General features: G+C 38.4%; 10 protein-coding genes, 1 long non-coding RNA gene and 1 pseudogene across 12 annotated transcripts; 7 read left to right on the top strand and 5 right to left on the bottom strand.

Moving 5' to 3' along the window:
* Positions 1–4,656: 4,656 nt before the first annotated feature.
* On the bottom strand, positions 4,657–17,191 carry slc25a38b (solute carrier family 25 member 38b). 2 transcript variants are annotated; one of them, XM_084746795.1, is made up of 8 exons: positions 16,786–17,191; positions 16,294–16,391; positions 12,642–12,766; positions 11,612–11,696; positions 10,940–11,119; positions 8,279–8,447; positions 6,725–6,888; positions 4,657–6,595 (listed from the first exon to the last, which is right to left on the bottom strand). In XM_084746795.1, the coding sequence occupies exons 2-8, from the start codon at positions 16,306–16,308 to the stop codon at positions 6,473–6,475; spliced, it is 861 nt and encodes a 286-aa protein (XP_084602921.1). In that variant the 5' UTR covers positions 16,309–16,391; positions 16,786–17,191; the 3' UTR covers positions 4,657–6,472. The 2 variants fall into 2 exon arrangements, with proteins under 2 accessions (XP_084602921.1, XP_084602930.1); XM_084746804.1 differs by lacking the exons at positions 16,294–16,391; positions 16,786–17,191 and adding an exon at positions 14,000–14,065.
* Positions 16,669–29,999, top strand: LOC146330715 (uncharacterized). The gene is made up of 5 exons (XM_084711617.1): positions 16,669–16,678; positions 26,429–26,530; positions 26,617–26,750; positions 29,279–29,448; positions 29,609–29,999. Exons 1-5 carry the CDS (start codon positions 16,669–16,671, stop codon positions 29,793–29,795), a joined length of 603 nt encoding a protein of 200 aa, XP_084567743.1. The 3' UTR covers positions 29,796–29,999.
* A 2,198-nt stretch (positions 30,000–32,197) lies between these two features.
* LOC146330716 (histone H4) lies at positions 32,198–32,597 on the top strand. Its single transcript, XM_084714240.1, has one exon. The coding sequence runs from the start codon at positions 32,232–32,234 to the stop codon at positions 32,541–32,543; it is 312 nt and encodes a 103-aa protein (XP_084570366.1). The 5' UTR covers positions 32,198–32,231; the 3' UTR covers positions 32,544–32,597.
* Positions 32,598–35,896: 3,299 nt separating this feature from the next.
* Positions 35,897–37,413, top strand: LOC146330717 (histone H1 pseudogene; annotated as a pseudogene).
* Positions 37,414–39,250: 1,837 nt separating this feature from the next.
* LOC146330718 (histone H2B 1/2-like) lies at positions 39,251–39,704 on the top strand. Its single transcript, XM_084714241.1, has one exon. The coding sequence runs from the start codon at positions 39,280–39,282 to the stop codon at positions 39,646–39,648; it is 369 nt and encodes a 122-aa protein (XP_084570367.1). The 5' UTR covers positions 39,251–39,279; the 3' UTR covers positions 39,649–39,704.
* A 10,467-nt stretch (positions 39,705–50,171) lies between these two features.
* On the bottom strand, positions 50,172–50,656 carry LOC146330719 (histone H3). The gene has a single exon (XM_084714242.1). The coding sequence runs from the start codon at positions 50,627–50,629 to the stop codon at positions 50,219–50,221; it is 411 nt and encodes a 136-aa protein (XP_084570368.1). The 5' UTR covers positions 50,630–50,656; the 3' UTR covers positions 50,172–50,218.
* A 244-nt stretch (positions 50,657–50,900) lies between these two features.
* LOC146330720 (histone H2A-like) lies at positions 50,901–51,431 on the top strand. Its single transcript, XM_084746864.1, has one exon. It carries the CDS (start codon positions 50,998–51,000, stop codon positions 51,379–51,381), a length of 384 nt encoding a protein of 127 aa, XP_084602990.1. The 5' UTR covers positions 50,901–50,997; the 3' UTR covers positions 51,382–51,431.
* Positions 51,432–57,995: 6,564 nt separating this feature from the next.
* LOC146330721 (uncharacterized) lies at positions 57,996–74,161 on the bottom strand. Its single transcript, XM_084711642.1, has 11 exons — positions 73,928–74,161; positions 73,406–73,660; positions 73,182–73,301; positions 69,355–69,441; positions 68,130–68,263; positions 67,052–67,167; positions 66,577–66,721; positions 62,963–63,091; positions 62,050–62,214; positions 58,841–58,941; positions 57,996–58,420 (listed from the first exon to the last, which is right to left on the bottom strand). Exons 1-11 carry the CDS (start codon positions 74,133–74,135, stop codon positions 58,270–58,272), a joined length of 1,611 nt encoding a protein of 536 aa, XP_084567768.1. The 5' UTR covers positions 74,136–74,161; the 3' UTR covers positions 57,996–58,269.
* Positions 74,162–85,014: 10,853 nt separating this feature from the next.
* On the top strand, positions 85,015–86,022 carry LOC146330722 (GTPase IMAP family member 9-like). Its single transcript, XM_084711656.1, has one exon. The coding sequence runs from the start codon at positions 85,015–85,017 to the stop codon at positions 86,020–86,022; it is 1,008 nt and encodes a 335-aa protein (XP_084567782.1).
* Positions 86,023–90,475: 4,453 nt separating this feature from the next.
* Positions 90,476–93,158, top strand: LOC146330723 (GTPase IMAP family member 9-like). The gene is made up of 2 exons (XM_084746817.1): positions 90,476–90,545; positions 91,427–93,158. Exons 1-2 carry the CDS (start codon positions 90,476–90,478, stop codon positions 92,539–92,541), a joined length of 1,185 nt encoding a protein of 394 aa, XP_084602943.1. The 3' UTR covers positions 92,542–93,158.
* An 11,375-nt stretch (positions 93,159–104,533) lies between these two features.
* LOC146330724 (GTPase IMAP family member 9-like) lies at positions 104,534–105,541 on the bottom strand. Its single transcript, XM_084711667.1, has one exon. It carries the CDS (start codon positions 105,539–105,541, stop codon positions 104,534–104,536), a length of 1,008 nt encoding a protein of 335 aa, XP_084567793.1.
* A 4,086-nt stretch (positions 105,542–109,627) lies between these two features.
* LOC146330725 (uncharacterized) lies at positions 109,628–112,739 on the bottom strand. Its single transcript, XR_014772691.1, has 2 exons — positions 111,809–112,739; positions 109,628–111,721 (listed from the first exon to the last, which is right to left on the bottom strand). It is a non-coding gene; the product is annotated as an uncharacterized LOC146330725 (long non-coding RNA).
* Positions 112,740–144,179: the final 31,440 nt, after the last annotated feature.

Raw genomic sequence — 144,179 nt, forward strand, 5'->3', positions numbered from 1 at the left:
ATCCAGAGGAAATCATGCTTTTCTGCTATAGCTCACTGATGACCTCAGACAGTGACAACTGTCAGGTTTTTCTCCCACTGAAAGCAACTGAGTCTCCAATAGATGCTTCAGTGATTCTGGTGATTCGATCACTACATAGTTGTGCTCCATGGTGGTTTCTGTTGCCACAGATACTTTCTTCTTTTAGTTACCTCTGCATTGTTGTTGTTTCTGCCTGGGCTGCTGTGCACTTACCACCAAGAGAACAGTTTTCATTCAGGGTCCAACTTTTACACCTTACGTTGTTCACCCATTGACACAAGCTCTACTTGTCACCAAACAGAAAACTTAAAAAACAGAATATGCAAGTGCGTCATTTCATGTGTAGCACAACAGAATATTCAAAATGTCTTTTTAAAATTATTTGCTGATTTCTCCAAGCATTAAAATTATGGCATTATTTTAAGTCCTGTTTAGACCAGTGATTCTAAACTTGGGGTTCGTGCTCCCCACAGGGGGGCGCCAGAGATCACAGAGGATGTGCAAGGTTTTGTTATATATTATATTTATGCATGTTAAATATGAAATCCTAATAACATGCCTACTGGGATAATCAAAAGTATATATATACCCACTTAAAAATATTTTTTTGGTCTGCATTTAACAAAATCAACCTATTTAGTAGGCCACACCTATAACCTCTGTCAGCACATTGCTTTAAGAATGAAGCACCATGTCTGAAAATGTAAGAGTGCCACTGACTGATCAGCATCAAAAAAGAAAATGAGGCAATATCTCAACAGATATCTTAACTTCAGTGTTCATTGAAGGACAGGACAGTTTTCAACCAGAATTTGTCATTTGTAGCAAGAAGCTAGCTAATGACAGCATTAAGTGAAGTATACAGTATATAGTTAAGTAATTGAAAGAGCAGGCAGTGATTTATACAGAGCCATGGAGGCGTCATCTGAGTGTTCACCATTAACTGCAAAAACTGAAAAGCCGCACAGTATTAGAGAGCAGCTAATCCAACACGCCTGCCTGAAAAATTGTGGAGAGGCTGTGTGGAACACAGGCAGTGGATAAAGTGAGAACTGTCCCTCTCTCTGACAACACTGTTGAAGACAGAATTAATAAAATTGCCAAAAACAGCTGCATGAGAAGCTTTCAGCTGGATGAAATGAGAACAGTATCCATTAGTGTGTGTGTGTGTGTGTGTGTGTTTGTGTGTAGGCCTAGTCTGTTAGGCTGTTAAAGAGAAACCGTAATACTCATGTTAAGTTTAATGTTTAGCTCTCCTGAAGAGACATTTATCAGTAATATTCTAATGTCCCCGCAATTATCATTTTTTGTGTGTAATGTTATACATATGGTGACACAAGAAGGAGAGAAAATAGATAATCATCTGTGTACAGGTTAAACCAGGTTATGTTCATTTTTCCAAATAAAGATTTGTAATGAATCACTTTTGGTGTGTGTGTGTTTGTGGTTGGGTGGGGGGCTCTTTGATATGAATTATGCTGCCAGTAGGTACGAAAGTGTTTTAATGATTTGTTGTCAAAGACTACACAAGCCATTTCATCATTATGTAGGTTGCAGATGGACAATAAGCAGACAGGATGTGGTGACTTTAAACATGACTTTCATTTATTGTTTCTCCAGGTCAAATGGAAATAAACTTCCTAAGCAAAACGTTTTAGGAAAATGTTCGGATGCCTCAGTGACTTCAGCCGATCCCTTGCACGCGCAGTAAAAACAGTGTTGTGGTTCATTTTACTTTTGGCAGTCAAGCATGGCTCAAACGAAATATTGTGTGGCCTCGACTGATTTTTGTATCGAGGGAAGCTCTTGATTAACAAAGCTACATCCGCCGTTTTACCTTGGAGATTTATTTCCAAAGCAAAACTGAGGATCTTTCTGAAGGTTACAGTCCGTCATCAGTGTTTAGTCAAGGCAGGAGGGATTCACAGACTTGTATAAAAAGGCAATAGAGGAGGGACCACAATGAAACACTGGCTTCACCTTGAACAGAACACACTTTGTAGTCTGACAGTTATCTGTAAACTTCACCATCATGCAGACTGTGGTTTTTAAAATGCTCTTTATTGTCAGTGTGTCGGCACAGTTTGGAAAGCACGTTTATGTGCAACATAACTACACATGGCCTCATGCTCAGAAGTACTGCAGAGATCATTACACTGATCTCTCCCCCCTCACTACAAGGAGGGATGAAATGAGACTGAAAAAAGACTCTGGGAAAACTGGAAAGATCTGGATCGGTCTCTACAGAGATGGAACACAGTGGATGTGGTCAGGAGGAGGACATGTAAAATATCAACCGTGGGATGACGACGAACCAGATGACACAGTGGACCAGATTTATGGTGGTGTTTGTTGGAAGGGCTGTGGATGGAATGGGTGGCACAATATACCACGTAAGAGGCAACTGCCCTTTTTCTGTTTCAACCTGATCATGGTGGAGCTCAAGATGACCTGGGATCGGGCGATGTGGCACTGCAGGACCACAAACACTTCACTCACAAGCCTGGCCTCCGAGACTGAGAACCTTCTGGCTGTGAACGAAATCCAGCAAGACCACATGACTGAGCGGGTGTGGATCGGCCTGCGTTACCTGGGGGACCGCTGGCTGTGGGTGGACGGTGACCCTCTGGTGTATGAGGCCTGGTCTCAAGGAGATCAGGACCTCCAGTGTCCACTATGGAAACGCTGTGGAGCTTTAACCAAAGGAGGATTGTGGGAGAGCAGAGACTGTAAGGAGAAACTCCACTTCATCTGCTATTAAATCTCATTCATGTTGTTTCAGTTTTTAACATCTCACTCTTGCTGGACAGGAAAAATGTTCAGATTTTTTAAATGTTCAGTTTTCAACTATTGCTTTCATTTGTAATATTATGAAAAAATAGTATTTTATCTTGGTTGTGTTTATATGTCTCTCGAGCCAATTTAGAACTAAAGGGCAGAAGAGTCAATTAGTATATAACAATTCTTCAGCCTTATTGTTTAAATCAGTGGTTTTCAAATCCATGGGGTTCTATGACCCTCTGCCAGAGGGTCCATGAAAAGTAGTAAAAAAATACTAGTTATAATAACATCTGATTTGACAAAACATTTAACACTTGGGCAAAATGCTCTAATGCATTTTTATATACTTAACCAGGAAAAATAAATGAACATTTAAAGAGTCAGAACTGTTCTTGTTCTTGTTGTAATTGTGATGTCGGATCCATCTGAGCCTTTTTTTTTTTTTAACCCTCAGGTGTGTATAAACTACAGGTTATATAAATTTTTTCAAAAAATACATAAATGTGAAATTATCTGTTACCTTTATCAGTACAGCATTATTATATATTTCTGTAATCGGGGCGGCATGGTGCCACAGAGGTTAGCACTGTTGGCTTGGGGGGCTGGGGAGCCTGTGGCAGGGGAGGGCCTTTCTGTGCCTGGGTGGGTTCTCTCCAGATACTGCGGCTTACTCCCACAGTCCAAAGACATGCAGCATAATAGGTTAACTGATCTCTCTAAATTGCCAGTTAAGTGTGAATGTGAGTGGTTGTCTGTCTCTATGTGTCAGCCATGCGATGAACTGATGACTTGTCCAGGGTGAACCCCGCCTCTCGCCCAATGTCAGCTGGGATAGGCTCAAGTTCACGCGACCCATCAGGATAAGTGGTTACAGATGATGGATGGATGGATTTATATAACTGAATCATCAGAATGTAATGTTTGTAGTACATTTTTCTTGTATTGTTCTGTCTCATAACTAAGTAGAACTGGGGCAAAAGGTTATGTCAAATTATTCCAAGGGACATACATGAGGGGTAGAGAAAGAGAACTTCTGGCTTAAACATTTAATCAATTGAAACTGAAATAAACAACTGTCTGTCTATTCAAACCTGACTTTAATGACTGTTTTTAATGACTCATTCTTTATCTTAAGCTTGTAGAGATTTTATAGATTTCACCATCTACAATCCATAATATCATTAAAAGATTCAGAGAATCCAGAGAAATCTCTGCAGATAAGGGTCAAGACTGAAAACCAACATTAAATGTATGTGACCTTTGACCCCTCAGGCAGCACTGCATCATTGTATAAAGGATACTACATGGACTCATGATTACTTTGGAAAACCGTTGTCAGTAAACAGTTTGTCTCTGCATCTACAAATGAAAGCTGTGATGGTATGGAGGTGTGTTAGTGCCCATGGCATCATGGGTAACTGTCACATCTGTGAAGGCTCCATTAATACTGAAAGGTACATACAGGTTTTGGAGTAACACATGCTGCCATCCAGACAACGTCTTTCAACGAGACAATGCCAAGACACATTGTGGACGTGTTCCAACAACGTGGCTTTGTAGTAAGACTTCAGGCACTAGACTGAGCTGCCTGCAGTCCAGACCTGTCTCCCATTGAAAATGTGTTGTTAAATGAAAAGGTGATGTATCACAGTGTAAACACGCTCCTGTTCAAACTTTTTTTTGGAACATACTGCAGGTTTTCGCAAATAATTGCAATATTTTTTTACTGGGGTTGTAGCTGGTTTTAGCTGGGCAACAGTCACATTAGTGGCTCTCTGACAACATTTGGAAGGAGCTGTGTTTGTTGATATACATGAGAGTTAAAACAAAATCAATAAGTCTTCCAATTCCCCATAAAAAGTCAAACTTCCTTTTCAAAAAAACAAGACAATTTATTGATGCTAAAAACCAGGCAGAAACAGGCACAGCGTCTGTCTGAGCAAACACTCGCACAGACCAAATATCAGTAACAATGGCCACGTACAATATAGTCCACACAGGATCAATGAAGACTACGGGAGTGATCTGATGATGAAGGTAATGAACGAGGTAAAACTTCCAGGTGTGAAACGGCACAATTAGGTACACTGTTTGTGTTACACAGAAAACACTGAGGCATTTAGAGATCAACCAATGTCAACACATTTCTCCTGTTGCTACACGACCTTCCTGTCATATCACACATCACTGACAGTAGTGACCTCTCTGTTACATTACCAAGACTTAGAAAAATCTTCAGTTTGTTTACATTTTGGATGCAGAATGATCCATTTTGTTCAGACAATTAAATCTTTCAATCTCCTTCATCAATGGGCTCTTCCATTTGGCATTATTTCTTTCAACACTAATATATTAATTCTTTTCAATATATGCACTTTTCGTTTTTCAATCAACAACAATAATAAATACTATTTATAGCAAAGGGCACACTGTACAAGTAACAAAAAAATATGGCCTCATTTGTTACAACCAAGAATTTTGTATTTAATCAAATATTTACAAAGCCATCTCTCCAGCACTGAAATAGATTCTGTGTCACATCGTAACACAATGAGCAATGCTTCACGTACAAGCTTAATCTTCTGGAAATAAGCTCACAGCATTCAAATCACAGGAGGAAACTGACTCAAAAAAAAAAAAAAGGAAGTATATTTAATATTAAGATTGAGATTTCACCCTGTCAGTCAAATGTTTTTGTGATGTGTAGAAAAAAAAGCAAATTATAAAAGTACTTATTTTAACACAGAAAATGATGCAAATAGCATTGCTGTCCACAAAATCTGGATCCGACTGAGATGTCGTCACAGGTCTGAATATTTTTCAGCTGTTTCTTCAGCCCAGATGTCAATGTTATTACTTACTTACTAAAAAGCACATCTGGTTTCACTGAGTGGGGTCAGAAATGCACCACAGTTGTATATAAACTTCAAACTAGCATAGATTTGAGGAGTACAGCAACAAAGGCTTTATTGTGATCTTCTTCCCATAATGCAGCTGTGTGAGTGCTTGTGATTGTCTGAGCCTGAAACAAATTAAATATCTAAGTTAGCTTGTTAATTGGCAAGTAAGAAACATCGCCCAGTCTTATGCAGGTTTCATAAATATGGCAGAAGCCAGAGCTCCTCTCTGTGCAGTGCTTCGTTTTTGGTTACCTCAGCAGATGTACGGTACACCAGCTAGCTGAGTGTCCCGTTTGTCTAGACAGCGTTTTAAAATACCTTGTCAAAGGCAACTATGCTGTCCAGCACAGTCACAGGCCCTCTGTCAAGGGCAGTTTTTTTTTTTTAGTGGCAGCCATACCTCAGGGTGCCCGAACACAAATAGTGAGAGGAGGAATAAGTTCACTTCACAGCAGGGAGTGTCACTTCAGTCTAAGATTGACGAAGAGTGTGTCAGGTGTAGCATCACAATCTCAAACTCACACACCGACAGACACAAACAGGCACATTTTCACAAACAATTAAATATCCAAACACACACACACCATTCTCACTGTCCAGACATTTTTCCACCTGGTTCCTCTTTTCAAAATCTTGGTACTGCTCCTTCACCATCACAAAGCTCTTCGGCTCCCTCTTCTTCATCCATGAGACTTTCAGTGAGAAAATGCTGCATATCATTATCCACTCGCATGTCGCCCTGTTCTGTTGTGGCTCAACACCGATGCTCTTCAGGATTTGAGGCCCATTCGTGCCATCAGCTGTTCATAGACAGTCCAAGCCATAGCAGCCATCAGAGTGCGTCGCAGTGACCTGGGCACAGCCCCACGAAAAAAACCGCCCATGCCGTGCTCCTGGGGGAGAGGACACAGGAGGACTGTTAAATTAAGCCCTCTTGCCAGTAAGAATGGGCGAGGCTAGCAAAAACGACTTGCATGTGTAGCGAGATAAGAACAGACTGCTGGGATTAAATGGACACGCACCGTGTAGATGTAGCGAATAGCATCTGATGTGCTCCAGTGGGATGGGCTGACCTGAATGTGGGTCTTCACCACATCAGCAGGCTGTGTGACCAGTGACGCCATGACGCCTGCCACCACCCCACAGCTGAAGTTTACAAGTGGGGCATAGGTTGATGAAGCCACCTCTGAGAAAGAAAGCAGGTACCAGGTAAAAGTAGAGACATGTATTAATGTGTACTGTGAGGGGCACCGCTAGTTACAGCAAGCTGATACCAACATTCAACAGTTAAACAAATCTAACAATAGACTGGCATCTGTGTAAAACATACATAAAAACAGAATGCAATGATTTGGCCTGGTCAATGTATCCATTGAGCTCTACTGCAAAAAGGAAAAAAAAAAAAAGAAAAAAAAAAGCAGATGTCGGCCATAGACTTATAGTAAAACTAGAAAATGCACTGCCGCTCAGCCCTGCCACCATTTCTTTTCCAGTGGCCACTTGTGGTATTGCAGCCAAAATTCACCACCAGCCCAAAAACCATTTCCCCCATAGGCCACAACTGTTGACGGGACGTCTCAAGCTGTAAACAAAGTTAGTTATGACTCTTTCTACTATGATTTTGTAATCCAAGGAGTTTATATTTGTAAAACTTTCCTTGAGCCAAAAGAAGAAGCAGTGGGAACTCATGGGCGGGGCGAAGGGGGGAAAACACCACTGCGCATATTCAGTGGGCCATATAACCAGGAAGTAAACCTGGAAGCTCGAAAACATGTTCAGCTTATGAGCAAGCAACTTTGATTGGACTGAATGGAAGTCATTTTTGCATTCACTATCTGGTTCATTGCAATATAAATATGGCGTAGACGCCCAATGCTGTATTCTAAGATGAATGTTTCAACACCAGAGTAGAGCTCTGTACATGTACTCATTTTAAATGAATAAAAATAGTAATCAATTTTCTTTCCAAATGCAGTGCTAATACTTTTAGAAGTTTTTTTTTATTAAAATCAGCTGAAGAAAGTACTGTTACATGAAGATAAGGAGTCGGGCACACTGGAATAAACAGCTGACATTTAACAACTCCAGGGGAGGCAACAAGATGACGCTGCACCAGACTCAACCTCAAAGGATGGAAACTTTGTATTTATGTTTGTCATTTATGTGAGTATCTGAATATTATAGTTGAGACATGTAGGTCACATGCTTCATGTACATCGTAATCACATTTTGATTTTATCAATACATACAAACTTTTTCACCCCACCAAACATTTTTGACATTTTTTGACTTTTTTTTTTTAATTCCTGATGTCTCCACTCAAGTTTTATGGATTAATTGAAAATATGTATAAAAACAAGTGGATAGAAACACACTTTGTATTGATGGCCACCTGTGCACATGAGAAAACTTTTAAGTTGAAGAGATAAAGAAGCTAGAAATTCAAAAGCACTAAACCATTCACATGGTTGATTTTCTGTAGTACAGGACAACACTTACGCAACCCATCTATATAAAATGGCGCTCCACATTTTAATGACCTCCATTTTGATTTTCTGATGCAGTGTGGCTCTCACCTTGAGGCAGCGCCTTCTTGGCCTGGCTGTAGAACATGACGTAGATGCCAGAGAATGGAGCGTCTCGGAGCAGCGTGGCAGTCAGCCCAGAGAACAGAGCCCTGATTCCCTCTGTCTCATACACACTCCTCAGAGCTCCTGCCACACTCACATAGTTGTAACAGCCACTCTGAAACAACGTACAAACATGCACAATCAATATGAAACATATTTACACTCTTGCTTTTATGACGGTGGGAGAAAATGCCTTATCACCTGGAAACACTCATGAGGAGTGTCTGAAGGCATAAAAAACAAGACTCCTTCAGTGTATTAGTGAGCCAACAATCCTGCAAAATTTAGCCTCATCTTTCATGGCTTGAGTTTTCATGAAATGCTTTTACTGGATCAATACATTTAGATTTGTTGTAATCTATTTTAAACATGTGTCCTGTGCTTAAGCCTTCTGTTTCCAGGATGAAATCTCACCAAACAAACTGTCTCATAACAAAATAGGAATAAGGAAGCTAGGTGACTACGATGAGTCATTAATCACTGCCTAAAAGTGTGCAAGTTCCTAAATGCAATCACACATTAACAACTGTCTTCAATTGCAAATTGCTACAAAAAAGTTTAAATATAAAAAAAAAAAACATTTTAACCCTTTAGAGCAAATACCTGCTCAATCCTGTTCAAAATACAAAATATAACTCTTTTTGTATTCTTATGTCAAAATCCAATTATTTCTTTCTGTTAAACAGAATGATGTGTGCTTATGTAACCAACTAACTACTTAGGTCTGGGCAATACAGCCAAAAAACCTATCATGATAGTGAAGTTTCATATTGGTCGATATCAATAATTATTGATCATATAAGTTGTGACTGATATGTTGTGTGCTCCAAAGGGTGGAAGTGGCTGAGGGGATAAAATAAGTTTGTTGTATTAACACTGGGCGAGATAAACAAAATCAAATGTCACATTTTTGACTTAATACCTTCATATCAACACTGCAACAATATTACAGGGATGATTATTAGTGCTTTCACAAAATGTGAGATTATTTTATAAATAATCATCAGTAAAGTGGATATATTGCCTAAGTGAGTAAAGGCAAATAATAGATCAGCTGGAACAGTCTGGTAAATTCTCAAAATGACATCACTTAACTGTAATGCAGCCTTTAAAACTAGGAAAAGACAACACTACTGACATATCACGATATAACTATATCCAAAAACTATCACGATATCTAGTGTCATATCACAATACAATATAATATCATTACATTGCCCAGTCCTATAACTACTACTAACCAACTAATTTCAATCAATAATATGATGACATCCACCCAATCAATCAATCTTCAACTTTTAGCAGCATAGAGCTAAGATTCATTTGTTAGCTAGCTAGCAACAGCATGGTACAGCACGTCATGACAGCTCACTGTTCAGCATTCAAATTTGGGATGGGCCAATTGATATTCAGTAATAAGTACTGACCAGAATCACTGGACTGGATAACTGGGGAAAAAAGTATTAGTGATACGCTCCATCAGCCTCAACTGTCACATTAATGCTTGATCAAACTTTGAGTGACATGCGACATACGTGAACAGTGGATTTATTTCAAACTCAAGAAAGAAAAAAAATAGTATTGTTAGTATGTCCATATTGTCAGTGTGTGTATGAACTATTTAGTGAATAAAGAGGAAAAAAAACACAATCATTTTGTGTGCCTGAATGGTGCTGACCAGTGTTGGGGGTAATACATTACAGAGTAACTCTTAAGAGTACTCTGATTACTTTTTTGTTCTAATGAGCAACAAAGCGCATCGGTTTGCAATTCAAGTACTTAGTTATGTTTTCAAAAATGTAATGTTTCATTACCATTTTACAAAAATTTCACCTCTGCAAGAAGCACCGCAGCCTGCGCCTGTCACTAGAAGAGACTCTGAGGGTGATAACAGAGTATCCCAAGTAAGGTCTCAAGATGGATGTAGCTGTGTAATATACCTCTGCATAGTCTGCTGTCAAATCATCAGGATAACATGTGCAAAGAAACACAAAGGGGTTTTCATTTTTGATCAACGTTCACCAGCAGTGGTGCTGACCAGTCAAAAATGCTGCCAAAAGGTATGTGTGTGATGAAGTTACAATAAAAAGAAAGCAGCAGTATAACTGAGTCTCGGTGTGGAGTGTGTTTCTTCATTTGTCTCACAGTTTGAGCATGATGTTTTTTAGATGGCTTGGTTGAGCAAAGAGCATCAATACAAATGTGTTATTAACAGCTTAGTTGTTTAAAAGAGGGAAAAAAAACAGTATAGATATTGACAAGAAGAGCTGCAACAATTAGTCAGTTATTAATGGCTAACTATTTTGGTAATTGTTTGAGTAATTCTTTTTTAGGAAAAAAGTAAAAATTAAATGTTAATATTTTCTGCTTTCTTTACTCCTCTCTGAAAATAAACTGAATATCTTGGGCTTGTGAGTCAAACAAGACATTTGAGGACATTATCTTCAGTTTTGGGGATGCACTGATTGAAATTTTTCACAATTTTAGTCAGTTGCAGCCCTACTGACAAGTAAACAACATTAATTAAAACTTGACTGTGAGTAGATGATCATAAAAATATTAAAGCTCACAAATGGTCTCTCAGGATGTAAAGAAACAGTCGCTCACCTCAAAGCGTGTCTTGATGACTGTGAATGGCAGCATGCAGACACCAGCCACAGCTCTGGCACCCGCTCCCAGCAGGACAGCCTCGCCAGCGTTGGGCGCCCGGTCCTTGAAGTAATGCTGCTTCAGGGAGTAGAAGGTGCTGAAGTAGATGCCCACGCCAGGGATGCAGCGCACAAATGACTGCCAGAAAAACAGACGTGTTAAAACATTTATCATATTCTGCTTTTTGCTTGATGTGATGGTGTTAAAGGTGGCTTAAACTAAAAAATGCCAAGCAAGAGCAATGCGCAGTAGATTATATTTTGACAGTGATAATCTGAAAACATTTTATAGTCACACTATTATGTTTAAAGTTAAAAATAAGGATAGCGTGTCATCCATTTAATTTTTGCCTCTAGTCGATGTTAAGACATTACACTAGATCAATATTGTCTTTAAGAACAGTCATGTCATATTTGTGAGGAAAAGCAGACTTGATCTGGCAGAGTGTCTGTCTGGCTCTTGAAGCAAGAGTTGATGCTAATGTGAGCTGAAAGACAGAGATGAATGTAGACTGCTGGAGAACAAAGACCCATGGTGACTACTGACTACATCCATCCATACAACAAAGGGATTTATAACTGCAGGAATTGTTGAAAGTGTTAAAAACAATAAACAAGGTCAGTTACTCACTGGTGAAACTCCCTTCCACAGACTGAAGAAATTCTCTGTCCTAATGACATTGATGAAAACGGTGAACATCCTCACCTTTGGTGCCCTGCAGGAGGAAATTAAGTAATCATTACAGACACGATTTAAAACATCTCGCTAAAGGACTGCAGTTAAAAATTAGCCAGCTGTCTATCACCAGCACATTGACAGAGATGTTGAATAATGTGTTTTGTCCTTATAAATGAATTATAATTAAAAATAAATAAATTAAATTAAATTCCAGCATAGCCTCTACTGGTGGAACGTTGCAGAGCTCAACAATAATAGAATATCGACTTGCACTGGCAAAATAAAATTCAAAGTCAGGTTAGTAAATCTGGCAACAGATTTGACTTAAACTAGGTTTAAACTATTTTGATAATCAATCAATTCAAATCATTTTCATGCAAATTGCTGTTTCCAGACTCTCAAATATGGAGATTTCTCCATTTTCTTTGTTTATCATATTTAACTGAATAGTTTTGGAATTTAGAAAAAAAATCAAGACATTTAAAGCCACCACCTATTTTTCACTATTTTTTTTAACTTTATAGACATGTCAGCACCAGATTAAATGTGAAAATGAACTTCAGGTGTTGTTATTTGATAAGCGCTAATAAATAAAACTATTTGTGCAGTGGCAAGTAACAACTGACTTCAGGCAAGAAAATTCTGGCTCTGTGTTGTTTAAAATAAAAATCCACTTTTAGCTATTAACATTTCCTGTTGCTGTGTTCAGTGGAAGTAATTGCAACCAAGCAGCTTGACAGTGTGATTAGATGGTGCTCGTGTGACTAATTGCTCTATATGGGTCATAACAGCAGATTCGGGCTGGCAGTGCCTGCAAATGCTGTCCTGCCATGCTGTGTGTGTGTGTATGCTGATACACATGCATCGGATGGCATGTAGGTGAAATGTGTAGCATGTGCATGAGATGTGAGATATGTAATGTGTGTGCACACACGCACACACACACACACACATGCGCGCGCGCACACACACACATACACACCCCGGCTTGGCATTGTTCTGCAGGGTCTGCAGCCGTGTCTTCACCAGATCCAAAGGCTGGAAGAGCAGAGTCGAACAGGTGCCGCTGAGAGAGCCACACATAAAGGCTTTGAGAGCCGGGTGAGCCTGAGGACAATGACAGACAGAGAGAGAGACAGACAGACAGGGGGATGGAAATGGGGGAATGGCAAAGGGAGGACATAAGGAAGAGAAGTGAAAAGGGAAAGAAATGGTGGACAGAGATTGCAAAGAGTGAATTGAGAGAGTAAAAAAAAAAGGTAGGGAATGTAGAGTGAAATCAGGATTATGGACCAAGAGGAGAGTGTTGGGGGAGAGAAATATAAAACATTAGCCACAGTGTAAAGAGCATAATGTGAAAATGCACCACTCAATATCTTTCTCAGAATTGGTCACCTCTTACAGGGAAATGTGATCAAAACAAATATCTGCATCAACACAGATCTTTACTAAGGCTGCACGATATGGTAAAAAAGTAAAATTGTGATTATTTGGACTGAAAGTGTATTTGCAATATGATTAGCGGGAATGATCACTTTTGCATCAAAATGTTCATTTTCACTGCAAAAAAATCTATTAAAATTGTGATGATGTGATATTTGTTAAGGTCTGTACCAAACAAACATGTTTTCTTTCATCTGCAGAATAAGATTTTTAGGGCAGAACGTCTCTGCAGCACTACAGTACTTCATTATAATGGTCTTTTGTCACAATTTTCATTCATCAAAGAATTGCAGGGTTCTGCTATTTGGATAATATTGTGATTAATTGTGCAGCCCTAATCCTGACACAACAGAAATGTAACCCAGACTAAAGAACATTATCTGAGAAACATGGAATGCACTTTAGTTTGAAAATATGTTCATATGACATTTTCATTACAAGCCTGTAGGACAGAGCAGAGGCCGGGTTCCCTCACAGTGGAGGTGACGGAGATGTGCGGAGACAGTCCACAAACACACACACATAAACACACAGACACACACATACACACGGGCTGTTGGGTAGAATTAAACAGAGACTAAACATAATTTGTGCTTACATGCCTCATGGACAAAAAGACAGCAAGGGCATGAGACAGCCATGGACAGACAGACAGACAGAAACTAAATTTAGCTGCATTTGGAGGTAAACAGTTACACAGAAAAAAACCTGCAAACGGGTGAAAATTTAATGAAATCATGAAGCCATAATAATAACCGCAATTACAGCAACAATAACAAATGCAAATTAAAATTTCTCATGAACTGTCTGCTGTACACACAACATTCAATACATGAAGCATCTACACACACGTGCCACTTTAACACACACATTACACACAATCACTCTCTCTCCTACCTTCCCCAGGCTGCCTGGGGCTCGGCTCTGAGAATCCTGTTTTTCCTTCATTTTGCCCTCTTTCACCTCCCTCTTTCTGTGATGCTACTTTTACAAATAACATATTACAAAATAAACCTCCATCTCTCTCTCACAAACCCTCCTTCCCTCTCTCTCTCTCTCTCTCTCTCGTCGACCTACAATGGCTGTCTCCTGCTTCTTGTCCTCCCTCCCCCCCGTTTCACAGCCAAAGCAGAAGCTTAATCCAGCCTACGTTTTTCTATGGGTTTCTATCTTTATCTTTCAGAGACACACTCACACATCTGTATTTCACTCTCTCCCCCCTCTGCAAAGCTCACTGCTAAATTGCATCTTTGTCAAACAGCGTGAGTCATGAAGTGGCTCTGTGTGTGTTGGTGTATGTGTGTTCGCAATCATATATCCCTGTGAGGTGGCAAGTCAACAATGCCCTCAGAATGACAACACGGAACAATTTCGTCTTCTTAAAATTCCAAAATATCCTACCCTAATCAAAATCAACTAAATGGTTATGGTGATTTTAGAGCCTGGATTTCAGTGCCTGTGTGGCTTGTAGAAAAATTAATGCCATGTTTCCATAATGCCCTCCACATCAGCTCGTTCCCACCTTTAGGTAAAGATCGAGTGTAAGAAAATATGAAAATAGAGTATCACAATATTATATTTTGTGATATGGTATCATTTTTAAAAAAAACTATCATGATTTAAAAAAATTGCAATATATCATCTTGCCTACAGTATTGTGATATATCACCATATACTGAATCATAACTCCTGTACTGTAATACCTATTGTGTTACCAGATTCCTGCCAATACATAGCCCTTTAGCTGTATTTGAATATGGAGTTGGGGATCAACTAAATTTTATAAATTACTTTTCTGAAAAGCCTTAATTAGAAGTGTCTAATTTGATTCTTTGTTGTTGTTGTTCTTTATATTTTCATGTTTTGTTTTTTTTTAAGAATATGCACTTATTGAGCAAGTCATTGTATTATATTGCCATTTATTTTCTGTACTCAAACACTCAGATCTTGTGAATTTTTAAGGACTTTTTGGGGATAGATGTACTTATTGTAGGATGATGTTTATGATGATGTAATGATACTTGCATCACTTTTTTTGTTTGTGAGATTTATGATTTTTACAATATTGTCACCTGGCTAATGATGCATTTAGCAGTTTCAGGTGATCATCAATCACAGCATACCTCTGATTGGGTGTTTGGAAAATTGAGACATATGGAAATGTTGTGATGTGGTCCAAGATGCAGGTCAGCTAGACCAAAACATCAATATTTAATAAATATGTCAACAAAATGATCGACAGTGGGTTTTCTTCCAATTTGGCAGCAGCCATCCTTTGAAATTTCAAAATAAAGTGCACTGCTATCTCATTACCATGGGCCAGAGGTCAGTCTCCATTGTTACACAGGAAAAGTCAAGAATTATGCATTTCTGACATTCAGTGTTGCTCTGGATAGGCAAGTTTCAAATGTCAACAGCAACCAGCTGAAAGGCAGCTGATTTTGACCTCAGGGTTTAACTGTGAGACAACATAAATACTTCCAAAATCAGAGATTTGGCTCTACTGTTATACTATACTGTTTATATCACAGTAGCTTTCCCTATATCTCTGCCTGGCAATGTTGCACATCAATAAATAGGACTACACTGTGGTACTATTGGGTTTTGACAATGTGTTTAAGTTTCCTGATCTGTAAGGTGTTTCATTCACAGTGAAAGACAAAGCCAGAAACTCCCACCAGGTTAATTTTTATTTTTTTTCATGATTGCTGCTCCAGACAGTGCCCTATATCTCCATAGATGACATCTAAAATACCACCACACTGCAGGACCTTATCAGTATTGCCCACAAGCATAAATGTTGGTAAAATATAGAAGGGGCTGGTAGACTTGCTTGACCCATCAGCCCCCCAACAAAGTAATCTCACGAAGAGCTGGTAAAGTTTGAACATTAACTAGTAGGTAAAAAGTCTTCTTGCATCCTGCCCACAAGTAGGTTGGACAATCACATAGTTTCACTTGAAAATGTGTAGCTATATTATTTATTCTACGGTGACAAACACATACAAACACATACACACGCACTGTATTACTACTGATTTTGAAAAAACTGTTTCATCCCACGGATAACTTCACCTGTTCTATTTGTATGGGAAAGTAAGTGCTGACAAAGTAAATGTTTGTTAGGTACAGAGGCTGTGTGATGACTGTAATACACAGTGACAGCATGAGCAGCCTGCAGGTGTACTCACCGCTGCTAACTCCATCTTTGACTTGGATGCGGAGTCGGATGAGTCCAGTTTTCCCCTGCTTCTGCCGCCTTGAAGCTGCTTAATTTAAGGCAACTTTCCTAAAAGTAAAAAAACATGGAATGACAACCATGACGTATACTTCAAATCAATGACGCCGTTTGCAAAACTGCTAAGAAGCCGGTAGAAAAAGCTAAGTTAGCTACTTAGCTAGCTAGCTAGCTAGTTAGCTAGCTGTCAGAGAATGCGAAAGTGAAGGTATGTCATCAGCCTCTCAGGACAGGCTATCACTGACAAGCCGGTTGATTAAGTCATATGTAGCTACAAATGAGTGATTATAACAAGTAGTGCTACTTACCCTACTTAAACACCGTAAACATGGCGGCAAGTTTGTTTCGGAAGAGATACCTAAGATACTAATATAGCTACTAACATGAGTTACTTGACCAGCCACAGTACCGTAGCAGGCTAACTTAGCATGCTAGCTCATCTTACCTGACTTTGAAGTCCGTTAGGGAAAGACGGAGGTGATGCTCACCCCAGCCAGCTTCATGACCGCCATGTTTTAATATTTAATGTGTCAGCCTGCCAAAGTTTGGTAAGAGTCTCGCGTTAGTGAACCGAGCTGAATCCAGAACTTTCTGGCAATGCTCGTCAGCTAACGTTAGCGTTAGGTCACTCAGGTAAAACAAGTTATTTTACTTTAGTCTGGCTCTCTTCTACACAAACATGTAACCTTGTTGAAATCCTGGTGTGTCCCAAAAGCTGTCCGCATTGGCAGGCGTCCTAACGTTGCAGAACAAACTGATGTTTTCACTACTTGCTGTGTTGCTGAGACTGTTAGCATCTGGCTAGCAAGGTTACTCCCCGGTGCAGTGACAACAATGTAGTGTGCTGTGTAGTTCAATGCACTTCTAATAGTGGCCACGAAGTGTCGCTGTTATTCCATGTGTCCCGAGTTGAGAGGTCGGACCACCATTTATTCTCCGACCACAATTCACACTGCGTTACATGGAAATCTTCTTCTAATCTTTATGATTAATACTGCTTATAGACTCAATGGTAATTTGGATAATACATTGTGTATTTTCCCCTCATTATATATAATATTGTTAAATAAAGTATAAGGACGGCATAAAGATAAAATGACAAAACTATGTATTTAAAGTTCCTCTGAAATGGATGAAGGGGCTTTTATTTTTAAATAGGAAGAATCATTTAGTTTAACTAGCTCAACGTCTTCAGCTGAAGCATAAATTAAAATATTTCACTAAATATTGCAGCCCATATTTTTTGTGGAAATTAAAATAACTAATTCAAGTTAAAGTTAAAGGTTTATTTTACACCAGCTATACTAAACAAATAGCTTCAGGAGAAAAAAGTAAATAAGCTCTCATGTGAATGAATATATAAATTCTGTTCAGTCAAAAATTGATTGAAAATATCCCAGGAAAAGAAGATAGAAAGAAGAGGTAGATGTAAACTTTGATATATTGTTCCTGATTTTCACCAAGGTAACTAGCCTTGTCCATTTTTTCTCTATATGCATAGCCCCGAATTGAAAATAAATAAATAAATAAATAAATAATAAAAACTAAATAGTCACTGCAAATGTAAAAATACTGAGAACTATGTAGTACTGAATTGTGGATTTCTGTGTTTAGGATTTTTTGGGCAGACCTGAAACATGGCTCAGTGATGCGCCGGGATCCCCCAACAATACGAACAACACCGTCCCCATTCCCTAAATAAGGATGGACATATACTTGCTGTTTAACCACATGTTTGCCTTCATGAATGTGTAGCATTAATTTCTGAGGACATGCACAACCGTTGCTCCAAATGGACGCAGGACACACGGCAGACATGATCCATGTGGATGTGTAGGGGGCCTATGGGAACACGTAAGTAAGTACATGTCCAGCCTATAAGTCACAGACGTACCTTTAAGGGAGAGTTCACCCAAAAATGAAAACACAGTAATTATCTACTCACTCTCATGCTGACTAAAGGTCGGGTTTAATTTTTTAGTCCACAAAACACTGCTGGAGTTTCACAGGAAAACAGTGTTACAGAATCTCCCAAACAATGGAGGTAAATGGTGACCAGTTTTCAAAATTTAGAAACAACTGGAAAACAAACATGAAATGCCTCTATGCTGCTCCTCTGGTGTAATCAAAGTCTCCTAAAGTTGACTCGGAAGATGTCATTTATACCATGTTTTTAGCCCGAATCGTCACTGTAGATCAGGGGTCCCTAACAGGCGGACCGGTCCGAGTCCGGACCCAGACGCCGTCCTATACGGGCCCGGACCTATAACCAATAAATTATTAATAGATTTTATTTTTTCACGGGACGCTTCTATTTTAACTGGCGCAACTTTTCTAGTCTTTGCGGCGCTGGTTTATCTGATCAGGAAACACACAGACCAACTGCAGAGAAGCTGCGTGTGGAGGAGACTGTTGTTAATGACGAGTTTATTACAACAGAAACTAACGTGATGGTTAATGACATCATCACCAACCAGATGCACTTATAAAATTAAACAACTGTATAAGGAGGCCTGTAAGTAAAACAGGAGAGTCTGTGTTTCTCTGTGAGAAACTTTCAGATCTTCTCACAGCAGAGTGAACAGGTGAGGGAGGAGAGGAGGGCAGACTGATCACTAATCAATCACTGATACCGTCGTCCTCTCGGACTGAATAAAACATAAAAATGACAAAATTGGTGACAAACCAAACCTGGGTGACCGAAAAAGGTGCGCAGCTCCAAAAATATAAAATCATGTCGTGGTATCGATGTTTTTAATGTGGCGGGCCGCCATAAATAAAACACTATTCACTGAACCACAGAGAGTCACTGAAACACTGATCACTGACCTGCTGTGATGGAAAAAATACTCACATTCTTTACTTAAGTAAAAACATTAATACCACAATGTAAAAATACCTAATTACAATTTAAAAATCTTGCATCTTGTTTTGCAACGTTTTTATTGCTTTTGTTGTATTTTAATGGTATTCTAATCGTTATTTTTTGATGACTAAATACAGACGTGCACACTCATAAGAGGAGAAAAAGGTGTCATGTTGGTAAACCTGTCCCCTGTCCTCTGTCCCCTGTCCTCTAGGGGTCTGGGAGCGTCTGTCCTGCTCCAGAAGAAAAATGTTGTGATTTTAACATGTGAACAAAACATTCTGGTGACTGTTTCAGTTCAGAGTTAGTTCACTCTTCTGTTTGTGGTTTCTGCAGACATTACTACCTTTACTTTTACCTTTGTACTTGAAAAAAAGTAAAAAGTAAAGTAAATACAGTAAAAGTAAATCTACATTAATAAAGTAGAGTTATTTTACTCAGTATTTTTACTTTAGCAATTTTGTTAATTTAATAGACCTGTCTTATCTTCTCTTTATATTACCATTGTTCTTAAATAAAGCAAAAGTAATGTAATAGAAAAATTGCAGATCACGCAATTTTTCTTATCTGATTACTCATTAATCGGCAGAATAATCGCTAGATTATGCTTTAATTTTACTGGTCTGGCCCACTTGAGATCAAATTGGGCTGTATGTGACCCCTGAACTAAAATGAGTTTGACACTTATTGTACAAGTCTACACTGTAGACGTTGATACGACACTACTTCAGTATATATCACTCTAAATCATAACACAAGTTAGACATTATGATGTTCTGGACCTTTGCTTTAGGAAATTTTCTCTAACTGGACCTCTTTGAATTTTTACAGCACCATCATCACTGAGCTGTTTGGAGAGGACTCCTGTCCTTTCATGGGACTGAACTGTCAGCTGCTGTCAGAGTGGTAGGTTATTAACAGAGTAACTATACTACAGCCAGAGTTTAGCCCCACGTTGTTACAATTAAACATTCTAAACTTTAAGTACAATGTTGAAATTTGACAGACTAAAGCGGCCTCCCTGCAGAAGAGGAACGCCCTCCAGCATGCAGCCGCTCCCCAAAACGAAGCAAGACGGATTTTGCGGAGCTGCAGCGTGTCAGGAGATCCTCTGTGTGAAGGAGACTGCCAAACTTAAAGCAGAACATGAAGAGGTAGGACGAGCAAAACAGAAACTCAGACTGGAAATTAAATCACTTGAGAGACAGCAAAACAGACACAACTTCTCCGAACAAAACAGTGTCACCATTCTTTAATGACAGAGCATTTATTTATTTGTTTTTTATGTTTCTCATCTTTAATAATTTCATAATCCACAAATCTCTGTAATAATGTAAGGAGATACAGGACATTTCTAGGCCAAATTCAACTCTAAAGCTGATCAATTAATGACCAATTAATATCTTACAATTTATACATATATATAATTCAGAGCTAAATTGTAATGAACTATAAATTATTGCTGAATGAGATGGGTTTTTTTGTTGCTTATATTTCTAAGCTATGTATATTTATTATATTAGATTTCTTTCTTTCTTTCTTTCTTTCTTTAGGCAGCAACATTTAATGTATTATTTTATTTGCTGGTACAGCAATATTTTATTGATTTATTTGCTGTTACTAGGCAGCAACATATTTATTTATCCATTTATTCAGCATTTATTTATTAAAATAGGCTATAAAAATTCCCAGTTAAACGTGATCACAAATATGAGCCAATTAAATTGTTTGTTAAATGTAAAAACATTAATGAAGATGACAATAAAATCAAGTAATTTGAGTTTGGTGCGATGATAAAAACTCAAGTAAAGAGGACATTGAAATGAATTCATTTCAAACAAAAGTTCATTTTACAAATACTTTTTTGATAGTGGTCACTATTTTACAATATTTACATCATTCTCTTTGACCAAGTTCTCAGTCCTACAAGTTAATGATTATATGATTGTGGGCCAGTCCAGTTATCCACTGGTATCTTCAGAGACAGCAGGGGCAACAGAGTTCTCATTGCCTCCAGAACCAATTCTTCTTGCCTCAGAAAGGGGATCCTCTTTTTAACACAGATGTTGTGCAGCACTGCAGTTGCAGCCACAATGACACAGACACATTCAGGATGCACTGTCATTTAACTGTGGAGGCAGTGAAAAGCCTGTCAGTACCATTTCGCAATATATTCATTTATTCATAAATCAAGTTTATTTAGAGGCTACTATCCTTAAACACAAGTATGTCTCATGTTTCTGTTACACAGAACTATCTGGGAAGCCGTCCTTAATACAGTTTGGAAAAGGGCAGGCACTTTCAAAAAACACTTGACAGGTGAATGGATAAACCATCTGTCTGTTGTGTCTGTAATCTTTAGAAGGAATACATTTATAACTTACTTCAAATTGCAAATGATACTTCCTATATGAAAAGACCCACCAATAAATTTGATTGATTCTGTATGAAATTTAAAATGCTGCTATTCAGCTGAAGGTTCAAGCTCCTGAAATAACAGGTCTCATAAAATTCTTCCTATTGTACGCATCAATTTAGAGAGCAAAGATAAAGAAAAGACACCCTTACTTAATATACAGTGTGGTGTTTGCTGCGTGAAATAGTGCTTCTGCCCTTTTGTCATTAAGGTTAATGTGGGCATTTCATCATTAAATGAAAGAGTTTTTACTTCTGTCTTTTCCTGTGGAAGATAATCTGTTTTTGTGCCACATAAAATTAAAGCAAGTTTGTATTTTCTGTGCTTAATTTGCACCCTCAGTATTACTTTTTTCGTTGTAAGAAACACAAGTGACTATGCCTAACTAAATGTTAAATACCACTGTACAGTCACCCCTCAGTCATATAATGTACGATGTACTGTATGTACATAATGGTAAGCTCACGCCAAACACAACAGACAGACTGTGATTGTTATTAGCTCACTCTTTTCTGAGGTGTGGTCTGTTAATATGAGCTGCTGCTGGCATGTTCAGAGTTCAGGGTTATTTTCTCTCATCTGAATCCCACTGTAGAGACAATTTAAAGACAATAAATACATCTGACCAAGCAATCTTACTACATGGTGTTTCAGCAGCTGTTCTGGAGCTCCAGTCTTAATATGTTTATTGAAGTAGTGCAGTGGTGTATGCAAATAGGGAAGTAAGGTTGACTTCTCATCCAAACTATGCTTGAGTCAGAGTGATGCTGCATTAGTTACTGCATATCTGCATATTTAATGCATCATATAGCAACACACTTTTACCTGGATAACACACAGTCATGACCAGTGACATGACCACAGTCATGACCATAAGGTATCACACCAGTGTATTTTAATATATAAAAAGGGTCTCTATTTGTACTTGCAGGACTTAATGACCATGTTTTATAACCTGATGGAACTTACTTAGTTAAGGTAAATTAAGGTACTTCAATTTGTGCAAATCCTTTATAATAATTACATTTTATTTTACAATTTATGCTGAAAGACTAAAGTAGGCAAAAAGTACCTCAATAAGTATGAAAGAAATCTGATACTTCAAACCTTCAGACAACAAAAGAAAATTAGAAACACATTAAAACCTATTAGAAAATAACAAGATTTAATAATAAATAAAAATTTCCATCTTGTGGCTTAAAATGTGCTTTTTGTCCAAAAATTATCCCTGGAAGATGTAAATGTCTCAGAAACTCTGTGGTTAAATGTCTTTGACAGATTTATAAAGTGCCTATTTTAAGGTGTGTCACCCACTTTTTTTTCACAAAACAGCTATTTAAAAGTTTGTAACAGACCAAAACCAACACATTCAGCTTCTATCATCTGCAGTGGGAGAATGTAACTAAGTACATTTACCCAAGTACTTTCCCCAAGTCTGATTTCTAATTACATCCATATTATGTTACTTTATAGTTCTACTTTTAATCTACCACATTTACCTGACAGGTACAGTTACGAGTCACTGACAGGCAGCATTTTACTGCACAGTGGTTACTTTTACTTTTCATACTGATAACAGCTGATGATGTTTACATACTTTTACTGAAGCAGGGTTTTAAATGCAGGACTTTTACTTGTAGTGGAGTATTTTCACTGTGTGTATTAGTGTTTTTACTGAAGTAAAGGACGTGAATACTTTCTCCAGCACAGTTCACCTGTCTGAAGATCACCTGGTCTCAGTGTGAGGCTGAGTTCCACTGTCACTATGTTCTCCACAGAGAGTTTATCATCTTCCTCTGATTGTTGTTGCTTTATGATGTCGGCTGATCAGGTTCTTTAACTCTCAGCTTCTCTTCGTTCTCCTCTCAAAACACGTTGTTTATAGTGACTTCGTATATTTTATATTTCTATCTCTTGTATTGAGAGGATCCAACTGCGCATTTACAACTTATAGCTAGAGTAAATGGACGAAAAAATCACGCCCCAAGCCAGAAACACGTGACCTATCTGTAACTTTGGACATCTTAAAGCATTTTTAACAACACATTTTAGTGCAGATTATACATTTTACCCACTAACTACACAATATTGACGTTGCTCATTTAAAGAAATATACAGTATATATTTAAAGTAATTAAGTCTTCTTCACTAAAGTTTTAGGATGTGGGGAGAGGTGGGGCTGCGCCCTAGTGCTCTCTGTTGAACAGCCGCTGCTGGTCATGAATTCACACTCACACACACACTCATGTCATGTCATGTCATGTCATGTCATGTCTAAGCTGTCCTTATATCTGTCCATTGTGTCCTTTATTGTTTTTCTGTGTCACTGATTTATTGTTATCGTGCTATTTCACACACATACACAAAAGTTTCTAGTTCTGCTTACAGAGAATTCTCAACTGTATTAAAACAGTTTTAGCTGTATGAAGGAAATACATGTAATGTAATGTAATGTAATTTATGTGTGCATGGGTGTGATGTGGCACATACCAGTGATTCTGAGAAGTGATTGCATAAGAGTGATGGAAATGTATTTTGCAACTGTTCTTAAACAAAATGACTTAGTTTCCTGTAAAGTACAAATTCCTTTTAAGAGCAGTAGTTTTAGTAACGCCTTCTGATTAGGGCAACTCAGGAAGATAATACTATATAATTTTGGTGGCACAGTAACCAGACTCATATAGCCTCGGGAACTTTGGGATCAAACTCAACTGTCAATACAGCTGAACATCATGGACCAGTTTCATATCTATGATAATGTAGGTGAACCAGGAATTACTCGTAGCAACAGGAACCTTTTGGATAGTATTTATGCAAATATAGCTGAAGACAAGATCCAAGAGCCAAAGAGAATAGGACCTGCACTCTCAGAAATGCAAGCAGGTACTCGTATACACACACTGTGATATGATCTTGACTGCAGGTTGATGCAAATATGTGAACATTCTTTACTCACATGTACACACAAAGACAGGAAAAAATATACTGCATGTTCTAAAACAAGGCTAATAACAGGAACAGTAATGTGGAGGGAGCAAAAGAGCGAAGGGGAAGAATCTGGTTTGAACAACATGTTAACGCAGCATATTCTACCTATTTAATCTAATCTAATGGATCCTCTTGACATTCTCACATTCAGTATTAATTTGGACCAGAATTTTTATTTTAGTTTTAGTATTTAGTTTTAGTTTTAGTATTAAAATATGTTTTAGTCAAGATTTAGTCAGAAGAACTCAGCTTTAATTTTTAATAATAATGCTTTAGTCATAGTTTTAACATCGAGCAGTCAATCTTATAATTGCCATTTTAGTCGTAATGTTTTTGGTGACTTTAAAATTTCTTCTTCTTCTTCTTCATTTCTTCTTCTTCTTCTTTCTTTTCTTTATTGAAAACTATTCATTCTTTACCCTTTTAAAGTTCTTTCATAAATTGGATAATGTGGCTCTAAAATCAGCAAATTACCTTTCTTTCCTCTGCCACACAAACAGAATTGACAATATTAGCACTGTTCACATTCTCATGTCACTAATTTCAGTACAAATGCATGTAACTTAGCCATTATTAATGTTAATAAATACACCTATGCTATCCTGTTAAGTTAATTAACATGTCAAAATGTCTGATATGGAACAGGTCTGTAGTGATCTTATGTGCTGAATGCCGCGGTCAGCATGTAAAAATGCTGAAAATGTCATGTTACCAGTTACATCAGCTCAGTATGGCGGGAGCTTGCATTTTCATGACAGCAGGGATGACCACTTGAAGGTGCGTCTTTAACTGAAGACGAGCTTGAGGAGGCTTGACTCCAGCAGCTGTAAAATGGTGGATAAGCTTTTCATATAAATATCTGGGATAAACACACTCTTTCCTTAAATTCATCAAATAAAAATCCTGTTATTTCGTTATTTAAACATTTTTATTAAGGAGCACAACAAACAGGAATTTTGTTTTCATTCAGGGGTGTCATCAGCAGTAATTTAACATGACTCCAACACAGCTGAAAGCAAATATGAAATGGTAAAATAATGCAGATACCTGAAAGTACAAACAGCGACATAGGAGAGAAACTAATTTTCAAAAAAGATTCTATTAGAAGCTAGAAAAGCACTAAGAGGTGAACATAAAGAGAGTACATGATACTCATCTTTCTCTCTGGTCTCCTACACACACACAAGAAACAGCTTGTGTGTGTGTAGGAGACCAGAGAGAAAGATGAGTATCACGATACTGGTGTGTTTAATGGGGAGAAAGGAGGATTGTCACGGGCAGGTTGCAGCCAGCGAGACGCCCACTTGGAGGAGGGCTCGCTTTGGCCACACTCCAGAGTAGGTCCATCTTGGGTGTGGTGTGGCGCAGCTTGGCGCACTGAAAGTGATGCAATAGAAATGCAATTTGGTGCGATAGGTTTGGCTAGACACAGCCAAAAGTGCTGATATAAAAGACTCATTAGTTCAATGTGTTGGCATGCTAGCGTTTGCTAAGCAGTATTAAACACAAAATGCAGCTGGGGCTAATGAGAATGTGACTAATTCTGCATGTATTTGTTCTTAAACCAACTGAAATTGATATTCTGACCTGGTGGTGCAGCTTGATGAAAAGTCACTGATTCAAAAAGTCATTGGGATTGATAGTCTGGTTGTTGAAATGTGAAATTTACAAAATGTCATGGCCATCCATCAAATAGCTGATAGGACCAACTGGAGGAACAAGTGAATGACCAAAAACACAAACAGCTGACTTGACCTCTGATCATTTGATTTCACTCTGAGGAACAAACACATGACAAACACTGACCTCTACCTGCAGATGCTGAAACTGTAAAGAAGAGTTCCTGCAGAGCTGCTGCAGTGTGTCTGGGTCTGCTGTGTCTTCTCCTCCTGACTGGACTCATAACTCTGGTTTACCTATGTGAGTACTTTGTTAGCATGTTGATAAAGCCCCGCGTGATGCTGCCTAACAGTGTTTGTTTGTTTGTTTTTGTATGTGTCAAACAGACATCAAAATGAAAACGGAGATGATCCTGTTACACAACAGTTACAACAACCTGACGGATGAAAGAGACCAGTTACAGACTGGTTACAACAATGTGGCAAAACAAAGAGACCAGTTACAGACTGGTTACAACAATGTGGCCAAAGAACGAGACCAGCTCCAAAAAAGATTTGAAGATATGACTAAAGAGAGTACTGAACTTAAGAGAAGATGTCAAGGTAATTAATAATTTCTTAAATAAATAAATAGGGGTGTTTCGATACCAGCTGCCTAAAATGCTGGTATTGGCATTGGTGAGTACAAATGTTTATGTTTATCCTTTTATTTGCACTTATTTATATTGTTATTACATGATGGCTTATTCCTTATTCTTATTCCTTTATTATTTATATTAATTTGACAACATCGTGTTATGATGTCATTGATTATGTCATTGTAATCTCCACCCTCTTTATTTTAATATTTTCTAAGTGTCACATTTTGCTAGTTTACTGTTTTATCTTTTTTACTGTGTTGTATTGTTTTTCTTTGTTTTAGTGTCTTTGCTTGTATCTTGTTCACTTCAGTTTTAGCTTGCTCCTGCTTGGCCCACTGTTGTTATTTTGCTTCTTTGGTATCCTGCTCTTGTACTGTTTTGTTTTGTCTGTCAAAGCACTTTTTTAAACTCAGTTTTTAAAGGTACTATATAAATAAAGTTATTATTACTATGTACCGATCAGAAACCACATAATTTATTAACCCTGAAATAGGACCTCTGCTATGATTGTAACTACATCACAACTCCTTCGTAAAAAGGACTTGTATTTCTTTTAAAAAGGTATAATGTAATAGTGGGTCTTTATGGCACATCTTGATTTGGAATCCTATTTCAACAATCTGGTTGTTAGTCTTCCTGGAGTCTGCACAAAAACAATGACAATTAAAACAAGCAACAATTTAAAATGCAGATCCAAATATAAATATAAAAAAATTAACAAACATATTAAAAAATAGACAATGTAAGCTTAACAGAAGAAAATTTCACTGATGGAGAGGTGCTATACTTCCAGTCACTGGAGCACATCTGTTGGCTAAATAAACAAGTGGCTTTAAGCCCTGTCCACCCACTGCCCACCCTGTCCACTCACCATGCTGACTGCTTAGTCTAGGCGTCTGTGGAGATGCTGAAAGTGAGGGGTGCACTACCATCATTGTGTTAGGCAGAGATGCCTTGGTGTCCACAAACACCTTCTCTGCAGTCCAGTCCACAGTGTGTCTGACAGCCTTGACGTTCAAGGCCTCCCATCAGATGTACAGCCTGGGAGAATGAAGCGTACAGTAGAAGTTCCAGCACTCCTGTAGGAACCTTACCATGAGCAGGCATGGAAAACTCATGATGGCATCCTTCAACAGGAGATCGACAGCTTGTTTTTCACTGCCAAAGAAAATCAATAGTGGTGAGCCCAAACTTGCATTTCAGAGGTGGGTCACATGCTGTGCACTGGAGCTGCTGGCCCTGAAGATGTTGTCCAGGTAGATGAAAGAGAATGGCAGGTCTTTCAACACAGTGTCCATGAGGTGCTGGAAAGTCTGTGTTGCATTTTTGAGGCTAAATGGCATCTTCACGGACTCAAAAGACAACGCTGATGCTGCATTTTCTTCTTAAACAACAAAGTGTTTTGAATTTGCATTAATTCGGACCTCTGACTGGCTTCTTCACTATGGCACCAGTGCCTGTGGCTCATGGGTATTGTAGTATTTAGAGCCAGAACAATAGACAAAACATTAGTTGCGTTCAAGATGAACTGCACCTCGCCTGGATAGTAGATGAGATCAGGCAGCCACAGCAGGAGGTGGAGACAAAAAGCTGCAATCAAGTTGGACAGTTTCCAGCAAACTTCAGAGAGCATACAGGAAGAGTTCTTGATCATTGATTGAAGTAGAAACAGAGATCCCCTTCTGTTACGTGGAACATTTGTTCTTTTATCTGCCTTGTAAAGCACTTTGAAACTGTTCGTCTGATAAGTCACATAAAAAAAACCTTACTTATTATGAGCCACAAGATTAAAACATCATTGCACAACATAAGACTCATATATCCAGCGTTAATATTACAGTTACACAGAAAATTAGTATTTTATACAACACGTGGTGTTTGTTGTCAAAATTAAGAGCCAATCAAAGCCTGTCAGCTCATCAATCAGGCGACAGCCAGGCGCTTGTAGTCGGTGGAAAGTAACTGCGGCATCTGACTCTACAAACTGCGGCTGCCTCGATCTCGTGGGCTTACCGTTACCCACGTGTGCATGATGTCAGAGCAAGTCGGGATCAAGTCTGACACAAATCTAACCGGCATTCATTGTGCAACGATCGCCGCTGATCGATTCTGCGCAGGCCTGGCTCCACCTATTATTTCTCACAAACAACATTTAAATAATTCAAACTGGTGGACTTTTTGTCATGCAGTGAGGGAGATTCCTTATAGATTGTTGAGGATGTTATTAAAAAGAACTGAAAAGGGAATATGGGGAAAAAGCACTTTTGGAACCAGCAGCTCCTAATATTTAGCAACTCTATTGTGGATTCTGCTACAACACACTTACACCCTGTATGGCAAAGTCTGCCCTTTTGATGTCCTGTAAATAAATTTGTTAATTTATTAAGTTCACGTTCACCTCATTTCAGATATTGAGTCAGATTTTTTTTTTTTTTGACCAACTAGGATGGGTGGATTTCAGAGGTAGCTTCTACTACATTTCTTCTCTGGTGAAGACCTGGCGAGAAAGCAGAGAAGACTGTCAGAAAAAAGGTGCAGACCTGGTGATCATCAACAGCAGGGAAGAACAGGTATTACAGTACAATGCATTAGATTTGTAGCTGATGCTTTTATCCAAAGGAACTTATAATAATAAAAGCCTTCAACCACGATACAATCCAAGGTTTGTGTCTCCAGGTGTCTTTGTGTGCATCTTTGTGAGAGAAACAGTGAAATAGTGAATGGACACCACGTGTCAGAGGTGGTGGTAGTAGTCAAGTATTTAAACAGTTTGTATTTGTTTCTCTCAACAAGGAATTCATAGGATGTTTCAAAAAGCGTGTGTGGATTGGACTGACTGACCGAGAGACAGAGAGGACGTGGAAATGGGTGGATGGGACTCCGCTGACCACAAGGTTCACTCATCTTCACTTTTCAGTGTCATAGTGCACTGTGACCAGGCTCTTGTGGTCACTCACTCTGTTCAGCTGCAAATTATTAGAGTTGTTGCCTTTGAAGTAGAAGCAGGAGTATAAGAGATGCACCTCAGCTGAAATCTCTATGAAAAGGACTCTCTGTGCCACGAGTAGCAGTAACCACCACCATGACAGCTGGTGACTACTGTGTGGAACATACAGCCGATTGAGATGACCTAATTAGTGCATTTTCTCTCTCTTACACACACAATTCAGATTCTCACACTTTTCCAGACATTTTTTCAAGTGTTATCTGCTACTTTCACATAGAAACCATTCAAACCTTACAGAACTTTAATGTTTTTTATAGTAAAATACTTTTGATTTGCATAATTGGGTAACATTTTTGTTTATTTCACCCAAATGAAGGACTGAGTGTCCCCTGTGTCACTGACAAAACAATTATGTCATGGTTTCAGTTGTGACAATTTTAGATCATTTTGAGCCTGTCTCAAAGAGACTAGTCAGGTAGCTTAGCTCTGAACAGTTGTACACACATAAAAACTGCAATAACACTACAATGTTATATTTCATATTCTGCCAATAAATCCCCATAATTCTTACACACTGGACCTTTAATTTCCCTGTGACCTTAGTGTTTCTGTCTATGAAATGCTTCTTGTTAATTTTGTGTTTTGGGGTTTCAGCTTCTGGTCCCAGTCTGAGCCAAATGGTGATCCCAGCAGAGATGAAGACTGTGCAGAAGTAAAGAACTATGACCTGCCAAACAGCTGGAATGATGAACCATGTGACCATCGATTATCCTGGATCTGTGAACGGACGTCACCTCCATAAACCAGAATCCAAACCAGAGAAAACAGTGATGTAAAAGACAGGGAGATACTCCATGTATCATCTCATGTAGATAACACAAATACAATGCTAAGAAAACTGCTAACATACACAGACACACACTGTATGAACTTAATGATTTGCGGTATACAAAGTTGAATATGCTGCAGATATGCCAGTGTACACGAAGCAGCCTTGAATATTGTGGAAGAAAGAGAAACTTGGTGAGGAGGGATAGTCCAGTGATGTAATAATTAAGGAAATGCAGTCTTTTCAGAGCAATTTTCTTGTAGGGTATGAGTCTACAGTCCTGTATACATGATCTTTTGAAAATTTCTTCAGAAACACTTGCTTAATGTTTTTTTTTTCTGTTACATTATATGTAAAGAACAAAAGAATGAATATACTGCTGGTGATTTTCTTTTATTGCCTTTTGCAGAGTGGTTACTATTAGTTTTAAACATTTACATATATACATTCATAAAAAAAACTTTTGATAGCTACATTTCATTCTGTTTGTCAAATTCATCCTAGATTTATACTTTGTGTGACTGATTAATTAACTTCTTTTAGTTCCTTTTCTTTCTATCATGCCATTTTTTATTGATTATTACTGATTATCAATTTTGTTTCTCAAGGATGTTGTTGTTTTTTATTTAGTTTTGGAAATATAGGAGCACCTGGAATTTCTTCTGCTGATTAAAGAAGTGGTTTGGAACTAGCTTTGATATATGTTTTCTCTTGTTTAGCAGGTGTGTCACAGGTGTGACCCAATCAGCAGCAACATGTAAATAAACAACATTGCTTTAAGATGGTGTTGCAGTCCAGAACTCATGCAACAGAGTGTTCTTCAGTAAATGAGCTACTTTTTGATAAGGTTGAACGTGGCCATGTGTACAAGAAAACCACCCACCCACACACACACACACACACACACACACACACACACACTTTAGTCTCTGTGATCAAATGTTGCTTTAACACAGTGAATATTAATGAGGTCAATAATCACACCTAACTTAACACAAAAAATAGCAACAAAGAATTCTGAAGGATAGACAGATAGATAGACAGCTCAGGACCAGCAGTCCCCTCCAGTCCCTGATTTCCAATTGGAGTTGGTCTGGGCTGGGGGATTGGGTGGGAAGAAGAGGTTACCAAGTTCACCATTAATTCACCATTAGTTCACCATCACCTCACGTCAATCACCATAATTTTTAATTTTCAATTTTAATTTTTTTTTTCTCTTTTTTCTTTTACTCTTTTTTTCTTTCCTTTTACCCCCATTTTCTTGATTATAATAAAAGTGGTACAAAGAATTCAAGAACATCACAATTGCCCCATAATTAAGAATAAGAGAAAGTATAATATTAATAATGAAAACTTTTACGATAAGAACCCTAAAAATTGTTGTCTTTTAAAATATTATGTATGTAATGATGTCAGTATACTGTATACTTCATGAAGACAGACAGGGGGCGTCATCAGCCCTCATTAGGACCAAAGAAGAAAAATAGACCCGCCTCTATTTTCTATTACGTCCTCAGTTAAGCTTTAAATGAGGGGTGCCGCGACATTTTTGGTACACTGACGATCTACTGTCTGAAATATCAGGATGTCTGGCAGAGGAAAGGGAGGAAAAGGACTGGGTAAAGGAGGCGCTAAGCGTCACCGTAAAGTTCTCCGTGATAACATCCAGGGAATCACCAAGCCCGCTATCCGCCGTCTGGCTCGCCGTGGTGGAGTGAAGCGCATCTCCGGTCTGATCTACGAGGAGACCCGCGGTGTGTTGAAGGTCTTCCTGGAGAACGTCATCCGTGATGCCGTCACCTACACCGAGCACGCCAAGAGAAAGACGGTGACCGCCATGGATGTGGTGTATGCTCTGAAGAGACAGGGACGCACTCTGTACGGCTTCGGAGGTTAAAGCGCTCATTCTGTGTCTTTAGAGAAAAAAACCAAAGGTCCTTTTAAGGACCACACACTCACTCTGTCAAGAGCTCAAGTCCTTTATTAACATGTTTTCTTTCAGACAAGGGAAAATATCAGGTAATGTTATCACTTCATAATTTCTTATCAAAATTATTTCAATAGCTTAATCAAAAGTAGTCTTATCTTTGCACAATGGAAATTATACTAAGTGATGCTGTTATTAAGTGATTACAAACTGGTAATCGCGTTGTCATGTTTATAATGTGGTGTACATCCATAAATAAAACTGACTTCACTGAGTCAAAGATCACTGACCTGTTATAACGGAAAATCATTTACTTCAGTAAAAACAATATCAAAACCACAATATAAAAATACTTAATTACAAATGCAATACTTTGAGTGTTCCCTTTTTTTTTTTTTTTTTTTTCGAAAGGTCAGCATTTTGATTGCTTTTATTGTACTATGGTACTAATTGAGCTGAACCTACGAAAATTGAAGGATGGATTTAACTTAAATCATTTGTAATGCCTAACATCGCAAGATCTCAGACCGAGATGTCAGCTGGAGCCAATTCAAGGTTTGATTTGGAAAACAAGGTAGACAAACTTCGCTCAAAGAAGTTGATGCGCTGGATAAAAAAATGGTAATGTTGATAGGCGATATGCCTATCAACATTTCAGTTAGGTGGTTAATCAGGAGGCTCATTAACGCTGCATAACAGAGCTTGAAAACAAACTTCAACTCACAATGGATTTTATTGATAAACTCGAAAATCGTCATGGCCAAAATAATCTGAGGCTTCTGAATATGCCGGAATCACTGGATGAAAACGTTGGGACGTTTGCCTTCCTGGTCAAACTTTTGGATGAATAGTGGAAATAAGTGAAGGAAGAGGATTTTGAGAGCGTACACCGCCTCGGCCCATTTATAAAGACAACACTTTCCTCGTATCATCATCAAGATGCATCATCTCCAGAAGAAAATAATGATCCTGAAGGCTGCGAGTAGACGAGAACCAGGTGAGACAACAAGGTTCTGAATCATCCCGGACATCTCGACACAGCGAAGGCAGAAACGAGAGGCGTTCTGGCCCTGGAGAGAACAAGTGCATAAACGTGACATTAAAACCAAACTGTTCAAGAAGGTGACCGGAGTAAAACATGCAACTGAAAAAGTAGGATCTCAAATATCAAAATATATGAAAGTGAAAAATGAAAATAATTTATTCAGAAGAATTACCAATATGAATCATAATTCTATTTAACCTGAAAAAAAAGTGTGCACTTATTTTTATTTTGAATATAGTGATGTATTTTTCAAAACTGAAGATCAAAACTTGAAGTTTCAGTTTCAAATTTTATTTTTTTAAGTGCAAAACTTTTGGCCCCAATATTGCTCCATATATAAGTCACTGCAATGTGAATTCTTGTAATAAAAAAAAAAGAAAAAAAAAAGTTATACATACATACAAAATAATGAAAATAATTCTCTCTATGTATCTGTCTATCTGATACAATCAATTGTTTTTAAACACTAGGTCATTATTTTGAGAAGTCAGTATTTATCACAGATTTCTTTTGACATAAATTGTTGCCATATATATATATGGATGCATTTTAAATTGATCTCTCATGCATTATGTTCATTTAGATGTGGTTTGAAGAAGGCTGCACAAAAAATAAAAAATAATCCAAAGTAAAATTACTTAAATTATATTTAATTCTGAAGTATTGTTTAAGAATAATAGTTGGACTATAGTTATTAATGCATCATTAATGCATGCATGTTCACCAGTTTAATGTTGCAGCTGGTAAATGTGGAGCTGATTCGAGGTACTTTATACAGGATAATTCTGGGTAATGATACACCATAATTTATTTCTTGGTCATGTTTTGGATTGTTCATCTCAATCTACAAAGTAGAGTAGAAGTATAAAGTAGCAGAAACTAAAAATAGTCAAGTACCTCATTGTTATTAGTGTTCAGCAGTGGTGGAAGATAAATAAGTACATTTACTAAAGTACTGTACTGAAAAATGAGTTAAATAGTTAAATAGATGAGATCAGACAACAGCTCAAAGTTTGGGCCCTTTAGGTCTGTGGCTTTGTTGAATAATAATAATAATTATAATAATACTAACTGCATTAATGGAGAGGGGCCTCATGTTGTTTTTTGCCTGAGGCCTCGAAATCACTAAAACCACACCTGAGCATGGGTAACAAATGGAAAATAAGTTAAACTATACCTTTTCATATTGGTGCCTCTTAAAATCCATAGGTCACTCAAAATTGCAAATATAATTTATTATTATATTATATAATGTATAATATATATTATATTATATGTTGCACACGGATCCACTGATACTGGGTACTGATACACAACAAATCCCAAGTGAGGAAAATGAGTGTCTGTATAACAGTGGTGGAAAGAGTACTGAAAATCTGTACTCAAATACAAGTACTATTACATTGCTAAAATATTACTCAATTACAAGCAAAAGTACTGGTGTTCGAAAAATACTTAAGTAAAAGTACAAAGTATTTGTCAAAAAAAACCTACTCAGACTATTAGTTACTTTTAACCAATGATGTCACCATCACCTCTCCAGAGGCTCTAAATTTTCTGTGTTTTGCTTTACCAATAGTTAACACTAACGATCAATTAATCATTAATAATTGATTTGAGACAAAGCAAGTGTTTTTTTCCCCTCACTTTGATTGGTTGTCTTTTTTTTCTCTTTCTTTTTTCTTGTTTGTTTGTTTTTTTGTCCATATGTCCTGGATCTCATTGGCTTTTTTTTGCTATCAAATCACTTTATTGGCTATAAAAATGCAGATAAAAGGTCTGGATATGATTGGATATGAACTATGATTTTAAAAGTAACTAAGTAGATTACATGCCATAATGAATACTTAAGTACAAGTAAAAGTACAGACATGAAAATCTACACATAAAAGTACAAGTACCCCAAAAAACTACTTAATTCCAGTAATTTGAGTATTTGTAAATAATTATTTCCACCCCTGCTGTATAATGTTCACAATCAGCTCCAGTGATGGTACTGAAGGTCAGTTTTCAAACTGTTTTCATAAAGCTATCAGAAAAAAACAAACAAATGAACTGATCTCAGCTCTGCTGAATCTGAACTGCTGAGTTAGTTTGAGATTTTTGAAGTAAGTCCAGATCTCCAGTTTCAGCATCAGTACAATACAGCTGTTGTGTGAGAATTAATGAGGTTTTGTAACATTCAGCATTCATCAGTGTGACTGTTACATTTAAAAACATGTTTTTGTTCATTAACAGTAGAACTTAACAGCTGATTGAAATGAAAAGTCGTCCTCAGTGAGCAGCTCTGATACAAGTCTGGCACCAGAAGCCTCGGCCATCATCAGTGTGTTTGCTGCTACCAGAATAACTTGACTTTCTTACAAAGTGATGATCAACAGATGCTTGTTTTTACTTGGAGTCTGTGAACAAACACGTGGAGCAGCTGAAAACGGCTTTTGATGGAGCTCGGATGGATTTTCAAACATTTTAGGAGAGAAATGAGTGAGAAAAGTGTCTGAGCAGCGCTGGACGCGGCGGTGAATGTGTGAGTTTTAGAGGCTCCTCAAAGAAAAAGCAGAGAGCATCAGAGCTCTGCATGACGTCAATATGAAGAGACACAAGTCCACTATCGACTCCTTCACTGTCAGTCTTCAGAACTTGTCCCACATTTAGTCTGGACTCTTTTATCGATGAAGAGAAAACACAAGTGACACGACATTCACACCGCTCAGAGGAGCCACGGGCTGGACTGAGTCTCCACGGTTCTCATGGTGTGTTTAAATACAGACGCTTGATCTGGATTCTCCAACATTTCAGTCAGACTCTTGAGTTGTAGTAAATAGGAACAGAATATTCACAGAACATGGCAGAAGTAGCTCCAGCTCCAGCAGCCGCCGCGCCGCCGAAACAAGCTAAAAAGAAGGTTTCCAAACCGAAGACTGGTCCCAGCGTCAGTGAACTCATCATCAAAGCTGTGTCCGCGTCCAAGGAGCGGAGCGGCGTGTCCACGGCCGCTTTAAAGAAGTTTCTGGCTGCTGGAGGCTACGATGTGGAGAAGAACAATTCCCGCATCAAGACCGCTATCAAGGGTCTGGTAGCTAAGGGGACTCTGATCCAGACCAAGGGGACCGGGGCTTCTGGATCTTTTAAGATGAGCAAGAAGGTGGCTGAGCCTAAAAAAGCCAAGAAACCTGCACCTAAGAAACCCGCTTCTACTGCTAAGAAACCCGCCGCTAAGAAGCCCGCAGCTGCTAAAAAACAGAGTATAAAGAAACCAGCAGCGGCCAAGAAAGCACCGAAGACCAAGAAATCTGTGGCGACCAAGAAAACAGCCCAGAAGAAAGCAGCCCAGAGCCCCAAGAAAGCCAGAAAGGTCACAAAGAAAGTAGTCAAGAAAGCCCCCGCAGCAAAGAAAGCCCCCTTAAAGACCAAACCTAAAGCCAAGAAGGCAGCACCCAAGAAGAAGTGAGCTGTCATCACTTTTGTCTCTCTCTTCACAAAAGGCTCTTCTCAGAGCCACCACGTCATCAATAAAGAGCACTTTCCTGCTTTTTTTTGTGTCACCAGTAACAGTAATAATCAGAATATTATCTCTAGAACAATTATTGTAATTCAAGAGAAGGATTAAATCATCCATTAACAGGCAATAAATAAATGATGCGGGAACGTATTTCAACAAGAGGGGAGTGATTCCGTGTGCGCACGTATTGATGATTGAACAACTTTAAGATGTAGGGTAACATACATGAAGTTTAGTCTGAAACTTGTGAGGTAGTGATGTGTCGGTCACGAACGATCCGGATCTTAGAACCGGCTCTTGATTGCGAGCCGATTTGTTTTTTCTCCTCATTATTTTCTGTTAAAGCCGCACGTGATTGGTCAAGACATGTGTCCACACTGAGTAGAAGGAGGAGGAGTTACAGACACAGCACAGTGAGCACAGGAACAGGGGGGAGGGAGACGAGAGAGAACATGTGCGACAGACAGAGACAACACGCTGGAAAGGTGAGAAAATACACTGTTTCAGATGAACTGAGATCAGGCAGCGGCTGCAGGAGGTGGAGACGAAAATCTGCAGTCAAGTCAGACAGTTTTCAACAGACTTAAGAGAGAATAGAGGAAGAGACACTAAGATCCTGTTAGATCACCTGTAGGTTACCTGTAGTCTGCAGACCACGTTCATAGCTGAAGAAATAAAGTGTGTTCTTTATCGCTGATAGAAGTTAAAATAGTAGAGATCCTCCTTCTGTCACATGTAACATCTGTTCTTTATCTGCCTTGTAAAGCACTTTGTTACTGTTATTCTGATAAGTCATATATATAACCTTTATTATCAGACAAAATATCTGCTTGTTGACAGATTAAAACTTCATTACACAACAGAATATATCCAGTGTTAAATATTACAATTACACAGAAAATTATTATTTTATACAATATGTGGTGTTTGTAAAATTAAGCACTCTGCTGAATTTTGTAGCACTCTCCTCCACATTGAGTATATAAATAAAGCCATATAAATAATAAACATTTGATAATGTTTTTACATTAGTAATTTATTTTACACACAATTTGACATAATTTTTGGTACTGAATTGATTTAAGCAACAAAAAATCTGAGGAGCCATTTGGGAGTCGAGAGAACAGGCTCTGTTTAGTGATCCAAGCCAAAAGAACCGGCTCTCTAAAAGGAACCAGAATTCCCATCACTATTGTGAGGAAATGTGAAAGTGTAGGTGGATGCGTTAGAGGCTGTGACATCACCAAGCAGGACTCTCTGCCGTGACGCTCTGATAGTTTGTGGATCCTTAATGTTTTATTGAGGGAAAAACGTATCATTTGTTACATGCGGTGGTTCGAATATGAAACCAGCAACTTAACTATCCTGCTAGGAGCTGATGATAAGTTAAATTTTTACTTTTGTCACTCTGTTTCCCGTCTGTTCCGTGAGTAACAGTGCAATTTTCATTCTCATCACTATGAAACAAGCTATAACCATCAACAGTTAAAATAAATTAAAATGTAAACGTGGTCCAGATTTATTGCATCCTGGTTTTTGCTTAATTTATGAAGGTAATTGGTATCATCATATTATTGTTTTCTTATTGTGATGCAAATATATATCTGTTAGTAGGAAAATATTCAAATTTATTAGGAGGCCATAGGCAATGATACCAGTTATGTTATTACCGTATTATTATACTTTCAAAGCAACATGAGATCAGTGTCAAAATTTGCATTCAATTATCTGGAAACAACAACAACACATAATTACTGAGATATGATTGTATTAATGTGTTACATACTGTTAGGGTGTTTCATACAGCAGCCAATGGTTTACAACCAAATGTTAAGAAATTACCAAGAAAAATTAAATAACCAAGAAATTTAATTTGTAATTAGTTAAATATATGTTGATTTGGAATTTGCAGAATACATTAAACAACAAATCATTATAGTCTATAAGTATTTACTTGTTACAACTCAATAAAGATTTTTGAAAAAAAAAAAAAGAAGCAGGAGGTCACTTTGTTATGGCGCATGCTCAGTCTCAAGCACAACATTTCAGCCAATTCTGTGTGAGCAACAGCACAGTATGATTTGCATGAGGCACATATATATTGAGTATCCTGACCTCACTCAGCATGTTCGCTTGAGGAAATTTTGCTTGTAACAATCATGCCAGACCCAGTGAAAGCACCGAAGAAGGGCTCGAAGAAAGCCGCTTCCAAAGCCTCTAAGATCGGCAGGAAGAAGAGAAGACCTAGAAAGGAGAGCTACGCCATCTACGTGTACAAAGTTCTGAAGCAGGTCCACCCCGACACCGGCATCTCCTCCAAGGCCATGGGCATCATGAACTCGTTTGTGAGCGACATCTTTGAGCGCATCGCCGGTGAGGCCTCCCGTCTGGCTCACTACAACAAGCGCTCCACCATCACCTCCAGGGAGATCCAGACCGCCGTCCGCCTGCTGCTGCCCGGTGAGCTGGCCAAGCACGCCGTGTCTGAGGGAACAAAGGCTGTGACCAAGTACACCAGCTCCAAGTAAACCCGCTACACTCACTCACTCACTCCAACAACACAAAGGTCCTTTTCAGGACCACACAACACTTCAACTGAGAGCGGAGCTCCTGTTATTGTGCCTCCAACACATAATGTATTGTCTTATAATTTAAAAAAACACTTTAAAAGTTTAGGTCAGGCTTTGTTCTAGTCAGGGATTCAAAATTAACTGACTTCTGTTTAAGATTCATAATTGTTATATATTGCAGATGTCTTGAGTTGTAAGTGCTAAAAATACCAAGTTGATGTAGAGAGTTTAATATAATGGACTTTTGTGAATCAGTCTCACGGGGAGTCCTTTACAGCAGGACTCTGGCCCTTCCTCAATATGCGTTCTTCTCTGTTCATGTGTTCTTGTGTACTTGAGAAATGTCATCAGTCTCAGTCAAAGTACTGTTCCACTTAAAAAGTCTGCATGTCCCAAGTACAGTCAAATACTTGGATGTGTTCTTGCCCCGCCCATTTTATCGTGGATGCATCGGGTGGGGACTTGGGGCAACCACGTATCCCAGAATGCAGTTCATAGCAACACTGGCAGAGGACAAGACCCACAACTGTAAGTTACAAGTGTCAAATAGCCTAATCCCGGCATGACCTCTTGAAATCTGCTACTGGCTCTGATATCTCTGTAGTAGTAAAACATGAGATATAATTTGTTTTCCACACATGTAACAGGCAGTCTTTAGTCTCGGAAACTAACGTATTATTTTTTACCGGGCAAATCAGTTTGGCTTAGAACGAAATTAAGGGTAATCATTTTTATATTTTTATTTAACTTTAACGTTGTACCAGAGCACTATCCTTGTGCTTTCGACCAAATGTTTGTTTGCTTGTCTATTTTCCATGCCGTCCAAATGTAGTATACTTGTAATAATGGCTGTCATTGTGGATTCAAACTAACATAAGCAATATTTAAATCGAGGGACAACTGAGGAAACCTGGGCCCTCATTCAGTGGCGGGCGACAGTAGTCAGGATGGGAGTGAGTGTTGATTTTGAGTGCTTGTATCATTGCTTGTATGGCTGGGCAAGTACTAGAGCCAGATTTTTGCAGTCTTCATCCATAATGGACATTATCTTATTGAAGGAGTGAGTCACCTCACTTATTCCTGTTTTTGTTTTTCCCAAGGACTTTGTAACTACTTTGGGCATGGCCATAATGGCCAAGCAGGCAAAAAAGAAGTGGAAAGGATAAATATAAGGTAATATGCCTGTTTCCCTGTTTGGTATTATACTGAGAGCCTTTCTGAGACTTATTTTAAATAAAGTACATAGCTTTAGTTTGCCAGGCCAATCGGTTTTATAATGTAATAATTAATAACCTATTTTCAGGAGCTAAGAGACCCACCAACAGGCAAAGATTCCAGGAGAGTGACCGCTGCCACCTGGCAGTGGTACAGTGAGATGGATGCTGCACTCCAGGGGCCTCTACCCCTTTTGCAGCAGAGGGCAGGGCCAGGCCGAGCAGGAAGAGGTCCAGGGAGAGTGAGCTACTGGACCTTTTGAGAACAGGCAGCGAAGGAAGACGAGAGGGAGAGAGAGGAGGAGAGAGAGAGGGCAGCAACAGCCAGAGCTGAGCACTATTTTTCTCTGTTTGAAAAATTTGTGGACAAATTTAATTTTTTTTAAGTTGGAGTTGGACAAATTTTAAATATATGTTGTTATGAAATGTTGTAAAGTTGTTTATTAAATTCTCTTTTGTTTAATATTCAATCCAGGGAATTCATTTTTGAAAGCAATGATGTATTGTGTATATTTACAACAAATTTCAACACATTCAACATATATACAAACACATCAATCTAATCTATTGTATGTATTTAATTCATACAGTATATATAATGGCATCTAAATTCTGTTTTAAATATTTTTTTAACTCCAGTGAACATGACTACATCTGGAGAGGGTTACTTTCTAGATGTAGTCATGTTCACCCAGATGTGCAGGCAGCTCCTCAGGAGCAGAGAGCTGTGCAGCCAGCCTTCTTCGGACACCGTTCCCTGACAGGTCCCTCTCATCAACCTCAGTGTTGCCTGGGTCATCCTCATCGTCTGGGCCCTGGCCTTCCTTTTCTTCCTCTTCCTTCTCCAGGATTTCACCAGCTGCCACACAGATGTTGTGCAGGATGCAGCAGGCACCAACCACCTTTGGGGCAAATTGAGGCCAGATCTCGAGGGCCCTCAAGAATATTGAGCACCATCGTGTTTTAAGGACCCCAAAGGTGCGCTCAATGATGTTTCGTGCCCGTGCATGGTGCCTGTTATATCAGGCTTCAACTTGGGCTGTTAATTAGAATTCAGGCAGAAAATGTATTGTTGTTTCAAAAATCACCAAAGTAACAACATAGTGTGTGTGTGTGTGTGTGTGTGTGTGTGTGTGTGTGTGTGTGTGTGTGTGTTGAATGAGAGTGTATTCTTACTTGCTACAGGCTGGTGATATGGTGTCATGTTTGCAACAGGATGCTGCAGGCATGGGTATCCTCCATCTCCCAACAGGAAGTACTCAGCTGGTGGATACAAGGTCTGGTGGTACATTGGGGATCTTTGGAGGACAAGTGCATCATGCACTGATCCTGGTTGGCCAATGAACACATCAAGAAATGCACCTCTGGCATCACAAATGCCCTGCAGGGTGACAGAGGAGAAAAGCTTTCTATTTATGTAGCTTCTGTTCTGTGGCTCTGCAGGAGGAAGAATCCGCACATGGCACCCATCAGTGGCACCAGCAGCTGACCGAAAAGCCTCATAGCCAGCAAGGTGAGCAAAGCCAGCCCCCACCTCCGCCATATGCTCTGCTTTGGGCAAATGGACAACTCTGTGGAGGATGGTCATCATTTCCTCAATGACTTTGTGGACAATCCTATACACTGTGGCTAGTAGCATGGCAAATATGTCTGCTGTTACCTTGTAGGAGGCTCCACAGGCAAGCCAGTAGAGCGTGACCAGCACCTGGACTTCATGGCTCCATCCATGGGCTTTTTCCCGGGGGGGTATCTGGAGCAGCATGGTGATGCTGTTCCTGGAAAGCCTGAAGGCCAGTTCCAGCTCTGCTCCAGAGAAGAATGTGGTCAGGATAGGCAAATTATGATTGATTTGTGCGTACCTCTGCAAGGGGCTTTGGTCCTATTAAAAAAAAAAAGTTTTTTTTGTTTTTTTTTTAGAATTGTTTATTAATTGTTGTTACAAATTGTTGTTGTATTTATGTGTGACCTGTTTGTTCAGGTGCTTGAGAAGGTTTCTAGGTCTTTCATAACTTGATAGGCTGTGTAAGAGCATGCTCCCAGGTTCTGAGACAAGAAGTTCCTGTAGCCTACATGATTACTGTATCACAGACATCGAACTTCCTGTTGTGTTGAAGGTTGTCTGGATAATGTCTAACGATATACGTGACATGATGACGTACAGGTACTTCTCACAATAATGCAGTGGTTCTCAAACTTTTTCTGTCCTGACACCCTTCAGAAGCCGAAAAACCAATCCTATGTTTTTTTTTTAATCAATCACTGATGATGATAGGGGAAGAAACTGATAAAAAAAAGAGTCAAGTTGAATTTAGTTTCAGTGAAATAGAGACCAACACATAGTATCAGCAAACCCTTGATTATTTACCTCATATTTATTCTACACTGTTTCAAGCCATATGTTTGCCGAGGTCATTCACCCCACCCTCTCTCAGGTGGGTTGCAGGAGATTTTATTGAGGTTGCCAAATAAATAAGAATAATTTCTGCAAGTTTAAGATTTATATCTGCGGTACATCTTTTATACATTTAAAATGTATATTGTTTTCCTGATGAGAGGAAATAAAAACAATGAGATGGTCTGTTACGTCAGCCTAAATGCATTTATTTCTCAAAGTATTTGACATATATGTTTTCAATATCATATGTTAAAATAATATGAGGTGATTCAGAAATGGCAAATAAAATGGTCAAGCATGTTAATTTATGCACAAATTAACTTTTCCCAAGATTTATTGATAAGGCATCTTGTGAACTGGGTCGCAGTGGTTTGTCATTTTTAAAGATTGGGTCCCTAAAAAAAAGTTTGGGAAACAGTGGGCTAAACCATTTCAATATTATTAACGTAGTGTTATATATAAGCTCTACAATGTCCATCTCAGTAAGGTTACAGCACCACAGCAAGTTTTCTTTTTTTTTTTTATGTAATCTGTTTTTGAGAGGTGTTTGTTTACCCCATATGAATGAGCATAGACTAATATTTGACACACCTCTCAGTATAACCCAGTACATTTCAACATCACTACAAACTACAGCTGACAAAATATAAATCAACGTCTCTAAATTAAATGCTTAATGTAGGGGTACCAAGTAAACTGTCAAGTTCTATGTAAATTGGTTGACAGCCTGACAAAAAGGCTCAATGAATAGACAAACTTACAGTGCTAGAGAGACACGCCAAGAAGGCACACCTCCTCTCCATCCTCCGCATCCTGGCTCATCTCTTAGGGATCCGCCTCCTCAGATCAGCAGCCTCCTCTTCAGCTGCTTTGTAAAGTGAACTGGTGGTGGTAGCTGTCAGAATCTGATCCATGTTATTTTACTGTTTTCTACCGTCTAAATACCTCGTCTGAAAACTCAACTCCACTACTACAACAACAACCTTCCACAAACAATGTTCCCGCCATTGGCTCTTTATATATAGGCCACAAATCAGTGAAATGAAATATTAATATTTTTAAAATGAAAACCAAAACACACAGGGTTGTGTTTTATATCATATTTCGTTTTATTTCAAATATACATTAATGGTGAAAATAACTGGAAGTGGGTAAGCCAAGACGAGCTGAGATGGTGACGTCATATTTCATCAGAGTTTATTTACAAACGTAAAAGGATATTTCTACTACAGTTTATTATGGCCAGCAGGATGAGGGGTTACAGTCCTCACAGCACCCCTTCCCATGCTGGTGCAAGTTATTAAATCACTGGGCTATAAATAAGTAATTAAATACATAGCAAAGTTTATATATTTAATTATGAAGCTTTTATGGGAAAAATATTTGAGAAGGATAAACAGTATGATTTAAATCTGTAACAAACTCAGCTGCTGCACTTATTGTAACTTATTTTGTGTGTGTGTGTGTGTGTGTGTGTGTGTGTGTGTGTGTGTGTGTGTGTGTGTGTGTGTTTTTAAATCAATATGTTATCAGTGATATCTATTATCTACTGTACTTTCATCCCCTGAATGCACCTGGGGGAGTATCCTTTTAGCACTGTTTTTTCGAGTAGGGGAGAGCAGGACATCTTGTCACGTGGGTAAGCTGTCACATGGCATATCTCCTCAACACCAGATGGTGTTCTGAAATATTTTTGTTCTTGACATGCAATATATATCACTGTAAGCTGAGGTGAACAGTTTAAATATATCCAATCATCAAAGTAAAAAAAAACACTATTCCTGTAGCTTATTAACCTTATTCCCCAGAATAGTGGAGCGTAAAGATGTATTTTGCCTAAATGAAGTGTTCTTAAGCTATCTCGTGGTAAAAACGAGCAATAGCACATGTCACTCTGAAGCGAGTTGCCTCATCATCTTGTCACATGTGTCAATTTGCCATATTATCCAATGACAGCCCTTAACAATTTTCAAGCTGCTAAAGTAGGTGGTTGCTATGCAACATGTTAAAAAAAACAACAAAAAACCCCACACTGTGTGTTGGTATATTGCTTCACACAGTGTTAGAGGATGTAATCATTGTTAACAATTTGTCAACAAAATGGTCGAAAAAAGAATGATAATACTCTTAATACACCAAAAAACAAACAAAAGAAAAACAACCTCTAAATAACTCAGACTAAATTGAGTGTGAAAAAAGATTTTATTGTACAACAACTCTCTGTAGTAAACACACAGGGAACTGTTTTAAAAACATCTAAGGACAGCCTACATGGCTGTTCATACAGCTGCTTATTTTCTGGAAGAACACTTTACCACCTTTTATCTACCCTCAGGCATCAAAGACGGCACTTCTAACTCACTTCCTGGAACATGAAACGTGATCAATCCTCCCCCCATGAATTCAGTGTGCTGCAACAGAGACATTGGAGAGCAGTGTAAAAAGAGGCCCACGTGTCTCCTATCTTTGCGTTAGACACACTGACAGTTTGAGGATCCTTAAGTTTTTCCCTCAATAAAACCTATCATCTGTTAAATGCAGACTTGTCCAGGATGTACCCCGCTTCTCCCCCAGTGTCAGCTGGGATAGGCTCCAGCCCCTGCGACCCTTTGGGAATAAGCGATCACAGAAAATGAATGAATAAATGAATGTTAAATGCGGTGGTTTGAATATGAAACCAGCAGCTTAACTATCCCGCCAGGAGCTGATGATAACTCTTGAGTTGAGTTAATTTTTCTGGACATGTTGGAGATCTCTTTAGTGATTCTGTTTCCTGCCTGTTCTGTGAGTAATAGAGTGTAATTTTCTTTCTCATCACAAGGAAACATATCATAACCATCTGCAGTTAAAAGAAAGTAAAATGTAAACGTGGTCCAGATTTATTGCATGCTGGTTTTTGCTTAATTTATGAAGGTAATTGGTATCATCATATTATTGTTTTCTTATTGTGATGCAAATATATATCTGTTAGTAGGAAAATATTCAAATTTATTAGGAAGCCATAGGCAATGATACCAGTTATGTTATTACCGTATTATTATACTTTCAAAGCAACATGAGATCAGTGTCAAAATTTGCATTCAATTATCTGGAAACAACAACAACACATAATTACTGAGATATGATTGTATTAATGTGTTACATACTGTTAGGGTGTTTCATACAGCAGCCAATGGTTTACAACCAAATGTTAAGAAATTACCAAGAAAAATTAAATAACCAAGAAATTTAATTTGTAATTAGTTAAATATATGTTGATTTGGAATTTGTATAATGCATTAAACAAAAAATCATTATAGTCTATAAGTATTTACTTGTTACAACTCAATAAAGATTTTTGAAAAAAAAAAAAAAAGAAGCATGAGGTCACTTTGTTATGGCGCATGCTCAGTCTCAAGCACAACATTTCAGCCAATTCTGTGTGAGCAACAGCACAGTATGATTTGCATGAGGCACATATATATTGAGTATCCTGACCTCACTCAGCATGTTAGTTTTAGGTGAACTTGATGACAACAACCATGACTGACCCATAAATGTCATTTTGTCACATGATGTCTGAAGTTGTAAAGTAAACAAGAAATCATTAAAGTACTAAAAATACCAAGTTAAAGTTTAGTTGTTGCAGTGAGTTTAGTATAACGGACTTAAACAAACGCACCCTACAGAGCGCTTTACCACCTTTTTATCTACTGTCAGGGCATCAAAGACACCCCCTTAAGTCTGCAACAGAGAAACTGGAGAGCAGTGTAAAAAGAGGCCCACGTGTCACCTATCTTTACTTTTTGAAACGTATCATCTGTCACATGGTTTGAATATGCAGTCAGCAGCTAAACTATCCTGGAGAGAAGTAATGAAGGTATGTATTTAGAAAATTACTTTGTTATACTCCTGGTCTGTGTGATCTGAATAATACTGATCCAGTACAAAGTTATATTTACAGCTCTGTGCTCTATGTGTAGTGATGTTACTGTTGTGTGTAGTTTGATGAGTAATCTCAGAGTAACATGAGTCATCATTACCTGTGAAACATCAGGGACGTTACTGCTATAAATACTGTAGAGGAACAGCATTAAGCAGCACGTGTTATTGTTTTAGACATGTTGGAGAAACTCTGAACAGCCTGTACATCACAAACTGCAGTGATATGAGTATATTACCAACATAATATCAGACCTCTCATTAACATTATCTGTATTTCCTGTGTATTATTTCTTCAGAGACTTGTTGAAGAGACGACCCTGGAGGAGCACAGGCAGCTCACCACTCAGCTCCTGAGGAGGCAGACAGGACTGTTTGATGCCCTGATGATGCATCAGCTCAGACATGGTGCCCCACCTTTTACTGGAGTACCAGGGTATCATGGTGTACTTGTGGTAACTGTAGGAACATGTTGAGGGGGCCTGGGGTTGACAACAGGGAGTACTGTTACACAGCCTGTAGGCATTTTATTTTTTGGCAACATGTCTCTTTAGTGCAGGGAAACTGACTTTTCATCAGCAGCTGCTGCATTTGAAGCATCAGGGACAAGTTCTCTGATCCCACTGGACATCACACAAGTTTCATACCCAGAATCTGAGTTTCCTTCCAGGCCTTCTGGAGTGTCAATACAGGACCACAAGTACTCAATAACCTGTGTATATATATCATCAGGGAATCAACCAAAAGTTTTATTTGTTGTATATTTTACATTTTATTTATTATTATATTGAAAAGTATGTTCTATATTTACATATTTCTGCTAATATTACATATACAGGTTATTTAGTCAGTCCATTATTTATTATTTAATGTTACATTGAATTGTAAGTGCAATTAAAAAAAGATAATAAATGAGATATACCTGCTGTAATTATTGCAATTATATACATATAAATATGTACTTTTATATTAAGTTTTTTCCTGCAGTGTTGGTACATTTTCATGACCATTCATGTTTCACTAATGTATATTATCATAACAGGGGTCAGCTGTACCTTACAATTTTGTACAAAGATGAATCTAAAAAAACACCACTGACAAAAATGACACAGGTAATATAAACTGTTATTTACACAAACAGTTTTGGCATCTCTTTCAGTCTTGATAATACAAGAAGAAATGCTGTCTGACAATCATAAACTTGCAGCTTTAGTGTTCAAACAAACATTTCTGCAGCTTATTCTGTCTTTATCAGTTGCTTTGATAAAGACAGAAAAAACAGACGAGCTGTTTGTTTGAACTGAAGACTAAAAGCTGTGAGTTTATCATTCTGTGGTCCTGATTGAGAATCACCCTCTTTGAGCTACTTATTACATGACATTTGTAGTTTACATGTTGATATTCGTAGACTATTATTTATGTTTTATAAAGACAAAGACAAAATCTAACTCGCATTCTGGGTTTTTCCCTACATATTAATCCACCCGCGATTCAGTTTTCACAGCAGCAGAGAAGCTGCGTGTGGAGGAGACTGTTGTTAATGACAGAGTTTATTACAACAGAAACTAACGTGATGGTTAATGACATCATCACCAACCAGATGCACTTATAAAATGAAACAACTGTATAAGTAAATAATAAAGTAAATAATAAATGAAAATGACAAAATTGGTGACAAACCAAACCTGGGTGTCCACACAAATAAAGTCTTTGTGTGAAACACTGCAGTTTAACATCTGTCAAACTACAGACAGCAGACTGTCTGTAAACAGCACGAGACAGAGAGGGTCGTGTCTTGAAGGGAAGCCTAAATCCGCGAAAGACCGCGCGAGTTTGATTATTTCAGTAGATATAACGGCCACAAATCTCGCGAGAGTTGTGCAAATAAAGAGTTACCTTCTGTGCAGCTCCAAAAATAGAAACTCATGTTGTGGTGTCGATGTTTTTAATGTGTCGGGCCGCCATAAATAAAACACTATTCACTGATCCACAGAGAGTCACTGAAACACTGATCACTGACCTGCTGTGATGGAAAAAATACTCACATTCTTTACTTAAGTAAAAACACTAATACCACAATGTAAAAATGCCTACAATTACATTGTAAAAATCTTGCATCTTGTTTTGCAACATTTTTTATTGCTTTTGTTGTACTTTAATGGTATTCTTATTGCTATTTTTTGCAAACTCATAAGAGGAGAAAAAGGTGTCATGTTGGTAAACCAGTCCTCTGTCCTCTGTCCCCTGTCCTCTGGGGGTCTGAGAGCGTCTGTCCTGCTCAGAAGAAAAATGTTGTGATTTTAACATGTTAACAAAACATTCTGGTGACTGTTTCAGTTAAAAGAGTTAGTTCACTCTTCTGTTTGTGGTTTCTGCAGACATTACTACCTTTACTTTTACCTTTGTACTTGAAAAAAAGTAAAAAGTAAAAACAGTAAGAGTAAAATTACTGAGTATTTTTACTTTAGCAATTTATAGTTGTTCATTTAATCGACCCGTCTTATTTTCTTTTTTTGTATATTACCATTGCTCTTAAATAACGCAAAGGTAACGTAATAGAAAAAAAAAAAAACAGAACACACTGAGTTTGATTACTTGAATAACCGCCAGAATAATTTATCGATCATGCTTCAAAGTGGTCCGGCCCATTTGACATCAAATTGGGCTGTATGTGGTCCCTGAACCAAAATGACACCCCTATTGTAGGCTAAAGATAATATTGACAATTTAACAATGTTTTACAATTTATGAAAGTATATAGTAAATAATAGCGCATAATTATATTAACAGAGAGTATCTTTTCTGTCGGAAACATTTCCAGATAATGATTATTATCGTTATAATAATAATAATAATAATAATATTTTAGTTTTTGGGGAGTTATAACTGGAAGTAATTGAAGGTGTTAAAGCTCGGAGCAGCAGAGGAAGAGTGTCTTCAGAGAGAGTGAGGTGGCTCTTAAAAGAGCCGTTGTGTTTGTGGAGCAGCAGCAGATAGTTTAAGCTCTCTCTCCGCGGATGCGACGGGCCAGCTGGATGTCTTTGGGCATGATGGTGACTCTCTTGGCGTGGATGGCGCACAGGTTGGTGTCCTCAAAGAGTCCGACCAGGTAAGCCTCGCTGGCCTCCTGCAGAGCCATGACAGCGGAGCTCTGGAAGCGCAGGTCGGTCTTGAAATCCTGAGCGATCTCTCTGACCAGGCGCTGGAAGGGCAGCTTGCGGATGAGCAGCTCGGTGGATTTCTGGTAGCGACGGATCTCTCTCAGAGCCACGGTACCGGGCCTGTAACGATGAGGCTTCTTGACGCCGCCGGTGGCCGGGGCGCTCTTACGGGCAGCCTTGGTGGCCAGCTGCTTCCTGGGAGCTTTGCCTCCGGTGGATTTACGAGCGGTCTGCTTGGTTCTTGCCATCGTTCCTTCTTTCTCTCGACAGAAGTATGAAAAGTAAAGATACGAGACACGCTGCTCTTAAACTGTGGGACCGGCTGGGATCATGACGCTGCTTCAGACCTCCGCCTCCTGATTGGTGAGAGGCTCCTCTTGGAGCTCAGCACCGCCTAGAGGAGCGACCCACCGCCCGAATCTCCGCTGCTGATTGGAGAGAAATGTGTTCGAAAAGTCCGCCACAATCCAGAGCGGTCGACCTCTGCTGGAGGCTCTGCTGTGATTGGTCTGACGGACCCCCGACCCCGTCCGCGCGCGCTCCCTGAGCATATAATTGGGGTTTGACTGTCTGGTCTTCAGTTTCTGTTAGTCTCGACTTCGGAAAGTATCCAACAATGAGCGGACGAGGAAAGACCGGTGGTAAAGCCAGAGCTAAGGCAAAGACCCGCTCCTCTCGTGCTGGGCTCCAGTTCCCAGTCGGCCGTGTTCACAGGCTGCTGAGGAAGGGCAACTATGCGGAGCGTGTGGGTGCCGGCGCCCCCGTCTACCTGGCGGCCGTGCTGGAGTACCTGACCGCTGAGATCCTGGAGTTGGCTGGAAACGCTGCCCGCGACAACAAGAAGACCCGTATCATCCCCCGTCACCTGCAGCTGGCTGTCCGCAACGACGAGGAGCTCAACAAACTCCTGGGTGGAGTCACCATCGCTCAGGGCGGCGTGCTGCCCAACATCCAGGCTGTTCTGCTGCCCAAGAAGACCGAGAAGCCCGCCAAGAAGTAAAGCTGCTGGATCCTCAACCAGACCCCAAAACGGCTCTTTTCAGAGCCACACACTCCCTCTTAAAGAGTAATATTTTTTTCTATTGCATTGACTCTGAATTATAAATGTTGTGTTGTTCAGACACATAGCTGCCTTCAATATGATTAAAAACTCAGTGGAGCTGTGTTAATTAAATATAAAATAACAGGACTGCAGGTAACATTCTACTGCTTATATCTGACAAAGATAGGAGACACGTGGGCCTCTTTTTACACTGCTCTCCAATGTCTCTGTTGCAGCACACTGGTTTCATGGGGGGAGGGTTGATCACGTTTCATGTTCCAGGAAGTGAGTTAGACGTACAGTCTTTGATGCCTGAGGGTAGATAAAAGGTGGTAAAGTGTTCTTCCAGAAAATAAGCAGCTGTCCTTAGATATTTTTAAAACAGTTCTCTGTGTGTTAGTGATGTGAATTCCAGCTCGTTTTAGAGCTGGTTCTTTTGGCTCAGCTCACTAAAAAGAGCCGGCTCTTTCGGCTCCCAAGTGGCTCCTCAGATTTTTTGTTTAAATTAATTCATTACCAAAATAATGTAAAATGAATTACTAATGTAAAAACATTCATTATATTAAATGTTTTATTTATTTGGCTTTATTTATATACTCAACATACTCAACATGGAGGAGAGTACTACAATATTAAGCAGAGTGCTTAATTCTGACAACAAACACCACATATTATATTAGTTACAAATTTTCCTGTGTAATTGTAATATTTAACACTATATATTCTGTTGTGCAATGAAGTTTTAATCTGTCAACAAGCAGATATTTAGTGTTTGATAATAATAAGGGTTATATATATGACATATATATGACTTGGTTTTACAAGGCAGATAAGAGAACAGTTCTTTTAAGTTTGTTAAACTGTCAACTTGACTGTAGATTTTCGTCTCCACTTCCTGCTGCGGCCGCCTGATCTCGTCTACTTTCCAGGTGAGGCGCAGTTCATCTGAAACGAGTGTATTTTCTCACCTTTCAAACTGTTGTCTCAGTCTGTAGCGCATGTTCTCTCGTTTCCCTCCCACTTGTTCCTGTGCTCACTGTGTTGTGTGTCTGTAACGCAACCAATCACATGTGACTTTAACAGAAAAAAAGAGAAGAAAAAAACAAATCGGCTCGCAATTAATAGCCGGTTCCGTCGTTCACTTCAAAGAGCCGGCTCTAAGATCCGGATCGTTCGTGACCGACGCATACTGTGTGTTTACTACAGAGAGAGTTGTTGTACAATAAAATGTCTTTTCACACTCAATTTAGTCCGATTTATTTAGGGTTTTTTGTTTTTTGGCAGGTGGTGTACTGCTATTGTTGGCCTTTAGCTTTGAATTTTGAACCATTTTAACACGTGTGAGTTTCCCTCCATCTTTTCATCTGTTTGCATATCCCTATCTTTTATCATTCTTTTTTCAACCATTTTGTTGACAAACTGTGTATAACGATTACAACCCCTAACACTGTATGAAGCAGTATACCAACACAGTTTTTTAAAATTATTATTTTAACACCTACTATAGCAGCTTGAAAAGAGTGCTTCTTCAGGGCTGTCATTGGATAATAGGGAAAATTGTCGCTTGTAACAAGATGATGAGACAACTTACCTCAGAGTGACATGTGTCGGTGTCGGGGTGGACCTGCTTCAGAACCTTGTACACGTAGATGGCGTAGCTCTCCTTCCTGCTCCTCTTCCTCTTCTTGCCGCTCTTGGTGGCTTTAGAGACGGCTTTCTTTGAGCCCTTCTTCGGTGCTTTCGCTGGTTCAGGCATTTTCGCTTCAGATGAGTTTTCCTAAAATGAGTGACTTTGACTTCTTCTTCTTTTCATTTCATGGCGGGTGGCAACCAGCTTTAAAGTGCATTACCCTCATGTACTATGATGGAGTGTGGACCACAAGTAGAAGGGAAAAAAAAAGATTCTTTTAATCAGATTCATTTCTTTCAAAAAATGGATTAGACCCCCTTTTAGGCTTAGCTCTGCTATGTCCTCTTACATGATTTCCTGCTTTAGTGTTTCTCACTCTCTGGAGTACTTTTGGCAGTGACATGTTCTACTGATTCCTGTTTCTGACAATATTCGCACAATCCTGAAGGATTAATTTATGTCCAAAAATTTTTATACCATCATATGTGCCCAAAATAAACACATCAATACTTAAAAAATAAAATAAATTAATGAAATAAAATGTGGAATTTGTGGAATGAACAAGCAATATACACATTTTAAATGTTTTGTAAAGCTGTAGCACAGATAGAAATATTACATTTGCAGAATTTCTTTCATATTCTTTTATTTATTTGGTGATCCAACTGACACCTCCTGTGACACACCTGTAGGTCATGACCCAGTCTCTGGGAATCACTGTATCAGAGTGGCATTTCATCAGAGACTAAACTGTGTAGGTGGTGCTCTGTTGCAAACTGAACTACAGCTCCTTCTGTGGTGCAGCAGGTTGCTGCTTTGTGATTGGCTGCAGCTGTGTCTCAGCTCTCCTGGGAGTCTGGTGTAGTCGTGGCTGTCTGAGGTTCTGAACTGACACCATCAGAGCAGGTAGCTGCTGGCTCTGTCCAGGTGCTGAACCTGTGCTGCTGCTGAACATTTTCATGTCACTATTGAAACAGTATAAACTGTGAGTTTAAACAGATTTTAGCCACGCCCCTCTCTGATCAGGAAGCATGCCTGTGTCCCTCTCTTTCATACCATTTTGAAGTTATCATGTTCACGGGTCTGAAAATCAGGGTGTAACTCTGAAGAACATCAGTACCAAACACTAGTCACCTGCTCTGCCTGCATTTATATAAACTTAGAATGTTAAGCAAGTGTCAAGGTGTGTCTCTTTTGTCTGATGTCCAAAATTCTTTTTCTTTCAGTTCAGTGACTGTTTGTTTAACAACCACATCATTTGTGATATTAACTTGGTGATGAATTATTGTGCACCTCATCTTCCATATATTCACCACAACAGCATAAATCATTGTCCAATAAAATTCAAGGTGCAACATGAGAATTTTTTCTTAAATGAAACCATCAATCACTGTATTATAATTCACAAATTCTACAACTACCCCTGCACTAGAAGTACATATTCAATAGTTTCATCTTCATCATAGTTGTCAAAAGGGCTCCAGCTCTTTTTTTCTGCCCTGCTTTTCCTGAATGCGTCACTCCAGTCTCCTCTGTGTCCCAGCCTGTTGGCCACTAGCCTTTGCTCCAGCCGGCCTCAACAAACCTGTTAGCTTCCAGTCTTCACCCGACCTTGTCCCAGACTTGGTCTGTTAGAGCTCCAGGCTGTTATAATGACAGGCATTAGAGTTGTTGGAGTCACCTGAGGCAGAATGAAACAACACTGAGACTGAGAGTGAATGGTTGTTGAGCCTCTTTAGAGAGGATGAATAGAGGTGGGAGATGAATGATGTTGCAGACCTCCTACGGTGTTGATGGAAGGTTTCTCTGTTTTCACATCTCTTCCTCTTCAGAACCATCCGTCCTCCCTATCCAAAATCAAGTCACTGACAACAGCTGGTTGTCTGTCTGAGGTACATGTATCATTTAATTAAACTAATAATTAATCACCTAGATCTTTCTTTTGCAGAGGCTTTTATTCACTTAACAGATCAGGATGAGTTATCACTTTTTGTGCTTGTGTGAACTTGCATTCCTTTAAACTTTATCTTATTTTTATCTTGAGTGTGCTTGTGCATTTGCTTAATAAAAATCAGTAAAGATTTTTGTAAAAAAAAAGAAAAAGAAAGAAACAAACCATTAAAGAACCAGATCAGGTGAATGAAGGCAAAGTAATGATTGATTTGAAGAGGCTTATCACATTCACTGCAGGAGTAGTCAATGCAACAATGGAGGCAAAATCGAAAATAGTGAGGATATAAATAATTGTAAAGGCAGCAGTTTATTGTCTTAACATCAGTGGGCTGTCAAGGGAGGAGGTGAGGAGTGACTTCTGTAATGAAGCGAGCCAGGAGCAGGTATGAGCTGGATAGTATTAATGAATGATCATTCTGCTACAGTGGAATGCTAGAGGTTTGTTGGTCAATGGACAGGAGTTTAACAAGTATTTAGATGATTTATCAGGTAAGACAGATGTTATTTGTGTACAAGAAACATGTCTAAGACCAAATTTGCATTTTAGAATAGTTGGTTATGTATCTGTTAGGTGTGATATATGCAATATATGTTGATATGTGCAACATTTATTAGAGAAGGTATTTCATTTAAAGGAAATGAGCAAGAATACATGACTGTGGAGGTATGGACAAGGAAGGGGAAGTTTGTAATTATTAATTACTATAATCCTTGTAGGAACCTAGATTTGAAAGCAAATGGAAATAGATAAAATTGATTTAAATGAAGATGTTGAAATAGAATTTAAAAAGTTTAGAACTATATTAAAAGCTGCTAATTAGTCTATTGCTAGAAGTAAGAGACAAATGAAGAGGAAAACAGTTCCCTGGTGGTCAGATGAGTGTGGTACAGCAGTGAAAGAGAGGAATAAAACTCCCAGAAGGGAATGACAGTATCCAGTATTGAAGATGGCGGTGGAGACAGCAGTGTCTGATGAAGAGAAGGCAGAGATGATATAAAGCTTTTACTCAAATCAATACCTCTGATAACTAATCTAAAGAGGATAAAAGAGGAAGAGAAATGACAGGCTCTGCTTATCCTGGTATCCTTGAGAGAAGGGAAGATACACACCATACAATGGATGCTCCATTTACATTGGAAGAAAATGAAGAGGGCGATTGTAAGATCTGGATTAAGATCTCCCTGGGAAGGGAATGAAATCTGCTGTGTAATGCCAAGACATTTAGTTGAAGTAGTATGAAGTTGCTAGGGTTTTATAACAAAGTATGGGAGATAGAAAAGTTGCTAGTTGGAAAGAAGCTACAGGAAAAAACAGGAAGGCATCTTTATTCAGTACAACAATAAGCAAGACGTGGACACACCAAGGACGGTGAAAAGGAGCACCAGAGAGGAGAACATCATAACAAGGTTGAGGTTGGACACACAAAACTCAATAAAACACTTTATTTAATCAGTGGCTTTAAATAAACAGTTTGATCATAAAACTGGAATTGTTTTGTGTAATTTATTCTGACTGAATGGACTAAGTTACTAATACTCAAATAAACTAAGTTAACATTTTGCATGGGAATTTCTGATTAGACTGAAAGTAAAATAAATAAATTAGAATAAGTTGAATGTAGTAATTTGATCAGTTCATAGCACCAGCTGATTCATTGTAGAAGACAAATCAAATCATATTGGTTGTGCTAAACTAATTGATCTGGTCTAACTATAAAAGTCTTGTGGGATTTACTCAGTAAATTGGAATTACTTATGCAATAAGATATATGCAAATTGGTAGCTTAATTTTTTTTTAGAGTGCACACAGTATATAAATGAGTACAGTAATCATTTACTGAATGGATATCTACTGATTTATCTGAAGAGAGTTACATCAGGGACTGCTGAAACTGTCATTTAAAACAATGTAAAAGTACTTGTACTTTAATACACACACACACACACACACACACACACACACACACACACACACACACACACACACACACACACGTGTAAATATACATGAACCTATGAACCACACAAACCATACAAAGCTGAGTGAAATGTATTTTCTTTTACCAGAAAGGTCAGTTATCATACTGAATTCATTATTCAAATTAGGTACCATATGGTCAGTCTTGATGGTGATCACATAATGTGCAAACACATTATGTGGGACAAATATATTTCTTAGTTGTTTGTTTTTGTTATTACATGACAAATGAATATAGTCTTAGTGAAGTATCAGCACAGCAGTTTATTTCTGCATAAAACAACAGAGTACAGAGATGCACTCCTCTGCTCTCAGAGGAGGAGAATGTACAGCATGTTACTGTTATTTCACATGAGTGAGAGCAAAACAAAACAGAAAAACAGATGTAGAATCAGTCCAAGAGCATATCACAATAATTTGATTTTAACAAAGTATTTTCTTACAGATAAAGTTTGATAAAACACTGCAGATTAAATCATTCCAGTTATTTCAGTCAGGAGACGGGCTTAAAATCACAACACAGTTTTCATTTGGAGGATAATTATGAGGCTGATTATGTCCTCAGTACCAAGAGATGAACAAAAACTCATCAGCCAAGAAACTGAACCATCACTAAAATATTAGAACTGTTGACATCTGTGAATTATACTTCCAGTTCATGTTATTATGAGGCCCCACATGTTTATTTTTGATGTTACATTCTGTGGTTCTTACTGTGGAAATCCTTTTACCTCCAGAATCAACACAATATGAAAGTTGATTGTAGCTTTAATGAACACAACATTAGTGAAGTGTTTGAGCTCAGCAGGTGATTTATTCAATAAAAATACAGCAGAGATGCACTCCTGTGTTTTCACAGGAGGAGAATGTACAGTGAGATATTTCCAGAGGAGGGACTGAGTCACTGCTGTGTAAGTCCCATGTAGGTCTCAAATCTTTGCACTCAAGTCCAAAGTCGAGACAGACAAGCCTCGAGTCAAGTCCCAAGTTGAGTTTCCAGCCTTCGTTAATTTGAAACTCCGTTAGTTATTTCAGGAGATGAATTGATTCATGCATTCACACTTTTTAAACAACAGACTTCTTCATCTTTGGACTTGGGAGAAGGTGTCAAGTATTTAAAACTCACAAAGCTCAAGTTTCAAATCATTTTTGATTTTGTCAAGTTGAGTTAAAGTCATCAAATGAATGATTCACGTCATGAGACTTGAGTCCACACCTCTGGATATTTCACATGTGTGAGCACAAAACAGATGTGGGATCAGGAGGATGTCATAATTATTTGATTTTACTGAAGTATCTTCTCACAGATAAAATGTAATGATGACCAGCATTTGTTATCATTCCAGGTTTCCAGAGGAGATTTTTTAACAGCATGATAAATTTCAACACAGTCTTCATCTTGTTCATAATTATCCGGCTGATTAATTCCCCAGTACCTAGAGATGAACAAAAACTGATTAGACAAAAAATATTATAAATCAATACAGTTGACATCTGTGAATTCTACTTTCAGTGCATGATATTATGAGGTCCCACATAAATAAAAGTGAATATAAAGAAAGAGAAATGTCAGGTGTTTGATTTGGGAGTCACATCATGGATGTTCACAATCACACAATCTGTAGACAGAACTCACACAAACACAGTTCTTTATTGTCATTATATAAAGCTGAGCAGAGCTCATCTCTGTATCATCTGTCTTCTTTAATCTTTGAATTCAAGTCTGTGCAGACTTTGTCTCCAGAGACACATTAAGACCACCCTGGACTTTATTGTTACTTCATCAATGTCTCCCTGTTCTGACACACATTTAGAGTGTAGACAGTCAATAGATGAGAAAATGGAGAATGTCTTACTTTTCAGTAACTTCTGTTCCATCTACCCATTTCCAGACTCCCTCTGTCTCTTCATCAGTCAGACCAATCCAGACACGCAGATTAAATGAGCTGACAAATCTCTAGATTTTAAAGAGACAATCAGAATGATCATCAAAATGGCATCAAAGTAACTGTAAGTGTGCCAACCCAATAACAGTTAATACTTTGAAGGCATGGCGATTAGTCTGCCGTCTAGAGGGGAGATTCAAATTAACCTCCACTTTTACCCCAATAACTAACAATCCTGAAGTTTTGCCAGGAACATTTGATCCTGGTTTTCAACATTGGGATTAAAACAAACATTAAAAAAATGGGAGACTTGTTTTCAAACAACAGTCTAATGTCATTTGAGCAATTGAAAGAGAAATACCAGCTCACAAAACAAGATTTTTATCGTTTACTACAAATAAGGCACTATATTACTAAGAGTACGACCCTTATAGATTATCCTGAGATATCTGCTGTTGAGAGAATGCTGTTTGAACAACCACTGCCTGTGGACATGTTATAAATTACAACAGTATTGGTCTGAAGTATTATGTGAAATGGAAAAAATATTTGATAAGGACTTAGAAATGGATCCAATGTCTTTGATTTTAGGTTTACCAAGCAGAAATATGATTAATGCAGCCAGCAAAAGGCTATATAATGTTTTGACATTTGCTGCTAGAAAAAATACATTAGTCCACTGGATTAGTGATAAGGGCCCTTCTGGTAGTGGCTGGCGTAAAGTGACATTTGAACTGATCCCTCTGGAATATCTTACATGTATTTTACATGCTAAAGTGAAGCAATTCTACAAAATATGGCAGCCCTATCTGAAATATATTGGACCTGACTTGTCCTCCATGATCTTACAAGGAGCCTCCTAAACATGAACTCATATATTCTGTGATTATCCTGCAACATAGACTATTTCCTGTAACCTCCTAAGTTTGTTGATGTGAGCTGTTTTCCTTTTTTTTTTTTTGTTTTTTTATGTTTGTGTGTGTTTGTATTATGACTGTTATGGAAAACACAAAAACCCAATAAAAATATTGTGGAAAAAAAAATGGCTTCAAAGAGAAAAAAGAAGATCTTTACGAGTTTGGAGTTTGACGAAACAGGAAAAGTGAGTGCTGTTGATGCCGTGTTACCTGTGGGTCTGAGTGTCACTGAAATAAGGAGGAAATGTCTCAATATGAAAATGACTTAAGAGGAAAAAGAAAACCCAACTCTTCACAGCCACAGTAAGGTTAAGGGGAAGTTTTCATCATGGAGAAAGACAACAGAGTAAGTGAGGATGTTTTCCTGAACAAACAACTGACAGCAAGTCATAATGGATCACTGAAACATATATATGTACATTTATAATTATATTATCATTTGAAATGCTGTCAAACAGGATAATGTCGACATAATTATGAAGTGTAATTTATTTTTCAGTCTCAAAATGAAATGAAAAGAGTGAAAAACTTCAGTTTGGCTAACAGCAGACTGACTGCACAACATGACTCTACAACACATCTGGACCTTTTGGAAATGTGTTCATATCTGAGAGAAAATTCAAAATATGAGAAAATGGGTGAATGAACAAGTTCTCTTAAATCACTCGTATGCACCACTTCAGAAAAGCTAAAAACAGCTATGGCAACTTAATCTGTTGTGCCTTCTTGCAAATTCGGCATCAAATGCAAAACATTAAGTTGTTTATTTCCTTGTGAAAAACGTGTTTCTGAGAAGAGCAGACAGGGGAGGTGCTCCATGGTGCGCTGGGATACACACTTTTACTCTCTCCCCCACAGAGAAGGAAAAAGCAAAAGTGTGCGTCCTTCACACACTTCAGTTATACGATCACATCACACCATGCAGCTCTTGTGCTGTGCTGCTGACAACGCAGGTAAAATTCGACGCTTGTGTAGGCTGATAGAGGAGTTCAGTGTAGCGCTGAACTGAAAATACAGGGATGAGTGAACGGCAAAATGGATAGAAATGGACATTCAAGTGACAAAATCGTTCAAGTTGGTGATACAGGTGGCATTGCTGTCTTACACCAATGCATTTCCATTCAACACCTTTAAGGATTATAAAGCCTAATAAATCTCCATAGGTCTGAAGTGCTCACAGGATGGGATCACAGCTGTCGGACTGTCTTTAACAGATAGTCAGCATGACTGCTGGAGTAACTGTAGTGTTTGTGTCAACCTGAAAAGCTGATTAAACAATTATGATTTATAAAATACAAAATGAAGAAGACCTTATATCTGACCCCATGAGACTAGCAGGTTGTATGTACCTGCTGGATAATCCATGCTTAATTGTGCATCACTTCCTTTAAACTTGTATTGAGTGCTTTCACTTCTTGAACCAGCTGATCTGTCTCCTCGCTCCTTGATTCCTCCTTGTAATTCCACCATCATTCTCCCAAGACTTGCACTCCGGACATACCTGCTTCTTAAAGGTGATGACAGCTGACTTTCTGATTGGTTTATTGCATGTTATGCTCAAAACACACCAATGAATTAATCAAGGCACTTGTGTGCAGCTGATAAGGTGCATCCTCTTGTGTGCCATGGGTACACAGGGTGGGATACTTGCGCACCAACGACACAGGATGACAGTGGCGGATTAGTTCACACCTTAAATATAATTTATTTAAGACGTGTCCTAAACTGCCATTGTCATCTTGCACCAACTCGTGTTTACACTCTGATGCAATCATTTTAAGGTCCAATGCGTAAATGATTTGTTTGTAGAATATGGCAAAAATGGCATATGATGTGAATTTTGGGGTTTTCATTACTTTAGAATACGCCCTGCAGATCATTGTCCACGGAGGCCACCATGTTGCACTGCCATGTTTAGGCCAGCAAGGACAAACCATACACTGGCTCTCAGTACGGCCTTTCATGTTGTGCGTGAGCTTTGTGGCCACTGTAGGTGTAGGAGGGTGAGATGAGGTATTTATAATTTGCAACCTCACCATTAGATGCCACTAAATCCTACACACTAGTCCTTTAACATTATCATAAAACAAAATGAAAAAATAAAAAATAGCAAAAAGTCCTAATATTCAAATGATGAGTTTTGGGAAGGGAAACACATTTTGTAATTTGGTTGCATGTTTAACTTAGAAAAGTTTGCAGAGAATAAAACAGAAACAATGTCAACAAAAACAGGATCAAGACAAAAAATTTTTGTTCACTCACCTGTTCCTTCTCATTAGATATGATCACCAGGTGTGCAGCCTGATCCTCACAGAACTTTTTGCTGTCAGTCCAGGTTTTCTTTGGAATTTGTTGATTGATCTTAGAAATTAAATAACAGCTCTTGCCAAACCTTATCCAATCATCCGGACAGTAATGCGTCTCTATTTAATGACACAAAATGATAAAATAAATGACATGTCTTCAGTAACAAAACATTATGACACGATTAAAGACAAACACAATTCAGAGCATCAAGCAGAAACACCACTCTCAGTTTTTATATGCTGTGCTGTATGTTACCCATGTGTTCTATCAATCAGTTAAAAAGCTCTCCATGTCTAAACAGTGAAGTGGAACTGCATCCCCACGTCTGAGCCTCACTGCACCATTTTGAGAAATGCTAAAAAGAGGGAAAAATATGACTGCTGATCTGTTCATTAACGTTCATTCTAATGTTAAGATAAATGTTCCCTCCATGCTTTTATTTTGAATGTGTTTAATTGTTACGGGCTTTTATTTTGACGCCCTTCCGGTAGCACCGGAAATGTGTGTGTCTAAGAAGCAGTTTCTTGAAAGGAGGGAGACTCCTCCAAAAAAGGTTCACAGAAAGGACAAGGAAAAAACGTTACACATGCTGTTGCTGTTCACGAAGTTTTTATGCAGACTTTAAAAGCACCCTTGCCGGAATGGGAAAAAGGTATTTGTTATTTAATTTGTTTTATGACGTTTTTTTTGTGTTAAGTGATATTGTATACCTGTTAAGGGCTCATTCATGTTCACTCTTTATTTATTTTTCTTTTGTTTTATGTCCATCCTCCCGTAGCTCTTACGGTGTCTTTAGAGAGAAATGGAAGAACAAAGGAAAGGAATTCATGTTCACAATAAATATCTCAAAAACATCAGTACGCTTCACCATTGTCTGGCTGGGTCCGCTACAGTAAGAGCTTTTTCCCACACCGATCTGAGGACTTGTTGCTTCCATGACGGGCCATGACGGAGGGTCTCCATTGTATGCCTGGCGCGGCTGCTTCATCGCCACATGCTGTCAACACGGATTCATCAAGCAGCACATGAGCCGACATATCGACGCATGATCCACTTCGGCAACCTGGGCAGCAGTCTCATGGACTCGGTGCAATGGTCAAGTACGGTCACACTCACTGACATTGATGCAGAACTACGGGTAAGGTGAACAACGCATGAACAGACTCTTAAACTGAACCACTGAACATTCAACACTCATCTGCTCATCTACATTAAAGGAAAGAAACTGTTGATACCTCTAAATATAAGGAACTGTTCTTGTGGACTCTTCATACTTAAGGACATTTTGCATTTTTTGGACTCAATTTCACTTTGCATTTCAAGCTGAAAAATTGTCTTTATTGTGCACTCACCTGAACATTTATGCTTATTTGAGTGTTTACATGTATTAGCCATTCTGTGCTCATACTCTGATATCCTGTGTTTTGCACTGCAGTTACTTTGAAAATTCTGCTTATTGTGCACTTACCTGAACATTTACAGTTATTTGAATGCCTGCACCTTAATGCAGCTGTGCTAGTGGATATATACTGACGTTCTAATAGTCATTATGAGGTTTGATCATATCTGCTAACAGACTTTCTTCTGACTTGATAATTCAGAAACTGTGTTGATAATGTCAAAGTCAGGTGACATTAGGGAAACAGAAGGAAGGCAGATGGACAGCTCCCAGCATGAAGTTTCAGATCTTCAGAATGAGCACCATGCAGATGCACCTGATAGAACACATCTGAAAGAAACAACTGAAACGAGAAAGGAAAGTCAGACTGATCACCAAAGTAAACTTGATGACCCATCTGCAGGTCCTCGACGATCCGAACGTGCACGAAACCCTACAGAGAAGATGCGTGTACTACAAATGGAAGAGGCCAAGAAAAGGGAGAAAAGGCTGCTCGCCATGTACGAGCAATGGAAGCTCAGTGTACGCAAGGCAAGAAATCAACTTAAGTCATACATGGCAGAGAGTGAGCTCTGGCCTCTCATTGAAGATCTTAAGAAGGCTAAAGATGACATAATGAACACATACTTTGAAATTAGAGATCTTGCCACACCATCCACTGATGTAAGGAGACGAGTTGATACTTGTGAATCAGTTACCACAGAAATCATCATCATTGCCCACGGTAGAGCAGTAGATGATGAAGGTGAATTCAATGAGGACCAAGAAAAACACCGCCTCCATGAACTACTCCACCGTGACTATGCAAGGTCTGTATATGGCTCTGCTGCTTCCTTGACCAGTCATGGCAAGTCTGATCACAACTCCATGGCTTCGTCTATGGCAGCCAAGCGCGCAGAAGCAGCAGCTGAACTAGCGGTGAAGGAAACCAATTATGAGATGATGATAGCAGAAGAAAAACAAAAGGAAGTGATAAGAGAGCTAGAGGAGCAACAATGGAAAGCTCTAGAGGCACAAAAGCATGAATTGGAACGACTACAGGCAGAGAAGGAAGTACGAGCAGCTAAGGCCAAGTTGAAGGTATATAAAAAGGAGACAGAATGTGAAGCTGCTGACTGCATTAACAGTGAAAGGGACAAGGAGGCTGAGAGACTGCCTGTAAATGCAACCCTGCTATCACCTGTTGTAACACCCTCTCATACAGACATTTCCTCTCTCGCTCAGGTTTTTCAAGACAGCATAGCCTTAAATAGGCTTCCTGTTCCAGAGCCATTCGTTTTCAATGGTGATCCAAAATACGATTCACAGAATGGAAGGCAGCGTTTACCTCCCTCATCGACCAAAGGGCTATCACTCCAGCTGAAAAACTCTACTATCTAAAGAAATACGTCGGTGGACCAGCACGCCAGGTACTGGATGGCACCTTCTTCCGAAACGACGATGAAGCCTACCAGGATGCCTGGAACAAACTAAACCGTCGCTTTGGGCAGCCATTCACCATTCAGAGAGCATTCAGAGAGAAGCTAAATAATTGGCCAAGGATTCAACCTAAGGATGCTGAAGGGCTCAGAAACTTCTCTGATTTTCTGAATGCCTGTCAAGATGCCATGCCTCATGTTAAGGGTCTCGACATATTAAATGACTGTGAGGAGAACCAGAAGCTCGTCCACAAACTACCAGACTGGGCAGCTTCACGCTGGAACCGACAAGTTACACAAAGCTTGAATGAAAGGCAAGAATTCCCAACTTTCAAGGACTTTGCAATGTTTGTGTCAACTGAAGCTGAGGTTGCCTGCAATCCAATTACATCCCTCTACGCACTTCGCTCGTCAGACTCTAACACTGAGAAAAGAAATCCTAGAGACACAAAGAGAAACAAGGCCAGTGTTCTCACAACTCACACCGCTACAGACATTACAAACCAAAGGTCAGACCAGGGAAAGCTTACGACTCCATGCATTCTTTGTCAGGATAATAAGCACCAGCTCCACGCATGTCCCATATTCACGGAGATGTCACTGTTAGAGCGACGAAACTACATAAAAGAGAATAAACTTTGCTATGGATGCTTAAAATCTGGCCATAGTGCAAAGGAGTGTCGTCGTCGTCACTTCTGTGACAACTGCAAGGGAAAGCATCCTACAGTCCTTCATGACTATAACTATAAAAAGGAAAAGTCTTCCTCAGAGATGGGGCCAAATGAAGGTGCTGCTGCAACATCACTCAGCGTAGCAAGTGAAGGTGTGTCCTGCACATCAATGGTGATGCCAGTGTGAGTGTCATCTAAAAACAATCCAACTGCTGAGAAACTTGTGTACGCCCTGCTGGACACCCAAAGTGATACTACATTTATTGACCAAGAAGTGAGTGATAATCTAAATGCTGAAAGGCATCCAGTGAAGTTGAAGTTGACAACCATGAGTGGAACGAACACAGTTCTCCCAAGTGAGAGTGTTTTTGGCCTTCCTGTAAGAGGATACAGCTCTGCCACTCAGGTCGATCTTCCAGTTGCCTACACAAAAGACTGCATACCTGTGAATCGTGCTCACATTCCCACTTGTGAGACGGCCAAGCAATGGAGTCATCTAAGAGAAATAGCAGACGAGATTCAACCACTGAAAGACTGTGAGGTTGGGCTTCTGATAGGCTACAACTGCTCTAGAGCCATGGCACCAAGGCAAGTTATTTTAGGAGGAGATGAGGAACCCTATGCTGTACGGACAGATCTAGGATGGAGCATTGTGGGGCGATCATCTCAAAGCCATGATTTGCAGAGCACAAGTCGCCTGTGTCACAGAATCACTGTAAAGGAGCTGCCTCCAGTAACCCCTGCCGATGCTATTCGTATTCTGGAATCTGACTTCAAAGATGGTAGCGAAGACAGCAAAACGGTGTCACAAGATGACATCATCTTCCTCAACAAGCTGGACAAGGGCATACAGAAAAACATACATGGCCACTATGAAATGCCTCTGCCCTTCAAAAACAGGCCCAGCCTACCTGACAACAAAAACTCAGCCATGATACGCCTCAACCACCTGAGAAGAAAGCTGCAACGGGATGAAAGGTATAAGGAGCAGTACGTCAAGTTCATGGAAGAGGTCATTGAAAGGGGAGATGCAGAGCAGATCGAGGATGGTGGGAGTGAAGGTGAGAGATGGTACATCCCCCATCACGGTGTTCATCATGCGAAGAAGCCAGATAAGCTTCGCGTTGTGTTCGATTGCTCTGCCAGACACAAAGGAACCAGTTTAAATGACCACCTTCTCTCAGGGCCTGACATGCTGAACAACTTGAGCGGAGTTCTCATTCGCTTTCGTCAGCACCCTGTTGCATTAATGTGTGACATTGAAAAAATGTTCCATCAATTTCATGTGGATGAGGCTGATCGCAACTACCTGCGCTTTCTTTGGTGGAAGAAAGGAGACTTGAACTCAACACCTTGTGAGTTCCGTATGAAGGTACATCTGTTTGGTGCAGCCTCCTCCCCTGGATGCGCAAACTTTGGGCTGAAACATCTCGCTAAGAAGAACAGTGACCTCTACCCTAAAGGCTCACAGTTTATCATGAGGGATTTCTATGTCGACGACGGGCTTGCAAGTATTGAAAGCACTGAAGATGCCATTCAGCTTGCCAGAGAAGCTCGTGAACTCTGTGCCATGGGCGGCCTCAGACTGCACAAGTTTGTGTCAAATGACAGAGATGTCCTAGAGAGTATACCACCCTCTGAACGGGCGGCCAATGTGAAAAATATGGATCTCTCATTTGACGATCTGCCACTTGAGAGAGTGCTCGGGATCCAGTGGGATGTGGAGTCTGACCATTTCCAGCTTTGCGTCAGCCTCAAGGATCAGCCTGCAACACGCCGTGGCATTCTGTCTACAGTTGCCTCCCTGTTTGATCCCCTCGGGTTTGTGGCACCAGTTCTACTCAAGGCAAAGATCATTCTCCAGGAGATGTGTAGGCGAGGTACAGGCTGGGATGATCCTCTCTCTGAAGAGCTTCAACCAAAATGGGAGCAGTGGAGAAGTGATCTAGCCCAATTGGATAATGTCACCATACCCCGCACTTACTCACCTGCTGGATTTGGAAAGGTCTTGAAGACGGAGCTGCATCATTTCTCGGATGCTAGCTTAAAGGGCTATGGTCAGTGTTCCTACTTAAGGCTTCAAAATGAAGATGGAGATGTTCACTGTGCCTTGGTTGTAGGAAAATCACGTGTCTCACCATCAAAGGTCACAACTGTCCCAAGGTTGGAGTTGGCAGCTGCAGTTGTTTCTGTCAAGATGAGCAACATGCTCAAGGAGGAGCTTGGATCTGCTGTTACTGAGGAGTTTTTCTGGACTGACTCTAAGGTGGTCTTGGGATACATCAAAAATGAAGCACGGCGATTCCACACCTTTGTGGCTAACCGAGTTCAGAAGATTCACCTCAGCTCAGCCCCTCAACAATGGAGACATATTCCAACCAGTGAAAATCCTGCTGACCACGCTTCCAGGGGCTTGAGTCCTAATGAGCTTCTGTCATCTACCTGGCTCAATGGACCCAAATTCTTGTGGAACAAGGAAATTGAGCTGCCAGCTGATGAGATCCCAGAATTAACAATTGGAGATCCAGAGGTCAGAAGTGCTCTGACACTCAGCACCAGAACTACAGAACAAGTAAGCCTGGTTGATCGCTTGTCCAAGTTCTCATCCTGGTCACTGGCTACTCGAGCAGTTGCACGCATTTTAAGGCGCATCCGCAACAACAAATCAAACAACCTCACCACTGTAGCAGAACGAGAAGAAGCAGAACATTGCATAATCAAAGAACTTCAAAAAAATGTGTATCAAGAAGAGTTGAAACTGTTGCCCAAAGGGAACCTCCTACCATCTCACAATCCACTACACTCTCTTGATGCCTTTCTCGATAAAGACGGTGTCCTCAGGGTGGGAGGAAGGCTGTGTAACTCCTCTCTTCCCAACTCCATCAAGCACCCTGCAATCATTCCAAGAGATCATCACATTACAAAGATGATTATTGCTCATCACCACAAAGGGACAAAACATCAAGGCAAAGGCCTCACCCTTAATGAAATCAGGTCCAATGGCTACTGGATTCCAGGAATCAATAGGGCAGTAGCATCATACATTCGTCAGTGTGTCACCTGTAGACGGCACCGGAAGCCAACGGAGGAGCAAAGGATGGCTGATCTACCCCCTGAACGTGTAGAACCATCCCCCCCCTTTACCTTTTGTGGAATGGACTGCTTCGGCCCATTCTTCACAAAGCAAGGAAGGAAGGAAAACAAGAGGTATGGTCTTCTCTTCACTTGCCTTAGCTCCCGTGCTGTTCACATTGAGATGCTTGATGACATGTCTACCGACGCCTTCATCAATGGCCTTCGATGTTTCATTGCCATACGAGGTGCTGTTCGTCAGATCAAGTCTGATCAAGGAAGCAACTTCGTAGGAGCCAAAAATGAACTCAAGGAAGCTCTAAAGGAAGTCAATGCAGACCGGCTGGCTGCATTTCTCTCTGAGAAACAATGTGACCTTTGCATGAATGCACCCTATTCAAGCCATGTTGCAGGGGTTTGGGAAAGACAGATAAGGACAGTGAGAAGCGTCCTAAGGTCCACGCTCGCCCTTTCTTCTGGTAGGCTAAATGATGCCTCACTGCGAGCCTTCTTCTATGAAGCTATGGCAATCGTTAATAGTCGACCACTGACTGTCAATAACCTCAGTGACCCCCATAGCCTTGAGCCACTTACCCCTAATCATCTTTTGACTATGAAAACTGTCAAGGCCTTACCCCCCCCTGGTGAGTTTGTCAGAGAGGACATTTATGGCAAGAAGAGGTGGCGACATGTTCAATACCTGGCTGAACAGTTTTGGAGTCGATGGCGAAGAGAATACCTTGCCACCATCGCTCTCCGACAACGTTGGCATACACCAAGGAGGAATCTGCAAGTTGGAGATGTCGTCATGATGAAAGGAGAGGATGCATACAGAAATGAATGGAGATTGGGCAGAGTATCGGAAACCACTGCTGACAAAGACGGACTAGTAAGGAGAGTTAAAGTCTGCCTTGGTGACAGAGAGCTTGGCAAGAAAGGTGAGCGCCTCCACAAGTTGTCTGAAGTGGAGCGCCCAGTCCAGAAGCTAGTTCTACTATTAGAGACTGATTAAACTCGCTCACTCTCCCTGTATTTCATAATTACCCCCCCTTCATAACTTATAAGATTTATAATGGTTATTTGTTCTTTGCATAAGTTGTTTGAGCCCTTATAAAGGAAATGTCATTTTCAGTTAGAAATCATTCATACTTAATGTGAACTGTATACCATTCCATTATTTACTCATGATTTGGTGGGAGTGTAAATGACTGCTGATCTGTTCATCGTCTTTTGGTTTTCTAATGTTAAGATAAATGTTCCCTCCATGCTTTTATTTTGAATGTGTTTAATTGTTACGGGCTTTTATTTTGACGCCCTTCCGGTAGCACCGGAAATGTGTGTGTCTAAGAAGCAGTTTCTTGAAAGGAGGGAGACTCCTCCAAAAAAGGTTCACAGAAAGGACAAGGAAAAAACGTTACACATGCTGTTGCTGTTCACGAATTTTTATGCAGACTTTAAAAGCACCCTTGCCGGAATGGGAAAAAGGTATTTGTTATTTAATTTGTTTTATGACCTTTTTTTTTGTGTTAAGTGATATTGTATACCTGTTAAGGGCTCATTCATGTTCACTCTTTATTTATTTTTCTTTTGTTTTATGTCCATCCTCCCGTAGCTCTTACGGTGTCTTTAGAGAGAAATGGAAGAACAAAGGAAAGGAATTCATATTCACAATAAATATCTCAAAAACATCAGTAGGCTTCACCATTGTCTGGCTGGGTCCGCTACAAGGAGGGGTGTGTGCAGGGGCGACACAGGACAAGGACAGTAGGGGGCATGGCTACAACAGCTGCCGGAGAGAGCGATCACTGCTCTGCTCTTCTTGATTTTGAGTTCAGGGAAGTAATGAATTAAATTTAACAATTAAACATGATTTTATTTTCTTTCTTATTTTCTAAATTGTGTGTGATATGACTCAATATCTCAAAATAAAGTTAGAATCTTTAGAAACTTTATCAAAATAGTCACTGAATAATACATTTAAATGTTCTTTTTAGTTTAACTCATTATTTTGAGATACTAAATCATTATTTTTAGTTAATATGTAAATCTTTTGAGATATTAACTGATTATTTTGAGATAATTATCTCATTATTTTGAGATAAAAAGTCAGTATTTAATATATAAACATATTATTTTGGAATAATAAGGCATTATTATTTTGAGATAATAAGTCACTTTAGAGATACTTGAAAACCTGTTGGAGGTTTAAAATTTTAGGAAATGTGCTAATTTATTTAGACATATGGAGACTGATTGGGTATGGTTCAGGTAAAAATATTAGGATAAGCCAATCAGGAGCTGGAGCCATTTCTAAACATTCTTGTCTCAATGAGTTTGAGGTGTATCAGCATCCATATGAGGATAACACCAAGACTGCTTGTATTGTCTCTGTCTGAATTACTTTTCAGGATTTTACAATATGTACTCTAAACATTTAACGTCTTCTTAGACTGAACTTAAAGACAAACATACTCAGAGCTGTATGGTGAAATAACAGTTGTAGTCCATTTATGCTACTCACAAAACACAAATTATATAAGTAGATGAATAAATAAGTCATAAAAATAAACTCTTTTCTATAGTGGAGTGTGCCAATAGACTTTGGTGCACCTGCAACCTGAGGAAAGAAACACACAATGATGAAACAGCATGTGCAAGTCTAGAGAAAGTTTTGCAAACCCATGGTTTCCTTCTAAATAGGACCAAGTAACAGTTAGCTCTGCCCTGACCAAAGTCTCTACCTGTTACCTGCTGACAAGATACTGACCATTACATGATGCCCTGGTTTACACTTTTTCTCATTTGCTTTGGCTCAACTTTCAAAAGGGATAGTTCACCAAAAAATGACGACTCAGCCTTTATCTACTTGCCCTCATTTCGACTGACAGTCGAGTATATTTTGTGACTCTGCTAAACACTACTGGAGTTTCACAGGAAAACAGTGTTGCAGAATCTCCCAAACAATGTTAGTGAATGATGACCAGCCTTTAAACATTAAAAAACAAAAAACACAACTGGAAAGAAACCATAAAATAATTCGACACTGCTCATCTGATGTAATCCAGTTTCTTTAAGTCCCAGCATGCTGTTTGCACACCATCACAACTAGGGGTGGGAATCTTTGGGCACCTGCCGATTCGATTACGATTACGATTCAGGGGCTACGATTCGATTATAAAACGATTATTGATGCATCTTTATGTATATTGATGCACTTTTTCACAAACACATTTCTTTTTGTCTCACTGAATAAGTATTCGTCACTTGCAATTTTTAAAAACAGCGCATTTGTAATAAGAATTCATTTCGATTATATTTTATTAAACTATTGGAAATATGTGCAAACTGGAAAGTACCAACAGTAGCCACTAGTAGCCGCAGCAACAGCAGCCTGCCGTCTCCCCGACTCCTCCGTCGGGTGGAATCGAGTTACGGCTTCTCATGTTTGTTGTGTTGCCAAAGTATTTTATTTTAGCTCGACACAGCTTACATATAACGTGGCTCTTGTCCAGTTCGCTTCCGCCGTCGACGTTGTAGAAGCCGAAGTGTTTCCACGCGGCTGCTTTTAAATTAGAAGGAGCTGTTCGGACCTCATGGCGAGGTGGCTGCCGGTCGGCCATGTTTGTTTTCCGCTGTGCGCGTGTCGCTCCAGGTGCGCGTCCCAAAGTGTCCCGGCGATGACGCGTACCGCGCTTCTTAGTTCCACATTATTTAGAAGCTTCTGTATCACTTTAATTAACAGATTTAAATAATCGAAATTTGGACGTTTGTGAATCGATTCAGATTCGTCCACGTCCGAATCGCGATGCATCTAAGAATCGGAAATTTCCCCCACCCCTAATCACAACACACACACCCAGTTCAGACAGTGTGCTCATGAAAAACATGGTGTAAATAGCATTTTTTTTTAGTCAACTTGGCATTTTGGGCTTTAGGAGACTTGGATTACACCAGACAAGCAGTGTGGAGGCATTTTATGTTTTTTTGTTTAAAAACTGGTCACCATTCACTTCCATTGTTTGGGAGATTCTGCAACACTGCTTTCCTGTGAAACTCCAGCAGAGTTTTGTGGACTAAAAAACTAAACCTGACCTTCAGTTGGTATGAGTGTTAGATCTTTGGGTGAACTATTCCTTTAAGTACAAATCTTTGAACAACTTCTATGTACTTCACAAAAGATTTGAATTTCTCATCCATTCAACCAAACTGGACATGTTTTTAGCATGTGTGCAAAAACATAAGTACAGCTGTCCTGGGTTGTCTGTCATGGTGAAAAAACACCTAAACCTTTTGAGCAGTGAGACTTTCGAAGCAAAAGTGAAATGTTTTGGGAAATTTACTACCTTTTACAAACAGAGTACAATAGAGTTTTGATGTCCCATCAAACAGATGTGGCAATGGCATTTACTAGAGTCTGTTTTGAATAATGAGCTAAAAATGACTGAGAGTCTTTGAAAAAAATTTTATACAGTTTCTAAAATGTCAAACTGTTCCCCTAATTAAAATAAAATACATATCTTCACTCACCGAGTTGATTTTGAAGTTCATCTCTCTCAGTGGTCAGGTTGTCATTTATTGCCTGTAGTTTGTCTCTCTCCACTGACAGTTGATTTCTCTGTGTGTTCCAGGTACTTTTGTCTTGAATCCCTGTAACAGCAAAGGTTCAACATGTTGGATGCTCACAGATCACTGACATCATATGTAAGTGTGATGTATCATAACCATTGACTTGATGAATTTGTCAAACTTACAGAGGACCAACAGGACGATGACAGCAGCCAGGAGGACGAGACACAGCAGCCCCAGAAACACTCCAGCAGCTCTGGGTAGAGTCGTCTTTAGAGGACTTGGATCGACCACAGTCACGACATTATTGAGGTAAGAATAGATGTCTGTGTTTCTTCTTTCTTCATCTTCTTCTTCTTTCTTCTCACTCGTCTGAAATCGAAGTTTTTTGCTGAGGTCTGGTTTGGCATAGACATCCTCAGACGGACTGACTGAAGTGTCTGTGGACACAAACACAGCTGATGAGAGTTTATTTTAAAATGAATTAGTTAAGTGATGTGATGTTTGATATCAAGCATCCTGTCATCCTACATTCACAAATTTACTGTAACAAATACGAACATGATTTTATAGTAACTCATAAAATACCTGAATAAAAAATGTAATGTCTCTAATGTTCATATCAGGTAATATTAAACACAGTGTCCCATGTATGTAGGACACATGAGACAGACAGAACAAGAATAGATAGATAGATAGACTGATACTTTTCTGTTGGTCGTAAGTGGTGCTGTCCAGTGGTTTTGGAGTACTCTTCTCTGTCCAGCAGTTGTAATAAATTACTCCATTCTCGGTGTTATCACAGATGCCCTCCTTTCTACTCTCTTCCTCTTCATCTTCCTCTTCTTTCTTTTCACCAGTCTGAAATCGACCTTTTTTGCTGAGGTCTGGCTTGGCATAGATATCCTCAGACATACTGTGCTCTGACTTCAACTTGGACGTGCTCTGTTCTGTTTGTGCCAGTCACCCAGTATTTCAGCATTTATGTTATCATACTGTGGCCAAGGAGAAGAGGGAAGTAAAGAATGTATGTTGACCAATTTTAAAAGGGAAGAAAATAGAAGAAGGCATGGATTACACACAACTACCTGATGTCTTGTATAATTGCAGTAAACCTGAAGAGGTGACATGCAAACCAATGAGGGCTCTATCTTACACCTGGTGCAAAGCAGATGTGTCATTGTTGCCATGTCTGAATCCATCCATCTGTTCATAACAGGGGGGTTAAAATAAGAAAATGCATCTATATACATCTAGATGTATGAAGTGAGAATTTGCATTAGCTGTTTACAGTGGTTGACAAAGTGCTAAACCTCTAAAGTATAGATACTCCTGGTCAAATATTACTCAACTACAAGTGAAAGTTGCTCAATCAAAATTTTCAAGTACAGGATATATATATATATATATATATATATATATATATATATATATATATATATATATATATATATATATATTTATATATACATATGTGTGTGTGTGTGTGTGTGTGTGTGTGTGTGTGTGTGTGTGTATTCAAAAGTACAAATTTTAAAGTACCTTTTCTAATATCCATACATTGTTGTATTGTTTTCATGATGCATTCACAGAACCTTGTAACTCTCTGAAACCACCTGATGATGTACTGACCTGCTTGTAGAACCACTCTGCTACACAAAAACTATAGAAACACCTATAAAAATTTCAACATAGAAATACAATCAAAAACAAAAAGGACAGCTGTTGTCATTTTCTGATGTAACTGTATTAAAATCACAGCATGGAATTAGATTGAAGCTGACTGTAAGGAGTTCTCCAAGTCTGTTAAATAACTGAGATTTCTTTCTGTCTTCACGGGCAGATATACAGGGTGTCCACAAACTCTCTTTACAATTAAAAAAAAATATTAAATGAGGCAAAAAAAACACTTCAATATGTATTTTTCATTTTGTAATAATTTCCACAGATTTGTCTATTCATTTGCTTTTGTAATAAATTTGTTAAATTGTAAAGAGACTTCATGGACACCCTCTACATTCATTATGTGCTATTTTTCACCTCGATGAAAACAATCCAACATTAAAAGCCTCCCTGGAATTATTTCTCTGTTTCTAATTATAATCTCCTGCCGTCACCATTACTGAGTTTTGTTTGAATGAAAGAGGGAGAGTTTGCTTGTTCTTGTTACAAAGCGCGTCTAGATGACGTATTTCCGCTTTTACATCAGTCCCAGTTCAGAGCAGGTACTGTGATTGGTTTCCTTCTATGAGGAACACAGTTTGTGGCCAATTGTATTTTAGAAAAGAAAAAACAGCAACAGCTGACTTCAAAGCTCAGTCAAAAAGTAACAACAACATTCCTAGAAATGTAGTGGAGTCAAAAGTACAATATTTGTCTTTGAAATGTAGTGGAGTGAAAGTTATAAGTTTCCAAAAGAACAAATACTCGAGTAAATTACAGATACTCAAAAAATGTACTTAACTGCAGTACTCAAGTAAATTTGTTACTGTCCACCACTAGGTGTTTATAGTAAAATACTTCGATGCACTGTGAGATCAATATTTGATAAATCCAGAGTCTTGCTGGATGGTTTGTGGGCGACAGTCTACAGATGCAGTGCAGCAAGTCTGGTGTTAATTGAGCAAAAACTACGGGTTCAATTAAGTTTAAATTTTCTGAGAAAAACAGCGATAGACTTCATAATTCTTGCTGACTCAAAGCATCCGATCATTCCTGCTCACTGGGCCTATATTGTGGTAAAAGTTATAGTTGAATCATCAATGTTTTAAACGTTGCCATCAGGACTATTAGCCCACAATGCCAGTTGAGGAAGTTTGCCACAAGACTGGAACTCTGTGCAAAGTTTGGTTTATTTTATGGGAGGGCAGATTTCCTTGAAGGAGAAGAAGAAATTGGTGAAAACAATGACAGTAAGTCACCACAGGATGGCAGCAAAGCACTGAGGCTGTCTGTGTGACATCATCATCATCAGCTGCTGTAACCCCAATACTCAAGAAACTTGGTTCAGATCCCAATAACCTCAATAACTTCCGCCCAATCTCAAATCTTCCATTCATTTCCAAAATTCTTGAAAAAACAGTTGCTGCTCAACTCCACACCCATCTTTCCTGCAATAATTTATATGAACAATTCCAATCTGGTTTCCGTCCCTTCCATAGCACTGAAACAGCACTCCTTAAAGTCACTAATGACCTCCTCCTTGCTGCTGACTCCGGTTCACTATCCATTCTCCTTCTGCTTGATCTGACCGCAGCCTTCGACACAGTTTCACACACCATCCTCCTGAACAGACTTTCCTCTCTTGGCATCACAAACACACCTCTTAACTGGTTTCATTCATATCTTTCAGGCCGCACTCAGTTCATCCAGTTAAAATCATTCACCTCCCATTCAGTCCCCGTCACCTCAGGTGTCCCCCAGGGCTCTGTCCTGGGGCCCCTGCTGTTCATTATTTACCTTCTCCCCCTTGGTCACATTTTCCGCAAACATCATATTCACTTTCATTGCTACGCGGATGACACCCAGCTCTACCTTTCAGCCAAACCTAACTCCACATTCCCACCCTCGTCCCTCACCAATTGCCTTCTTGAAATACAATCCTGGTTCACCTCAAACTTCCTTAAATTAAATTGCAATGAAACAGAATTTCTCTTAACAGGCACAAAATCTACATTAAACAAACTCCATAATCTTTCTATTTCCATTGATAACTCCTCCATCTCTCCCTCCCCTCAGGTTAAGAGTCTGGGTGTCATCCTCGACAGCACCCTCTCCTTCGCCTCCCATGTCAATAACATCACTCGGTCTGCCTACTTCCATCTTCGTAACATCAACCGGCTTCGTCCTTCTCTTACCCCTCACTCAACTGCTGTTCTTGTTCACAGTTTGGTCACCTCCCGTTTAGATTATTGTAACTCTCTTCTCTTTGGCCTTCCGCATAAAACCCTCCATAAACTACAACTGGTCCAAAACTCAGCCGCCCGTATCATTACACGCACCCCTTTAATCCATCACATCACACCTATTCTACAACAGCTACATTGGCTCCCCATCACACATCGCATCAACTATAAAATACTCCTCCTTACCTTCAAAGCTGTCCACAACCTTGCCCCTACATATCTCTCTGACCTCCTCCACATTGCTACACCTACCCGCACCCTCAGATCCTCTTCTTCCATCCATCTCATCGTCCCCCCCGCCCGTCTTGTTACCATGGGGAGCAGAGCATTCAGCCGCTCTGCTCCCCAGCTCTGGAACTCACTCCCACCTGACCTCCGTAACACAGACTCACTACCACATTTCAAATCCAAACTCAAAACCCATCTGTTTAAACTGGCTTACTCCCTCTGATCACATTTGCATTGTCTAATTTTAAACTGTATTTTGTATTTTATTGTCTTTTAATATTGTGTTTGCTTTTATGTTGATGATGTAAGGTGACCTTGAGTGTCAAGAAAGGCGCCTATAAATAAAATGTATTATTATTATTATTATTATCATGGAGGGAAAAAAGAAATCTGACAGGTGACTGATGAACAGCAACCAGCCTGATTATCCAGACTGTCACTTCAGAGCAGTCACGCTGAAAGGAAGGAAGTCAATGTGAAAATGGAAACAAATTCATGGTCATTGACTGGAACTTATGTAATTACTGTACATTTTCCTTCCAAAACAAGTTTTCTAATCTGGGAAACAGAATATTAGAACATCTAAACCAACAGCTTTAAAGTTTTCTTGAAATCATTTAGTAAATACTTTAAGCTGAACATTCATTCATTTTCTGTAACCACTTATTCCGGAAGGGTTGCGGGCTGCTGGAGTCTATCCCAGCTGACATTGGGCGAGAGGTGGGGTTCACCCTGGACAAGTCGCCAGTTCATGGCAGGGCTGACACATAGACAGACAACCACTCACACTCACACCTATGAATGAATTTTGGACTTGGACTGTGGGAGGAAGCCAGAGAGCCCAGAGAGAACCCACGCAGACACGGGGAGAACATGCAAACTCGGCACAGAAAGGCCCCGCCTCAGAACTCAGGGCCTTCTTGCTGTGGGGCGGCAGTGCTAACCACTGCACCATCGTGCCACCCCCTTTAGGCTGAACGTTAACACAAAATATATGGAACATTAAAGGGACAGTTCACACAAAAAAGAAAATTCAGTCATTATCTACTCACCCTTATGCTGCTTGAAGGTCGCGTTTAGTTTTTTAGTCCACAAAATACTACTGGAGTTTCTTCCAAATAATGGAAGTGAATGGTGACCATAAAACATGAAATGCCTCCACACTGCTTGTCTGCAGTCTCTTAAAGCCCCAACTTGCCAAGTTGACAAAAAAAAAAAAAAAAAAGAAAAAAAAAAGTTATGTACACCATGCTTTTAGCCTGAATCTTCACTGTAGATCCTTAGCTTGGAGCCACGTCATTGCACACTGTCTGAACTGGATGTGTGTGTTGTGATGGTGTGCAAACGGCATGTTGGGACTTAAAGAAACTGGATTACACCAGACAAGGAGTGTCAAATTATTTTATAGTTTCTATCCAGTTGTTTTTTTTTTCTTAATGTTTGAAAGCTGGTCATCATTCACTAACATTGTTTGAGAGATTCTACAACACTGTTTTCTGCAACACTCGACTGTCAGACGGCATGAGGATGAGTAGATAATGACTGAATTTTCATTTTTGGGTGAACTATCCCTTTAAGCTGACTTGAGGGCAAATAAGGGAGGGATTAAGAGTGACAAGAAACTGAATGATCCGAAGTCATTTGCGTTGTGACAAATTGTTGGAAATATTTATTCTAAATCATTTTGTCCATCATCATACTCATCCTGCAGTTAAAAACTATATTTTACATATTAAACAGTATAAAGAAGGTTATATTTGGGACTTGTTCTTCAGGTGAAGGGCTCACTGAATGGGTCAAACAGTCTCAGTAACAACATCAAAAATGCAAGGCTCCTTCAAACACACGAAGGCACACTGTAAAGTTTGTATAAAGTTCAAATGCCTTAACTTTACATGGCAAAAAGAGTCAAAAAATGACCAGCATGTATCGACTAACAGAGGTCTTCATCAGGGTCTGACAGGAGTGACACTTTCACTAACTGAAATAATATTTGAGTGTTTCATTAAAGAACATGGCACCTCAGTCATTTTTTGGCTCCACTAATGATGAAAATACCACCAACATGATGGAAATAACCAAAGTAATGATGTTACCAAACCCAAACTGAGTTTGAAGTGTTTCTTGTCTCTCCTTTAATCTTCATCTTTTCTTCATGTAAAATACTTATCAGTCAGAAGAATCATGAGGTCTGCAGCGGCTGTGAGTTTTACTGTCACAGGTACAGATCCCACAGAGGCCTCTTCCTCAGATACCATCTGTCAGTCCACATTTCTTCCTCTTTTACAGCAGAGATACGTTTACTTTCACATTCTCACACAGAGAGCTATTTTCTCCTTATCTGCCCTCACATGTACCGAGTTCTGTGAACAAACAACACACTGAAACCAAAAAGGCGTCTGCAGTGCAGATCTGCTGAACTCATTAACCTGGAGAGCAAAGACTGTCTCTGTTTAATACATGTCAGACAGGAGTAAAGGTGAGCTACACTCAAGACGCCTCATTACCATCTAACATTACTGTTTTTCTCAGTTTCTAAGACACAATTAAAGTGTTAGTTCACCCAAAAATGAAAAGTCAGTCAATATGTACTCACCCTTGTGCCAATTGAGGGTCAGATAAAACACTGCTGGAGTTTCACAGGAAAACAGTGGTACAAAATCTCCCAGCCATTTTTCAAACATACAACAACTAAAATAAATAAATAAATAAAATATCTCCATACTGCTTGTCTGGCATGATTAATGTCTCCTAAAATCTCTGGCATATGGCACAAATTAAGGCGGAACCGGTCATACTGTCATACTGGTCATAATATGAAAATAATAAAATATATAAATAATTAACTGTACAAACATTGTAGATATATTTTTTGGTAAATTTCTAAAATGCATGAATGAACTTGTAAACCTTACAATTACAATTTATACAAAAGTCTGTACACCACTTACACACTTAAAAGATCCATTTTTTGTCTTCAATCAATAGTTGGGCATTTAGTGGGTCACAACTGTGACAATGAATCATTCTGAGTGTATAAACTGACTGTGTTGTGTTGTTAAAAGAAAAAATGTGAAGCTTAAACTAGTATAGGGATGTTTATTAAAAGGTAAAGGTTTTAAAAATGTAACTGATGTTAAAACTTATTATTATATTATTCAGTTATTATTTTGCCATATTTAGGTGCATTCAGGCTGAGGGGGCTGTTGTGTGGAAGTTGTGTGCTTTATGTTTAAATGAATAAATTTGTTCAAGCACATGAGAAAAACTTTAAGGCTGGTCAGACTCAGTTCTGTGTGGACACACTGTTCACATTGTTAGTGAACAGTATGTTCTGTTTATAGAACCACAGAACACGTGCTGTTACATTTCATCCTATAGGGGGAGCAGACATGTTGTCCACCCTGGTGTTTGAGAGAACTGCTGCCATTTCTTGTAAATGGAGAAGGGAGGGGTGAGTGTGGGATGATCAGAGGAGTACAGCTGGACTCAGATATACAGTTCAAGTATTTACAGATACTTGGACCTCCACATCCTCTTGTCTTCTGTGTACATCATGAATTTCTCACATTCTTTTGCACCAATTTGGCACATTATATCTTTGTACAACTGTCTGCTGTTTTCTCACTTAGCAGTTCCTTATGTCATGTTGATCAAAATGTATTACACTGGCTCTCTGATGAATGAGTCGTACAACCCTAAACTATGGTTATAGGAGTGCTGTATAAAAAAAGAATAAATCTTTAAAATAAATGAAAACAAAATCTAAATAAAAATATGGAAACAAAACCAAAAGTAACATAAAATAATAATTATAAGTGTTCAGATTTATTTTCACGTGTTAATTTGTTTTTCCTGTTGCTTTTGCTTGAATGAACAAACGAATGCTTCGCCTTTCAAGGAAAAGCAACAGGGAAGAGAAGATACTTCTATTAAAAATAAAGAGCATAATCTATTGATTATTCTGGCAATTAATCGAGTAATCGGATAAGAAATATTGCATGTTCTGCATTTTTTTTCTGTTACATTACTTTTGCTTTATTTAAGAGCAATGGTAATATACAAAAGAGACGATAAGACGAGTCTATTAAATGAACAACTATAAATTGCTAAAGTAAAAATACTCAGTAAAGTAATTTTATTTTTACTGTTTTTACTTTCTACTTTTTTTTAAGTACAAAGGTAAAAGTAAAGGTAGTAATGTCTGCAGAAACCACAAACAGAAGAGTGAACTAACTCTTTTAACTGAAACAGTCACCAGAATGTTTTGTTCACATGTTAAAATCACAACATTTTTCTTCTGAGCAGGACAGACGCTCCCAGACCCCCAGAGGACAGAGGACAGGTTTACCAACATGACACCTTTTTCTCCTCTTATGAGTGTGCACGTCTGTATTTAGTCATCAAAAAATAACGATTAGAATACCATTAAAATACAACAAAAGCAATAAAAACGTTGCAAAACAGGATGCAAGATTTTTAAATTGTAATTAGGTATTTTTACATTGTGGTATTAATGTTTTTACTTAAGTAAAGAATGTGAGTATTTTTTCCATCACAGCAGGTCAGTGATCAGTGTTTCAGTGACTCTCTGTGGTTCAGTGAATAGTGTTTTATTTATGGTGGCCCGCCACATTAAAAACATCGACACATGACATGGTTTTATATTTTTGGAGCTGCGCAGGAGGTAACTCTGTATTTGCACAACTCTCGTGAGATTTGTGTTCGATTATTTTAGTAGAAATAATCGAACTCACGCGATCTTTCGCGGGTCTAGGGTTCCCTTCTAGACACGACCCTGTCTGTCTCTCTGTCAAACTACAGACAGCAGACTGTCTGTAAACAGCACAATGTTAAACTGCAGTGTTTCACACAAAGACTTTATTTGTGTGGACATCCAGGTTTGGTTTATCACCAAATCTGTCATTTTTATTTTTTTAATCAGTCCGAGAGGACGACGGTATCAGTGATTGATTAGTGATCAGTCTGCCCTCCTCTCCTCCCTCACCTGTTCACTCTGCTGTGAGAAGATCTGAAAGTTTCTCACAGAGAAACACAGACTCTCCTGTTTTACTTACAGGCCTCCTTATACAGTTGTTTAATTTTATAAGTGCATCTGGTTGTTGATGATGTCATTAACCATCACGTTAGTTTCTGTTGTAATAAACTCGTCATTAACAACAGTCTCCTCCACACGCAGCTTCTCTGCTGCTGTGAAAACTGAATCATGGGTGGATTAATATGTAGGGAAAAACACAGAATGTGAGTTAGGTTTAGTCTTTTTGTCTTTATAAAACATCCTGCTGATGAAGAACGTCAACAGATCAGATACAGACAGCGTCAGAGAATCACTGACCTCCTCTGTGTGTCTGTACTGTACGTGTGTGTATGGAGGAGCTGCACTGACAGAGAGGAGAGATGCTGCAGCCGTGTGATAATAAATTACATCCAAATTTAAACAGTGTTGGGGGTTACGAGTTGCAAAGTAACGGATTACAGTAACGATATTACTTTCATGGGTAAGTAAAGTAACGCATTACACTTAAAATATTGGTAACGAAACTACTTTGCTACCCAAGCCGTGTTTGCCTGTGTGTAAAGTTCTGATCTGTTTAAGCGGTGTGTGCGCGTGCTGCCTGTGTGCGTGTGCTTGCCTGGGCACGTTGCCATAGAGATCGATTTGAGTGACGTAGTTGCTCGTGCGAAGGAAGGAGAGAGGTAAATGGAGATGGAGACGGAGACAGGGGGTCTCGGCCAGTGGCGATATTCTCATTATTTTCAGTTTATTGCTCGAAAGGACAAAAATATTCGTGTGAAATGCGCTCTATCCCAGGCGACAGGTGTGTTTCAACTAGTGCCAAGTCAATGAGCAACCTGTCTAAGCATTTGTCAGCATAGCATGGCAATACCAAACTTGTGGCGAAAGATCCTGCTCGCGGGTCATTTGAAGGAGTCATTCAGCACATTTATACAATAAACAGTATGGGGACAGGGTAAGTGATGATACGGCTATGATGTTTGTCCATGTATCTACACAGTAAATTAATAAACGGGAAAGTAAAGCAATAAGTAGTGAAGTTACTTTTCAAATGCAGTAACTAGTAAAGTAATCTCATTACTAGTAACTAATTACTTTTTTTGAGTAACTACCTCAACACTGAATTTAAACGTCAGCACTCATCAGTACTCTGGTGTTTAATAACCCTCACATGAGAAACACAGTGTGCTGTACAGTTGTTCAGATTTAAATGGATTTTAGTAATCAATTACTCGAATTACTCTAGGAATTGTTTCAACCCTAAAATTAATGTCTTCTCTGTAATTTGCACACTTTGCAAACTCATCCTGTGGACCGGATTGGACCCTCTGGCAGGCTGGTTTTGGCCCGCAGGCCGTGCGTTTGACACCCCTGCTCTAGATTTAGTAAGAATAGTACTTCAGTTAATATTATGTCTTTGAGCCAATAAAATACAGAGTCAAAAGTCTGGTTGTACTTGTCTGCACAGACTGTAATAATCCCTGCTTTAAGAGAACTCGCCTCGTTTCAGTTTCACTTTCACTCTGATGTTCACTGTGTAACTGTTAGCTGTGGTTTGCTTCCTGAAGCCATCAGACAAAAAGGAGGAGCAGCAGAAACACTCTGATCCTCAGCAGCACTGGGACCAGCAGCACCTTCACTCTGTCACCCAAACATGTCCAGCAGACAAGATCTGAGTAAGTTATAATACTATTGTGTTCATTTTATTTAAGACAATTTACAATTTACAATGTGATGTTTGATCCTAAGAAAAAAACATTGATTTGGCATTGAGCTATGGTTATTGCACACAGAGCTACAGATACCACATGTTTTTTTTTTTGTTTGTTTGTTTGTTTGGTTTTTTTTTTTTACCAGGAGAGCAAAGTAATGACCCGCCCTACTCTGCCCCTGATTGGATAGTATTTGTTCCCTTCATTGGCTGGGTTGTGTAGTTTCGGCAGAGGGTGGCATGGAGATTTTAACATCATTGAATTGTATATATTAGAGTGTCATGTACTTGGAGCTTCAGCTTTGTAAATTTCCATCCAGCCCAACTTTACATACATGCATTTTGAACTAGAACTGTCCAAAACTATGGTGGCAGATGGGGTGGTCAGGCATCTTTTAGAGGTGGCAATGCCACCCCATGCCACCCCTCTAGATCCACCCCTGGTTAGGTCTTAGTTTCCCGTCAACACTTACTGAAAATCTTCACTCCATTCGAATCAAAACAAACTGGAATATCACTTCTCAGAATGGAGCCATTTTTGTGAGTGTGATCTGCTGTGCATAACGATATGAAGTCAATTACTGCTCCTGAGAAAACTGAAATATGAAACAGGAAATGTGAAACAGGTAGAGCTTGAGCAATGTAGGAATACTAGGTTTTCTATATCTAAATCAGACAGAGAATGAAAATATCAGCCCTGAAAAACTTATCAGACATCTCTAAAATATGTAAGGTTTAAATGAAAGATCTCAATAAAGAGTCCTGTGTGGAATTATGACTCTTAATGTTCTGCACAGACAGTAAAAACTTCCATGCTGTTGATGGAATTTATAAAATCATATCTATAACATCTAAAGTTTTGATTCATATCAAATGTTATTTATTCTCCAAACAGGACAAAAGGATGTGACGATGAGGATAGTGATGTTAGGGAAGACTGGGAATGGGAAGAGTGCCACTGGAAACACCATTCTGGGACGACGGTGCTTTGAATCGAAGTTCAGTGCCAAGTCTATGACTGTAGACTGTTCTAAGGGCAAAGCAACGGTGGATGGACAACAGGTTGTTGTCATTGACACCCCGGGTCTGTTTGACACCAGGTTTGGCAAGGACAAAACAGCTAAAGATTTAGTCCAGTGCATCTCATTTGCTCTTCCAGGACCCCATGTATTCCTGGTGGTCATCAGGCTGGGCAGATACACAGAGGAAGAAAAGCAGACGGTGCAGAGGATTCAAGAAATCTTTGGCCAGGCAGCAGACAGATACAGCATGGTTCTCTTTACTGGTGGTGACCTTCTTGAAAACATGACCATAGAAGAGTTCTTGGGTGGAAGCGCAGACCTGCAGGAACTTGTTGCCAGGTGTAACGGCCAGTACCACGTCTTCAACAATAAACTGAAGGATCGCACTCAGGTCAGTGTGCTGCTCCAGAAGATCAGAAATATAGTCCAGAAGAACGGAGGAAGCCACTACACCAACGAGATGTTCCAAGAGGCTGAGAGGGCGATCGAAGAGGAGAAACAACGCATCCTCAAAGAGAAAGAAGAAAAAATACGCAAAGAAAGAGAGGAGATGGAGAGAAAGATTCAGGAAAAATATGAAAACGAGATGAGGAAAATTAATGAGGAACTCCAGGCTGAGAGAGCGAGAGAGAGAATAAGGTGGGAGGAAGAAAGAAGGAGGGAAAGAGAGAGGAGGGAGTGGGAGAGAATGATGGAGAGTCTAAGAATACAGGTAGAAAGGAGGAGAGAGGAAGAGGAAAGACAGAGGGAGTATGAAGATAGGAAGAGACGTTTAGAGGAACAGCATCAAAGAGAACTTGAAGAGGAAAGAGAGAGAGAAAGAGAGAGAGAAAGAGAGAGATATAGAGTTAGAGTACAGCCGCAACCTGTGGTGGATGATGACTGTACAATTCTCTGATTTGGTTACCTATCTTTTTATGTGTCTGCTGTACTAAAGTGAATTATTTAACTATTTAAATTCATGAGAGGAAGAAACAGTGGATTATGATGGAAATTTACTTTATTTGTCAGCTGTCCCATCAATCAAGGGTCAGCAGACAGAGATCTTACAAATGTCTGTCTCCATCAGACCTGGGCAAAATGTAGCACAGGGGACCGAATGTGGCCCACTGAAGGATGAAGGTTATGTGGCCCACAAGGAAATCATGGAAAAGATGAAGCATTTTGCTTCCCATTACACTGTTATCAGACCTTTATTTTGAAAGGGCTTCACTGGTAATGATAATGAACTGTATCTTTTCTTTTAAATTCTACCTTTATTCACTTGGTGCTGAACATCCATGCTGTTTATGATGTTCTTCTTCTACTTTTGCTGCAACCTGTATGCAGTATGCATGGTACACTGTAAAAAAATTAAGTTTTGGACATAAACAACAAAACAACAAAATATCAGCCCATAATTCATCATGACAATTCAGAAGGGGAGACAAACAATAGAAGTATATGGAACACTTCTGACCACAGAGATTTGGCCATAATTAGGACCCTATATCAGCAGCCTGATCAAGTTCTCATGTGCCCCCCCCCCCCATGAAAAATGATGGCCCAGCCCTGATCTACATGGACAATAAAGTAAACTGTGAGTTTGTACTGAGGAAGACTCAGTCAGGATTATCCTGCTTGAGGAAGGAAAAGAGAATCAGAGACAAACTACAAACAGTTCTGTGTTTTGAAGACCATCCATGACAGATTGTTTACAATGGAAGTTTATTCAGTGAGCAACGATTGATGCCTCATTGTTCTACTGAATGACTCAAAAGGTCTTTTTGTGGTCAGATTTTTTTAAATCAACACTTTTAGATGTGGTCTTTTTCACTCTTTAGCTGTTAATCATGTCTCAAATGGCTTTTCATGGTGTGTATTTTTGTGTACTGTGAATGCAATATTTATATTGTTTGTTGTCTGTATGAGTTGATTTGGTGGCAAATGAGCTGAGGCTCTTTCTGTCCACAATGTGGCACCAGAGAACAGGTCATAATTATACATTATGTTGTTGTTTATCAAGTGTAATCCACACTATGCGACTTTCAGTCAAAGTGAAAGTCCCACCCACAGCACTATCTGATTGGTTAGAAGGCACAAAAAATAGCCAATCATCACAGACAATAAATATTAGAATCTTGTTTCTCTGATGAAAGCATGCCCACTCTCCCGCCTGAAGTCATTCTTCAGTCACTCGAGGTGATGTGACGGCTTTTAAATCAGTCGCTCTTCACTGAGATGTGCAGCAGAGTAAAACACAGCAGCATCTGTCCTGTCTTCTCACTGCAACTCTGCAATCTCACACACTCAGGACTTTTCTGTGCACCAGGCTGACAGAGCCATAATCTCTGTTCATTTACTTCATAAACATACAGACGTAGAGAGGAGAGGGGAAAAAGAGGCCGGAAAGAAATGATGGAAAGAACCAGAGTCTCCTGCAGTTCAGTCAGAGGGTGAAATGAAGACAAACACACACCCTTCCTGCCTTTGTGAGGTGAAAATTTGTTCCACTCTCTGTAAGAACACAGATTTGTCCCTACAGCAAGAACCAAATGATGGGAAATGACCTGTCTGTGTTGAACAAATGAAAGAGAAAGTGTTCTTGTCACAGCTCCATTCTCCCAGTTTCCCTCTTGTCCCTCTGCCTCAGTCATTTTCCACTCTCCCTGCCTCTGCTCCACTCTACCTGCCAGCCACTCCCACCTCATCAGCCCAACTCCACTCACCTGCAAGTTCAGCTGCAGCTCATTCCTAATATAAGACTCTCCATCACTCTCTCTCCTTCACAGATTGTGTCAGTAGTGTAGGTGCAACACTCTTCCGTCTGTCCATCCATTGAAACACATTTTCGGACAACAGATGCGTGATGCTCCACAAAAGAAAGGCCCAGTTGGTTCAGCTGGCGTTTGAAAGGGACTTAACCAGAAAGTGTACAACTAAGGATGCTGTTCTCAGGAGGATCAGCAACAACAGTCTCTGCTTGCAACTCTTCTTAAGGACATGCATTTGATTCACTTCATGGCGCCAGTCTTGGCTTTCATTATTACGCAAAATGTGTAATGTGTGGGTTTGGGTCTGTCTAAATTCATCAAATTAAAATTTGAGATTCATTATTCACATTCGATATGTGTGTGTTGTATGAGAGAGATGGAGAGGGTGATGGAGGGAGGGAGAGACATGGCCTGCACATCAGCTTTTTTTTTTTTTTTTTCGCAGTTTGGAGTGCACAGTACACTGTGTGTGTGTGTGTGTGTGTGTGTGTGTGTGTGTGTGTGTGTGTGTGTGTGTGTGTGTGTGTGTGTGTGTGTGTGTGTATTTAAAAAGAGACTTTGTAGAATGTTGTGTAATTTGAGCTGGTTTGCTGTGTTGGTTGATGACAAACTCATATTAAGAAGCATTTACATCATATATTGAGTTCTTGAACAGCAGTTTGTGTCCCCCTCTGGTTTCCTATGCCCCCTGATTCGATCTGTTCTGCTGCCGACTCTGACTGAACTGCAGGAGACCAGAGGCTGAACTGAAGACAAACACACACCCTCCCTACCTTTGTGGGGCAAAAGTTTGTTCCACTCTCTGTAAGAACACAAATTTGTCCCTACAGCAAGAACCAAATGATGGAGAATTACCTGTCTGTTTTTAACAAATGAAAGAGGAAGTGTTCTTGTTTCAGTTCATACAAAAATACCACATGACCTGGTTCAAACAGACGTATCAGCCAACCCTGAAAAAAGCTGACTTTCCAGGGGAAAACTCACAAGTGGAAACTCATCTCTCAGACAGCCATGTTGTTTCATCAGGGGTGAAAGTAGCTGATTACAAATACTCAAATTACTGTAATTAAGTAGTTTTTTGGGGGTACTTGTACATTTAGTGAGTAGATTTTCAATTCTGTACTTGTACTTGCACTTAACTGGCACTCACAAATATGCATTACAAGATGAAATCTCTTTAGTTACTTTTAAAATTATACTGAAGCACTGAGTGCATTTTGAATTAATATCCAAATCTTTCATCTGGATTTTAGAAGCCAGTAAGTTTATTTGATCACAAACTGGACAATAAAAACAAAGAGAATAACTGGATAGCAAAAGAAATTGCTGCAGCAGAACACATTTAGTGTAAGGATGTTAATGATTAACCATTAATCTATTAATTGCTGTTAAAAAATGTATTAATTAAAAATGTATTCATGGACTTTTAGGAAAATTAAACTTAGAATTAAAATGAGAAAACGAAATGACATAAAAAACAGAGGGTAACTGAGGAAAAAAGATGTTTGTATTATTAAGTCTTAATAAATAATACAAATAACAAATTTCAAAAGAAAGTTGCAATTTTGTTGTTGTTGGTATAATTCATTACAATCAAAAGCACCTTGTTCCTGGGAGATCAAATCTACACTCTATTCTGAGTATTCTAAAAGTCTTAGAATTACAAAAACTAAATTAAAATAAAAAAATGGCTTCATTTGTAGATGAAGAAGTGCACCTGGGGACTATTACACAAAGAAGGAAAATCTTTTTGGAGCTCAAACTCACAAAATTCTACAATGAAAGTGCACATAGCAGTGATAAATGTCAGTAATGATGATAAATGTTGTGTCCTTTTCAATATTTATGACAAAATGAAAAAAACATAAATGCAAAAAAAAGTTGAATAATAAAAGGAAACACTGAGTTGCTTCACTGAGACATTTGTGTATCATGTTTGTGCCGTGGACTGCTGTGATTGGTAGAACTTGTGAGGAGCAATGATGATTGGTCAAATTTGCAGAAAAGTTGCAGTTTTTGGAAAAAAATTGCAAGATCCTGCAGAATTCACAGGGACTGGTTAAATTTGAGTGAACTGTTGTGATCAGAAGACACAACAGTTCAGGGAGACTGATTATTGACTGATTATTGATTTTATTTGAGATCCATAGAAATTCTCTGAGGAGAAAAACATCAGTGAGTTAAAGGAAATTTTACCAAAACTGACGGTGTTTGTATCTCATAGAAATGGGCTTTTAATTTCTGATTCGATAAGATTATGATTAATAAGAGATCAGTTAAAGCCTCAGAACAAAGTAACCCTAACCCTTGTTCAGATAAAACTCTCTCTTGTTCTCCTTGTTAGCTAATGTTAAATATTTTATTCAGATTTACTGAATCCTGTTTATTGTGTTTGAAATATATTCCTATATATACCACATTTATTATAAAACATTCTGAAACAGAAACAACCACATCAAGTTTTAGTTCCACTTTCACTATGAGACCAGTGCAGCAGTCTGGGTGTGGTTTGGTGCACAGGGACACTTAAAAAGGAGCTGCAGCAAACACACTCTTACCTCGACTTGCAGGAGCTACATCATACAGTTCAACTCAAACATGGACGGCAACTTCTTCAACCCAAACATGATGAGCAACTTCTTCAATCCAAACATGGCCAGCAACTCTGGTAAGACATGATGGTGCATTTATTTTAAAGTACAATTATTTTATGGTGGTATAACCAAAACTTAATCTGTGCCAGATCCTGCTGGTAGAAAGAGCTGCAAACTATTTCTGTGCACCTTACCCTGCTGATTTTGTGTGGATGCTCTGATCAATATGTGAATAAATAATTCATTGTTTTGTGATGAGAGTTTTGTTTAGTTTTAACTGTGAGCACCTATAGGTGAAGCTGTCCATGTGCTCAAGGCCCTGTGGACCTGAAGGAACCAAACCCTCTCAGTGATCCTGATTTAGAAATTAAACACCGTCTATAACAGTAATTGTACACAACACTAATGTACTGCTGTAGCTTCTATACACTAATACCTCTGTATACTGCTAAGACATGTGCAGTATTTTGTATTTCTGACCTAACCTTTTGTTTGGGAACCATTGATTTGGAGTATTTCAGTTCATGTGAATGTCATTTTTGTCCAAAGAAAAGTCCTCTATAGAGCGAGGTTCAGAAGATGTGCTTTTAAATGAAGATGTTAATGTCAGTTAAACATTTTCTCTGATGATTTCACAGAAACAATTAAAGTTTTAACCCTATTATTTTGAAATCTAATAAATCTTTAAACAAACGCATCAGTCAAGTGAGCACCATGTAGTTCCACTTTCAGCTGACACAGGGGGCAGTTTAAAAGAACTACAGCATTTGAACACAACACTGAATCCATATTAGATCATGGAAATGTGAGGAATAGTTCACCCAGCAATGAAAACTCAGTCATTATCTACTCACACTCATGCTGACTGAAGGCTGCGTTTAGTTTTTAGTCCACAAAACACTGCTGGAGTTTCACAGGAAATGTATTAAGGTGTGTCATTCTTTCCTCTTCTCAGGAAGTAGCAGAACAAATAATGAGGAGGTGAGGATAGTGATGGTGGGGAAGACTGGAATTGGGAAGAGTGCCACTGGAAACACCATTCTGGGACGACAGTGCTTTGAATCAAAGTTTGGTGCAAAGTCTATGACTGTAGACTGTTCTAAGGGCAAAGCAATGGTGGATGGACAACAGGTTGCTGTCATCGACACTCCAGGCCTGTTTGACACCAGGTTTGGCAAGGACAAAACAACCAAAGATATATGCCAGTGTATCTCTTTCGCTTCTCCTGGACCCCATGTATTCCTGGTGGTCATCAGGCTGGGCAGATACACAGAGGAAGAAAAGCAGACGGTGCAGAGGATTCAAGAAATCTTTGGCCAGGCAGCAGACAGATACAGCATGGTTCTCTTTACTGGTGGTGACCAACTTGAAGACATGACCATAGAAGAGTTCTTGGGTGGAAGCGCAGACCTGCAGGAACTTGTTGCCAGGTGTAACGGCCAGTACCACGTCTTCAACAATAAACTGAAGGATCACACTCAGGTCAGTGTGCTGCTCCAGAAGATCAGAAATATAGTCCAGAAGAACGGAGGAAGCCACTACACCAACGAGATGTTCCAAGAGGCTGAGAGGGCGATCGAAGAGGAGAAACAACGCATCCTCAAAGAGAAAGAAGAAAAAATACGCAAAGAAAGAGAGGAGATGGAGAGAAAGATTCAGGAAAAATATGAAACAGAGATGAGGAAAATTAATGAGGAACTCCAGGCTGAGAGAGAGAGAGAGAGGAAAGAAAGAGAGGAGGAGAGGAAGAGGGAGAAGCAGGAGATGAATGAGGAGAGACAGAGGGAGAGACAGGAGAGAGAGGCAGAGAGACGGAGAGAAAGACAGGAGAAAGAAAGGGAGATGACAAACATGATGAATAAACTGAAGGAAGATCATGACAGAGAACTGAGTGAGGAAAGAAGAAGGTTGCAGTCCAGGCATGAAAATGAGGCCAGAGAGGAAGCTGAGGGTTTTAATCCATTACTTCCTCTGGTAAAAGTTGGTGAACTAGTAGTTGAGGGTGGCAGAAGAGTAGTTGGAGCTGTCAATCAGCTGGGAAAGTCAATTGGGAGGTTGTTCAAATTCTGAATTCAGGAAGTGTAACCACAGAGGAAACCTCCAGAATCTTCCTCACAGGAACATATGAAATGTTATTAAAAATATATTTCTTCGACTGAATTACAACCACAATTGCCTTTTCATTTTCTGAGTCCACAATGCTAATTTTAGTTGTTGAAGGAGAGCTAAACACTGTAGCTTAAAGAGGCTAAGTCACTCATATCATAATCTCACATCACCATCTAGTGTTATTTTTACATCATTTCTTGAATGAGACCTGAGGAGATAGTTAGTGTGTAAGTTAACATTTGACTATATAAAATATTTGCATATCACAACACTCTAAAGATCATATTATGACTCAGATCAATGAATCTTATTATGTTATTTTTTCTTTTCTTTTCATTTAAGCACTGCATGTCATTTTCTGCAGACTAGTAGTTTTACATCATTAGAACAAAGTTGTCTCAGTCCTCTGATGGCTTTTGTCTTTTGCTGAGAGGTGCTGCCACCTAGTGAGTTAAAATGTGTCTACAACTGTTCATTTGATCCAAACCTGTTGTCATCATGACTGATGTTGATGATGTCACTGAAGAACAAATATGTTTGTGTATTAAACTGAATAAAGGTGTGATATTAAGACTAAACCTTTGTCAAAGGTGAAATTAATTTCATTCTCAGTGTACAGAGGAGGGAAAAGTGTTACTTCATTGTGCTTTTATAAACCAATTTCATCCTACAACACAGACTGATTGAAGCACTAAAGCCTTGTACTTGTTGTACTTATAAAGCCATGAAAGTCAGTCTACTGACTGCTTTGAATGATGTTTTTATATTGACTTTTTATTTGCTCCCAAGTCAGTTTTATACTGCGCTCTGATGGACTGGTGTGTTATTCTAAATCAGGGGTATTCAATTAAAATTCAAAGAGGTCCAGTTAGAGAAAATTTCCTAAAGCAAAGGTCAGGAACATCATAATGTCTAACTTTCTTGAGTGGGTTGAACCAGTAAAATATAAGTATAATCTATCGATTATTCTGCCGATTAATCGAGTAATCAGATAAGAAATATTGTTCTGCATTTTTTTCTATTACATTACTTTTGCTTTATTTAAGAACAATGGTAATATACAAAAGAAAAGATAAGACGGGTCTATTAAATGAACAACTATAAATTGCTAAAGTAAAAATACTCAGCAAAGTAACTTTACTTTTAATGTAGATTTACTTATACTGTTTTCACTTTACTTTTTACTTTTTTTCCAAGTACAAAGAAACCACAAACAGAAGAGTGAACTAACTCTTTTAACTGAAACAGTCACCAGAATGTTTTGTTCACATGTTAAAATCACAACATTTTTCTTCTGAGCAGGACAGACGCTCCCAGACCCCCAGAGGACAGGGGACAGAGGACAGGGGACTGGTTTACCAACATGCCACCTTTTTCTCCTCTTATGAGTTTGCACGTCTGTATTTGGTAATAAAAAAAAATAACAATAAGAATACCATTAAAGTACAACAACAGCAATAAAAATGTTGATTTTTCAAAAAAGGAAACAATAACATGCACAATTTTTAAATTGTAGTTAAGTAAAAACACTAATACCACGATGTAAAAATACCTAAATAAAGAATGTGAGTATTTTTTCCATCACAGCAGGTCAGTGATCAGTGTTTCAGTGACTCTCTGTGGATCAGTGAATAGTGTTTTATTTATGGCGACCTGCCACATTAAAAACATTGACACCACCACATGATTTTCTATTTTTTGAGCTGCGCACCTTTTTCGGTCGTGTCTAGAAGGTAACGCTTTATTTGTACAACTCTCGCGAGATTTGTGTTCGTTATTTCTACTATCAAGTAATCAAATCTAATAATCAAACTCGCGCGATCTTTCGCGGGTCTAGGGTTCCCTTCTAGACACGACCCTCTCTGTCTCTCTGTCAAACTACAGACAGCAGACTGTCTGTAAACAGCACGATGTTTCACTCTGCAGTGTTTCACACAAAGACTTTATTTGTGTGGACATCCAGGTTTGGTTTATCACCAATTTTGTCATTTTTATTTTTTTAATCAGTCCGAGAGGACGACGGTATCAGTGATTGATTAGTGATCAGTCTGTCCTCCTCTCCTCCCTCACCTGTTCACTCTGCTGTGAGAAGATCTGAAAGTTTCTCACAGAGAAACACAGACTCTCCTGTTTTACGTATAGACAGTTGTTTAATTTTATAAGTGCATCTGGTTGATGTCGATGTCATTAACCATCACGTTAGTTTGTGTTGTAATAAACTCGTCATTAACAACAGTCTCCTCCACACGCAGCTTCTCTGCAGTTGGTCTGTGTGTTTCCTGATCAGATAAACCAGCGCCGCAAAGACTAGAAAAGTTGCGCCAGTTAAAATAGAAGCGTCCCGTGAAAAAATAAAATCTATTAATAATTTATTGGTTATATAGGACGGCGTGTGGGTCCGGACTCGGACCGCGGTCCGCCATTTGGGGACCCCTGTTCTAAATGTACCCATATAAAAAAGAGAAAGCTGCACTTACATGTATATAATTCAATACATTTAATCATGTGTCTGCAGATCAGATGACAGACAGATGATGACTAAATGTATTAAATCATATATAACTCTCACACACCATAAGAGATAAGAATAGTCTATATCTAAGCAGAACATTAATTTAAACAGACCCCTGTTTTACAATACAAATACAATGGTTGCACATATAATATTATTAGTTTTATGAGCTAAATGAAAAGCATTATGATGGAAATGACTGCCTGTCTTTTAAATATCTCTTTTCCATCAACAGAGAGTTGAAAATGACTGTTGTGGAAATGACATTTTATCAAATATTAAAATCTCTGCTGATATATTAGCATGCTGTCTTTTTTTATGTTTAGCTTTAAATATAATCAAAATAAACAACAACAAAACAAAAAAATGACCTTGATATTTTGTGATTTCAGTTCCCTCCATGGAGCTAACTGTGTCCTCTGGTCATGTGTCCCCTGTCAAATGACTGATGCTGTGATCACCAAGTACACAAACCCCAAAAAAACCTCCCTGATTACACATTTTACCCAGTGTGGTGGAAATGACAGTCATCCCAAGAGACAGCTATTCTTTTTAGGAAATAATGCATCAAATACTAATGTTTCTTACAGCACCTGGTACATTTCATTAAAACAGACTTTTGTGTCACTACAAAGTTAAGATTTGATCAATATTGAATTAAAATTCAGCAGGTCTGAATGTCCAAAACTTCTTAAATAATAAAGATAATGACTGGGGCTTCTGGGTTAGCTGATGCCGTGATGGCAGCATAGTGCGGTAGGCTCCTGACAACAAGGTCAAGTATCTGCCCGATAAAACTCAAATTTATTTATAGACACAGTCAACTGAGCGCAGAAATGACAGGCGATCAAAAATGCCCCAGAAAGGATGGAAAAACACTGTACAAAATAAAGTACAGGCTGAGGAAGAAGACGGTCAACTGTCGCAAGCTAGCAGCAACATGGAGGACGATATGGAGTAGCCAGTCAACGACACAGACCAGAACCTTGATAACAACTTGAGCTTAATCTTGAAAGAGTTGCGAGAATTTAGAAAGGACTCCAGTCAGCAGCTAAAGGGCCTAAGAGAAGCCATAAATAAGATCTACAAAAGAATGTAGGAAGCAGAGAAGTGTATTAATGATGCGGAGGAGCGCATCCAGTCCTTGGAGGATGTTTTGTCGGAGCTCGTGAAGTTCCATACACAAATGGTGGCCACGTTAACAGACTTGGAGGAGCGCACATGGCGCAAAAATGTCAGAATTCATCGAGTAATATAGGGAGCTGAAAACGATTCAACATCGGTCATAGCATTTGTGGAGGACTTGTTAGTGAAAGGACTGGAGCTTCCTTCCACCATGGTGCTTAACACTGAGAGGGCGCACAGGGCGCTAGCATCGAAACCACCAAAAGAAGCCCCTCCGAGATCATTCGTGGTCAAGTTCTCCAGCTACAGGATGAAGGAGGATATTATCAGATGAGCCTGGCAGAAGAGGGGTTTCGATTTCCAAGGGAAAAGAGTGCAATTGGACCACGATTATGCACCAGAGTTGTTGAGGAAACGGCGGGAGTATGCTGAGGCAAGAGCAGTGCTGAGGGAAAAAAATATAAAGTTTCAAACTCCATATCTGGCGAGAATGAGAGTGTTTTACCAGGATGGCACAGTGGTTTATTGATCAGCACAAGAGGCTATGATGGATATTGCAGAGAGGGGCATCCCTGTGATGGTCCTGAAAAAGCCGACTTCCCTCTTGGACTAAATAAACCAGATGACTTGGCGAGCCAGCGGAAGACGAGGAAACAGGGAAAATACCAGCATAGTGCAAGGCTACAAGGAACGGCTACAGGCATTCCAGCGACAAGATATCGATAAGTAACTGAAGATACTCTTTGACATAATTATGTCAAGTCATATTTGATAGATATGTAGAACTACTCTGGCGCTATCAGAAACACTGTAAGTCCGAACAAGTCTTTCTTCAGTACTTAATATCTTCTGATCTTTTTTCCAGTGTGATACAAACGTAATTTTGAGGACAAAGTTAATGTGGATGAGTATAATATTGATGGAAAATACAGATAAGTATTGCTCTGTCACAAATATTGCAAGTCAAAACAAATCCTTCTTTAGTACTGAATATAGCATGCAACAGTTTCTCGCTTTGAACTTTTTTTCAGTGTGATATAATTGTTATTATGAAGACAAAGTTATGGGCATGAAGAGGTTAAATCTATTGTCGGGACACTTTCTACTGGAATTGATGGACATGTGGGTCAGCTCTGAGGCTAAAGAGAGCCCTCTCTCACTGCAAAGAGAAAGAGGCTTTCCCTCTACTCTCTCATTCCATCAGAGTCACAAGGCCACATTACAGGCCTTACTTTTGGAAGTCAAGACTGCTGTTTTTTTTTTTTATTTTTTGGTCAGTTGTTTCACTTTGTCATTACCATTCAATGTTTTTTCTTTTGCCACCATTCATTGTGGTAGCAGAGGTGTAGTTTATGACTCAGGTAAACATGTTTTGGGGGGCTTAAAACAATGTATTAAATTCACAAATGCAAAGTTTTAAATTTATTACATACAATGTAAATGGTCTAGGTAATCCAATTAAGCAATCAAAAATAAAGCGAGAGAAAGTGGACATAGCTCTTCTCCAGGAAACCCATTTGACAGAATTAGAACATACAAAACTGAAAGGATTTGGGTTTAACCAGTTTTCATCATCTTGTAACCAGGGCCCTAGGAGAGGTGCAACTGTTTTGATTTCCAATAAATTAAACTTTGAGTGCACATATGAAAAAAAAGATACTGATGGAAGATTTATACTAATTCGAGGATACCTGGAGGGGGTATTGATCACTATTCTAAGTGTTTATGCCCCACCAGGATCTGTATGGAAATTTTATAAACATATATTTGAACTGATAATCTCAGAGGCTCAAGGTTTACTCGTTTGTGGTGGTGACTTTAATATCAGACTTAATTCATTTCTGGATACTACTAGACCTTCCTATTCAGGGGAAACAAAAATTACAAGAAATGTAAAATTAATGATGGCAGAGCTGGGTCTCATAGACACATGGAGGGAGTTGAATCCAACAAAGAGAGATTTTACTTTTTTCTCCCACCCACACTCTGTATATTCTAGGCTTGATTACTTTTTCATGTTTCAAAAGGATATAAGTAGGGTACATAGTTGCAGTGTTGGATGCATGGATCTGTCAGACCACAGCCCAGTCTATATTGTCATACAATTAGATTCCGAAAAGAAGAGAACAATCTGGAGACTTAACACAGGGATTCTGAATCAAATGAGGGATCAAATAAGAACAGATATTAAAAATTATCTTGAAGAAAATGATAATGGGGAGGTGTCCACACCAATTCTTTGGGACGCATCAAAAGCCGTCCTAAGGGGCAGGATTATTGATTATTGCTCCAACTTAAAAAAGCAAAATATGGAAAACTTGGATAAAAATCTAAACTTGGATACTTGGATAAAAATGGAACTGGATAAGAAAAATTAACTAAATGAAATCTATTCAAACAATATAAAAAGACAGCTTATTTTTCTAAAAAGTATTAAGTCAGGGGATTATTCAGTACAGTAATACAACAGGCATCAAAATATTAGGTCAAGAACACAATATTTTGTTATTTGCTGATGACATTTTAATAAATCTGTCCGACCCAGAGAACTCAATTCCAAAATTGTGGTCAGTACTAGACTCATTTAGTGCCATCTCAGGCTATAAATTAAATATCCTGAAAACCCAAATCTTGAGTTTCGATTATCAACCAAGCCATATTATAAAATCGAACTTCCAACTAAATTGGAACCTAGACCAACTTAATATCTTGGAGTAAATATCCCAAAAGACCTAACAAATTTATATGCCTTAAATTTTAGTTTGTTAAATAAGAAGATAAAGGAGGATATTAAGAGGTGGAATTTAATACAATTTTTAAGCTTTGAATCACGGATTGAATCAGTAAAAATGAATATTTGAATTGAATTGAATTAAATATCAAACTCTCCAGCTGATGAAAATTAAGAGGGGGGTTGCACTACCCTGTTTAAAAGACTATTATTTAGCCGTCCAATTGAGAATTTTGATTTGTTGGTGTAACTCTGATTTCCGTGCCAGATGGAAAGAAATAGAGGAGAATATATCTGGGGAGTTTCCAATCCAGGGGATAAAAAACAAATTAAAAAAATAATCGAAATAGGTCACAGATGGGTCACTCTATCTCTAAAAAGTTGGTTATATGTAGTTTCTAAGAGGGGTTGGCTTGAGGACATTAAGATCTTAAGATGGTGTTCATATGATTTGGATTTCACCCCAAATAAGATGGATGTGAGCTAGAAGAAGTGGACTAAACAGGGCCTCTCATCATACTGTACCTTTTTTAATAAGGGTATATTAAGTCATTTCCAATCTTTGAAAACACTGTACAGATTAAACAACAGCGATTTCTATAGATTTCTTCAGGTACGACACCACATAAATAGTTTAATCCCTGATGGTCAGAAGGTGTTTGATAATAACTTATTGAAAGTGTTTATTTGTGCTCATACAATAGATTCTGGACTAAAAATAATTTTGGGATATCACACTCAATATCGACAAACACAAAGGCTTGTTTGCAGTACTTTAAAACAAATGCAGTATCATGACTTAATAAAGTTGCTGGCCATGTTTGAGTTGAACTGTATGATGTAGCCCCTGCAGCTCAAGTTCAGAGTGTGTTTGCTGCAGCTCCTTTTTAAGTGTCCCTGTGCACCAAACCACACCCAGACTGTTGCACTGGTCCAACAGTGAAAGTGGAACTAAAGCTTAATATGGTTGTTTCTGTTTTTTTAATTAATGTGGTATATATAGGAATATATTTCAAACACAATAAACAGGCTTCAGTAAATCTGAATAAAATATCTAACATTAGCTAACAAGGAGAACAAGAGAGAGTTTTATCTGAACAAGGGTTAGGGTTACTTTGTTCTGAGGCTTTAAGGAATAAAGAAAAGAAAATATCACTGTGACCCTTCACTGATTCCCGTCCCTGACATGATGAACTGTTTGTCCCCTGATTGTCTCAGTCGTCTGTCTGCTCTTGTTTTATTTCCCTGTGTTAACTGCACATCTCAAACCTTGCTCTCCCCTCCCTCACCACTGACATGAAACAGCAGCACTAAACTGCAGCACAGAGCAGCACTGAGCTCCCCACCCCTCCCTCCTCCTTTATTTACAAGAAATGCCAGCAGTTCTTTTAAGCTCCTATACTGTCCACTGCTCCCCATCACATGAACACAGACCAGCAGTGTTAAAATGTGTCTGGGTTTAGATTCAGTTGGTTGGAAGTTTTAAGGGAACTCAACATCTTTCAAGCACTTTAATGTTCTTATATAACTTATTCAGTGCTTTCCTGTATTTACAGATGTCATATGCACATTTTTGCTGAGACTGTTAATATATTTTAATGTAGTCCACAAAGGACACAAAAGTCCTACTATTGGGTTAACTGATCTCTTATTAATCATAATCTTATCAAATCAGAAATTAAAAGCCCATTTCTATGAGATACAAACACCGTCAGTTTTGGTAAAATTTCCTTTAACTCACTGATGTTTTTCTCCTCAGAGAATTTCTATGGATCTCAAATAAAATCAATAATCAGTCAATAATCAGTCTCCCTGAACTGTTGTGTCTTCTGATCACAACAGTTCACTCAAATTTAACCAGTCTCTGTGAATTCTGCAGGATCTTGCAATTTTTTTCCAAAAACTGCAACTTTTCTGCAAATTTGACCAATCATCATTGCTCCTCACAAGTTCTACCAATCACAGCAGTCCACGGCACAAACATGATACACAAATGTCTCAGTGAAGCAACTCAGTGTTTCCTTTTATTATTCAACTTTTTTTTGCATTTATGTTTTTTTCATTTTGTCATAAATATTGAAAAGGACACAACATTTATCATCATTACTGACATTTATCACTGCTATGTGCACTTTCATTGTAGAATTTTGTGAGTTTGAGCTCCAAAAAGATTTTCCTTCTTTGTGTAATAGTCCCCAGGTGCACTTCTTCATCTACAAATGAAGCCATTTTTTTTATTTTAATTTAGTTTTTGTAATTCTAAGACTTTTAGAATACTCAGAATAGAGTGTAGATTTGATCTCCCAGGAACAAGGTGCTTTTGATTGTAATGAATTATACCAACAACAACAAAATTGCAACTTTCTTTTGAAATTTGTTATTTGTATTATTTATTAAGACTTAATAATACAAACATCTTTTTTCCTCAGTTTCCCTCTGTTTTTTATGTCATTTCGTTTTCTCATTTTAATTCTAAGTTTAATTTTCCTGAAAGTCCATGAATACATTTTTAATTAATACATTTTTTTTAACAGCAATTAATAGATTAATGGTTAATCATTAACATCCTTACACTAAATGTGTTCTGCTGCAGCAATTTCTTTTGCTATCCAGTTATTCTCTTTGGTTTTATTGTCCAGTTTGTGATCAAATAAACTTACTGGCTTCTAAAATCCAGATGAAAGATTTGGATATTAATTCAAAATGCACTCAGTGCTTCAGTATAATTTTAAAAGTAACTAAAGAGATTTCATCTTGTAATGCATATTTGTGAGTGCCAGTTAAGTGCGAGTAAAAGTACAGAATTGAAAATCTACTCATAAATGTACAAGTACCCCCAAAAAACTACTTAATTACAGTAATTTGAGTATTTGTAATCAGCTACTTTCACCCCTGATGAAACAACATGGCTGTCTGAGAGATGAGTTTCCACTTGTGAGTTTTCCCCTGGAAAGTCAGCTTTTTTCAGGGTTGGCTGATACGTCTGTTTGAACCAGGTCATGTGGTATTTTTGTATGAACTGAAACAAGAACACTTCCTCTTTCATTTGTTAAAAACAGACAGGTAATTCTCCATCATTTGGTTCTTGCTGTAGGGACAAATTTGTGTTCTTACAGAGAGTGGAACAAATTTTTGCCCTACAAAGGTAGGAAGGGTGTGTGTTTGTCTTCAGTTCAGCCTCTGGTCTCCTGCAGTTCAGTCAGAGTCGGCAGCAGAACACACACACGCACACAGTGTACTGTGCACTCCAAACTGCGAAAAAAAAAAAAAAAAAGCCGATGTGCAGGCCATGTCTCTCCCTCCCTCCATCACCCTCTCCATCTCTCTCATACAACACACACATATCGAATGTGAATAATGAATCTCAAATTTTAATTTGATGAATTTAGACAGACCCAAACCCACACATTACACATTTTGCGTAATAATGAAAGCCAAGACTGGCGCCATGAAGTGAATCAAATGCATGTCCTTAAGAAGAGTTGCAAGCAGAGACTGTTGTTGCTGATCCTCCTGAGAACAGCATCCTTAGTTGTACACTTTCTGGTTAAGTCCCTTTCAAACGCCAGCTGAACCAACTGGGCCTTTCTTTTGTGGAGCATCACGCATCTGTTGTCCGAAAATGTGTTTCAATGGATGGACAGACGGAAGAGTGTTGCACCTACACTACTGACACAATCTGTGAAGGAGAGAGAGTGATGGAGAGTCTTATATTAGGAATGAGCTGCAGCTGAACTTGCAGGTGAGTGGAGTTGGGCTGACGAGGTGGGAGTGGCTGGCAGGTAGAGTGGAGCAGAGGCAGGGAGAGTGGAAAATGACTGAGGCAGAGGGACAAGAGGGAAACTGGGAGAATGGAGCTGTGACAAGAACACTTTCTCTTTCATTTGTTCAACACAGACAGGTCATTTCCCATCATTTGGTTCTTGCTGTAGGGACAAATCTGTGTTCTTACAGAGAGTGGAACAAATTTTCACCTCACAAAGGCAGGAAGGGTGTGTGTTTGTCTTCATTTCACCCTCTGACTGAACTGCAGGAGACTCTGGTTCTTTCCATCATTTCTTTCCGGCCTCTTTTTCCCCTCTCCTCTCTACGTCTGTATGTTTATGAAGTAAATGAACAGAGATTATGGCTCTGTCAGCCTGGTGCACAGAAAAGTCCTGAGTGTGTGAGATTGCAGAGTTGCAGTGAGAAGACAGGACAGATGCTGCTGTGTTTTACTCTGCTGCACATCTCAGTGAAGAGCGACTGATTTAAAAGCCGTCACATCACCTCGAGTGACTGAAGAATGACTTCAGGCGGGAGAGTGGGCATGCTTTCATCAGAGAAACAAGATTCTAATATTTATTGTCTTTGATGATTGGCTATTATTTGTGCCTTCTAACCAATCAGATAGTGCTGTGGGTGGGACTTTCACTTTGACTGAAAGTCGCATAGTGTGGATTACACTTGATAAACAACAACATAATGTATAATTATGACCTGTTCTCTGGTGCCACGTTGTGGACAGAAAGAGCCTCAGCTCATTTGCCACCAAATCAACTCATACAGACAACAAACAATATAAATATTGCATTCACAGTACACAAAAATATGTGGAAACACCATGAAAAGCCATTTGAGACATGATTAACAGCTAAAGAGTGAAAAAGACCACATCTAAAAGTGTTGATTTAAAAAAATCTGACCACTGCTGCTGCAAAAAGACCTTTTGAGTCATTCAGTAGAACAATGAGGCATCAATCGTTGCTCACTGAATAAACTTCCATTGTAAACAATCTGTCATGGATGGTCTTCAAAACACAGAACTGTTTGTAGTTTGTCTCTGATTCTCTTTTCCTTCCTCAAGCAGGATAACCCTGACTGAGTCTTCCTCAGTACAAACTCACAGTTTACTTTATTGTCCATGTAGATCAGGGCTGGGCCATCATTTTTCATGGGGGGGGGGGGGGCACATGAGAACTTGATCAGGCTGCTGATATAGGGTCCTAATTATGGCCAAATCTCTGTGGTCAGAAGTGTTCCATATACTTCTATTGTTTGTCTCCCCTTCTGAATTGTCATGATGAATTATGGGCTGATATGTTATTGGCAATGTCCAAAACTTAATTTTTTACAGTGTACCATGCATGCTGCATACAGGTTGCAGCAAAAGTAGAAGAAGAACATCATAAACATCATGGATGTTCAGAACTGAGTAAATAAAGTTACAGTTTAAAAGAAAAGGTACAGTTCATTATCATTACCAGTGAAGCCCTTTCAAAATAAAGGTCTGATAACAGTGTAATGGGAAGCAAAATGCTTCATCTTTTCCATGATTTCCTTGTGGGCCACATAACCTTCATCCTTCAGTGGGCCACATTCGGTCCCCTGTGCCACATTTTGCCCAGGTCTGATGGAGACAGACATTTGTAAGATCTCTGTCTGCTGACCCTTGATTGATGGGACAGCTGACAAATAAAGTAAATTTCCATCATAATCCAGTGTTATATTGAGAAGATAGACTGACTGTTTCTTCCTCTCATGAATTTAAATAGTTAAATAATTCACTTTAGTACAGCAGACACATAAAAAGATAGGTAACCAAATCAGAGAATTGTACAGTCATCATCCACCACAGGTTGCGGCTGTACTCTAACTCTATATCTCTCTCTTTCTCTCTCTCTTTCTCTCTCTCTTTCCTCTTCAAGTTCTCTTTGATGCTGTTCCTCTAAACGTCTCTTCCTATCTTCATACTCCCTCTGTCTTTCCTCTTCCTCTCTCCTCCTTTCTACCTGTATTCTTAGACTCTCCATCATTCTCTCCCACTCCCTCCTCTCTCTTTCCCTCCTTCTTTCTTCCTCCCACCTTATTCTCTCTCTCTCTCTCTCAGCCTGGAGTTCCTCATTAATTTTCCTCATCTCGTTTTCATATTTTTCCTGAATCTTTCTCTCCATCTCCTCTCTTTCTTTGCGTATTTTTTCTTCTTTCTCTTTGAGGACGCGTTGTTTCTCCTCTTCGATTTTCCTTTCAGCCTCTTGGAACATTTCGTTGGTGTAGTGGCTTCCTCCGTTCTTCTGGACTATATTTCTGATCTTCTGGAGCAGCACACTGACCTGAGTGCGATCCTTCAGTTTATTGTTGAAGACGTGGTACTGGCCGTTACACCTGGCAACAAGTTCCTGCAGGTCTGCGCTTCCACCCAAGAACTCTTCTATGGTCATGTCTTCAAGAAGGTCACCACCAGTAAAGAGAACCATGCTGTATCTGTCTGCTGCCTGGCCAAAGATTTCTTGAATCCTCTGCACCGTCTGCTTTTCTTCCTCTGTGTATCTGCCCAGCCTGATGACCACCAGGAATACATGGGGTCCAGGAAGAGCAAATGAGATGCACTGGACTAAATCTTTAGCTGTTTTGTCCTTGCCAAACCTGGTGTCAAACAGACCCGGGGTGTCAATGACAACAACCTGTTGTCCATCCACCGTTGCTTTGCCCTTAGAACAGTCTACAGTCATAGACTTGGCACTGAACTTCGATTCAAAGCACCGTTGTCCCAGAATGGTGTTTCCAGTGGCACTCTTCCCATTCCCAGTCTTCCCTAACATCACTATCCTCATCGTCACATCCTTTTGTCCTGTTTGGAGAATAAATAACATTTGATATGAATCAAAACTTTAGATGTTATAGATATGATTTTATAAATTCCATCAACACCATGGAAGTTTTTACTGTCTGTGCAGAACATTAAGAGTCATAATTCCACACAGGACTCTTTATTGAGATCTTTCATTTAAACCTTACATATTTTAGAGATGTCTGATAAGTTTTTCAGGGCTGATATTTTCATTCTCTGTCTGATTTAGATATAGAAAACCTAAAAAAAGTATTCCTACATTGCTCAAGCTCTACCTGTTTCACATTTCCTGTTTCATATTTCAGTTTTCTCAGGAGCAGTAATTGACTTCATATCGTTATGCACAGCAGATCACACTCACAAAAATGGCTCCATTCTGAGAAGTGATATTCCAGTTTGTTTTGATTCGAATGGAGTGAAGATTTTCAGTAAGTGTTGACGGGAAACTAAGACCTAACCAGGGGTGGATCTAGAGGGGTGGCATGGGGTGGCATTGCCACCTCTAAAAGATGCCTGACCACCCCATCTGCCACCATAGTTTTGGACAGTTCTAGTTCAAAATGCATGTATGTAAAGTTGGGCTGGATGGAAATTTACAAAGCTGAAGCTCCAAGTACATGACACTCTAATATATACAATTCAATGATGTTAAAATCTCCATGCCACCCTCTGCCGAAACTACACAACCCAGCCAATGAAGGGAACAAATACTATCCAATCAGGGGCAGAGTAGGGCGGGTCATTACTTTGCTCTCCTGGTAAAAAAAAAACCAAACAAACAAACAAACAAAAAAAATATGTGGTATCTGTAGCTCTGTGTGCAATAACCATAGCTCAATGCCAAATCAATGTTTTTTTCTTAGGATCAAACATCACATTGTAAATTGTAAATTGTCTTAAATAAAATGAGCACAATAGTATTATAACTTACTCAGATCTTGTCTGCTGGACATGTTTGGGTGACAGAGTGAAGGTGCTGCTGGTCCCAGTGCTGCTGAGGATCAAAGTGTTTCTGCTGCTCCTCCTTTTTGTCTGATGGCTTCAGGAAGCAAACCACAGCTAACAGTTACACAGTGAACATCAGAGTGAAAGTGAAACTGAAACGAGGCGAGTTCTCTTAAAGCAGGGATTATTACAGTCTGTGCAGACAAGTACAACCAGACTTTTGACTCTGTATTTTATTGGCTCAAAGACATAATATTAACTGAAGTACTATTCTTACTATACAGTAAGAATTCCCCGTTGAGGCTGTTGGAATATCTAGAGCTTCTGACAAATTACTGGGGGGGATTCCTGCCTCAGTGTGCTGTCAGACAGTAAATAAATACATGATTTAAATAAAAGATCAAATGGAGACAGGAAAAAATGGATTAACAGATTACAATGAGGGGAGGGGGGCACTCAACAAACTGGTGTATTTGATGCCTTGGGAGTGAGGCTGGGCTGCTTATTGTAAACAACAATACCATAAATAAATTTAAAAAATCTGTGTAAATACTGCTAAAAAAAATTATGAGACGTCATTGCTGATATCCTTAATCACATGGAGCTATTTTTAATAGAAGTATCTTCTCTTCCCTGTTGCTTTTCCTTGAAAGGTGAAGCATTCGTTTGTTCATTCAAGCAAAAGCAACAGGGAAAACAAATTAACATGTGAAAATAAATCTGAACACTTATAATTATTATTTTATGTTACTTTTGGTTTTGTTTCCATATTTTTATTTAGATTTTGTTTTTATTTATTTTAAAGATTTATTCTTTTTTTATACAGCACTCCTATAACCATAGTTTAGGGTTGTACGACTCATTCATCAGAGAGCCAGTGTAATACATTTTGATCAACATGACATAAGGAACTGCTAAGTGAGAAAACAGCAGACAGTTGTACAAAGATATAATGTGCCAAATTGGTGCAAAAGAATGTGAGAAATTCATGACGTACACAGAAGACAAGAGGATGTGGAGGTTCAAGTATCTGTAAATACTTGAACTGTATATCTGAGTTCAGCTGTACTCCTCTGATCATCCCACACTCACCCCTCCCTTCTCCATTTACAAGAAATGGCAGCAGTTCTCTCAAACACCAGGGTGGACCACATGTCTGCTCCCCCTATAGGATGAAATGTAACAGCACGTGTTCTGTGGTTCTATAAACAGAACATACTGTTCACTAACAATGTGAACAGTGTGTCCACACAGAACTGAGTCTGACCAGCCTTAAAGTTTTTCTCATGTGCTTGAACAAATTCATTCATTTAAACATAAAGCACACAACTTCCACACAACAGCCCCTCAGCCTGAATGCACCTAAATATGGCAAAATAATAAGTGAATAATATAATAATAAGTTTTAACATCAGTTACATTTTTAAAACCTTTACCTTTTAATAAACATCCCTATACTAGTTTAAGCTTCACATTTTTTCTTTTAACAACACAACACAGTCAGTTTATACACTCAGAATGATTCATTGTCACAGTTGTGACCCACTAAATGCCCAACTATTGATTGAAGACAAAAAAAATGGATCTTTTAAGTGTGTAAGTGGTGTACAGACTTTTGTATAAATTGTAATTGTAAGGTTTACAAGTTCATTCATGCATTTTAGAAATTTACCAAAAATATATTTACAATGTTTGTACAGTCAATTATTTACACATTTTATTATTTTCATATTAACATGTTAAAATATTCACAGCAGCGTTGTTAAAAACAGTTAAATAATTTACTGGATCTGCCTGTGTAATTCTCACACATATTTACCTCTGTCTAAGTCCTTCTAGCTTCTAATTGGTTAGGTAAGGGACATGTGACCAATAACTAGGAAGTGTAACCAGGGAAATGTTGTTGGGAAGCTGCTGAAGTGTGGAGAACAGTAAAGAGCTGAACATGTCTGTCTCCATCCTGTTGTTTATTCTCAACAAGAGTGATCCCACCTCCACACATCGAACCTTCACGTTACATAATTAATTAACAAATCTAATTTTGATGACCTCAGAGCAGACCAAGCCTTGGGGACCCCTTGTGATTTTTGCCGCCCCCCTCGGGGGTCCCAGCCCCCAGGTTGGGAACGAGTGCAACAAAATGCAGCCCTCAGTATGACCCGGTTCAGCCTTAATTTGTGCCATATGCCAGAGATTTTAGGAGACATTGATTATGCCAGATAAGCAGTATGGAGGATTTTTATTTATTTATTTATTTATTTATATATTTATTTTAATTGTTCTTTACATTTGAAATATGATTGGGAAATTTTGCACCACTGTTTTCCTGTGAAACTCCAGCAGTGTTTTATCTGACCCTCAATTGGCACAAGGGTGAGTACATATTGACTGACTTTTCATTTTTGGGTGAACTATCCCTTTAATTGTGTCTTAGAAACTGAGAAAAACAGTAATGTTAGATGGTAATGAGGCGTCTTGAGTGTAGCTCACCTTTACTCCTGTCTGACATGTATTAAACAGAGACAGTCTTTGCTCTCCAGGTTAATGAGTTCAGCAGATCTGCACTGCAGACGCCTTTTTGGTTTCAGTCTGTTGTTTGTTCACAGAACTCGGTACATGTGAGGGCAGATGAGGAGAAAATAGCTCTCTGTGTGAGTATGAGAAAGTAAACTTATCTCTGCTGTAAAAGAGGAAGAAATGTGGACTGACAGATGGTATCTGAGGAAGAGGCCTCTGTGGGATCTGTACCTGTGACAGTAAAACTCACAGCCGCTGCAGACCTCATGATTCTTCTGACTGATAAGTATTTTACATGAAGAAAAGATGAAGATTAAAGGAGAGACAAGAAACACTTCAAACTCAGTTTGAAGTTGTCATGGTAACATCATTACTTTGGCTATTTCCATCATGTTGGTGGTATTTTCATTATTAGAGGAACCAAATACACTCAAAAAAAAAAAAAAAAATTAAGCCAAAAATGTGGACGTGTTCATTTCATTAATACACATAAAGTTCAGGTGAACTTTTACATAAAGCGTTTTTTTTCCATAATTTCATATAAAGTTTAGAGGAAGTTTTACATAAACCTTATGTGTTTATTTAAGCACCCCACACACAAGAAAAGTTCTGCAAAAGTCAAAGCTTTATTGTAAACCCAGCAGTACTTGAGCATAAAAGCCAATGGCTTTACACTGTAATCAGTAAAACTCATCATCTCTAGGTGCACTATGTAAGACTTTTAAACTCAGAAATGAAACTCAGTCACAATATTGAGGTAATAATACAAAAACATGAGCCCCACATGATGACAGCATAAACAGTAAAACAGCATTAAAGTATGCTGTCCTTTGTTTGTTTTGTTTGTAATAAAAACCAAAACAGTCTGTTTAGACATGAAAATCAATCAGGGTTTTTTCCCCCCAAACTACATTGTGCACCTTTAATTAAGGAACAATGAAACAACCTAAAGCTCTAGTGTACAACAATTACTATTACTATTATATTATTATAATCAGCTCCAAATAACTGTATTTCTGTGATTTGTTTTACCTCAAGACTAAGTGGAGAAAACAGTTGCAGTCTGTTGGCAAAGGAACGCAAAGAAGATGGCTGCGAAAAGCTCCTGATGATGTTGTCCTTCCTTAGTCTTGAAGTAAAACAAATTACCTCCTAGGCACCAGCACAGGAATGTGAAGATTCAAAACGCTGCTACACTAGAGATACAAAGAATTATGTGGAGCTGAGGCTTAATCTGCATTGTGTCAACTCATTTGTCAATGGATGGAATGTAATGGCCATTCATTTATGTGTAACTTTTATGCACTAGAGCTTTAAATTCATATATAAAAACATAAAAATTTTAACACCTTAAAACTTTTGAGAACATTACATTTTAAGAACATTACATTTGGCATTCATCAGGAACAGAGTTTCTAACACATAAGAAAAATCTGTAATCACTAAAAATAACAAATCACAAATAAAAATGTGGCTTTCTTGGGTGTTGATATCACAGATCATAATCAAGGCAGAAGACTTCATTCCACCAAGATTTCAACAAAAAAACAAAACAAAAAAAACACCCATATCAAACAAAAACACCACTTGCAAATTCTATGCTATTATAGTGGCTGCAAATCCTCACCAAAATTAATTGGAAAGCAAATAAAAAAAACCTTTTGCCTGTATTAAAAGAAATCAGAAACAAATTAACTAATGAGTTGTAGTTCCAAGGATACCTACAGCATCACCAGAATGGACAGAGCAAGCCCAGCTTACTTGCACAATAAAAGTGAAGCATGCTTAACATTCAACAGTCAATTGTAGGTTTGAGTGCATGAAATAGCAGAATGAATATGCCAAACATATCTGACATATTACATGAAGGCATCTTCTTATGCTGGAGTAACATGCAGTGGAATTCCATGGACGTCATTAAATAACTCCTAATGACATTAACATTTCCATTCTAAACATCCAAACTGACTTAAGTTGAGGAATCTGAACTGTCACTTGCTAACATTTAAAGTGGTAATTCAAGTTCAAATTCAAGACAGTTTCATAGAAGTCCTTTTGCTTCTTTCTGTCACTGCTGAGCAAATGACATTGATTCATCTACCAGTTCAACAAAGTTGAAGTGAAAGGTGTAACAAAGATGGAACAAAAAAGATCTCTAAGTATAAAAGGGTCCAGTTTCCGCTAAATGCTCCACACCTGCAACATGAGATCCTAAGAACTAATGAGTTCAAATGGAAGTGTCAATGGAAGATGCCAAAACAACAACAGAAATGTCACTTTTACTGGAAATCTTTGTTTTGCTCCTGGGCTTGGTTCCAATGAATTTCCAGGTCATCAAAAGAGCATTGTCCAACGAACCGTCCAGCGCTGTACTTGTGCATGCTTACTGGAGCATCTTTATCTTAAGTGTTTGGACCTTTGGGGACAGTCTGTTACCATCCAAGGTCATCAGCACTTTCTGGAAGAACTCAAGTGTGTATTTGAGTTCCTGTGGATAACTCAGGTTGAGTGTGTAAATGAGTCCTAAAAGCATGGCAAATCCAGAGGAGATGCTCCGCAGGTTGCTTAGGAGCTCCACACCCTCGATCACAACTCCAACAGCCTCTGGCTCGTCCTCTTCATCAGCACCTTCTTGGTGAATCATGTAAATCCCCATGGTGGTCTGTGCAATCTCTCTCTTAGCTTCCTCACTGTTGACAGTCTAATGGTGAAAAAAAAGATCGTTATGAAATAAAGAAAACATTTTAAGTTAAATACTGAAAGCTTACAGTAAAATGCTATTACTAACCAAGTACTCCTTTACAAGTGTGTTGCTATCCTCGTTGAGGTAGGCACACAGACATCTTATGACACACTCTCTCTTCACTTCAATGTTGTCCCTCTGAAAATGAAGGCATATTAAATATGAGTCTCCAAACTCAAATTTAAGACATTTTCCAGGACACTGTTTATACTAGTTTAAGACAGTGATTATGATAGCCAACTAAAACTTTTTTTTTAATTAATTAAATTTTTTTTTACATACTGTCAGGTAACTCAATGACTGGACAGTTGTGGCTATTGCCATCCTGCATAATCATGACCAATGTTTGGGAAATCAAATTCTGATGACTGGCAGAAGATACTGCAGCACTAAAATGCTTCTGATGTGTATACTTGTTCTTTTGTGTCACACAGAACTAAGAAATAACTGATTAAAATGATTGAAATGAACCACAAGTAGCAAATTAAGAAAGAACACTGGAGAATTTCACCTATTTTTTGTGTGACATTATTGTGGGGATAGCTGTTACACACCTTTTAATGTACTTAATGAAATGACAGAGTACACTGAGTAGGACCCAAGCACAGTAGATTGACCAGCTTTTTGGCCCATTAATCATTGAAAATAACTGTAGTGATATCCATATATTTTACTCGATTATTTACATAAATACAGATATGGCTTATAAAGACAGAGACACAGCTTATTAAGATCAAATAAATAATCTGTTCCTGGACAAATTTTATGATTAGCTGATGAATTTTCTGAGTGGTTCAAGTTTTTGAAATGAGTTAATATCTCATACCTGCTATCATAAAATCTTACGGTTGGTTGATTTGCTTTCTCACCACCAGTCCAGTTTTTTTGCCACACCAAAGTTCAAATGACAGCTTTCACAGTAGTCCACATGAACCAAACTAGCTGGGTAAACGGACCATGGCCCAATTTAACTGAACTAAACAGGCTAGGTATACAACCAACCACAGAAATGCTGTCAGTCAATCCCTGGTGCGGACCAAACAGCCAGACTGAGACAGTCTCAAAGTGTGATCTCAGCCCACCTCTTTTGTGGTTCATTTGAGGTGTGAAAGCAAACCAACTAACCACAGGATTTCATGATAGCAGAAAGCATGGGATTTTAGAATAATTTTAGATGATAAACTACAAATAAATCCATCTGCTGATTTTGAAATCTGTTCAGGAAGACTTCTTGAAGCAGCCATGAATAGGTTCTGTTGGTATATTTAAGCAAATCATTTGGTAACCATGATAACGCAAAAGTGCGTCAGTGCAGCAATTTTCCCTGAAGAATGGGTCAAAAGCAGTTAAAACTGTTGCGCTTATATCCTGCTCCATGTACTCTGCCAGTTCATATAGTTCATCAAAACATGTGGCCGTGATACCACAGTAATTAGCCTCAAATCATTTCTGTAGAAGCCACATCCTTTTCATCCCATCTGTACCTGTCATTATTCATAACATGTAGTCAATGTGCTGTCAAATACTTACGTTTATAATCAGTTTCTTTGTGAGCTCTTTGTCACTCAAGGATATAAACACATCAGAAGGATTTAAGTGCTTCATAAACATCTGTCATAAGCTTCTGACAGCAATTTGATTTCCTCATGAGAGTTACCTTTCGGTCTGTATAATTTTATACTTACTTCTCTTGATTTATTTGTAAAATAAATGAATAGTATTTATTTGTCAACATGAACCACACCAGGACTAAAATGCAACAAGATGTCACTTTTTCCTTGGTTTGGACCACATGAACAAAAATGCAGCTGTGAACAGTTGAGACTTATAGATTGATTTGCATAAAACTTTGTGAAATTCCATTAAAAAATTATATTTTATATATTATAGGTTTAAGAATATATATAAGAATAACCCTTCTCAACCAAGTGTGAGACTGAAAGAAAGATTTTATTTGGTTAAATAATGCAACAGTTTAATGTACTTGCCTTAGCTATCGGAGCCATGAGCAATCGGATCTTCTTTCCAGCTGCTCCCCCTCTGCTGCTGAAAACCTTGATTAAGTTAGCTGTGTCAAGTTGTCCGAAGAACTTGGCTTGAAGCGGCAAAGTTGTTATACGCATGAATTCAGCATTTATCTGTAAGAGAAAACGTGAAAGAAAATACATGAGATATCTAAACAATAGTGATCCAAGTTTCCATGCTTAATGAAGAAATATTTTATGAGCCGAAGAGAAGGACAAACAGACTTTCGACTATATCAGGAGAATTGTTATTGGGGCACTATCTTTTATAAGTCCTTGAAACTTGGGCAGTTGAATTACAACCAAACAGCCAAAATTGAGCTATATCTTCATGAATGAGGTGCTCAGGTCTGGATGTAACATTCTGTAATGAGTTTTATAATTTGTCTTTATGTGTTCTTAAAAATATCAGTACTACATTTTTAACACAATGAGGCCTGTATGCATTCGCTAGCCACAAAGCAAGATGACAATTTTCCAATTTGGTGCAGGCTGCTTCATTGCCATGTAATTTTTACACCAGAGCAGGCAACCCCATGCCACAATGGGCCAACCATCTACACAGGATTTTACTTCAACTAAGTATTAAGTTAAATTATATTTTATAATCAGTCTTTGACATTCATGTTCTTAACAAATATTATCCACACAATATCATGGAAAATAACAGTTCACAAGGAATTTACAGTAGAATAATGTTAAGACTAAATAAAACAAGCTTTTACTCAGGGAAAAAAAATATTTGTACATAAAACAGCACACAAAACGTCAATAGTAATACTCACTTCACTCACTGTAAACAAGGCAGGCCACCTGTTTACAAATTCAGAGATCACAGGTGCATCCTGGACAACCTCCTGATGTCTGTAGGACGGTGCTTTGCATTTTCTCCCTGACCACAGCTTCATTGTTCCTCTTTTTCACCTCTGTCAAGAGAGCTAACCGTTCATCTTCAAGACTCTGTCTTGTTTCACCACCAGGGAGGGATGGCAGGAAGTTTACCTCTGCTTTCCTTGGTTTTTTGATGTTTTCAGCTGCCTTGTCTTGACCTTTGCGTTTGTTCTTGAGAGAGTTTATGCTGACTTCTGGGAGTCCAATCTTGCAAAGTTTTGTGCGAAAATTGGCAACCTTTGTCTTCAGATATTGTTTCCATCCCTCATGGCCAGCACAAGTTCCTCTTTGCCTCAAGCATGGATGAGTATGCACCAGAACTTCTGCAGCCTCTTCAATTTGGGAGTCACTGGGATATGCTGTGCATTTAAAGATCTCTTCAGCCATACCTTCAAGAATAACCATTCTTAGCTTTGGTGGAGGGATAAGAAGAGTGCCATTTACTCTGAATTCTGCATTTGCTGTTTGGAGCTGAATTTCAGCTAAATATGAAAAGTGGGGAACAATGAAGATTGGAGGCCAACTGGAGGTTCTTGACTCTGGAACTGGATCCAAAATGATGGTGTCTGCACTGCCAAATGAGTGATCAGAAGACAAACTCGCTTGGTCAAGGGATGGAGAGCTGAGTGTGTTTGCAGATGAGCTTCCTGGGATCTCAGAACTGTGCGATGTTCTGGGTGAAGTTATTGGCATGCTGGTGCTGCAGGGTGATAGAGTCTCTGGAATGCTGGAGCTCATTTCTTCACAAGAAAAAAAATATCACTTTGAGAGTATCCCTATCTCTTATTTCACTGGTTGAAATAAGATTAATATATTCATTTCCAAAGTCTACATCCTTGTATTGGAGCGTGAATTGCTCTTTCAGTCCAAAAACAGTCTTTATCTCATGGATAAGTTGATCCACAGATGCTGGCATCCCTGACGTGAGGGTAAGTTTTCTGGCATCATCTCCACCAAAAATGATTCTGAGGTGGATGGGACTTGACATCTTTCATTCAACCTATTATAGAGAACAAACACAGAAAACAGAAGTTATATAAAGTACACAACCATTACGCAGCTTCATATCAGACCGTCAGCTAATGGTTATTTTCATCATTAGTTGATCTGAGGTTTCCCATAAGGTCACTCCAAATGTATAACTTGAGCCTAGACTTCCTTTGTTACATTTTCAGCAGGAAGTCTTAGCACATAAATAAATCTAAAAGTGACAAAAAAAAAAAAAAAAAAGAAAGAAAAAGAAAAGAAAAAAAATCTTGTTAATGCTTTGAATACTTTTGATGCAGCTGGCAGAAGCAACTCAACACCATCACTAGAAGTGCTTGTTTCTGCCTTGGACTGGCTTGGATTGTTTTTCTAAGTCCATCAAGATAATGGGAAGAAGTGCTACAGAGACGGACTTTAAGATACATTGTTTAACCCAGAAACAACAGTTTCAGTAACCAAACTCCCTTAACAAAACTCTTAATTTTATCATCATCAGAAACAATAAAACCCAGCAAAACTGTTTTGACTCATGTTTCTACTGGTCCATTGATCACCAACTGTGGTTTTGTCAAAATAAATATATGTTAGATGTGAAAATGTTCTGGCTGTACATGCCGTTTCTCCCTGCTGCTTCTTTGATGCCCCCCTCCTTCTACTACCTTACGCTTATAAATCAACATTTTTTTGTCAAAGTCTGTGAATAAGAGGTTTATTTCATCCAAACCGGAGCAGGCGATTGAACGGTGGAAAATGAGTCAAGCCAGTTTTGGTGAGTTTTATCTTATTGAGTTTCCATGAAGTGAAAGATTTCATAAAGATTGTTTCTTGTTAAACAAAACATCTTGCTTTCAAAAAAAAAAAAAAAAACACAAACATTTACATGACAAAATTGTTTAGTATTATTCTGCATTTTTTAAGATGGCTGACCAGTTATGCAATTTTTTGTTGCACACCTAGTTCATAAAATTAGTGAGGGAAAAAAATACATTATAGACCCACCTTATACAATGATATGTCTTTTCAAGGTAACCATCCGTCTTACACCTACAGTGTACTCACAGAGTGACTACACAACTAGGGCAACCTCTAGGACATAGTCACTTCATATGCTCGGAAGTGCTCATGATACCACGCACACAAGATTCTTACAACAAAGCTCAAGCTGTTCTTGACAATGCACATTTGAAGAATTTCTGCAAACTCTGGCATACCACAGGTTGAACCATAAGGAATCAGCATGCCAATTCTGTAAGAGATTCCTTTGTTAGTTGCATTTTTGGCTAGATGTACCTCATTCATCATGGGATATTTTTGCCTGAGGCTTGCCACTACTTCCTTGTTCAATACATCCACAGGAAGTGTGGAAACATTTGCAACTTCTAACAAGGATTTAAGGTGGGATGCATTGATATGATATGCAATCATCTGCTGGTGTTTGGTTGCTAGTGTGAGCGATATATTCTTGAAACAATTTGTATGCCAAGCAACTTCCTTAAAGAAGCTATGCTTTGCTTCAAACCCCATAGTCCATCACCCCACTAAAGGCCCAAAACATTTGATCATTTGAGGGTAATGTTCAAGAAAGTGATGTTTTGGTAATAGTCGTTCAGGAAAAAGCTCCAAGTATCTACCTCTGTGTTCTGTGATTTTGCAGGCCAGGTAGGCAATTGTCTCTTTATTATGAAGAGGGGCAACAGCAAGTTCAACAATTTCTTTTAAATCAAGCAACACAAGCCAAGCAGACTGTCTCTGGTATCAAGTCACCTATGATAAAAGGAAGCAACCTTAATAAATTCCAATTTTCGTGGGCGTTGCCTCCAATGGTCTTTGTAGAGGTGTAAGTGTGTGGTATAATATGAGGTTTATTAGTTCTATCCCCCCACTTACATGGAAAGTTCAGGATTAATTCGTTAAGAGTGTTGAGAGACAGATACTTTTTAGAAATTAGTATAACAATGCAGAGGGCAATCTCTACTGGAATAACACCCTCAAATAAGTCATGAATGATGTCAGGGGGGTAGCCCTGACTAACATGAAAATAAGATAAATTCTTGGTAAACACACACTCTCTCTTTACACCACAAAAGATGGTTGAGTTTTCTCTTGCAAATGTAACTTGTTTGTCATGTATGTCTTTTGTTCGAATCTTAAAATGGCCTGACTGAACAGCCTTAGTCTGAATATCTGATCGCTCACCTGTACAAAACCTGCAGAAGTAGAGACCCGAAAAGCTTTCAGTGAAGCCTGCTATGCCGTGGGCTCCTAAATTATCTGCAATTACCGACTGGATTGTGCCTTTCACAAATTCTCCAAGACCTGAAACAAAAACACCATGCTTCTCTAAAATAACCAAATCCTGTAAAAGGGGCTCTAAAATTTTTTCATAGCCATACACCCTTACATCAGTAGTCTTGCATAATACAGCCAAGTAGATGGAAGAAAGAGCTGAGTGAGATCCAGGTGGTAAATTATTCAAAATCCAATAGACACCACACAGTTTATGAGTTTTTATCGACGTGCCTGAGGGGTTACAAACTTCAAAGTCATCAACATATAGCGATACTGATCATTTCAAATCCTTTCCAGTGAAAAACACATTTTCTTTATGGTAAATTCCATCTCTTATCAATTTGTAGTGCACTACACCTGAAGTATTTTCCTTCGTCTTGTGGGTATGGATTACACTTTTTAATATGTCACTATTACTTAACAGATGCTGCAAAGACGATAAAATAGGAATATACTGAAATGTCCTATTGGTCTTAGGACAAAGGATGTACTCAACTGGGCTCACCACATTGAAATGTTTTTTATAATATTGCTTCCTTTTGTAAGCTGTAGCCAGGGGCCCATCTTTTGCAAAGGCTTTGGCCACAGGATTGGACATGCACACTTCTTGAGCAAGCTCTTTGACTACTGACTCATCAGCTTGAACAATGTGATTTTTAAGAATGTTAGACAGACTGTTAAAGGTGATGGGAACAGATGGGGAGCTTAACAAATAGTGTAATTCATGCAGTAATTCATTAATAGCTGTGGCTGGTACAAACAAAATATGTTCCAACTTCAACAGAACTGAGGCGATGTTCTCAACAACTTTGGGAATATCTTCAATACTGGAAAAACTATGTGTAGCAAAATCAGATTCAGATTGTGCATCTGTGTCTGCAGCACCGCAGGCAACGTCAACAACTGATTCTTGTAATCCAGTAACTATACTGACAACCTCAGGTTTAAAATCATTTAAAGTATGGGGATTGTGCTTCCCATTTCTGTGGGTTTGAAATGTATTATAGACATTAGTTTTAAACACACAACCTTTAAACATGCATGTTACTGTTTCATGTCTACGTAAATGTTCATTTACATGACTGAAGTAATCTCTTTCATTTGAAATCTCATGACATGCATACAACTGACATGAAAATATAGATAACTCAGATATCTTTGAAGATGCTTGGGTTTAGTGACTATGGTATATATGACTCAAAAGATTATTCCATAATATAAATGTGCAGGGACAATTAGAATATGGGCATGGATGCCTGAACCTGTTTCCATGGTGGCCATGCTTTAGCTTGCAATGTTTAAGCAATTCATACCTGCTTACTACTGATATTCTGCACACCTTACATTCCCACACGCCCATTCACATATTGTACCTAGAAAACAAAAAAGAACATGGTCAAGATGTAAGTTTGCTGCCACCTTTGAAGAAAAAAAAAGAAAAAGAAAAAAGTGTTAATATAGATCTTACTAATACCATTAGACATACTCACCTAAATTGAGAGGTTGCCCTTTCAAGATATTAGCTACCCTGTTGGTTTGGCCCTCTGATGTTGTATCTGTAAGGGAAAACAGTACAATATTAGCTTCCAACCAGGATGAGAAACAGGCAGCTGCAGAGGTTTGCGTGCATGTAGGGCTGCGCAGTATACACGGTATGACGGTAGAAACGATATAAATTTGGCCACGGTAGAGATTTGTGCTCTGCCATCATACCGTCGATGACGTCACCGCACCTTCCTCGGTGTGAAAATGGCACAGTAATGGCGGAGAAGGAGGGGCTAGTAAAAAAAAAAAAAGAAAGAAAGAAAAAAACGGTGCTACATCCATGATTTGGACGTGGTTCGGGTTTAGAAAGTCGGATGTTGAGCAGAAAAATGTCATCTGCAAGATGTGTGTCCGAGTCCGGACCCAGACGCCGTCCTATACAGGCCCGGACCTATAACCAATAAATTATTAATAGATTTTATTTTTTTCACGGGACACTTCTATTTTAACTGGCGCAACTTTTCTAGTCTTTCTGCCTCTGGTTTATCTGATCAGGAAACACACAGACCAACTGCAGAGAAGCTGCGTGTGGAGGAGACTGTTGTTAATGACGAGTTTATTACAACACAAACTAACGTGATGGTTAATGACATCATCACCAACCAGATGCACTTATAAAATTAAACAACTGTATAAGGAGGCCTGTAAGTAAAACAGGAGAGTCTGTGTTTCTCTGTGAGAAACTTTCAGATCTTCTCACAGCAGAGTGAACAGGTGAGGGAAGAGAGGAGGACAGACTGATCACTAATCAATCAATCAATCACCTCTCGGACTGATTAAAAAATAAAAATGCCAAAATTGGTGACAAACCAAACCTGGGTGTCCACACAAATAAAGTCTTTGTGTGAAACACTGCAGAGTGTAACATCGTGCTGTTTACAGACAGTCTGCTGTCTGTAGTTTGACAGAGACACAGAGAGGGTCGTGTCTAGAAGGGAACCCTAGACCCGCGAAAGATCGCGCGAGTTTGATTATTTTAGTAGAAATAACAGAAACAAATCTCGCGAGAGTTGTGCAAATAAAGAGTTACCTTATAGACACGACCGAAAAAGGTGTGCGGCTCCAAAAATAGAAACTCATGTCGTGGTGTCGATGTTTTTAATGTGGCGGGCCGCCATAAATAAAACACTATTCACTGATCCACAGAGAGTCACTGAAACACTGATCACTGACCTGCTGTGATGGACAAAATACTCACATTCTTTACTTAGGTATTTTTTTGTACAGATTTTTACAGGATTACAGAACCTATTCATTGTTTTTGCCATTTGCGTTATAGAAACCCTCTCTTACTTGAAGTACTATTTACAATATCCACTTTATTTTTGTAAGAATTTTTGTACTTCTGAGGCACTATCCTTACTTCTGTTGTTCTTCTGCACAATAAATGCTCAAACAAATTACATTATATCTTTGCTTTTTTATTGTTGTTGTTTTTTAAATCAATTTAGTTTTTCTAAGGGACTACAAAACCCATTCAGAAACACTTCCATTATAAGTTTTACACCACAACATTTATACTGCAATAAATACCGTTACCCTGAAGGGATTCAATTTATACCGTGATATGAATTTTGGGTCATACCGCCCAGCCCTACGTGCATGCAATAGTAACTCTTTATGGTAAAAGTACATCTATTTCTGTGACATTATGCATCAAAAAGAATGAATACATGAATGTAATGCTTCATGAACTATCAGTCATGTACAAAAATTAACAGCATCTCATGCAGGACTTAATGCAAAATCAATACGTAAATTAAACAATAAATCTAAGCTATTTCAATCATAATTTGAGTTTTTACTCTTCATGTCTTCATAAATAATTCCAGCATTAAAAGAAAAGACGAAAAAAATTGATCACAGCAGTGCATATTCCTCCAAATATTAGATGTTTCGCTAAAGATCAACAAGACATTATTGAGAAAGGACAGATGACTGTTTTTCGTCTTATTCCTAAGTTGTCAAATTAAAGTATTTGGTTAAGAAGAGTCAATGTTTTTTGTTTTTGTCTAACTTGCAGATAAATGTCAACATTTTAATAACACCATTGCTTACTATGGTGTATTTTCTGGCTGGGTAGTGAAGCAAATCCAAATTATTCCACTGCAATGCTTTTTTTCAGGATTTGGCTGGTGCTAATTATGGTCCTAGAATGATACTTGACCGCCTATTATGTTATCCATGAGTTTTAAATACCAACCAAGTCACTCCTGTCGAGGTGCAAACATGATTAAATAACAATGAAGTGTTAGCAAGTTGAGGAGCGAGTCAAAGCAGCAGGTGATAGCCAATTAAAATTAAGAGCTCATGTTAGCTTCTGGCATGATGCAGTCCAAGCAGCAGTCACCGGCGACTCTGTGTCTCGCCTCAGAAGTGAGAGACCGCAATATAACCTAGCAAGTGTTGTTTCACTGAGCGGGTTAGCAGATGCTAGCGGACCATGATGCCACAGAGTGGCTATCAACGCAGCCCGAATGGCCCCAAGTTAAGTTCACCGTAGGTCCTCATATTATACAGCAACTATGACTAATTTGGTTGTACTTGTTAGTTCATGGTTAACGAGACAGGAGCCAGTTAGCTAGTGCTAGCACTTGCTAGCAGGACATGAGGCAGCTAAGCGTTAGAGCAGACACGCATTAACCTAAATTCACAGACCTCTTACACAGTAGAACAATCACACTCGCTTAAGTAAATTAAAAAACAAACTTAAAATGAATACACTTATCTAAATAACATCGCCATGGAGTAGTACAATAAATGGGAAATCGTTGAAAAACTTACCGAACCTGCCGCTAATTCTGCGCCATTTTCCCATTCGTTACGGTGAACGTATGCCATGCGAAGAGGTCGCGGGGTCCATAGACATATATACATAGACGCCGCATTGAGTGCTGAATCATACGTCGACATCGCCACCATATTGGATGTGGCAAGAGCGAACGGAGAATATGCCTTATTCATTCATGCAGAGTGGCGACACACGGAAAAAGCTGTGGAAGACCATTCTTTTCCAAGGTTTTTAGCTTACAAACACACACACACACACACACACACACACACACACACACACACAGAGACTGTAGTTGTATAGTTGTATAGATATATGTATGTATATATGTTAGGGGTGGAACAGATCAAAAAACTCATGGTTCGGATCGTATCACGGGTTTGAGTCACGGATCGGATCATTTTTCGGATCAGCAAAAAAGAAAAGAGTGGTGTGGTTAGGGTTAAATTATTTTAGAAATGCGCTTGTCTTTGATCTTTGTCCGTCTGTAATTATCACCATAGTTATGTGATGTAATAATAATGATAATAGTAATGATAATGGTAATAATATTAAAAACTTAAAACTTATACAGTGCTGTACTATGTATATACTATACATCAGAGGTAGCCAACACGGTGCCTGCGAGCACCTGGTCGCCCGCACGGGCCCAAGGAGTCGCCCACAGGACATGTTCTAAAAATAGAATAAGTCACCATAGAGCTCAGTCTAAAACTTGTCTAAATTATTTTTTTTTTCTTATCAATAACACTTGCATAATTGTAGAAAATGGCAAGTTTGCATATAACATTTTAAAAATAAAAATATATTATGTATTAACTTTACATCGTCTGGGGTCAAAGTTTAACGTAACATAATTATCACGCAAGACCTTGCACGTCCATAGCGAGCGGCCAGGCGAGCTAAGTAGGTCAGCGGTTAAGATGGCAGAAAAGTGAAAGAAAACGTACTATTTTCAAGAGGAGTGGGAGGAAGAGTTCTTCTTCACAAAAGTGAAAGAAAAGAGTATATGTCTCATCTGCTGGGCGACTGTGGCGACGGTGAAGCGGCACGATGTCAAGAGACACTTCATTACATGCCACAAGAGTTTCAATGCTAGCTACGCACCTGGCAGCGCATTGCGGGCAGAAAAAGCCCGCGAGTTAAAGGCAGCTTTGGGCAAACAGCAGTCTTTTTTCACGAGGCCAGTGAAAAAGTCCAAAAAAGCAACTGAAGCTTCGTTTAGAGCTTCACATTTTTTGACGAAGAACAAGAAACCCTTTTCAGATGGAGATGTACTGAAAGGAGCAATGATGGTGATTGCAGACACCGTGCTCAAAGACGAGAAGAATGGTGCCGAAGTCATCTCTGCTCTCTCCGACGTCCAACTGGGGGCAAGTACGATCGCCAGAAGAGTGTCAGCTATGTCTGGGAACTTGACAGAGCAACTGGACCGGGATCTGAGAACGTGCAGGTGGTTTAGCATCCAGTGTGATGAGTCAGTGGACACCAGCAGTACAGGGCAGCTGATGGTGTTTGTCCGAATGGTGTTTCATGATTTCTCCACGAAAGAGGAACTCCTGACGTTACTGCCACTGAAGACAACAACAAGGGGTGCGGACATCTACAACGTGGTAAAGGAGTATTTCGTGGAGAAAAGGGTACCATTGGAAAAGCTGGTGTCTGTGACAACAGACGGCGCTCCTGCCATGACAGGCCGACATTCAGGCTTCATTGCGCACTGTAAAGGTGACCCAGATTTCCCCAAATTTCTACGCTACCACTGCATCATTCACCAGCAGGCAATATGTGCAAAGGTGACCGGCTTTGATCATGTGACGACTCCAGTCATTAAGATCATAAACAGCATCCGCTCAAAAGCCAAACAGCACAGGTCATTCAAGGTGCTGTTGGAGGAGCTGTCAGCTGAATATGGTGACCTGTTACTACACACAGAAATCCGATGGCTCAGCAGGGGACGGGTTTTACAGCGTTTTTTGTCACTTTTGGGTGAAATCAAAGACTTCATGGAATCCAGAGGGGAAGATGCCTCGCTGCTTGAGGACACTGAGTGGATACTTGACCTTGCATTTCTAACGGACATAACTGGGAAACTGAACCATTTGAACTGTGAACTGCAAGGCAAAGATAAGACTGTCTCTGACATGATCAGTGCTGTAAATGCATTTAAAGCCAAAATGAACATTTTCTCTGTGCATTTACAGAGAAAAAAAATGCTGCACTTCCCCTCTGTGCAGTCAGTGTTGAATGACAATGCTTCTGCATCTGGAGCTTTTGACAGAGCTGCAGAAAAGTACTCTCAGCTCATAAACAGACTTGGGCAAGAATTTGAGGACAGGTTTTGTGACTTTGATCAGCTGGAGCCATGTGTGTCATTCATTTCAAATCCTTTCATGCAAGTTGACATGACATGCATTGCTGAGCAACTAAGTGCAACATTTGACTTGGATGCTGGAGAGTTAGAGATGGAAATTCTCACATTGCAAAGTGACATTTACCTCAAAGCCCACCAAGGTGCACCAAACTTTTGGTGCCTTGTGAACCCAGATAAGTACAAAGGTGTGTGCACAGCAGCTATGAAAGTTGCCTGTCTTTTTGGTTCAACCTGCCTGTGTGAATCAGCCTTTTCTGACATGAACTTTATTAAGAACAAACACAGAACACGCCTTACTGATGCACATCTGCAAGACGCAATTAGAGTTGCAGTGTCAGGTTATACCCCTGATTACAGTACACTTGTGAACAGTATGCAATGCCAGGCTTCTCACTAACAGTGGGACCAAATATGGGGTTTATAGACGTGTCAGATGTGATGATTTGTCCAAAAATGTGACAAATTTGTTAAAAATGTGACAGAAGTGATTGTTCAGAAATGTTTGTTCAGATGTGACTTTTGTACAAAAATGTCAAATAATTTGTACAAAAATGTGAGAAATGTGTCTCAAATTATATGAAAAAAATATAAGAAATGTGATAACGTACTTTCAAATGTTGGAACACATTGTTCAAATAAACAGGAAATAAATTAACTATATACATATACATATATATATATATATATATATATATATATATATATATATATATATATATATATATATATATGTGTGTGTGTGTGTGTGTGTGTGTTTCCTATGGTGGTAAATCATTATTAATAGTTAATGATTGTGAGGAATTAGGACAGTCAGTATGCTATTAAATGAATAATATTTATTTAAAGGTAAACAGTGCAAATTTATGTTGTTGGGTAACAAGTAGCCCTTCATATTACTCAGAACCTTTGAGGTAGCACTCAGTTTAAAAAAGGTTGGTGACCCCTGCTATACATATATTAGATCCTTATATACTGACAGTATAATACACAACTACACTCTGTAGTCTGGCTCAATGTCCCGCCTACAGCAGCACATCTGATTGGTTAGAAGTCATAATCAATCAGCAGACACACTGTGTCACAGACGGGGTGAGACAGAGCTGCAGCGGTGAGCAGAGAGGAGCTGTGTAGAAGTTAAGACAGCTGATATCACCAAAGTTTCAATGAACATCACAGTTTTATGATCTGTTTCTATGGTGATAGCAGAGTTACATCAGTGAAAAAAGTTCTGGTCTGGATTTCACTCAAGGCGATGTGACGGCTTTTAAGATGTCACATCTACATTTCAGGATCTGATTATTATAAACACAGATGTTTAATATTAATATTTCAATATTTATCATCACAATAACAGTGTTAAGTACATTGATAGCTGTAAAAACTCATAAAAATATTAGAAAAATACATATGTTGGTTTGGTGCTTACCTATGTCTTAAACATATAAGGAGTAAACATTTATAATCATCACATTAAAAGTTACATACGTTGTTTTTGATGCCTATTTGTTTCCCCAATATATTAGTGTGTGTGTGAATGGGTGAATAAAGGGCATTAACTTAAATCACTTTGTAGACAGGCACTTTATGAAATTCGGTCCATTTCCTTGCATTAGTTCATGAGGCAGTTTTACCACATCCAATATGGCGGACGCGCTGACGTATCGCAGCAACGGGCCAACCCGCTCAATGCGGCATCTATGTATATATGTCTATGGCGAGGTCGACCTCACCAACGCCCAGGGGTTACGTCGGTCTTCTTCTATTCCTTCCGGTTTCGGGTGGCTTGCAACCAGTGTTAAGGCGCACTACCACCACCTACTGTGCTGGAGTATGATGCGCATAGCCGCCTTATGGGATCTGTTCGCATAAAGGTTACTCGATGTGTTTACATTCAGTTTATACTAAGTAGATTCACATGTTTATTTGTTTTCCATAGTGAACTTTTCACTTCATATATTTCAGTTACATTTTACTTAAATATATTGCTTCATATTTATGAGGGCCAAGAATCATAAGAGGAAATAAAAACAACGAGATGGCATGTTAACTCAGCGTAATTAAATTTTTGTGTCATATCTTAAGTTTTAACATGTGTATATGTTTTCAATAAAGCATCAAGATAATAAAGGGTGATGCAAAAATGGCAGTAAAACTGGTCAGGAACATTAACTTTTGCACAAATGAAGTCTTCACATAATTTATTGATGAGACTTATTGTGACAGTTTATCATTTTTAAAAATTGGGAAAACAGGACGGTCCCCTAGGAGTCCTGTGTAAAACTAAAAGTTGAGTACTCACTTTTCATTTTTATATTTTCAGTTTTCAGTCAGTTTTATATGTTTCTGCAACAAAAATACTTGGTTAGGTTTAGGAAAAGATCATGTATTGTCTCTGCCATGCACATAAAAATAATTAACCCATTAAATGCAAATTTCCCATGTAATTTTATTACATAAGTTTGATGTAAAGAGTTGCATTTAATACAATGTTTTTCTATCATGTTGAGTCAGTGTGAATAAATTACATACCTTCACTCAGATTTGCTTTAGTTAATGCAAACTTTTACATAAACTGTGTTGGAGTGAGATGCACAGCTTCTTTATGTGATGTAGTACATAAAGTTCACTTGATTTGTTTAGATTCAGTTTATACTAAGCATATTTACATTATGTTTGTTTTTTGGATAAATAAACTTTAAATTTTATATATTTCAGTTACATTTTACTTTAAAATATTACTTTGTGTTTATTAGAGCCAGGAATCATTTTTTGGAGTGTAGACTGAGGTGCCATGTTCTTTAATGAAACACTCAAATATTATTTCAGTTAGTGAAAGTGTCACTCCTGTCAGACCCTGATGAAGACCTCTGTTAGTCGATACATGCTGGTCATTTTTTGACTCTTTTTGCCATGTAAAGTTAAGGCATTTGAACTTTATACAAACTTTACAGTGTGCCTTGTGTGTTTGAAGGAGCCTTGCATTTTTGATGTTGTTACTGAGACTGTTTGACCCATTCAGTGAGCCCTTCACCTGAAGAACAAGTCCCAAATATAACCTTCTTTATACTGTTTAATATGTAAAATATAGTTTTTAACTGCAGGATGAGTATGATGATGGACAAAATGATTTAGAATAAATATTTCCAACAATTTGTCACAACGCAAATGACTTCGGATCATTCAGTTTCTTGTCACTCTTAATCCCTCCCTTATTTGCCCTGAAGTCAATTTAACAGGATAGTTCACCCAAAAATGAAAATTCAGTCATTATCTACTTATCCTCATGCCGTCTGACAGTTGAGTATATTTTGTTACTCTGCTAAATACTGCTGGAGTTTCACAGGAAACAGTGTTGCAGAATCTCTCAAACAATGTTCAATGCTCGTCTGGTGTAATCCAGGTTCTTTAAGTCCCAACATGCCGTTTGCACACCATCACAACACACACATCCAGTTCAGACAGTGTGCATGTGGACGTGGCTCCAAGCTAAGGATCTACAGTGAAGATTCAGGCTAAAAACATGGTGTACATAATGTTTTTCTTTTCTTTTTTTTTGTCAACTTGGCAAGTTGGGGCTTTAGGAGACTTGGATTACAGCAGACAGGCAGTGTGGAGGCATTTCATGTTTTTATGGTCACCATTCACTTCCATTATTTGGGAGATTCTACAACACTGTTTTCCTGTGAAACTCCAGCAGTGTTTTGTGGACTAAAACACTAAACGTGACCTTCAAGCAGCATGAGGGTGAATAGATAATGACTGAAGTTTCATTTTTGGGTGAACTGTCCCTTTAATGTTCAATATACTTTGTGTTAATGTTCAGCTTAAAGTATTTACTAAATGATTTCTGGACAGAAAACTTTAAAAATGTTGGTCTAGATGTTCTGATATTCCCAGATTAGAAAACTTGTTTTGGAAGGAAAATGTACAGTAATTACATAAGTTCCAGTAAATGACCATGAATTTGTTTCCATTTTCACATTGACTTCCTTCCTTTCAGCGTGACTGCTCTGAAGTGACAGTCTGGATAATCAGGCTGGTTGCTGTTGCAGTCACCTGTCAGATTTCTTTTTTCCCTCCATGATGTCACACAGACAGCCTCAGTGCTTTGCTGCCATCCTGTGGTGACTTACTGTCATTGTTTTCACCAATTTCTTCTTCTCCTTCAAGGAAATCTGCCCTCCCATAAAATAAACCAAACTTTGCACAGAGTTCCAGTCCTGTGGCAAACTTCCTCAACTAGCAGTGTGGGCTAATAGTCCTGATGGCAACGTTTAAAACATTGATGATTCAACTATAACTTTTACCACAATATAGGCCCAGTGAGCAGGAATGATCGGATGCTTTGAGTCAGCAAGAATTATGAAGTCTATCGCTGTTTTTCTCAGAAAATTTAAACTTAATTGAACCCGTAGTTTTTGCTCAATTAACACCAGACTTGCTGCACTGCATCTGTAGACTGTCGCCCACAAACCATCCAGCAAGACTCTGGATTTATCAAATATTGATCTCACAGTGCATCGAAGTATTTTACTATGAACAGCCAGTGGTGGACAGTAAGAAATTTACGGAACGGTAAAGTTGGAAAGATATTCACAGATTCGGACTTCCGGTATCAATAACTCATTAGTGATACGTTGTCAAAACATAAACGAGGCCTCTTTCCCATCGTTGTAAGGTAGACAATGTGCTACAAGCCCAGTTTTATCAAAAGTAGCTATCTTTCAAGCTGCAGAAATAACATTGGTGTCTATGAGCAGCCGGCTGTGAGACGAGTGGATAGGGACTGTCTGCAAATTGCAAAACCGCTACAGCAGCGAAGAGAAACACTACACAGATATTCAATAACTTCACTCTTAGACAATGTAGTGTCACCAAAATCACTGCAGCCATCAACTGGATGCTGCTTATCATACTAGAACTCTTGATTTGATATTAAAAACATTTTTTCATAATTTTAAGAATTTTTATTAATAATAAAATGTAATAACTTCTCTTTTATGTACTGTAGTGCCACCAAAATCACTGCAGCCATCAACTGGGTGCTGCTGATCATACTACAACTCTTGGTTTGATATTTTTTAAAAAAAATCATAATTTTATGGATTTTTTTATTAATAATAAAATTTAATAACTTCTCTTTTATGTACTGTAGTGCCACCAAAATCACTGCAGCCATCAACTGGATGCTGCTGATCATACTACAACACTTGGTTTGATATTAAAAACATTTTTTCATAATTTTAAGAAATTTTATTAATAATAAAATGTAATAACTTCTCTTTTATGCACTGTGGTGTCACCAAAATCAGTGCAGCCATCAACTGCCCCCTGCTTATCATACTACAACACTTGGTTTGATATTTTTTTAAAAAATCATAATTTTATTATTTTTTTATTAATAATAAAATTTAATAACTTCTCTTTTATGCACTGTAGTGTCACCTAAATCACTGCAGCCATCAACTGGATGCTGCTGATCATACTACAACACTTGGTTTGATATTTTTTTTAAAAATTATAATTTTATGGATTTTTTATTAATAATAAAATTTAATAACTTCTCTTTTATGCACTGTAGTGTCACCAAAATCACTGCAGCCATCAACTGGATGCTGCTGATCATACTACAACTCTTGGTTTGATATTAAAATTATGAAAACCTGCTTTCAATATCAAACCAAGAGTTGTAGTATGATCAGCAGCATCCAGTTGATGGCTGCAGTGATTTTGGTGGCACTACAGTACATAAAAGAGAAGTTATTACATTTTATTATTAATAAAAATTCTTAAAATTATGAAAAAATGTTTTTAATATCAAACCAAGTGTTGTACTATGATCAGCAGCATCCAGTTGATGGCTGCAGTGATTTTAGTGACACTACAGTGCATAAAAGAGAAGTTATTACATTTTATTATTAAAAAAAATTCTTAAAATTATGAAAAAATGTTTTTAATATCAAACCAAGTGTTGTACTATGATCAGCAGCATCCAGTTGATGGCTGCAGTGATTTTGGTGGCACTACAGTACATAAAAGAGAAGTTATTAAATTTTATTATTAATAAAAATTCCATAAAATTATGATTTTTTAAAAAAAATATCAAACCAAGAGTTGTAGTATGATAAGCAGGGGGCAGTTGATGGCTGCAGTGATTTTGGTGACACTACAGTGCATAAAAGAGAAGTTATTACATTTTATTATTAATAAAAATTCTTCAAATTATGAAAAAATGTTTTTAATATCAAACCAAGTGTTGTAGTATGATCAGCAGCCTCCAGTTGATGGCTGCAGTGATTTTGGTGGCACTAGAGTACATAAAAGAGAAGTTATTAAATTTTATTATTAATAAAAAATCCATAAAATTACGATTTTTTAAAAAAATATCAAACCAAGTGTTGTACTATGATCAGCAGCATCCAGTTGATGGCTGCAGTGATTTTAGTGACACTACAGTGCATAAAAGAGAAGTTATTACATTTTATTATTAAAAAAAATTCTTAAAATTATGAAAAAATGTTTTTAATATCAAACCAAGTGTTGTACTATGATCAGCAGCATCCAGTTGATGGCTGCAGTGATTTTGGTGGCACTACAGTACATAAAAGAGAAGTTATTAAATTTTATTATTAATAAAAATTCCATAAAATTATGATTTTTTAAAAAAAATATCAAACCAAGAGTTGTAGTATGATAAGCAGGGGGCAGTTGATGGCTGCAGTGATTTTGGTGACACTACAGTGCATAAAAGAGAAGTTATTACATTTTATTACTAATAAAAATTCTTAAAATTATGAAAAAATGTTTTTAATATCAAACCAAGTGTTGTAGTATGATAAGCAGGGGGCAGTTGATGGCTGCAGTGATTTTGGTGACACTACAGTGCATAAAAGAGAAGTTATTACATTTTATTATTAATAAAAATTCTTCAAATTATGAAAAAATGTTTTTAATATCAAACCAAGTATTGTAGTATGATCAGCAGCCTCCAGTTGATGGCTGCAGTGATTTTGGTGGCACTAGAGTACATAAAAGAGAAGTTATTAAATTTTATTATTAATAAAAAATCCATAAAATTACGATTTTTTAAAAAAATATCAAACCAAGTGTTGTAGTATGATCAACAGCATCCAGTTGATGGCTGCAGTGATTTTGGTGGCACTACAGTACATAAAAGAGAAGTTATTACATTTTATTATTAATAAAATTTCTTAAAATTCTGAAAAACTGCTTTTAATATCAAACCAAGAGTTGTAGTATGATCAGCAGCATCCAGTTGATGGCTGCAGTGATTTTGGTGACACTACATTGTCTAAGAGTGAAGTTATTGAATATCTGTGTAGTGTTTCTCTTCGCTGCTGTAGCGGTTTTGCAATTTGCAGACGGTCCCTATCCACTCGTCTCACAGCCGGCTGCTCATAGACACCAATGTTATTTCTGCAGCTTGAAAGATAGCTACTTTTGATAAAACTGGGCTTGTAGCACATTGTCTACCTTACAACGATGGGAAAGAGGCCTCGTTTATGTTTTGACAACGTATCACTAATGAGTTATTGATACCGGAAGTCCGAATCTGTGAATATCTTTCCAACTTTACCGAGCTGAAATTTACTTGAGTACTGCAATTAAGTACATTTTTTGAGTATCTGTACTTTACTCGAGTATTTGTTCTTTTGGAAACTTAGAACTTTTACTCCACTACATTTCAAAGACAAATATTGTACTTTTGACTCCATTACATTTGTAGGAAGGTTGTCGTTACGTGTTACTTTTAGGCTAAGCACATCTTTGAAGTCAGCTCTTACTGTTTTTTCTTTTCAAAAATACAATTGGCCACAAACTGTGTTCCTCACAGAAGGAGACACACACACATCACAGTACCTGCTCTGAACTGGGACTGATGTAAAAGCGGAAATATGACGGACGTGACGGTGGATTTCTTCCATACTTAATCCTGTAGTTTCGCTGAGTCTGTGTATCCGATTTTGTGCCTTTTCTTGAGGAGTAGCCATTTTTTAGGGGTTTATTTAACAGAACCTATTTCTTCAACAGGTTACCTGAAATACACAAATGCAATGTGATTAAAAACTCTGATAACCACTGAGTACATAGAATAAATATGATTAACATATCTCATCAATTGCTTTTGTAAAAAAAAATTAAATTGTAAAGAGAGTTTGTGGACACCCTGTATATCTGCCCGTGAAGACAGAAAGAAATCTCAGTTTTTTAACAGACTTGGAGAACTTCTTACAGTCAGCTTCAATCTAATTCCATGCTGTGATTTTAATACAGTTACATCAGAAAATGACAACAGCTGTCCTTTTTGTTTTTGATTGTATTTTTTTTTAAATACATTTCTTTATTAATTTTCAACTTTTAACACATAACATCTCTTTTCAGCATAAATTGGTAACATTATGGGATTCCCTTAAACAACATAACCCTCCCTCCCTCCACCCAACCACCTATGAATTCTGTGACATCATTGAAGATAAATAACAAAACAAAACAATAACAGTTGACAAATAATACTAACAATAATAACAATAAAAATAAATAAGTTACTTGTCTACATTCATGAGCACAGTACATATCTACATATCATTTAAAAAAAAAAAAAAAAAAAAAAAAAAAGGAAGAAAGGGCATGGTCTCACTTTATAAGTGCTACAGCTTAATTTGATGGGATATCAGGTCTTGATTCCAAAAAGTTGAGAAATGAATCCCATATCATATGGAAGATATGACTCTTTATTTTGATTGTATATGTAAGTCTTTCAACAGCTATGCAAGAGGAGAGTTCAGCAAACCATAGATTCAGCGATGGACAGTGGACACTTTTCCAATGTCTAGCAATAAGACGCTTCGTATGTATGAGACAGAGGTTCAACAGCTTACTTTCATGAGTTCTCAGGGTCATAGTTTCTGGGATAAGTCCTAGAATACAGGTCTCCGGGCGCATCGGAATTTCTTTGCCTATAATATTGGAGATTGTGTTGATTATCCTTCTCCAAAAATCTTGTATATGGTTGCATTTCCAAATACAATGGTACAAGGTACCTTTCTCCGTTCCACATTTTATACAGGTGTCTGGGATATTAGGGTTAAATTTATTAAGTTTTTCAGGAGTTATATAGGTTCTCATAAGCCAATTATATTGAATCAGTTTAAATCTGCTATTAATAGATATTGTTTGTGCTTGGTAACAAGCTGTCTCCCATTCCTTTTCCGTAATATCTGTTTGAAGGTCCTCTATCCATGCTAATCTTTTATAATTTGAGGACTCTGTAGTTGTGTTTACCAATTTCTTGAGATCTTTCCCTTACTATAAGGGTCTGATACTGCCATCTCTTCTAAGATACTTAAAGGTGGACACTGATATGACTGCATCCTGGAGCGAATAAAACTACGAATCTGAAAATATTTAAACATATGAGTTTGAGGTATCCCATTTGATTGTATTTCTATGTTGAAATTTTTATAGGTGTTTCTATAGGCTTTATGTAGCAGAGTGGTTCTACAGCAGGTCAGTGCATCATCAGTTGGTTTCAGAGAGTTACAAGGTTCTGTTAATGCATCGTGAAAACAATACACCAGGGGTGTCAAACGTACGGCCCGCGGGTCAAAACCGGCCCGCCAGAGGGTCCAGTCTGGCCCGCGAGATGACTTTGCAAAGTGTGAAAATTAGAAGACATTAATTTTAGGGTTGAAACGACTCCTAGAGTAATTCGAGTAATTTGGTTATTAAAATCTGTTTAAATCCGAACAGCTGTACAGCACACTGTGTTTCTCATGTGGAGGTTAATAAAGACCAGAGTATTGATGAGCACTGACATTTAAATTTTGATGTAATTTATTATCACACAGCTGCAGCATCTCTCCTCTCTGCATCAATGCAGCTCCTCACGTACAGTACAGCCACACAAAGGAGGTCAGTGTGATTCTCTGACCCTGTCTGTATCTCATCTGTTGACTTTCTTCATCAGCAGGATGTTTTATAAAGACAAAAAGACTAAACTCGCATTCTGGGTTTTCCCTACATATTAATCCACCCGCGATTCAGTTTTCACAGCAGCAGAGAAGCTGCGTGTGGAGGAGACTGTTGTTAATGACGAGTTTATTACAACAGAAACTAACGTGATGGTTAATGACATCATCACCAACCAGATGCACTTATAAAATTAAACAACTGTATAAGGAGGCCTGTAAGTAAAACAGGAGAGTCTGTGTTTCTCTGTGAGAAACTTTCAGATCTTCTCACAGCAGAGTGAACAGGTGAGGGAGGAGAGGAGGACAGACTGATCACTAATCAGTCACTGATACCGTCGTCCTCTCAGACTGATTAAAAAAATAAAAATGACAAAATTGGTGACAAACCAAACCTTGGTGTCCACACAAATAAAGTCTTTGTGTGAAACACTGCAGTTTAACATTGTGCTGTTTACAGACAGTCTGCTGTTTGTAGTTTGACAGAGAGACAGAGAGGGTCGTGTCTAGAAGGGAACCCTAGACCCGCGAAAGATCGCGCGAGTTTGATTATTTTAGTAGAAATAACGGACACAAATCTCGCGAGAGTTGTGCAAATAAAGAGTTACCTTCTAGACACGACCGAAAAAGGTGCGCAGTTCAGAAAACAGAAATTCATATCGTGGTGTCAATGTTTTTAATGTGGCGGGCCGCCGTAAATAAAACACTATTCACTGAACCACAGAGAGTCACTGAAACACTGATCACTGACCTGCTGTGATGAAAAAAATACTCACATTCTTTATTTAAGTAAAAGCACTAATGCTATGATGTAAAATAACTAATTGCAATTTAAAAATCTTGCATGTTATTGTTTCCATTTTTGAAAAATCAACAATTTTATTGCTGTTGTTGTAATTTAATGGTATTCTTATTGGTATTTTTTGATGACTAAATACAGACCTGCAAACTCATAAGAAGAGAAAAAGGTGTCATGTTAGTAAACCAGTCCTCTGTCCTCTGGGGGTCTGGGAGCGTCTGTCCTGCTCCAGAAGAAAAATGTTGTGATTTTAACATGTGAACAAAACATTCTGGTGACTGTTTCAGTTAAAAGAGTTAGTTCCATCTTCTGTTTCTGGTTTCTACAGACATTACTGCCTTTATTTTCTACTTTTTTTCAAGTACAAAAGTAAAAGTAAAGTAAAAACAGTAAAAGTAAATCTACAGTAAAAGTAAAGTTACTCAACTGAGTATTTTTACTTTAGAAATTCATAGTTCATTTAATAGACCTGTATTATCTTCTCTTTTGTATATTACCATAAACAAAAGTAATGTAATAGAAAAAAATGCAGAACGCGCAATATTTCTTATCTGATTACTTGATTAATCTGCAGAATAATCGATAATCGATAGATTATGCTTTAATTTATATATATATATATATATATATATATATATATATATATATATATATATATATATATATATATATGGGATGGGATAGGATTGGGCATCTAGTATCGAGTATCGATTGGAACCGGGACTAACTTTCCGATTCTCCCGGAATCGTTCAAATTTTTAAATTTCGATTCCAAGTTTCGATACCCAGTCCGCCGACTGGAGGAAGAAGCCGCCGGAAGAGTTGGCGTTACGGCGCAACCATGGACAGTGTGCGGCGGCGGTCTAAAGTGTGGCTTCACTTTAATAAAAATGATGACAAGTCGGCTTAGTGCAACACTTGTAAAATATTACATCATGCACAGGAGCGTGCACGACAAACATGATCAAACACCTCCAGGTTCATGGTGTACAAATAACAGAGTGCCCCGTCTTTGACGCGCTGCGCCGGTTTTCCTCCGCTGCCTCTTCCTCCGGCTCCGACCCACAGCCTAGCACCACACTCCAGTCCAAATCCGGTAAGTAAAACAATAAAATACATCTTATGTCAACAGTGAGGCAGCTAACAAGTTATACTTGACCTAAAACGGTGGGTCGCAGTTGATCCGTGTTCCGTACGGATCGCCCTCTACGGTTCGGCACGCGTGTGATCCGCGGACCACATGTGAGCATCATAGTTTTACTGTCACTGTTATTTTTGTATAAGTTATAATACCTGAAATCTCAATGCAGAGTTACAGTGAACAGACAGGACAGATGCTGCTGTGTGCAGCTCATCTCTGTGAAGAGCGACGTCACATCACCTTGAGTGAAATCCAGACCATAACTTTTTTCACTGATGTAACTATGATATCACCATAGAAACAGATCATAAAACTGTGATGTTCATTGAAACTTTGGTGATATCAGCTGTCTTAACTTCTACACAGCTCCTCTCTGCTCACCGCTGCAGCTCTGTCTCTCCACGTCTGTGACACAGTGTGTCTGCTGATTGATCATGACTTCTAACCAATCAGATGTGCTGCTGTAGGCGGGACATTGAGCCAGACTACAGAGCGTAGTTGTGTATTATACTGTACAGTGTATAATGATCTAATATATGTGTAGTATATACATAGTACAGCACTGTATAAGTTTGAAGTTTTTAATATTATTTCCATTATCATTACTATTATCATTATTATTACATTACATAACTATGGCGATAATTACAGACAGACAAAGATCAAAGACAAGTGCACTTTTAAAATAATTTAACCCTAATCCCACCACTATTTTCTCTTTTGCTGATCCGAAAAATGATCCGAATTTATAATATTCATATTCAAGTTCATAGATTTGATATTTATATACTAGTTGAAAACAGCCCTGTGAGAAATCCATAGTAAAGTTCATAAAAAGTAAAAAGTTCATAGAATTAAAATTTATGGAGTAGTTCAGACTATTTCATCCAGAAAGACCTCTGGTTAGCTAGCTCATTTAAAACATGTAAACTTTTTTGACCCTGCCTCTTAAAAGAATCGCAATCAAGAATCGTTAGGAACCAGAATCGAAACGAGGAATCGGAATCGGAACCGGAACCGGAATCGACGATGCCCAACCCTGTCAACCACTGTAAACAGCTAATGCAAATTCTCACTTCATACATCTAGATGTATATACATGCATTTTCTTATTTTAACCCCCCTGTTATGAACAGATGGATGGATTCAGACATGGCAACAATGAGACATCTGCTTTGCACCAGGTGTAAGATAGAGCCCTCATTGGTTTGCATGTCACCTCTTCAGGTTTACTGCAATTATACAAGACATCAGGTAGTTGTGTGTAATCCATGCCTTCTTCTATTTTCTTCCCTTTTAAAATTGGTCAACATACATTCTTTACTTCCCTCTTCTCCTCGGCCACAGTATGATAACATAAATGCTGAAATACTGGGTGACTGGCACAAACAGAACAGAGCACGTCCAAGTTGAAGTCAGAGCACAGTATGTCTGAGGATATCTATGCCAAGCCAGACCTCAGCAAAAAAGGTCGATTTCAGACTGGTGAAAAGAAAGAAGAGGAAGATGAAGAGGAAGAGAGTAGAAAGGAGGGCATCTGTGATAACACCGAGAATGGAGTAATTTATTACAACTGCTGGACAGAGAAGAGTACTCCACCGAAACCACTGGACAGCACCACTTACGACCAACAGAAAAGTATCAGTCTATCGATCTATCTATCCTTGTTCTGTCTGTCTGTCTGTCTGTCTGTCTGTCTGTCTCATGTGTCCTACATACATGGGACACTGTGTTTAATATTACCTGATATGAACCTTAGAAACATTACATTTTTTATTCAGGTATTTTGTTTTTCAGTTATGAGTTACTATAAAAATTGGACATCATGTCATCATGTTCGTATTTGTTACAGTAAATTTGTGAATGTAGGACGACAGGATGCTTGATATCAAACATCACATCACTTAACTAATTCATTTTAAAATAAACTCTCATCAGCTGTGTTTATTTGTGTCCACAGACACTTCAGTCAGTCTGTCTGAGGATGTCTATGTCAAGCCAGACCTCAGCAAAAAACTTCGATTTCAGACAAGTCAGAAGAAAGAAGAAACACAGACATCTATTCTTACTTCAATAATGTCATGACTGCAGTTGATCCAAGTCCCCTAAAGACGACTCTACCCAGAGCTGCTGGAGTGTTTCAGGGACTGTGTTTGAGCGGGATTATAATTAACCTAGTAACTTTGCATTTGGAAACCCTCTTCACAGGGTAAAAGTCTTGGCTCCCTGCCACTGTATGTGGGCATTCTGAAACGAAAACATATTAAATTCATAAAGCTTAATACTATGTTAAACAAGCCTTTACAGAATGTTAAGAGGTTATTGAGATCACATGGTTTATACTGTCATACAGTATACAGTCTTGCAGTGTCCTGGGGGTGTGGGTCACTTTCTCACAGCTCAGAGTAAAGTTCATTTGACTGTGAAAAACAAAAAGAGCTCATTGTACATTGTACAATCTGCTCCAAAATTACTTGATAGTGGCACTGTCTGTGGACTGGACACACTTACTGTATGAATCAGGGGAAATGTGTAAAACAGTCAAACACACACATGAGTGCATTTGGCAAAATATTGGTTATTGTACTAAAGACCACCTAAACTGAGAGAAAGTCATGACCAAGACTAGATCGATGTGAGTCTCATTCTACATAATACACTCAATAAAATGTGGAGCATTCAAACCATAAGCACTTAAGGTTAGAGCTGCAACTATGAATTGATTGGTAATCAAATATGAAATTAATCTAGTCTTTTCTAATAAATAAAAAAACATACAAATTCTGAATTCAGCTTCTTAAATGTGAATATTTTCTGGTTTCTTTACTCCTCTCTGACAGTGAACTGAATTTCTTTGAGTTGTGAACAAAACAGAACATTTGAGGACGCCATCTTGTACTTTGGAAAACACACCTCTCAATCTTTTTCACCATTTTATGAGATTTCATGGATCAACAAATGGTTGATTAATTGACAGATTAATCAATAATGAAAATAATCGTTAGTTGCAACCTTACTTTATTTATCATACAGTGGTGTGAAAAAGTGATTGCCCCCTAAACCTAATAACTGGTTGGGCCACCCTTAGCAGCAACAACTGCAATCAAGTGTTTGCGATAACTTGCAATGAGTATCTTACAGCACCGTGGAGGAATTTTGGCCCACTCATCTTTGCAGAATTGTTCAGCCACATTGGAGGGTTTTCAAGCATGAACCACCCTTCTAAGGTCATGCCACAGCATCTCAATAGGATTCAGGTCAGGACTTTGACTAGGTCACTCCAAAGTCTTCATTATGTTTTTCTTCAGCCATTCAGAGGTGGACTTGCTGGTGTGTTTTGGATCATTGTCCTGCTGTAGAACCCAAGTTCGTTTCAGCTTGAGGTTACGAATAGATGGCCGGACATTCTCCTTCAGGATTTTTTGGTAGACAGTAGAATTCATGGTTCCATTTATCACAGCAAGTCTTTCAGGTCCTGAAGCAGCAAAACAGCCCCTGACCATCACACTACCACCACCATATTCTACTGTTGGTATGATGTTCTTTTTCTGAAATGCGGTGTTACTCTTACGCCAGATGTAATGGGACACACACCTTCCAAAAAGTTCAACTTTTGTCTCACACTTTTTCACACCACTGTATATGTGTGTTTAGAAATTGTTTGAAATTACAAAGGACTCAAGATATTGGCTGCATTTGAAACAGGAAGTTTTACATCAAATAATAGTAAATTTCAAACCTATTATTTAAATAGATAAATTTGAATATATTGCCCAAACCTAATAGGCCACAACCCCTTACATATGCCCATACAACCATCATGAAGACTTACAAAAATTGTCAAATCAAATGTATGGATTTACAAACAGTAAAACACACCTTTCCTTTTCCGTGTTCCGCATAATGTCTTGTCTTGTTGTGTTCTCTGACATTCATGATGAAACGTCCTTCTGACCTGCCTCTGTTCCCAGAGTAAGTGAGTCAGTATGGAAAGTATTTTGGAATGTGTGGTTGTAAAAATGGTAACTGTTACACACACAATCGTTGTTACTTACATGTGATGTACATATGTAACACTAATGTGATGTTATGAGCTAATGATCAATATGATGAATTGATTTGGACCCCAGGAATATTAGCTTGTCTCAATGGCACTAGTTAATGGGGATCCTTTTTAAATAAATAAATAAATAAATTTAACAGGAGACTGTTCCCAAGATGGTGTCACATGATGAAGATGTGAAGATTTCTATCGAAACTGTATCATTAAAAAATACAGCATGGCTAATTTCCTTGTCTCACTATACAATTTGAATGTGCTGTACTGGCATCAAAGTTCATCAAACTATGTTGCTAATGCATAGTAATATTCTGTGACATACATTCATATAATTCATTGTGTGCATATTCACTCCTAGCTGTGATGTCAGGGTTTATTACAGTTGTTTTCTACACAGTTAATGTCATAAACACAGTGTACAATAAAGGCTGTTCAACATGAAGACTAGAATCTTTGTTTGTTTGTCTTCAGTTTAGGGCCACATGAGCTTATCAGCCTAAATGAGTCTCATGATTTACCTGTATGACTCAAGTTTTAATGCATTTCTTGGTCATTTGTGATGTCAAAAACTCAGATTTTACATGCAGTCAAAAACTAAGTGTGTATCCTACTTGAGTTACAGAAGTGCACCAAAAAGTGTCTCATGCTGCTGTCAGCTGAACAGTCAATCACAGTGGACAGCAGTAGAGGAGGTTGTACCACCGACTACTGCCTGGTTCAAAAGTGGTTCAGCCAATTTCACTGATGGCTGAAATACATGGGGCTTCGATGTGATGCATCACATAGGAAGAGCAGAGCAGAGATTTTTACATAGACTGTCTCTGTTGTGTGCCGGTTGTGTTTTCTGAGGAGATTGTTATTATTGTTGCAATGACTTGATGTTGTGTTCTCTTACTATTGTTATTACTGAAGCTGCTGTGTCATGAATATGTTCTATTTTGTAATTGTGTTTCTTATATAATAGTGTCTTTTAGCAGAGAAATTATTCTGTTTCCTGCCCAGGGACTACAGATGAAAATTAGCTTACTGCTAACTCTTGTGCGGCTAAGTAGCTGTCCCTGTTAAACAAACAAACAAACAAACAAATTTAAAGAGGGACAGATGACAGATACTCGACTTTGTTGTGTGAATGTTGGGTTTTGACAGATGCAGCTGGTTATGTAGGGTTTGGAAGCATAGCTATATCAACTGGTACTGAATTTATTAACTCCTTTTTTTAAATTGCAATCTATAACACCCACAAGATTGCTCTGCTGCGTCACATTACCTCTCGTACAATGATGTACAAACCATTTTCAAACAGGTTTTACTTGTTTTTTTTTTTCCCCAGAATTAAAAAAGCAGTTTTTACTTGTTTGAGGGCGATATAGCTGTACAAGAGGAAAAAATAGACAAGCTATGTAAAAAATAGAGATGAGCTGTGCAATAGCTGCACAGCTACAGACAGTTTCCAGCTCTCTGCTGGAAACATGTTGTGGCTGAGGTGTTGTGCCACATTTGTGCCCCATGCAGCTCCTGCATTGCCCTGTGTACAATGATGCAGTTAAATACAAGAGTACTAAGATTTGACTGACAAATAACTTGAATTACTGTTCTTTCGGGGGCAGCTCCACTCTTAAGAAATATTTCATACTTTAAAGTACTCAATTACTCTCCTTAATTTTTCTTTGTATGTGATGATTTAAAGTAGCCTGGGAGTTAACTTTTCAAGCAGAATTAAATTTATTGTTGCACGAGGGAAACAAATCATACATAACTTCAGGTAACTTCAAAATGCTTTACAGTACAGACTTGAACTTTATGCATTACAACTATCTTACAAAACTCTCTAAAGATATTATCCCAATGCCATTAATTTAACACTGGAACACAATTTAGATACAGGTTTACTCTGCCAACATACCTGTCTCTCTCAGCTCCAAATGCAGACTGAGAGAGAGTTACTTCTGGGGCGTTCGTTGACAAAAATACAAAACCTTCTCATGAAAACAAAAGCATGTAAATATTAGTCTTTTTCATAATACTGTAAACAAACTCACAACTATGTTATGACTGATCCAACACAATACCTGAGTACCAAACAGATCAATCTAAGTACTTGAAATCTTTACATTCCTCCTCTTTTCTTGCCTGCTAATTAGAATATATAGAATAACAGAGCTTAAAGTTAGAATACCTGAACACACTATTACACTAATATATCAGCAGATATTTGATATTTGATAAAATGTCATTTCCATAACAGTCATTTTCAACTCTCTGTTGATGGAAAAGAGATATTATGATGGAAATGACTGCCTGTGTTTTAAATGGTTATATAACTATAACTTACGTAACTAAAAATATTCTATGTTCAACCAGCACTTGTTTTGTAAAAGAGGAGTGATCTGTTTAAATGTTTCATATACTTAAGTTTTGCATTGTGTTTTAAAAATCAAATTTAATTTATTTATTTTATCTTCTGTTTTAACTAACTTAAGAGGACAGAAGGTTTTGTTTGTTTCATTTAAACTTAAAAATGTATATTTTTTCAAAATTATTTTCTGTTTGATTTCATTTTGAAGTTCTCACAGATCATAAATGTTTGTTTACAGATGTTTCAAGCTAAAAATGACAAACTGTCTTTTGTAGTTTCTTTCAGCCAATGGAAAATATTTAAAAATCTGAAAATAATTTCCATGTATACATTTGCTCACATCTGTCTGTTTCATTTCATTAAAAAAATTATATATTAAAAAAAAAAAAAGATACAATATTTAAATATTTTCAGCACAACTACTATCAGGAAGTGTTTCTATACACCTATCCTCTCAAATGAGACTGATGTAGAAGTGGAAATACATCCAGGCGCTCTGTAACAAGAACAAACAAACTCTCTCTCTTTCATTCAAACAAAAAACGGTAATGGTGACGGCATGAGAAAGACAAACTGAAATCTCAAGGTGTAATTATAATTATTCATTATTCCAGGTAGCTTTTAAAGTTGAATTGTTTTTATCATGGCGAAAAATACCATATAATTCATGTATATATACTGCCTCTGAGGACAGAAAGAAATCTCAATTATTTAACAGAGAACTCCTTACAGTTATCTTCAATCTAATTTTATGCAGTGATTTTAATACAGTTGCATCAGAAAATGACAACAGCTGTCCTTTTTGTTTTTGATTGTATTTCTATGCTGAAGTTTTTATAGGTGTTTCTATAGACTTTATGTATCAGAGTGGTTCTACAAGCATCAGTGCATCATTAGATGGTTTCAGAGAGTTACAAGCTTCTGAAAATGATACTGATACTACTGATATTAGAAAATGTACTTTGTAATTTATACTTTTGAATACTTAAGTATTTTTAAAAACGCACTTTTCAATACTAAAGTATTTTTTAAAAATGTACTTTTGAATACTTAAGTATTTTTAAAAGCAAGAACTCTAGCACTTCAACTCAAGTAAATTTTTTACTGAGCAACTTTCACTTGTAGTTGAGAAATATTTGACCAGCAGTATCTATAATTTGACTGGGGTTG

This window comes from Lutjanus erythropterus, chromosome 3, assembly GCF_056507025.1.
Source record: "Lutjanus erythropterus isolate fLutEry1 chromosome 3, fLutEry1.hap2, whole genome shotgun sequence".
NCBI lineage: Eukaryota > Metazoa > Chordata > Actinopteri > Lutjaniformes > Lutjanidae > Lutjanus > Lutjanus erythropterus.

Bases quoted from the DNA above. Each gene is read 5' to 3' on its own strand.
- LOC146330723 (XM_084746817.1), top strand. From the start codon at position 90,476: ATGGACGGCAACTTCTTCAACCCAAACATGATGAGCAACTTCTTCAAT. The intron at 90,546-91,426 runs GTAAGACATGAT...TCCTCTTCTCAG, and splicing joins AAACATGGCCAGCAACTCTG to GAAGTAGCAGAACAAATAAT.
- LOC146330716 (XM_084714240.1), top strand. From the start codon at position 32,232: ATGTCTGGCAGAGGAAAGGGAGGAAAAGGACTGGGTAAAGGAGGCGCT.
- LOC146330720 (XM_084746864.1), top strand. From the start codon at position 50,998: ATGAGCGGACGAGGAAAGACCGGTGGTAAAGCCAGAGCTAAGGCAAAG.
- LOC146330724 (XM_084711667.1), bottom strand. From the start codon at position 105,541: ATGAGGATAGTGATGTTAGGGAAGACTGGGAATGGGAAGAGTGCCACT.
- LOC146330722 (XM_084711656.1), top strand. From the start codon at position 85,015: ATGAGGATAGTGATGTTAGGGAAGACTGGGAATGGGAAGAGTGCCACT.
- LOC146330715 (XM_084711617.1), top strand. The intron at 26,531-26,616 runs GTGAGTACTTTG...TGTGTCAAACAG, and splicing joins CATAACTCTGGTTTACCTAT to ACATCAAAATGAAAACGGAG. The intron at 26,751-29,278 runs GTGGCCAAAGAA...ACCTCATTTCAG, and splicing joins TACAGACTGGTTACAACAAT to ATATTGAGTCAGATTTTTTT.
- LOC146330718 (XM_084714241.1), top strand. From the start codon at position 39,280: ATGCCAGACCCAGTGAAAGCACCGAAGAAGGGCTCGAAGAAAGCCGCT.
- slc25a38b (XM_084746804.1), bottom strand. From the start codon at position 14,050: ATGAAGGAAAAACAGGATTCTCAGAGCCGAGCCCCAGGCAGCCTGGGG. The intron at 12,767-13,999 runs GTAGGAGAGAGA...CATTGTCCTCAG, and splicing joins CCCCAGGCAGCCTGGGGAAG to GCTCACCCGGCTCTCAAAGC. The intron at 8,448-10,939 runs GTGAGCGACTGT...ACGTTGTTTCAG, and splicing joins TCATCAAGACACGCTTTGAG to AGTGGCTGTTACAACTATGT.
- LOC146330719 (XM_084714242.1), bottom strand. From the start codon at position 50,629: ATGGCAAGAACCAAGCAGACCGCTCGTAAATCCACCGGAGGCAAAGCT.
- LOC146330721 (XM_084711642.1), bottom strand. From the start codon at position 74,135: ATGTCTGAGGATATCTATGCCAAGCCAGACCTCAGCAAAAAAGGTCGA. The intron at 66,722-67,051 runs GTGAGCCTTTAG...TGTGTCTGGCAG, and splicing joins GAAATCCCTCATGATAAACT to AGCAATCGAACACAACGCGA. The intron at 58,421-58,840 runs GTAAGACATTCT...GTTCATCTCTAG, and splicing joins GGAACAGAAGTTACTGAAAA to GTACTGGGGAATTAATCAGC.